The 116,328-nt window shown below is 45.1% G+C and overlaps 1 protein-coding gene across 2 annotated transcripts; it reads right to left on the bottom strand.

The window, feature by feature from the left end:
- Window positions 1–6,839: 6,839 nt before the first annotated feature.
- RNF24 (ring finger protein 24) lies at window positions 6,840–71,644 on the bottom strand. 2 transcript variants are annotated; one of them, XM_083367212.1, is made up of 6 exons: window positions 71,577–71,644; window positions 27,111–27,260; window positions 17,522–17,564; window positions 14,867–14,908; window positions 11,114–11,193; window positions 6,840–9,377 (listed from the first exon to the last, which is right to left on the bottom strand). In XM_083367212.1, exons 2-6 carry the CDS (start codon window positions 27,251–27,253, stop codon window positions 9,236–9,238), a joined length of 450 nt encoding a protein of 149 aa, XP_083223338.1. In that variant the 5' UTR covers window positions 27,254–27,260; window positions 71,577–71,644; the 3' UTR covers window positions 6,840–9,235. The 2 variants fall into 2 exon arrangements, with proteins under 2 accessions (XP_083223338.1, XP_083223337.1); XM_083367211.1 differs by lacking the exon at window positions 71,577–71,644 and adding an exon at window positions 55,271–55,378.
- Window positions 71,645–116,328: the final 44,684 nt, after the last annotated feature.

The following is a 116,328-nucleotide window of genomic DNA, read 5'->3' as shown; positions in this document are numbered from 1 at the left end:
GGTTTAAGTTTGATATTTAAACCAGTTTGTATTTTGAAAGAACGTTGGCTGTAGGCAACCTTGGCTCTTTTATGACTCGTGGACTTCAACTCCCAGAATTCCTGAGGCAGCCACGCTGAGGGGAAAGGGAGAGGATTCCAAGTTGAGCCGTGCTGGCTCAGGAATTCTGGGAGTTGAAGTCCACGAGTCATAAAAGAGCCAAGGTTGATCTCAACACTTTTCATCCATGGCCTGTAGGGGGCAGGCTAGTTCTTTCCAAACAGCCTTGACTAAGAGTTCTTGGTCGTCTCTCACCCCCCTCCTTTCATTTATTTCTTTTTAAATAGTTCAAATACTAATAGATTATTCGAAAGGAGTATTCGACTTAACGACCACAAGGGAGCCCAAAATTTCTGAGACAGACGATAAGTGAGTTTTGCCCCCTATGATCCCCTTCAGCGACCTTCCGAGAAGCCAAGTCAGCGGAGAAGCCAGATTCCTTTTAACAGCCATGTTACTACCTCAACACCGGCAGCGATTCACTTAGCAACTGCGGCAAGGAAAGTCGTAAAATGAGGCAAAGCGGCGGTCTTGCCCAGCAGTGGAAAATTCGGGCTGAATTGGAACCGTAAGTCGAGGACGCCCTGTATTCCAGGAATCGCCCTTGGCGGCATGTAGGAGGGGTGTAGGAAAGCATTTGTACTTGCCCCATCGACAGCTCCGTGCAAGATACATGCAGGAGAGGGACAAAGCACTCAACCTGCAAGGGGTTCCAGCAGTGGGAGATCATAAACATGGCTTGTCTTTTCGCTCCAGACTTGAATGGTTTCCAGATTCTTTCGACTGGCAGCCTCCTTTGCAGTTAATTCTGGTTTATAGTTTTTTTTTTTTTGCAAGTATTTGCAAGTGTTTTTTTTCCCAAGTAAATGCACTTGGAACACCCTTGTGCAAGGAATGGATGGATATGGGGAAAACCTCAGCCAGGAAGGGAAATGGAAGAAAACCAAAGACGTCTGCTTTTTTTGATGCTGGGTTTTTTTGCAGGATTCACACAATGTGCTTAATTAACCTGGTTGCTAAATGTTGGAGGTGTGGTGGCGAAGATGCAACCTATTTTCATATATGGTGGACCTGCAAAAAGGTTAAGGCTTTTTGGATAAAAATTTGGTGGAACATGCAGAAGATCTTTAAGCAAAGGATAAAGTTTTGTCCGCAATTGTTTTTGTTGGGTATAACTACAGAAGCTACGGTTGTGGATGTTAAGTTGATGCTGAATTTAATCACAGCAGCAAGACTTTTAATAGGTCAATATTGGAAAAAGGAGGAACTGCCGACTATAGAAGAATGGACTCTAAAAGTTTCAGACCTGGCGGAAATGGCAAAGATTTCGGCTTACCTGAAAGATCATTCGCAAGAACGTTATATTATGGAGTAGAAAAAGTGGATTGATTATATCCAGAACAAATATGGGACTAAGAAATTTCATTTAGCATTTGAGTAAGTTTCCTTTTCTATTCTTTTTTCTTTTTATATGTAATATTAATATTGTTTGTAATCATTTTATATGAGCTAGAGGGTGATAGAATTAATAGTTTATTGTTGTTAGCATATGGATGCTTGTGATTGTTCTTTGTTTTTATACCCTGTATTTAGCTCTGGGAAGTCGGGGGGGGGGGGGGGAGGAGGGGAATGGGTGGGAGGGATAGGGAGGGTTAGGTAGGGGTGGGGGGAGGGGGGGATTGTTAAAGTTAAAATGTACTGTAAAACATTTCAATAAAAAAAAAAAACCTGGTTGCTGAATCAAAGCGACGTTCTGGGTTTGGTAGTGCTGGACTTGCAACTGTTTTACAACGGGACTGAAAGAAGTGACTTTACGACCGTTTTTCACATTTACCACCGCTGGGTCCCGTCATCAAAATCCAGACGCTTGGCAGCTGACTCACATTTATGACGGTCGCCGTGTCCCGGAGTCAGGTGATCCGCTTTGGCCACCTTCTGACAAGCAAAAGTCAACGGGGGGGGAATGCCAGATTCGCTTAACAATCCCGTTACTAACCTAGCCACTGGAGTGATTCACTTAACAACCGTGGCAGGAAAGGTCCTAAAACGGTGCAAAACTCACTTTAGCGACTGCTTTGCTTAGCAGTGGAAAGGTTGGGCTCAATTGCGGTCGTAAGTCGAGGACTGCCTGAATTCCGGGTGGTTGTTTTTGCTGGCTTATTGCTTCCCATCCTGGCCTTATAAGTGGAGATGGTCTGCAAACATTGTTAAGTCAATAAAAAAACAATCTGGATTCCAAATAAAAGTGGTGCCTTGGCATTCCTCAGCTGCTTTGAAACTCATCGAATTTAGCACTCAACCCGTTTTTGAGGCGAAAATTTTGTTCCAGACTCATTGTTTGGTAAAGGTAAAGGTTCCCCCGCACACGCGTGCTAGTCGTTTCCGACTCTAGGGGCCGGTGCTCATCTCCGTTTCAAAGCCGAAGAGCCAGCGCTTGTCCGAGGACGTCTCCGTGGTCATGTGGCCGGCATGACTAGACGCCAAAGGCGCACGGAACGCTGTTACCTTCCCACCGTAGTGGTCCCTATTTTTCTACTTGCATTTTTTTTACGTGCTTTCGAACTGCTAGGTTGGCAGGAGCTGGGACGAGTAACAGGCGCTCACTGTTACGCGGCACTCGGGATTCAACCCGCCAAACTGCCGACCTTCTGATCGACAAGCTCAGCGTCCTAACCCACTGAGCCACCGCATCCCTTATCATTGTTTGGTACTCAGTGCATAAGCTACAACTGGTCGGTGTTGGCTTCCTTGCGACTCACCACAGTAGTGGCCAAAATTGCGGAAACCTTTTGGGGAAAGTATATTTTTGAGGTTTGGTGTCTAATAACACCACTTTTTTTTGGGGGGGAGGAGTACCATAAAATTATATATCAATGGAAAGATAATTTAACGGAGAACGTAGTGCAACAAAGTTTGTTCAATTATCTGTCCTGTATTCTATGAAAAGTTACAGCCAAATCACTGGAAAAAGGAAGCACAAATTAGGTTGATCTCAGGTAGCTTTCCTTCATCTGATTGTAGCCAATGAGCACGAGTGTTTAGAGAGCCAATCAGGTGTCATCTTGTTTTGGCAATGAGCCAATCAGATCACAGTAGGATCCAGTGATTGATGTCATGTGTTGAAGCTGAAAAGAGGACATTTGTCAGTGTGTTACGACGTGATCCCCATCAAGTTGGGTTGGGGTTTTTTTTTGTGTTCTTTCATTTAGTGAGCTTGCAAAACATTAATAAAATTAAAGTAACTGTGCAAAGAGCCAACTGGTCGCCCAGAAAGCGACGTAAAATAGTATTAAGTGAACAAGGCTACAGTTATAAAGGAATTAGACGAAAAATGGGTGGAAACTTAAACCAAAGGTGGCATTTTTCTACCGTACACTTTTCCCAAAAGGTTTCCACAATTTTGGCCACTACTCTATATTATTCCTTATAGGAAAAATTGCTTTGTTACTGTTTTTGGTACTCACCACGCCTCCCAGAACCAATTAACGATAAGGTACTACTATGATATTCTGTGAATTGGAGGGCCAGCCAGCGATGGCAAACTGCGAGCAGGCCATACATGTGTGATGACTTCCCTCGGACGCTTCCCCAGATCCCTGCCAAGAGGGCAGCTCGGAGGAGGACGAAGCAGTTCCGGGCATGGCTGGAGGGGAGTTGGTCAGTGGCTCCAAGCAGCCATCTTGAGAGGGATTTGGCTCAAACAGAGCCGTAGCAGGACAGCCCTGAGGCTTCAGGTGGGGAAGGCCTGCAGCTGCAACTGGTCAGTGATGAGGGAATAGATGGGGAACTCATCAAATTTGCAGACGACACCAAGCTGGCAGGAATAGCCAATACTCCAGAAGATAGGCTTAAGATACAGAAGGATATGGACAGACTCGAACACTGGGCGCTATCTAACAAAATGAAATTCAATGGTGAAAAAAGTAAGGTTCTACACTTAGGCAGGAAAAATCAAATGCACAGGTATAGTATAGGTGGTACCTTGCTCAATAGTAGTAACTGAGAGAGATCTCGGAGTCCCAGTGGACAATCCCTTAAATAGGAGCCAGCCGTGTGCTGCAGCTGCCAAAAAAGCCAACACAGTGCTAGGCTGCATTAACAGAGGGATAGAATCAAGATCAAGTGAAGTACTAATACCACTTTACAATGCTTTGGTAAGGCCACACCTGGAATACTGCATCCAGTTTTGGTCACCACGATGTAAAAAAGATGTCGAGACTCTAGAAAGAGTACAGAGAAGAGCAACAAAGATGATCAGGGGACTGGAGGCTAAAACATATAGGGAACGGTTGCTGGAATTGGGTATGTGTAGTTTAACGAGAAGAGTGAGGGGTGACATGATAGCAGTGTTCCAATATCTCAGGGGCTGCCCCAAAGAAGAGGGAGTCAAGCTCTTCTCCAAAGCACCTGAAGGCAGGACAAGAAGCAATGGATGGAAACTAGTCAAAGAGAGAAGCAACCTAGAACTAAGGAGAAACTTCCTGACAGAACAATTAACCAGTGGAACAACCTGCCTCCAGAAGTGGTGAATGCTCCAACACTGGAGGTTTTTAAGAAGAGACTGGACAGCTATTTGCCTGAAATGGTATAAGGTTTCCTGCCTGAGCAGGGGGTTGGACTAGATGACCTCCAAGGTCCCTTCCAACTTTATTATCATCATCATCATCATCATTATTATTATTATTATTACTGCCTGCTGCCCCTGATCCGAGAACAGGCAGAGAAAAGGCAGGAGCAGAGAAGGACAGTCAGATTTCTCAGGAGGAGAAAGCCTCGCCCTCCTTAATGGGCTGCACCAGAAACTGGCTCTTTAGCAGAGCAGACAGAGGGAGGCCATGCTGGGAACCACGTGTTCGTTTCCTAGCTGGGTGTTTTCTGGTTCTTGTGATGCTTGCCTTGCTTTGGATTGACACCGTGCCTGGATCGTGCCTTGTGAACTCTGAACTTCCCCTGCCTTGTGAACCCTCTTGTGGATTTAATTTCGCCCGGTGGGTTTATCTCGTCTGGGAAACTTTTAAGGGCCTTGTGGACCTGTCGGCCATCGCTCTTTGGACTAGCCTCGGCCTGCATTTGGCTGGACTTCATTGGGAGAGTTCCGGGGTTTTGACAAAGGGGAATTGCTGGGGAACATTAATAAACCCACTAAACCACCCTGAACGTGCACGTGCAAGCGAGCGGGACAGCACGACGCGCGATGGAAATGTGAATACTCGGATGGCGACTTGGACTCGCGCGATTCAACCGCATGGCGACATCCGACATCGCTTAGGAGCCGTGCCAATTGCAGCAAAAATGTGGGAAGGAATAACTTAAGATGGCGCGGACACATCCTACACGGTAAAGAAGACTCCGTGTTAAGGACAAGCCACGTGTCTGGACCCTGATGGCCGGCGATCCCATGGCAGACCCAAGGAAAGGTGGATGGGCTGCATCGAGGAGGCCATGAAATACGTGGGCGTCAGGCCTGGAGATGCCCCGGATCGACTCAAATGGACACAGCTCTGAGGGGTCCCCTGGTGCTCTCTGAGCTTGCATGTTTTCCTGCGGACATTTCATGACCCAACTAGGTAACCTCATCGGTGCTAGTAAGGAGTGCGGTTTGCCGTCTCTATATTCTGGTGCCTTGCCTGTTTGGGGGTGCGTGTGGGAGGGCAGTCTTAGGCTGCTTACTCATGACTCTTTGGCGGTTTCTTGATTTCGGGGTATTGCTTCCTTGACTGTTGGTCCGAAGTCAACCCTGGAGTTAATCTATGCTGATCTGGGTGCCGATTGCTGGTGTGGAGGTGCTGGAGTCTCACTTTGGAACTTGTTTTGGTTGTCTCTTTTGCAGCGTCTGCAGATGTTGTTAATGTCTATATGCACATTAATATAAACGTGACAGCAAACAGCACTCCCTACTAGCGCTAGTTGGGTCACGAAACGTCTGCAAGGAAACCAAGCTCAAGAGAGCACCAAGGACCCCACAGTCATCTTCCTCCTCTCCACAAACCCTACTCCCTTCTAGATGATGTTACCTAGTTGGGTCATGAAACGTCTGCCAGGAAACAAGCCAGCTCAGAGAGAGCACCAAGGATCCCCCATTCCAACCCCGAGGCACAAATATTCTCCTTCATTTGGAGGCAGTTTTGCCCACGAGGCCATAAAGTGGGAATAACGCTAGGAAGATGACCGAGGTACTACTATGCGAGCAGAATTCCCCTCCTTTCTCCCCCCCCCCAATACGACTCTTACTAAGCCGGGAACCCCTTGTTTTTGTCCGGAAATCCGCGTTGCAGCAACCTTCCGCCTCCTCACCTCTTTCCACAACCGGAGGGAGATTATCCCTGGCGGATTATCCCAAAGCGGCTTTGCTGTACAGATTCTGCAGCTCCGTCATGTCCAAAATTTGCTTCTTTATTTACATTTCAAGTCAAATCACATGCGAACGCCCGCCCCGCCCTGCTTTTTTTTTTAAGAAGAGTTGTGATTAGCAAAAAAGAGGCATTAGAATTTTAAAATAGCAATTAAATATACAAAAATAGAGCTTATAAAATAAAACCCCAGCAACTGTTTTCTTTGTCCTTTTCCTTTAAAAAAAAATTCTGCAGAATTTAGGGGTGTGTGTGTGTGTATACATACACACACACAGACATAAAAGGTAAAGTTTCCCCCACACGTGCGTGCTAGTCGTTTCCGACTCTAGGAGCTGGTGCTCATCTCCGTTTCAAAGCCGAAGAGCCAGCGCTTGTCCAAGGACGTCTCCGTGGTCATGTGGCCGGCATGACTAGACGTCAAAGGTGCACGGAACGCTGTTACCTTCCCACCGTAGTGGTCCCTATTTTTCTACTTGCATTTTGACGTGCTTTCGAACTGCTAGGTTGGCGGAAGCTGGGACGAGTAACAGGCGCTCACTCTGTTACGCGGCACTCGGGATTCGACCCGCCAAACTGCCGACCTTCTGATCGACAAGCTCAGCGTCCTAACCCACTGAGCCACCGCATCCCTTATATATATATATAATTTTAGTGTACAAATGCGTCTGTGAATCCAGGTCGGATCCCTAAGGTTCATAAACTCTCAAGTCACACAATTTACAAAATGATGGGGGGAGAAAAAACATAAGGGTCACAACTGGACCTGGATCTTCTAAGGAAATCTGTACACCTCCACCGTTATCGCCACCTCCACAAAATTTGTGCCAGAAATCAGGAAGTTATCTTACTATATGTGGGCTTGAAGGAACTGTCTTATGTCAGGGTGTCCAAACATGGCAACAGTAAGACTTGTGGACTTCAACTCCCAGAATTCCCCAGTCGCCATGGCTGGCTGGGGAATTCAGGGAATTGAAGTCCACAGGTCTTAAAAGTTGCCAAGGTTGGACGCCGATGGTCTATATGCCAATATTAGAAAAATCACATTGATCGTTGTAATACTGGATAAGGAGCCCCTCCTTGCATCCTCCGAACAATTTGAGACAATTGACAAATAACACCTCCTCACAAAAAAGGGGGGACCAAACCTCGGTTGTTATGAAATGCACCCGACGGACCAGCATCCACATTTTCACAGGGACAATGAGGTCTAGAAACGTGCTCATTCTAACACATGCAGGTATTTTCAAGAAGTCCAGTTCACTAAGGTCAACTCCCCCATCAGTCTTGTCTCGACTGACCTCCTTCTTAACGAAAGAACAACAAAGTGCGTAAGTCGGATGGAAGTCCAGATTTTTGTGAGCGAAAATAAAATTTGGAAAAGGAAGCATTTGTGTTTCGGTGGCTTGTGGCTCTAAGCTGCCCTCCAGATGTTTGGGGGCCACTGTTCCCAGAATTCTCACGTTTTAGAAGGGCCAGGCTTTTGGGAGCTGTAGTCCCATGCCGGGCGGTCCCCAGGTTGGGGGATATAAGTGCGACGGGAAGAAGCCATCCCAGCTTCTTGCCCACCAACTCAAACCAAATGTTTTGCTAAAATCTGACAAGTTCTGGCTGATTTTTGCCCAAGAGGAGAGCACGATTTTTAACAATATCGTGGGATTTCAGGCACGATGAGGGCGTGTTCACAATTCCACCGGCTTTCACACCTTTTATTTATTTTCCATCCTGGCTGACCAGCGTGTGCAATCTTAAGGCAGGGCTGGAAAGACTTTTTTTTTTATGACCGTCGCTCTAGACTTCTTGGAAGCTTCCCACCCAAATCTGCCTGTTATGACTCTTTTTTTTTGCAAAACCCGTTAAACACGCCATCCGGGGCCCAAAACAGATCTCGCGTTACATTGGAGGGGAAAAAAGAAAAAATCAAATCCACACTAATCCGGAGGACGCCGTTCTGTGCTGGCACACCGTTCGAGAAGGATTCACATTCGGGGAACGAGACGGGTCGCAGCCTGTCGCATCGTCCCTGCAAAGTCCAAAGAATGTACTTTGGCTAAAGGGGATCTCATCAGTTCCTCAGAGTTTCCTGGAGTAGCCGACGTTGGCGAGAACCTCTTCCTTCCCTTTTCCACCAGGCGTTCCCGAGGCTCGGATGGATCGGCAAGGCCTCCCCCACCTAACCCTCCACAATTCAGGGCAGACCACCCTCCCCATTCTCGTCTTTTAACCAAACCCTGTTCCTCTGAAGGTATTCCGTTAACTGATCCAGAGGCGGCAGGAATTACGACGAACTGCACAAAATTGTTTCCTATTCCTGTCTCCTCTTCCGACGAGGATTCTCTTGCTGCATTTCGGCTCCGGGACTCACGAAGCAATTTGCTTTAAAAAATAATAATCATCCCAACGGCTGGAATCCAAATCCACAATTTCCCCACGTGGATGGCCTCTCTTTCTCTCTCTCTCTGTGTGGAGATGGATGCTTGCTCTCCAGGTCAGTCTCCTAATCTTTGGAGTCTTTTTCTCTCTTTTTCTTGCTGGCCGCCTGATTTGAATCCAAGCCCGGCAGCTGACCTTGATAAAGTGCATGTATTTAAAAAAAAAAAAGGAAAAAAAATTAAGGAGACAAAACGGGAGACTCGCCGGCGTTCCTGCGTCCTTGCAAGCTCCGTCTTGTTGGTATTTCCCTCGTTGGAGCATCTGTTCCCCTTCGATGCATCCCGGGTGTGTTTCATGAGATAAAGGGGGTCCGGGAAAACGCTCCGAAACCGTGAGTAGCGGGGACAGAGAGTGGCGAGTCTCTGTGGGAATTGGAGTCCATTAGGGAAGACAAAGGGGGAGCCGGGGGGAAGCTATACGAGGTTGGCCGTCCCAGGCAGAGGTTCCTGGGGGGGTCCAGGGTGATCCGGCTTGTTGTGGAGCTGGGCCAGTTGCAGGACGGCCATGTTGCAGAGGGGGCAAACTTTCCGGACCTCCAACCATTTAATGAGACATCTGTCAGAAAAGAGAGAGAGAAAAAAAAGCTTTATGGATACTCCTCGCCTTACAACCACAACAGAGCCCAAACTTTCTGCATCCGTCCAGTCAACTCGGCCCCATTTTTTACCACCTTCCTTGCCAGACCCGTTAAGTAAATCCCCGCGGTTGTTGAGTCAGCAACCCGGTCCTAAAGGGACTTCGCTTGTCAGAAGGTCACAAAAGGAGGACCCGGCACATTGCAAACCGTCGTCGTAAATATGAGCCAGTGGGTCAGTTTTGATCCTGTGTACCCTGTGGATGTTACAGCGGTCGCTGAGTCTGAAAAATGGCCCCGAGTCGCTTTTGGCCAGGGCCGTGGCAACTTTTGAGCGGTCACTAAATGAATTGTCGCAAGTCGAGGACTACCTGCCATTTGGAATCTGGATGGGGAACAATCACAAGCAAAGCGATTCGGTGGTAGATTAGAGAGAGGTTTTTATCCTGAACGTGCCACTTTAGGAAAGCGATGAATAAGACAAAAACGTGGCTGGAAAAAGTGGCGTTATCTGAACAGGGTGGGTTGCGGAAGGCATGTTGGATATTTTGTTTACCTATCATTAAATTTATTGGCCTCCAATCTTACCACAGGATAATTTTGGGTGGCTTAATGTGGGAATGTGTTCGCCACCTTGTGAGTTAGTTGTAAAAATAATAAAGGTGGAATACAGATAAGTCCTTGGCTTAGGATGAAAATTGAGCCCCAAATTTTCACTGTTAGGCAAAAGAGGTTGTTAAGTGACTTTCGCCCCATTTTACGACCCTCTGGCCACAGTTAAGTGAATCACTGCAGTCATTAAATGAATCAAAAGTTGTTAAGCGAATCCAGTGTCCCGTCCCCGCCCCACTGACGCTGCTTGCCAGAAATCACCCAACTGTTCTGTCCCAGCCTACGTTGAGTCCTTGTTAGGCTCACAAGGGGAAACCCCTTTTCCAACAAGCAGGCAGGAACCTCAAGCAAAACCAACCCATTTTATTCTCACAGACCTGAGTCAATGTCCAAGGCAAACAAACCCAGTCCGCACAAACTCGATCCTCAACACGAATAGTTGCCTTCGTCAACCAGCACCTCCCACACCTCCCCTTTTATAATTCAGCCCAGGCGTGGCTCCCTAACGCCTTCTCCTTTGCCTTTGGAGCCGCCCCATTGCCTTCCTCTGTCCTACTCGCTTCTCTTGCCGGCGCTTTCGTGCTTCCTGGATTTGTCCCAGCTGTTCCTCATCACCGTCCAACTCAGGCTCCCAGCAGAGCTGTGTCTCAGCCTGAGCGCGAGTAGAGGGGCCGGGCTCCTCGTCCAACTATAAGTCTTGGAGCAACTCAGAGCCTTAATGTCTGACTCTTAATGTCACTCCAGGCTCCTCCTCCTCTGAGTCCTCAGACTCAGCTGTCGGATCCACAGGCTGGCGAGGAATCCCAACACCAGGAAGGTTGCAAATAGTGATCACACAACCACGGGACACTGCAACTGTCATAAATGCAGGTCAGTTACCAAGTGCCCAAATTTTGAACGTCCCCGTGCTCACATGTTGGCTGGGGAATTCTGGGAGTTGAGTTGGAGTCCACAAGTCTCAAAGTTGCCAAATTTGGAGAGCCTCTGCCAAAAAAGGATTGACAGTCTGAGCACGGCTGGCTGGGAAATGCTGGGAGTTGGAAGTCCACAAATCTTAAAAAGTGGCCAAATTTGGAAATCCGTATCCTAGCCGATCTGAACTTACTTTCTATGGAACGCATGTTTGCACGGACAGATTCCCAGTTCATCCTTGGGTCTGAATTCTTCTAAACAAACCGCACAGATCTGGGGAGAAAAAGGAAGAAAAAGAAACGTTTTTCAAAAGCCGTCGTACATACAGGATATCCTGCCTTTGCGGAGATATGTGGGAACATCTGAGGGGACAAGGCAAGATGGCCGACACGGCAACCATAAAGGCCTGCCTGGCTGTGTCTGAGGTTGGAAGCTAAGCAGGGTCAGCTGTGGTTCCCAACGGGATGAGAAATTTCAGGATTACAGGCCAGGTCATGAAATATCCGAAGATACAGGTAGTCCTCCACTTACAACGGTTTTGTTTAGTGACCGAAATGAAAACGGCGGCACTGAAACGACTCACACTTTAGGACCGAGGCAGCAGCATCCACACAGTCAGGGGATCAAAATCCGGATGCTTGGCCACTGATTCCTATTTGTGACGGTCGCAGTGCCCCCATGACCGTCCTGTGACGAACCTTTGCGACCTTGGCAAAAAGCCAAGTCAATGGGAAAGCCGGACTTACTGAACGACGGTGCCACTAAACAACAGCAGTGGTTCGCTTAACTATTGTGGCAAGAAAGGTCGTAAAATGGGCCAAGGCTCACTTAACAACTGTCTCGCTTAGCAACAGAAATTTTGGGCTCGATTGTGTTTGTAAGGAGGACTAACTGTAATAAGAGACAGTTTTTGTAGATCCTTCCTTCCTTCAACCTTTTCTTCTTTCTTTTCTTTCTCTTTTTCCTTCCTTCCTTCCTGACCTTCCTGTTTTCTTTCCTTCTTTCCTTCCTTCCTTCCTTCCTTCCCTCCCTCCCTCCGTTTGCTTTTTAAAATCAGTCTTGTCTTATGATTTCACAGAGAACCAGAGTTTGCAAGGGAATGTCAAAAAGCACAGAAATGGGACAAGAAGGGATGGGGGATGTTAACAAAACAGCCAAAAGGAATTTTCTGGGAAATGAATAAATAATTCCATTAAAGTTGTCTTTGAGGGAAATTCTCCCTGCATCTATAAAAAGATAACTCTTTTAGGAAACTTGCTTTCTTTTTTGCACACAATGAAAACACCTACCGGGCATAATATGACTCATCGAAAAGCTTGGGAAAACTCATGAAAATTACATTTCCGGTACTAGGGTGAAATGCAATAGGGTTTTCCCCCAGCTTCAGAGGAAAAATGATTCATTGTTATTTTTATTATTATTATTATTATTATTATTATTATTATTATTATTATTATTATTATTATTATTATTAATTATTATTATTATTATTATTATTATTATTATTTTATTTTTAAACTTGCTGGGAATTTTCTCAAATTTGTAATCCTACTTTTAAAAGTGTTTCTGGGCACTGCGACGGATTTGGAGTAAAACGGAAAACCAACCTGGAGTTGAACTCAACAACATAAACACCCGTGGAGGTTGTTTTGGCCAGGAGTATCGTCCAGAAGTCTCTAGAGTCATCGGACAATGTTTTTTTCCCCCCCAACTTCGCAATCTTATTTCCAACTCTGGATTTTACTAATGGGTTTCCTGTCTGAGTACGCCCCAGATCAATGCCTCCTTTTTCAAAATGAGTCAAGGTCAGCTGGGTGACGACATCGCCCCGTAAGCTAAGATTAAAGCCTCCTTTGATGGAGACCTTATCCCACTGGCTGTGCGGCAGGAATTCTCCATGGTTTTGCTATGGGGAATAAGACGGTGGGTTTCTACATTTGACAGTCAGGTAGACAAGACGGACGTGATAGAGAAAGAGAGAGATGATAGAGATGGATGATAAGAGATTAGATAGAGACAGATGGATAGATGATAGAGATGGATGATAGATATAGAGATGGATGGATAGATAGATATATAGAGATGGATGGATAGATGTAGAGATGTATAAATGATAGAGAAATAGATTAGATGATAGACACATATATATATATATAAACATGGGACAAATCTTATTTCCTGTTTCAGCCTAACCCAAGGACATCCACAGGCAGTAGTCACAGCAGTGGCAGCTCATATTTGTGTAAATTTGTTTTTGGGTTAGGCTGAAACAGGAAATAAGATTTGTCCCATGTTTGGGGCCTAGCAAGGTAATCTAAATACTATACCGCCCTATTCCCGGAGGACTCAGGGCAGTGTACAGGGAAGATTAAAACAAACATACAAAAATTAAAATCAGATTAAAACAATTAATTAAATAAAGTCCCCGAAATGTAAAACTAAAGCCTAATAAAAATTAAAACCCCTCAGCCTGGGCCAGACAGCTCAAAGAGCCAAGTTTTCAGGTCCCTGCGGAATGAGCAAAGGTCGGGGGCAGTCCTGAGTTCCATGGGGAGCTGGTTCCATAGGGCCGGCGCGCCCACAGAGAACGCTCTTCCCCTGGGAATAACCCGCCGGCATTCCCTAACCGGCGGTATCCTGAGAAGGCCCTCCCTGTAGGAGCGCACAGGACGATGGGAGTTGATGCCGGCAGCAGGTGTTCCCTCAGATAACCCGGACCCAAGCCATTTAGGGCTTTATAGGTCATCACCAGCATATATATGTATGTATGTATGCATTGTATGTGAGCTTAGATGGACTCCAGAAGATGGTAGAGGACAGGAAGGCCTGGAGGAACATTGTCCATAGGGTCGCGATGGGTCGGACACGACTTCGCAACTAACAACAACAACAAATGTATGTATGTATGTATGTGTATGTATGTAGAGAGAGAGAGAAAGATGGAAAGATGATAGGTATTGATTACATATAGATGAATGGATGATAGAGATAGATTAGATAGACTAGATAGATAGATAGATAGATAGATAGATAGATAGATAGATAGATAGATAGATGATAAGAGATAAATTACACGACAGACAAGACACCAAATGCAGGCTAAATTACAATGAAGATTTGGACGTGACAATGGAGGTGGAGCTTGACTTATAACAAAACAGAACACAGAACATAGAATAATAGGCTTGGAAGGGACTTTGGAGGTCTTCACGTCCACCCCCATACCATTCCAAACAAACGGTTGCTTCTTAAAAGCCTCCAGTGATGGAGCACCCACACGTTCTGGTGGCAAGCCGTTCCTCTGATTAGCTGTTCTCACAGTCAGGAAATTTCTCCTTAATTCCCGGTTCCTTCTCTCCTTGATTAGTTTCCATCCATTGCTTCTTGCCCTGCCTTCAAGTGCTTTGGAGAAGAGGCTGGCCCCCTTCTCTTCTTTGTGGCATCCCTTCAAAATATTGGAAGACTGCTATCATGTCACCCCCTTGGCCTTCTTGTTAGACTAGGCCAGGGGTAGGCAACCTTGGCTCTTTTAGGACTGGTGGACTTCAACTCCCAGAAATCCTGAGTCAGCATGGCTCAGCATGGAAACCTCTCCCTTTCCCCTCAGCATGGCTGGCTCAGGAATTCTGGGAGTTGAAGTCCACAAGTCATAAAGTGGCCTAGGCCTAGGCCAGGAGTAGGCAACCTTGGCTCTTTTGTGACTGGTGGACTTCAACTCCCAGAATTCCTAAGCCAGCCACGCTGAGGGAAAAGGGAGAAGTTTCCAAGCTGAGCCATGCTGGCTCAGGAATTCTGGGAGTTGGAAGTCCATGAGTCATAAAAGAGCCAAGGTTGCCTACCCCTGGACTAGAAATATCTATTTCCCTCAATCATTCACCGTACGGTTTAGCCTGCGAGGCTGAGATCTTAATCAATGGTAGTTTAAGCAACCAAAAGACCAGCTTACCTCGTGCAAATTGAGTTCTTTGACTTTTTCCTTTAGGATAACCTGAAAATAAAAGAATAGGTTTATTTATTTGTTTGTTTGTTTGTTTGATTGATTTATATACCGCCCTTCTCCTGAAGGACTCAGGGCGGTGTACAGGGAAATAAAATAAGAATACATTAGTTAAATAATTTTAAAACCCAAATCCATCAGGCCAGGCCGGCTTGTTCGAATAGGTAAGTTTTTAGATCACGCCGGAAGGAGCGGAGGTCGGGGGCCATCCGGAGTTCAGCTGGTAAGCGGTTCCAAAGGATTGGTGCACCCACCGAGAATGCTCTCCCCCTGGGGGTCACCAGCCGACATTCTCTGACCGGTGGTACCCTGAGGAGGCCCTCTCTGTGGGAACGTACCGGACGGAGGGACGATGACGCCGGCAGTAGGTGCTCCCGTAGGTAATCCAGACCCATGCCATGTAGGGCTTTGTATGTCATCACCATCACCTTGAATTTCACTCGGAAGGTAACTGGAAGCCAGTGCAGCTCACGGAGCAGAGGTGTAATATGGGAGTATCGGGAGACCCCCAAAAGAACTCGTGCAGCTGCACTCTGTACCAGCTGAAGCTTCCGAGTGGTTCTCAAGGGCAGCCCCATGTAAAGAGCATTGCAGTAGTCTAGGTTGGTGGAGGAATGCTAGCATTGCAAAACAAAACAAAACAAGCCCAGAATACAAGCCCAGAATTTTCCAAGTCTTTAAAAAAACTTTCCCTAAGCAGAAAGTCTACCTCCAGACATATGGACCAACTCCCAGAATTCTCAGCAACAGTGATGTTAGACTGAGGAATTCTGGGAGTTGAAATCCAGGGTTGACTAAATGAAGGATGTTTTAAAGTTTAGGATCTGGTGGCAGATGGATGTGGCTCCCTCACTGAGGCCTTCTTGCTTATTCTGTTTATAAGAGAAATGCAGAGTCACCCAGTGGTTCTGTCCTTGCTGGAGAGAGATGAATAATAGAATCCAAGGGCTGGGAAGGACCTTAGAGGTCTTCTAGTCCAACCCCTTGCCCAAGGAAGGTATTTTTACACCATTCCAGACAAATGATTGTTCAATCTTTTCTTGAAAACCTCCAGCGATAACAGTACCAGCACTACTCTGCTAGGATAGGATAGGATAGGATAGGATAGGATAGGATAGGATAGGATAGGATAGGATAGGATAGGATAGGATAGGATAGAAATAAGAATGGAATAAAATAGAATAGAATAATTATAGGACTGGAATAATGAATGGAATGGAATGGAATGGAATAGAATAGAATAGAATAGAATAGAATAGAATAGAATAGAATAGAATAGAATAGAATAGAATAGAATAGAATAGAATAGAATAGAATAGAATAGAATAGAATAGAATAGAATAGAATAGAATAGAAAATATGGAATGGAATAGAAAATATGGAATGGAATAGAATAGAATAGAATATATGGAATGGAATATAAAATATGGAACGGAATAGAATGGAATAGAATGGAATGGAATGGAATGGAATAGAATAGAATAGAATAGAATAGAATAGAATAGAATAGAATAGAATAGAATAGAATAGAATAGAATAGAATAGAATAGAATAGAATAGAATAGAATAGAATAGAATAGAATAGAATAGAAAATATGGAATGGAATAGAAAATATGGAATGGAATAGAATAGAATAGAATATATGGAATGGAATATAAAATATGGAACGGAATAGAATGGAATAGAATAGAATAGAATATATGGAGTGGAGTGGAGTGGAGTGGAGTGGAATAGAATAGAATAGAATAGAATAGAATAATAATTAGAATAGAATAGAATAGAATAGAATAGAATAGAATAGAATAGAATAGAATAGAATAGAATAGAATAGAATAGAATAACAGAGCTGGAATGGGCCTTGGAGGCCTTCTGGCAGGAAATCCTATACAATTTCAGACAAATGGTTGTCCAATCTTTTCTTATTTTTATACCATCCCAGACAAATGATTGTTCAATCTTTTCTTGAAAACCTCCAGTGATCTCCTTGGATAGGATAGGATAGGAATAGGATAGGATAGGAGAGTTGGAAGCGACTTTGGAGGTCTTCTAGACCAACCCCCTGCTCAGGCAGGAAACCCTATATGATTTCAGACAAATGGTTGTCCTATCTTTTCTTAAAAACTTCCAGTGTTGGAGCATTCACAACTTCTGGAGGCAAAGAGTTCCACTGATTAATTGTCCTCACTGTCAGGAAATTCCTCCTTAGTTCTAGGTTGCTTCTCTCCTTGATTAGTTTCCATCCGTTGCTTCTTGTCCTGCCTTCGGGTGCTTTGGAGAAGAGCTTGACTCCCTCTTCTTTGGGGCAGCCCCTGAGATATTGGAAGACTGCCATCCTGTCCCCCCTCGTCCTTCTCGTCATTAAACTGGACATACCCAATTCCAGCAACCGTTCTTTGTATGTTTTAGCCTCCAGTCCCCTGATCATCTTTGTTGTTCTTCTCTGCACTCTATCTAGAGTCTCAACGCCTTTTTTACATCGTGGTGACCAAAACTGGATGCAATATTCCAAGTGCGATCTTACCAAGCCAATAGAACATAACTGCCCCAAATAATGAGAAATTACTGTAAATTACTTGGATAAGGGAAGGGGAGACCGGCCTTACCTGTTTGTAGGCGTAAAGCTCTTTATGGGCTTGATGTCTTAATCTGGAAAGCAAAAACAAATATAAACATACATATATATATATGCAAAAGGACACACACACACACACACACACACACACACACAAACAGCACATTGGAAACAAGGAGAAAAACGTTAACAGTTCATCTCGGTCTCGTCCCTCTGAGCATAATTTCCAAAAAAATCAGTGATGTGGCTTTGTGGTTGCAACCACAGGAAGAACTCAATCTTCCAAATGTGTCATCAGAGAAACTAGCCATCATTATTAGCCATGGTTTGTTGCTGTAGGCAGCAAGATGTGGACAGGCAAGAAAAAGAACGGGGGTGGGAGTCTTAAAATTTCTCCTCTTGGCTGAAGAAGAGATGGATTCACCCATGTTCATTCAAAGCAACTCTTGGTTTAGCGTAACTTGCTCATGGCTTGCCCTGGGAGTAGTCTTGGGGGGGGGGGGGGCGTTCCTTCAACTGGGAAACCGAGCATCCTACATGAAGCCAAGTCCCCAAAACAACGGAGAATTCCTGGAAGTTTGGCATTCAGACAAATCGGTCATCAACAAGCACATAGAGATAAACCGCAGCTACCTGCCATTCAAAAGAGACAATCAAAAAGGTAAAAATACCTCCCGGCCAGCTATCGACACCCAGCTAAGCGGAGATTAACACCGAGATGAATACTAAACAAATAATCAAAACTGTATAAACAACAGTCTAATCAAGGGGCCACCAGGAAAACTCCCATTAATACCGACACGGCAAGCCATTTGTACGAACTCCATTCCCTTCCAGCACTGACGATGTTACCTAGTTGGGTCATGAAACACCTGCTAGAAAACAACCCAGCTCGGAGAGCACCAAGGGCCCCACAGTCCTTGTTCTTGTCCTCCTTCTCTGCAAAACCCAATCCCCTTCTAGGGCTGATGGTGTGATCTAGTTGGGTCATGAAACGTCTGCAAGACCACTCAGAGAGTACCAAGGACCCCATAGTCCTCCTCCTCCTCTTCCCTGCAAATCCCCTCCCTTCTAGCACTGATGATGTTACCTAGTTGGGTCATGAAATGTCTGCAAGAAAACCACCCAGCTCAGAGAGCACCAAGGACCCCACAATCCTCCTCTTCCTCCTCCTCCTCCTCTTCCTCCTCTACCTTCTAGCACTGATGATGTTACCTAGTTGGGTCATGAAACGTCTGCAAGAAAACCACCCAGCTCAGAGAGCACCAAGGACCCCACAATCCTCCTCTTCCTCCTCCTCTTCCTCCTCTACCTTCTAGCACTGATGATGTTACCTAGTTGGGTCATGAAACGTCTGCAAGAAAACCACCCAGCTCAGAGAGCACCAAGGACCCCACAATCCTCCTCTTTCTCCTCCTCCTCCTCTACCTTCTAGCACTGATGATGTTACCTAGTTGGGTCATGAAACATCTGCAAGAAAACCACCCAGCTCAGAGAGCACCGAGGACCCCACAGTCCTCCTCCTCCTCTCTGCAAACCCCACTCCCTTCTAGCACTGATGATGTAACCTAGTTGGATCATGAAATGTCTGCAACAAAACGATCAAGCTCAGAGAGCACCAAGGGCCCCACGGTCCTTGTTCTTGTCCTCCTCCTCTGCAAAAGCCCTTCTAGGGCTGATGGTGTGGTCTATTTGGGTCATGAAACATCTGCAGGACTACTCAGAGAGTACCAAGGACTCCATAGTCCTCCTCCTCCTTCCTGCAAATCCCCTCCCGTCTAGCACTGATGATATTCCCTAATTGGTTGATGAAACATCTGCAAGAAAACCACCCAGCTCAGAGAGCAGCAAGGACCTCACAATTCTCCTCTTCCTCCTCCCCCTTCAACCTACAATCCCCACTCTCTTCTAGCACTGATGATGTTACCTAGTTTGGTAATGAAACATCCGCAAGAAAATTGCCAAGCTCAGAGAGCACCAATGATCATCCTCCTCTTCCTCCTCCTCCTCTCCACAATCCCCACTCCCTTCTAGCGTTGATGACGTTACCTAGTTGGGTCATGAAACGTCTGCCAGAAAACCACCCAGCTCAGAGAGCACCAAGGACCTCCTAACTTTCTTATCTCAGGTTACAGGGGACCCAGTGAGATAGCAAAAGTTTCTGGCACCCAAAATGTACAAGTTCTTCCTGAGAGAAGAAATATAAGCGCGGCTGAGGAGCTGGTGGGGAGGCAGAAGACTGTCCTCAAAAGAATAAGGGACCGCTTTTTGGCACTGTCCGATCCGTATAAACTCCGTGTTAAGCGTAAATGGAATTCGCGGCTCCGGTTTTCCCCTTGCAGGCATAAAAATGCACCCGCACCCTGCCAAAAACTTGTGACTCTTCAGGACAAAGGGAGCACCAAACGTTTTCCCGCACCTGTGCAACGTAGATGTTACTTTGGAGAACAGTAAAGAAAGATCCCAGTAAGTAATTGTGTGAGTCACTCGGCTTTGAAAGAAAGGAAAAGCACACAGAAGACAGCGTCAGTCTGACTGCAAGATGCAAAAAGTGAATAATCAGTATAATGGGCTTTGGAGTCCCACAAAGTACAAAGAGGCTACGAAGGTTGAGATAATAGGTAAAGAGTTTTTTGTTACAAAAAAAATCTTTAAATTAAAAAAAAAATTAAAAGCCTCCCGAGTCGGTGACTTTTGTGCTTGTCTTCTTCCATACCCTAACACGGAATTATGTTTTTTTTTAAAAAAAAAACAACAAACCAGAACATGCTCCTTTGGGCAGAGACCTCGTGATGAAATACCACAGGAGCCGACTCTTATAAATAGCTGAAGAGGCTTCAGACTCATTAAAAGAGAGACCGGTGGCAGTTATAGGTGTGCAAGGCCATTTGCAACAGAACGGACCAAATTTGAGCGTCTCGGTTGGATCTGGATTTGCTTTTGAAAGATTTCCTCTGACCTAGAACTTGCAAGCAGCGGGACTTCCGGTGGCTCCGCGGCGACGGAGGGAGCCTTCCCGGGCTGCCCGCGGCTCAGCTGGTGTTTTTTCGCCCGAAACAGCGCCGATCAGCTGTTCGGGCGAATCTGAAGCCCCCTCCTCGGGAGAAGAGGAGGGGGTGAGCCCCCAGGTGGGGGTTGAGTTCGCCGGGGCCGCCTGAGCTTGGAGCTTGGGCGGCCGAAGGATTGAACTCCCCCGTAGCCTGGGCTGCTCCCAGCTGACCAGCGTCTCTGCTCCGGACTTTATGGAGCAGAGCCAGGCGTCTGCGACCATCCCTGCTTGAAGGAGAGACTATGAAAGGGAAAGAGCAGGCAGAGCAGTACAAGAGGGAAAGATGAAGAGATGATGAAGATTTTATTTTACTCTCAAGCTTGATGGACTTTGCTTAAAACTTAAAGTGAAAGTGCGTCACAATTGTAAGTAAAAGATGGCGGCGAAACCTCCCCCTAGAACTTTTCGGAGTGCTGGAAATTCTCCGGTGCAACAACAATCATTGCTGCAGGCGTTGCATTCTCCTGATGTATTGACATCGAAGGATCTTGAAAAACATACCCAGTTAATTTTGGAGTCAATGGGTGTTAAATTTCTACAGATGGAGGAGAAATTGGAGAAATTGGAGCAGAGAATGGAAGAAAGGATGGAACAGAAACTTAGAGAAATGAAGGTAGACATTTTGTCCTCAGTGCAAAAAGTTGCTAAATGTGTGGAGGTGCTGGATGATCAAGTGCAAGACTTGATTCAAAAGAATGCTTTATTAGAAGCAAAAGTATTGGAAATTGAAGATTTAAAAGACAAAATTGACAGTGAACAGAGCTTGGCCCAATTTTACCAGATGCAGTTTGCTGTGAGAATTAGAGGCCTAAAAGAGAATATTAAGGAAGATTTAAAGCAGCTGGTTTCTGAGGCTTTTGAGGGAGTATTGAACCATCCAGCATCTGAATTAAAACAAGGTATGGACAAAGTGTTCCGTGTGAATTCGTGGATTGCTAAACAGAGAAAGTTGCCTAGAGATGTGGTGGTTTATTTTGTAAAAAGGGAAATTAGAGATGAAGTTATACAAGCTGCCTACGATACCAAAGTTGTGATTGCTGGTCAACAAGTTTTGGTTTTAAAAGAAATTCCTCCAAAGATTTTAAAGAGAAGGAAGGATTTTATATTTCTTGTGCAAGAGCTCAAGCAAAGAGATATAAGGTTCAGATGGGAGATCCCAGCTGGGTTGAGCTTCATGTATGATGGCAAAAGATACTGTTTGAGTAATGTGAAGCAAGCGCATGATTTTTATAATAATGTCTTGGAAGTAACCCCATCAACACTTCTGGAAGCTGCAGAGGGATCTGGAGAAGGAGAACATCAAGAGGATGAAGATGCACAGATAGACGAGAAGGGTACAGGAGGAGTTCAAGCTGCAACTCTTTTGGATGATCTTAGAGAACAGAGGGTGACGCGTGCTGCCTTAAAACGCTCAAAAAAGAAAAAAAAATAAGACCAGTAGAAATCTATGGAACTTCCACAAAATATTTATAGTTAAGTGGTAGTTGTGTTTTTTTAAAAAAAAAAAAAGTTTTGGGATGCTATGTATGGTAATAGATTTTTTTTTTTTAATTTGGAATTAATGGACAACTTACTACAGAGGAAGAGGAAGAAAGTTCTGTGGGTTAATGTGGGTTAATTTGTGTAAGAACTATTTATTAATGTGCAAATGAGAATATGTTAAGGTAATAGTGAATTGTGGAAGAACATAGATGGGAATGATGCTAGTTTTTTTTATTTTAGTTTTTTATATATATTTAGTATTATTAAGGATTGGTTTACTATATACAAGCTAGAGAGTGATGGATTTTAGAGTTTATAATTGTTAGTATATGATTGTTTATGATTGCCTTTTAGATATATACCTTGTATTTTGCTCTGGGAAGTCGGGGGGGGAGGGGGGAGGAGGGGAAGTGGAGGGGGGGAGGTAGGGGAGGGAGGAGGGGGAGGGGGAGGGGGGGAGATAGGGGGGAGGTAGGGAGGGGAGGAGGGAGGGGGAAGGGTTTTTTTTTTTAAAGGAAAATTGTATTTTATAAAACTTTTCAATAAAAAAAAAAAAAAAAAAGAACTTGCAAGCAGCAACAAGTGTGGGTTGAAGCTGAAGCTTTGGGATTGGGCCCTTCCAAATTCTAGATACGAACCCCATGAGCAAAACCAGCTGTCTTCCCTTCTCTTTCTTCATCTCCTTCTCCTCATCCTCCATCAGCTTCTCCTTCGTCTCTATCTCCTTCTCCATCTCCTTATCCTCCATCACCTTCTCCTTCATCTCCTTCTCCCTCTCCTTCATTTCTTTCTCCTCATCCTCCATCTCATCTCCATCACCTCCATCTCTATCTCCTTCATCTCCTTCTCCTTCCTCTCCTTCTCCATCTCCTCATCCTCCATCTCATTTCCATGACTTTCTCCTTCATCTCTATCTCCTTGCCCATCTCCTTCTTCTCCCTCCTTCTCCATCTCCTTCTCCTCATCCTCCATCACCTTCTCCTTCATCTCTATCTCCTTCTCCCTCTCCTTCATTTCTTTCTCCTCATCCTCCATCTCATCTCCATCACCTTCATCTCTATCTCCTTCATCTCCTTCTCCTTCCTCTCCTTCTCCATCTCATCATCATCCATCTCATTTCCATCACTTTCTCCTTCATCTCTATCTCCTTGCCCATCTCCTTCTCTTCATCCTCCGTCACTTCCCCTTCTCACCTCCATCTCCTTCCCCTTATCCTCCATCTCATCTTCCATCAGCTTCTCCTTCATCTCTATCTCCTCCCTCTCCTCCTTCATCTCCCTCTCCTCCTTCATTTCTTTCTCCTCATCCTCCATCTCATCTCCATCACCGTCATCTCTATCTCCTTCCTCTCCTTCTCCATCTCCTCATCCTCCATCTCATTTCCATCACCTTCTCCTTCATCTCTATCTCCTTGCCCATCTCCTTCTCCTCCCTCCTCATCCTCCATCACTTCCCCTTCTCACCTCCATCACCTTCTCCTTCATCCTCTCCTCCGCCCTCTCATCTCCGTCTCCTTCTCCATCTCATCTCCATCATCTTCTCGTCTTCTGCCCACTTCTGCTTCAATGCTCCTCCCATCAACTCCAAGAAGCTTCTAAGTCTTAGTCTTCCAGGAAGACTAAAAAGCCCAACCTCCCAAGATCAACAACCATCATCTCACTAACACATCCTACAACCTTCCAGGAGAACACTTGACGCTTTACTTCTTCCTAACAAGCTGGCTTTTGCGGCTTTCCAACGTTCTAATGGAGAAAGCCCATCCTTATCTCCAAACTGGCTTTGAAGAGAGTGGTCATCTCCAAAAAGGCTCATTCCCTGGAGCTGGCATCCATTGGGGGGAAGGACTCAAAATCTCTCTCTTGGGTTTTCCAAAACAGGCCAGATCTACAATGTCAGTTATCCAAGTCCCAAGACCTTAGGAACCTGAAGCTCATCTGGATTAGAATGCAATGAAACGTGCATTTTTCCCCCTGTTGTACCTGCTAAATATAAAGGCTTTCTTTTATACTTCCTCACCTGTTCCACGATGGGGTGCAGCTTGCTTTGCTTTATCTTGGTCCTCCGTTGTGCAGTCGCACACTGAGCAAGCACAACTTACCAAACTGCCTCTGAAGCAAGAAGCAAGCCAACTGACGAGAGTGCCTATGCTACCAATGCTTGCTTAATCCCCTCTTCTTCGAAACGCCAAATGCGGGACTTTGCGAACCAGAGGCAAAAGTATAAGTGACCCAATCATTCCCCAAACAACTTCAGCGGGACCCCTGCTACAATCCTGCCCCTCCCCCCCAATCACCCATCTGCACTTCCTCTTAAGACAAAGTTTGGATTAACCCAAAATTGACTTGGCCATTTTTCGCAAAACAATGATCCAATTGCCCTGCGCAGGTGGGATTGGATTTGGGTTAGATCCTAAAACTAATTTGCAATTTTGCAATTAGACCCAAGACTAACTTTGCAATTAGACCCAGGTTTTGGATCAGACCCAAGACTAACTTTGAAATTTTGCAATTAGACCCAAGGCTAACATTGCCATTAGACCTACTTATGGGATTAGAGCAAAGAATAACATGGCAATTTTGCAATTAGACCCAAGATTAACTTTACAATTTTGCAATTAGATCTAAAACTCGCCTTGCGATTAGACCCAGATCTTGGATTAGACCCAAGACTAACTTTGGAATTTTGCAATTAGACCCAAGACTAACTTTGCCATTAGACCTAAAACTAGCCTTGCAATTAGACCCAGGTTTTGGATCAGACCCAAGACTAACTGAAATTTTGCAATTAGACCCAAGACTAACTTGTCGTTAGACCTAGTTCTAGGATTAGAGCAAAGAATAACTTGGCAATTTTGCAGTTAGACCCAAGATTAACTTTACAATTTTGCAATTAGACCTAAAACTAGCCTTGCAATTAGACCCAGGTCTTGCATCCGATCCAAGACTAAGTTTGCAATTTTGCAATTAGACTCAAGACTAACTTTGCCATTAGACCTAGTTCTAGGATTAAACCAAGGAATAACTTGGCAATTTTGCAATTAGACCCAAGATTAACTTTACAATTTTGCAATTAGACCTAAAACTAGCCTTGCAATTAGACCCAGGTCTTGGATCAGATCCAAGACTAACTTTGCAATTTTGCAATTAGACCCAAGACTAACTTTGCCATTAGACCTAGTTCTAGGATTAAACCAAGGAATAACTTGGCAATTTTGCAATTAGACCGAAGATTAACTTTACAATTTTGCAATTAGATCTAAAACTAGCCTTGCAATTAGACCCAGGTCTTGGATTAGACCCAAGACTAACTTTGCAATTTTGCAATCAGACCCAAGACTAACTTCGCAATCACATCTAGGGTTTCGAAGATTAACTGCCATTTTTCTCAAAGCAATCAATTGCCCTGAGTAGGTTGAAGACAAACAATGAGAACTTCCCAACTCAAGAATTTGAACAAGTGTTCACTCATCCCCAAGAATGTGAAGGAGGAAGACAAATAACCTGAGCCAAACATTCAAACCTCTCCAAATTCCTGAACTCTCAAGTACCGTATTTCCCTGAAAATAAAACCAGGTCTTATATTATTATTTTTGCTCCAAAAGGCGCATTAGAGCTTATTTTCAGGTGATGCCTTATTTTTTTTCCATGTACAACAATTTACATTTATTCAAATAAATGTCAATAATATCACTTATTTATATTTAGCGATATATTATTATAATTTAATATGTCCATCATTGGTTGCAATGGACGTACTAAATGTGTCTGTCTTAACAGGTTTATTTTTGGGGTGGGGCTTATCAGCGTCCCAAAAAAAATCACGCTAGGGCTTATTTTCCAATTAGGGCTTATATTCAGGGGAATACGGTACCAAATGTGTCCTCTGCCTGGCAATCTTAACTGGGGATTATTAGGGCTTATACTCGGGGAAATATGGTAGTAAATGCGTCCATCTGGCTGACAATCTTAACCGGGGCTTATTTTGGGGGTGGGGCTTATATTACCAGCATCCTGAAAAAAATCACTCTAGGGCTTATTTTCCGGTTGGGTCTTATATTCGGGGAAATATGGTAAGGCTCCTTAATGACTTGCTTAAACATTTGCAGAGGCTGTAAATCCTTAGTTGTATTTTATGACTTAGCCGTAAATCCGGAATTGTATTTTGAAACGGAAAGTAACTATAAGTAGCCCTTGACTTACAACACTTCATTTAGTGACCGTTCCAAGTTACAACGGGATTGAAAAAAGTGACTTACGACTGTTTTTCACAAGTATAACTGTCGCAGCGTCTTCCATGCTCAGAATTTGGACACCTGGCAACTGTCTCGTATTTACGACGGTCGCAGCGTTTCCCCTCCCCGGGGTCACTTGATCCCCTTTTGCAAGCTTCTGACGAGCCAGGTTCACTTAACAACTGGGCTACTCACTTAACAACCGTAGCGGTCCATTGAACAACCGTAGCCAGAGAGGCCGCAAAACGAGGCAAGACCGACTTAGCAAATGTCTCGGTTAGCAACCAAAATTTTGGGGTTCCACTGTGGTCGTATGTCAAGGATTACTTGCAGAAAGGTTGGCGAAAAATTGCAGTGGATTTTGATTGGGCCCAGATAATCTGAGCACGTTTTAGCTCAGACGGGTGTGTTTGTTAAGATACAAAAGGCCAAAATGCTTTAAAATAAAATAAAATAAAATAAGGACAATAAGTAAATAACTAACTAAATCCAAAAAAACAACATCAAAAAGTGTCTTAAAAAAGAAAAAAAGAGAGAAGATTAACGTACAACCTTCTCGCCAACCGAGTGCTGATCAGTATAATCCAGCAATGTCAAGTTTCCCACGCCTTGCGAAAGAGGGGAAAAGAACTTAAGATTTAAGCGGTTGAACTCCTAAATCTACTTACAGCCTTAAAATCTTGATACTGCGCTTAACTTTCTTTGAGTAAACTCAAAAAAAGAATATATATATATATATATATATATATATATATATATATATATATATATATATATATATATATATATATGTGTGTGTGTGTGTGTGTGTGTGTGTGTGTGTGTGTGTGTGTGTGTGTGTGTTTGTTTGTTTCTTACCTGATCAAATAGCAGCAGAAAAGTAAGCTGAGGATAAAGACAAAGATTGCTGTGCCGAAGACCACGATGTATATGTTGAGAGGCAGATTCTGGAATCCAATGTTTGGCATCCTGAAACTGTAATGCTGGAAATCTGAGCTCATGGATGGTCTGTGGAGAAAAGAGGGGGGGGAAAAGAAGACCACACGGTGAGAATCCACGACTCCCTTCTCTGTTGGGAGTTTAACACCCCACCGTTCGATGCAGCTCAATCGTTCTTAAGAGAAAAACAAAACAATAATAACAATTTTTAAAAAAGGATATGGGTAGTCCTCGACTTACAACTAAAATAATAATAATAATAAATAATAATAATAATAATAATAATAATAATAATAATAATAAGAAGAAGAAGAAGAAGAAGTAGTAGTAGTAGTAGTTGGAAGGGACCTTGGAGGTCATCTAGTCCAACCCCCTGCTCAGGCAGGAAACCCTATCCCATTTCAGACAAATGGTTGTCCGATCTCTTCTTCTAAAACTTCCAGTGTTGAATCCAGGGATTCAAAGATCGTTTTTCCCCGCTTACGACCGTTGCGGCATGCCCGCGGTCACATGATCAAAATTCAGACACTCGGCAACTGACTTCATAGTTACGACGGTCGCAGTGCCAGGGATTTGGGACCGGTTTTTTTCCCCACACACAGGACTATTCGAAGTTACAAGGGCGCACTGGAAAAAGTGACCTAGGACCAGACCGTCGTTAAGCGCGAAAACGCGCTCAAAATTCAGACGTTCGGCAACTGGCGTGTACTTCTGACGGTTGCAATGTCCGCAGGTCATGTGATCACCTTTTGCGACTTTCGGACGGTCAACAAGAAAGAGGGATTTCATTTCACAATTGTGTCACTAACTTAACAAACTGCAGGGATTCACTAAACACCCGCGACAACTGTGTCGCTTAGCAAGGGAAATTTTGAGCTCAATTTGGTTGTTAAGTCGAGGAAACCCCCCCGCCCCCCCCCCCTACAAGGCTGAAAATGAAAGCCGACACAGAAGAGCATGTGCATCACAACAGAAAGAGGTACACACAACTATACCAAGGCCACAACGAAAGACTAGGACAGGGGTAGGCAACCTCGGCTCTTTTATGACTCATGGACTTCAACTCCCAGAATTCCTGAGCCAGCATGGCTCAGCTTGGAAACCTCTCCCTTTTCCCTCAGCGTGGCTGGCTCAGGAATTCTGGGAGTTGAAGTCCATGAGTCATAAAAGAGCCGAGGTTGCCTACTCCTGGACTAGGAGAAAGGGTTGATTCTGTTTCCGAAAAACCGAACACCGTTTTTAAGAGAGGACAGGCACAGCAAGATATGGAATGGAGATAGAAATTGTGTTGGATTGTGACAGGCGAAAAAGAGATACGCACTTGTTAGGGGAAGTATAGCACCAGGTGCGTGGGAGAAAGGGATTGTTCAAGCCTCACTCTTTTTTTAAAAAAAGATATTTTTTTTAAAATTAGAATTTATGGCAACATAAAATACCAAGAGAGACAACGATCAGAAGGGGAAGGGAGAAAAAAAAAAAGGAATTCAGGGTAAAAAAGAAAAAGAGAAGAATGACTTCCATTTTTTTTTTCCTTTTTTGGTGAGGTAAAGTACAAAAATTACAAGTTGCAGCCTCAGCGTTTTACATTTTTAATAGAGAAAAGCTATTTCTGTAACAGGGGTTACTATTTTGGTTTTATTAAGAGTTTGTAATAGCATATTCCAGGGAAGGGAAGGGAAGGAAAAGGGAAGGGACAAGAGGGAAGGAAAGGGAAGTGGAAAGGAATCGAATCCAGGACAGGACTCCAGAACCCACACACAGCATACCAAACATGTCCCAGACTCATGGGCTTCCCCATAGCTTCCCCAGGCCTCCTCTCCCTTCACCCCTCCACCCCCCATAAGTACCCCAAAGTAGAGCAAGGTTGGGCAATTATAAGCCCTTGACCACCTGCGGACTTCAACTCCCAGAATTCCTGAGCCTGCATAGAATTCTGGGACTTGAAGTCCCCAGGCTGTCAAACTACCCCGGTTGCCCATCCCTCTAGGTAGGGAATGCCAAAAGGGGAAAGCCAATCTCTTTGACCTCACTTTGAAGGCGGCGGCAGCAGCCCAAAGGTGGGCATCGGGAGGCAGCTGGCATCCCTCGAACCCAGCACAGCCCAACCCCGAGTGGCAGCATTGGGCCACCTGTCACGTCCTGCCAGCACCCCTCCGGTGGAAGCGACACCACCACCTTGCTGGCAGGTTGCCGGCAGGCTTCGAAACCCAGTTAAGACACTCACATGTTGTGCGGCATGGTGCCCGAGACCCACCCAGGCAATTTTTCGCCAAGACCAGAAACAGTGCCAAAGTGGCTTTTCCTGCAAAGCTCCAGCGAAAAGGGCTTTTTCCGGCCAAGCTCCAGGGAAAGTGGCTTTTCCAGCAAAAAAGCAGCAGCAGGAGCAGCAGCGGCACGACACGGTTCTTCTCAGCGTGGCAAGGAGCAGCTTTGCATCTGGTCGAAACGCCACCCTCCCCGCGTGGGCTTTCGGCTGTTTTAATTTGGGGCTGGCTGTCCCGCAACTGACCGTCATCCTCTTCTGAATTCGATCCCTAACTTGGCTGAGTTTCCCACAGAGAAGCTGCGAGCATTCCTGTTTGGGCTAGGCGTGGTCTGCCCGTTCGTGGCCCTGGCTATGTGCCGTTTTCAGCAGGAGGGGGGGGGAGGAGGAGGAAGAGGAGGAGGAGAAGGAAGAAAGGAAGGAGGAGAGGAGATTTCCACTGGACACGTGAAGTGGCCAGAGGAAATTTCAAAACCACCATAAAAATAAGACTTTTTTTCCGCCCTGCAGGGCACCTGCCTTTCCAACGCAGTTGCTCAGCAGGTTTGAGATTGGATTCCTTACTCAGCCTCCCACACAGGATTTGTGTGTGGTGGTGGGGGTGTCGGTGAAGAATGCTCCCCTTGGAGCGGTCTCCACCTTCACCACCCCAATATCCTGGCTTCTTTGAGGGAAGCTGAACGTGTGGACTAGTAAGACTCGGGAAGTATGATACGGTTCGGAGGCCCAGAACGGCTTCGTGGATGCCGACGGCTGGGAACACACAACGCACACCGCTGCAAAGTGGACTAGTAAGATTCGGGAAGTATGATACGGTTCGGAGGCCCAGAACGGCTTCGTGGATGCCGACGGCTGGGAACACACAACGCACACCGCTGCAAAGTGGACTAGTAAGACTCAGGAAGTATGATACGGCTCGGAGGCCCAGAACGGCTTCGTGGATGCCGACGGCTGGGAACACACAACGCACACCGCTGCAAAGTGGACTAGTAAGACTCGGGAAGTATGATACGGTTCGGAGGCCCAGAACGGCTTCGTGGATGCCGACGGCTGGGAACACACAACGCACACCGCTGCAAAGTGGACTAGTAAGACTCGGGAAGTATGATACGGTTCGGAGGCCCAGAACGGCTTCATGGATGCCGATGGCTGGGAACACACAACGCACACCGCTGCAAAGTGGACTAGTAAGACTTGGGAAGTATGATACGGTTCGGAGGCCCAGAACGGCTTCGTGGATGCCGACGGCTGGGAACACACAACGCACACCGCTGCAAAGTGGACTAGTAAGACTTGGGAAGTATGATACGGTTCGGAGGCCCAGAACGGCTTCGTGGATGCCGACGGCTGGGAACACACAACGCACACCGCTGCAAAGTGGACTAGTAAGACTCGGGAAGTATGATACGGTTTGGAGGCCCAGAACGGCTTCGTGGATGCCGACGGCTGGGAACACACAACGCACACCGCTGCAAAGTCATTTCTGAATGAGCAACCAGGGGGATGCCAATCGCACAGGTTTTTCTACCCTATTGATATTTAGCCTCTTAAGAGACGGGGGGGTGGGTCTCCAACCTTAGAAACTTTAAGATGGGTGGGCTCCGGGCTCTGTGGGCGCTCTGGAGCTGTGGAATCAGTTACCGGTAGAGCTCCGGATGGCGCCCGATCTTCGCTCCTTTCGTCGTGATCTCAAGACGTTTTTGTTTGTACAAGCCGGCCTAGCCTGATGGGGATTGGTGGGGTTTTTTATTTTTTGTATTCTTAATTTTATCTTTGGGGTTTTATAATTGTATATCAATTGTTTTAAACTTGGGCAATCATTTAATTTCTTTTTAATATTTGTATTTTGTATTCTACTTTTGCCCTGTGAACCGCCCTGAGTCCTCAGGGAGAAGGGCAGTATAGAAATATTATTAAATTAAATTAAATTCAAACTCCCAGAATCCCCCCAGCCAGGCATGGAGACCTGATTTTATGGTGTAGAGAGGGAGACAGACAGAGCAAGTCAGTTTGGGAGAAACAACAACCATCATAATCAACAACAACAATACTAAGAGTTGGAAGGGACTTTGGAGGTCATCTAGTCCAACCCTCTGCTCAGGCAGGAAGCCCTACTATACCATTTCAGACAAATGGCTGTCCAGTCTCTTCTTAAAAGCTTCCAGTGTTGGAGCAGTCACAACTTCTGGAGGCAGGTTGTTCCCCTGGTTAATTGTTCTAATTGTCAGGAAATTTCTCCTTAGTTCTAGTTTGCTTCTCACCAGCTTCTGCTCAGCCTCTCCTCGTTTCCCATCGCTCTTAAGAGCAGATCTGCGGACTTTTCCACCCGGGTCAAAGAGAAAACGACGTGGCGAAAAATTCCTTCCGCCCGAAGAAAAGTAAAATTAGGATACCAGAAGGAACGAAAGAGGCGACATCGTCCCGAGGCGTCGCTTTTGCAAGACCAAGGAACTCACCCACGGCGTTAAAAAAAATAAATTAAAAATTAAAAATAAATGCGGCTCACCTCATAGGAGAGGAAGGATTTTTTTTCCCTTTCTTTTTTTTTTTTGTCCTTATACAAAACGTGAACGGAACAGAATTAACCAGTGTTGGAAGGGACCTTGGAGGTCATCTAGTCCAACCCCCTGCTCAAGCAGGAGAGACCCTATACCAGGGGTAGGCAACCTCGGCTCTTTTATGACTCATGGACTTCAACTCCCAGAATTCCTGAGTCAGCATAGCTGACTCAGGAATTCTGGGAGTTGAAGTCCATGAGTCATAAAAGAGCCGAGGTTGCCTACCCCTGCCCTATACCGTTTCTGGAAAAAAAAAATTCTGTCCAGTCTCTTCTTGAAAAGCTCCAGGGATGGAGCACCCACAACTTCAAGCTATTCCACTGTTGAATTGTCCTCACTGTCAGGAATTTTCTCCTTAGCTCCAGGTTGCTCCTTCTCCTTGATTCGTTTCCATCCGTTGCTTCTTCTTGTCCTGCCTTCGGGCGCTCTGGAGAGTAGCTTGACTCCCTCTTCTTTGGGGCTGCCCCTCAAATATTGAAAGACTGCTATCGTGTCACACACACACACACACACACACACACACACACACACCAGTCCTTCTTTTCACTGGACTTGACATACCTCATTCCTGCAGCCGTCCTTCATAGTTTTTTTTTGTCTCCAGGCCTTTAATCGTTTTAGCTGCTCTTCTCTGCACTTTTTCCCAAAGCCACAACCTCTTTGTAAGTCTGTGGTGACCAAAACTGGATGCCGTTATTCCAAGGGTGGCCTTACTAAGCCTTTTTATAAAGCGGTACTTAATACCTCAGGTGATCTCGATTCTACCCCTCTGTCAATGCAATCTAGGATTGCACCTTTGTGTGTGTGTGTGTGTGTGTGTGTGTGTGTGTGTGTAAGGGGGGGGGAAGGTGACAACAGTCACCCTGAAGCAATGTGGTCACCTTTCCTTACTCAACACGTATTTTTATTTTTTTTATTTTTTGCGCAAGCTGAGGAGAAAAAAACGGAAGAGGCTGCGGGAAAGCAAGGGAGCAAAAGGCTGACGGCCTGGCCTAGTGGCAAATTCCAGGAAATGTGGAAGTTAACACACTCACACGCCCACACCCACAACCACACCACCCTTAGTGTTTACACAGACTTCCTGTCTAGAAAAGCACTGGGGCCGGCTGACTCGTGGTGGAAACACAATCTTAAGATACGGCTGGCGCAAGGATTAAAACAATTTGTTGTAGGGAGTGTTGAATTTGTGTGGCCTTGCAGAAACAGCCGTGTTTGTCTGGTACTTTCCTTCCTAAAACGTGTCTCTTTCTTTCTTTCTTTCTTTCTTTCTTTCTTTCTTTCTTTCTTTTTCTTTCTTTCTTTCTTTCCTCTCCCTTCCTTCCCTTTCCTTTTTTCTTTCCTCTTTCTCTTTTCTTTCTTTCCTCTCCCTCCCTTCCCTTCTTTTTCTTTCTTTCCTCTCCCTTCCTTCCCTTCTCTCTCCCCTTTCTCTTTCCTCTTTCTCTTTCCTCTCCCTTCTTTCCTTCTCTCCTTTCTTTCTTTTTTTCTTCCTTTCTTTCCTCTCCCTTCGCTTCTCTCTCCCCTTTCTTCCTTTTCTTTCTTTCTTTCCTTCCTTCCTTCCTTCCTCTCTCTCTTTCTCTTTCCTCTCCCTCCCTCCCTTTCTTTCTTCGAGGTTTGATGTTACTATCTTATTCTAATGCACCAAAGGGAGTCGAAGAAAGTCAATGCCTTTTCTTTCTCCCCCCCCCACTCTTTCCTACACTTTTCTCTTCTATCTTTCCTCTTATTTTCTCTTGTATTTTATATTATAAAACTAATAAAAGAAAAAAGAAAAGAAAAAGAAACCGCACGGGGTCTCCTCTCTCCTTCACAAAATGCACCCAGGTGCATCTTTTTAACTGGGCCCTGAGAATTTATCTTCCTGTTCTATTCTGTTTTATTTGTCGCAGGGTCTGTTCTAATGCTGCTTCTGATTTAGTTGCATTTTTTAAATTATAACTAGGTTCCATTCCATCCCTTGCCAGGAGAGAGTTGAGTACAGCTCTCTCTGTAATATTTCCCACCTTATCAGCAACAGGGAGCAGCGACACAGAAAAGTAATTTAAAGGGAACAAACCAACAACATAAAGCGAAGTGGACGGTTGTGGATGTACGGGCACCTATACAAATATACACACATAGGCACCACACATTCACAGTCCGCTATTGCTTTAGTCAGGTGCAAAGCCATTTGTTGTGCAGAGGTCTCCTTGTGCTACCAAAGAGTTGCACAGACAAGGAAGGGTACTGAGAGTAGTAAAAGTCACACAAGAATACACTGAGTTATAAAAACAAAAAGTAGTTTACTTTTGAGGTGGTGTAAAAACAAAAATGCACAGTCAAAAATAAACAGTCCAGGTCATACACAATAGCAACAGTCCAAGGAGTAATCCAAAATACAAAGTCTTCTTACCGGGCCAGAGGTCAATACACAGTTCAGGTTTACAACAGTAGTAAACCAACAGCAGAGCAAAAACCGTAATAGTAGAGATCAGTGAATTCAGAGAGAGAGAGAAGCTACGTTCCTAGCTTCCTCTTATGGCCATGAGAACACTTACACACCCATTGGCCCATTAACTTCTTAAAGTCATAACATTATGGTTAATATATTTTCAACCCAACATTGTAGGCTAACACCATATGCCTAACAGGGCCCTCACAAACACCTGTGTGGCTAACATTACGTGCAGTTTCACTTTTGCCTTTTTTAAGCCCATGAAAACACCTCTCTTTTTTTTTTGTAGAAGAACTTCACACGCTGCTCTCTCACTGACGTGGTTCGTCTCATGCCGGAGATGAAAACGAACAAGGATACGCGGGTAGTCCTCGACTTATAACGGTTTGTTTAGCGGCTGTGCAAAGTTACCACGGCACTGAAAAAAGCGATTTAAGATCGTGTTCCCCACTTAACGACCGTTGCAGCATCCTCCGTGGTCAAAATTCAGACACTGGGCAACGGACTCATACTTATAGACGGTCTCGCAGTGTGCCGGGGTCACGTGATCCCCTTTTTGTGACCTTCCGACAAGCAAAGTCAATGGGGGGGGGGGGAGAGCCGGATTCACTTCACGAACGTGTGACTCGCTTCACAGCTGCAGCGATTTACTTAACGGCTGTTGCAAGGAAGGTCGTCAAATGGGGCAAAACTCATTTAAAATACTGCCTTGCTTAGCCGTGGAAATTTGGGGCTCAGTGGCGGCCATAATTCAAGGACTACCCTGGACATAGGTTGCCCAAACCTCCGGTAGAAATAAACGGCTTTTTTCCTCCCTAGTTCCTAAACTTTAATAATAATAATAATAATAATAATAATAATAATAATAATAATAATAATAATAAGAAGAAGAAGAAGAAGAAGAAGAAGAAGAAGAAGAAGAAGAAGAAGAAGAAGAAGAAGAAGAAGAAGAAGAAGAAGAAGAAGAAGAAGAAGAAGAAGTAGTAGTAGTAGTTGGAAGGGACCTTGGAGGTCATCTAGTCCAACTTAAAGGACTATAAATCAGATTTAATGTTTTCCCCCCCCTCTCCTTTCAAGACGACACAAAAGAAGCTTGACTAGGAACAGGAATGCGTATGCAAAAATGTATATACTTATGTTTCGAACTCGTGCAAGTTTTAAAATTTTTAATAGCAGGAACTGGGGGGGGGGAAATACTCTTCGTTGCTCATTAGCAGTTTTGCACACGGCTTCAAACACAGTAGCACCTGGAAGGAGAGATATTACGTCGGAATCTGGAGCCAACCCAAGTTCCAAGCTGAACTAGTTTTACATTTGGGACCAAGTGTCAGGTTCGAAAGCCAAGAGGCTTAAGGTGAGGAGGAGGAGGAGGAGGAGGAGGAGGAGGAGGAGGAATGAATTAAGCATGATAAATACAACTTGGTTAATAATTAACGTACAAGAAAGCTCTGCCAGATAACATGTGGGTATTTTCCTGGAGGGACAGAATAGAATAACAAGAGTTGGAAGGGACCTTGGAGGTCATCTAGTCCAACCCCCCCCCTTGCTCAGGGAGGAAACCCTATGCCATTTCAGACAAATGGTTGTCCACAGTCTCTTCTTAAAAAAACTTCACAGCTTCTGGAGGCAGGTCGTTCCACTGGTTAATTGTTCTAGCTGTCAGGAAATTCCTCCCTTAGGTCCAAGGTTGCTTCTCTCTTTCCTTGGTTAGTTTCCATCCGTGGCTTTTGCAGGCCCTGCACTGAGCCAGGGGTTGGACTAGGTGGCCTCTGAGCTCCCTTCCAATCTCTTGATTCTCAGATAGCTGAGAACGATCAGCTGAAAACAGCTCCGGACAGCCGTGAGAAAACTCAACGTGTCAATAAAACTTCGGAGTGTTTCATTTTCGACTGATAAGAAGCCACGGTGTTTTGTTCCCTGCGTTTCTAAGATTATTCTTCCGGCTTTTCTAGGCCATTCCCAGAGTTTGCAACTAGGGAATCTCTGCTGTTTGGGGAGTTTATTAATATATATGTATATATTTTTTCCCCAATCCAGATTAGCGCACCCTCTGCATTTCTAAGATTATTCTTCCGGGTTTTTCTAAGCCATTCCCAGAGTTTGCAACTAGGGAATCTCTGCTGTTTGGGGAGTTTATTAATATATATGTATATATTTTTTCCCCAATCCAGATTAGCGAACCCTCTGCGTTTCTAAGATTATTCTTCCGGCTTTTCTAGGCCATTCCCAGAGTTTGCAACTAGGGAATCTCTGCTGTTTGGGGAGTTTATTAATATATATGTATATATTTTTTCCCCAATCCAGATTAGCGCACCCTCTGCATTTCTAAGATTATTCTTCCGGGTTTTCTAAGCCATTCCCAGAGTTTGCAACTGGGTATCTCTGCTGTTTGGGGAGTTTATTAATATATATGTATATATATTTTTTCAATCCAGATTAGCGCGCCCTCTGCGTTTCTAAGATTATTCTTCCGGGTTTTCTAGGCCATTCCCAGAGTTTGCAACTAGGGAATCTCTGCTGTTTGGGGAGTTTATTAATATATATATATATATATATATATATATATATATATATATATATATATATATATATATATATATATATATATATTTCAATCCAGATTAGCGAACCCTCTGCGTTTCTAAGATTATTCTTCCGGGTTTTCTAGGCCATTCCCAGAGTTTGCAACTAGGGACTCTCTGCTGTTTGGGGAGTTTATTAATATATATGTATATATATATATTTTAAAAAAATCCAGATTAGCGAGGAGCCAAATATATCTCTGTTGCTAATGTTTTGGATTGAATCCAGAGCAAAAAGAAAGCCGTGGGTTCTGCAAATGGATGGCCCGAGCCACGTGGACCCTATTGTGGGAAGAAAGAAGTGTGTGTGTGTGTGTGTTGGGGGGTAGAGGGGGGGGGCTAGGACTTTGGAGACCAGCCAAGGACTTTTAACAAGAAGGTGGGCTAACACCAAGGAGATGCCTGTGTGCCTGCGTCACGCATCACTGTACTTGTCACACGGCTGTTGCTAACGATGACAAAGTTAGAAAAGTTATGAATAAAGAGTCTGCTCAGAAAATGTAGGTTGGTGGAAGATTTGGTCAGGCGTGTCCCACTCTGCACATGCTCTTCTTTGCTGTTGGCTTGTAACCATTCCTAATTAAGGAGAGGAAAGGAAAAGAAAGAGGGGAGGAAAGGAAGAAAAGGGAAGGAAGAAAAGAGGGAGGAAAGGAAAGTGAAAAGGGGAAGAGAAGGAAAGGAAGAATGATAGAAAAGAGGGAGGAAAGGAAAGGAGGAAGGAAAGAGGAAAGGGAAAGAAAAGCGAGAGGAAAGGAAAATGAAAAGGAAAGGGAGAAGGAAAGGGAAGGGAAGGGAAGGGAAGGGAAGGGAAGGGAAGGAAAGGAAAGGAAAGGAAAGGAAAGGAAAGGAAAGGAAAGGAAAGAATGGGAAGGAAAGGAAAGGAAAGGAAAGGAAAGGAAAGGAAGGAAAGGAAAGGAAAGGAAAGGAAAGGAAAGGAAAGGAAAGAATGGGAAGGAAAGGAAAGGAAAGGAAAGGAAAGGAAAGGAAGGAAAGGAAAGGAAAGGAAAGGAAAGGAAAGGAAAGGAAAGGAAAGGAAAGGAAAGGAAAGGAAAGAATGGGAAGGAAAGGAAAGGAAAGAAGGAAAGGGAAGGAAAGGAATGGAATGGAAAGGAATGGAATGGAAAGGAAAGGAAAGGAAAGGAAAGGAAAGGAAAGGAAAGGAAAGGAAAGGAAAGGAAAGGGAAGGAAAGGAATGGAAAGGAAAGGAAAGGGAAGGAAAGGAAAGAATGGGAAGGGAAGGGAAAGGAAAGGAAAGGAAAGGAAAGGAAAAGAAAGGGAAGGGAAGGAAAGGGAAGGAAAGGAAAGGAAAGGAAAGGAAAGGAAAGGAAAGGAAAGGAAAGGAAAGGAAAGGAAAGGAAAGGAAAGGAAAGGAAAGGAAAGGAAAGGAAAATTCTAATGAGAACATGCATCTCTCCAGACAGTCCTCTGGGGAGCAATGCAGAAACAATTTCATTGCTTTTTTCCCAAAATATTTTTCCAATTTCCTACAATCCTGAAAATTCCTGCTGGTTTTCTACCCAAGAACCTTGCATGATTGCCTCTGCTTCTTCGTTGCCAAGGCCAGAGATTTTTGCGAAGGGGCTGGTTTCTATTTAGGCTCAAGAATGCCGAACAAGGCTTACATCAATTAAGCGTCTGACACAACGGACAATCTTCCTTTATGTAGCTTTATACTGGAAATTTGAAAGTTGAATTCGGAATCCTTCGGCCCTGAAAGCTTTTTTCCCGTGTCTAAGGATGGAACGGGAAGAACTGGTCTGTGAAGCAGCTCCAGGGCCATTAAAAATCCATATTTGGCATCCAGCGCAATCAAAGGGCCTCTTCTGGGAGGTTTCATCCTATTTTTGGCTTGCATTTGGCCTTTATATTCACCAGTTTTCGTCTATTTCCCCCTTTAGCAAAAAATGTTCATTGTCAAAATTTCTATTAAGGAAGAGGGCAAGCAGGATGAGGCAGGGATAGGCCACCTTGGCTCTTTTATGACTTGTGGACTTCAACTCCCAGAATTCCTGAGCCAGCATGGCTCAGCTTGGAAACCTCTCCCTTTCCCCTCAGCATGGCTGGCTCAGGAATTCTGGGAGTTGAAGTCCACGAGTCATCAAAGAGCCAAGGTTGCCTACCCCTGGCCTAGGCCTAGGCCGCTTTATGACTTGTGGACTTCAACTCCCAGAATTCCTGAGCCAGCCACGCTGAGGGGAAAGGGAGAGGTTTCCAAGCTAAGCCATGCTGGCTCAGGAATTCTGGGAGTTGAAGTCCATGAGTCATAAAAGAGCCAAAGTTGCCTACCCCTGAATTAGGGCAATAGACTTCAAGTCCCAGAATCCCTCAGCCAGCACATCTGGACTTCAACTCCCAGAATTTCTCAGCTAACTTGTGTGACTTTCAACTCCCAGCATTCCCCAGCCAACATGTGTGGCTTTTAAGTCCCAGAATTCCCCAGTCAACATGTGTGGCTTTTAAGTCCCAGAATTCCCCAGCCAGCATGCCGGCCAGAGAATTCTGGGAGTTGAAGTCCATCCATTGCAAAGTTGCCAAGCTTGAGAAACACTGTATTAGGAAACCACTTTTGTGAGCCAAAATCTAGAGAAATCTGACACTCAGCAAAAGAGGAACTGTAACCCAGAGAGAAAATCCCACAGCAGAAATGAATGGAAATTTCCAACAGATTTTCACCAGAAGCTGTTTCTTTGGAAAAAGTTCCAAGGGGTTTCTAGCAAATGTCTCCCATTGCTTAGGGCTCCTTTGGATGAAGCCAGAAAGAGGGTGTTAGGAAAACAGGGCCAACTATATAAGGGGTTTGCAAGAAGAAAATGTCCTTTGGGTTATTTATTGTGAATAATGTTTATTTTTTTCAGATCTGAAATTCTCCTATCCTGGGTTGTATAGAGAGGACATACAGGTAGGCACCAGCACATTCCTCAAATTAAATTAAATTAAGAGTCATGAAATAAAGGCCAAATAGAGAGGAAGAAAGGAGGTGTGAACTCCCTACAGGAATAACAACAGAAAGAGAAGAGAAGAGAAGGAAGGAAGAGAGGAGAGAAAGGAAGAAACGAGACAAGAATAAGGGATGTGAGGTAAACTCCCTACAAGGATGACAACGAGAAGAGAAAAGAAGAGAAGAGAAGAGAAGAGAAGAGAAGAGAAGAGAAGAGAGGAAGAGAGGAGAGAGAGGAAGAAAGCAAGAAAAAGGGGTGTGAGGTAAACTCCCTACAGAGATGACAACAGAAGAGAAGAAAGAAAGAAAGAAAGAAAGAAAGAAAGAAAGAAAGAAAGAAAGAACAGAAAGAAAAAGAAAGAAGAGAAAGTGGGAAGAGAAGAGAAAGGAAGAGAAGAGAGAAAGGAAGAAGGGAGAGAGGGAAAGGAGGAATAAGTGTAGAAAACATCCTATAAATGAGGCAAGAAAAAGGGATGTGAGGTAAACTCCGTAGAGGCATGATAACACGAAGAGAAGAGAGGAGAAGAGAAGAGAAAAGAGAGAAAAAGGGGGAAGGGAAGAGGAAGAGAGGGAGAGAGGAGAGGAAGAAAGGAGAGAGGGAAAGGAGGAATATATGAAGAAAACATCCTATAAATGAGGCAAGAAAAAAAGGGATGTGAGGTAAACTCCGTACAGGCATGATAACAGGAAGAGAAGAGAAGAGAAGAGAAGAGAGAGAGAAAAGGGGAAGAGAAGAGGAAGCGGAAGAAAGGAAGAGAGGACAGGAAGAAAGGAGAGAGGGGAAGGAGGAATACGTGCAGAAAACACCCTATAAATGAGGCAAGAAAAAAGGGATGTGAGGTAAACTCCCTACAGGGATAACAGGAAGAGAAGAGAAGAGAAGAGAATGGAGAGAGGGGAAGGAGGAATACGTGCAGAAAACACCCTATAAATAAGGAAAGAAAAAAAGGGGTGTGAGGTAAACTCCCTACAGGGATGTCAACAGAACGGAGAGAAGAGAAGAGGGAAGCTGCAAAGCAGGAGGCGGGAAAAAGGGTGTAGAGTCTCTTCTTTCCAAAATGGGTGACCGAAAGGCCCAGGAATGCTGGTGGGTGTTATTTAAAGAAGGGGAAAGTTCAGCTCTGCAGCCTCGGCTGGTTGCAATTTCAACCTCTGCTATTTTTTGACTTGGCAACTGTCACTGGCCAGGAAGGGCAGAGGCAAAACAGCAGTGAAAGACATTTGACTTGGATCCCCAGGGGCGGAGTAAACCTTCGATTTATAACTCGGGCCGGTTAAAGCAGCAGGCAAAGCTGCCAGCACCAGAACTTATCGATATGTTTTAATTTTAATTTTAATTTTTTTTAAAAAAGGAAATTGATATGGAATTAGTAACGGTCAATCCCGGATCGGCTAAGATTCTCAATCACATGCTCATCGGCAAACTCCAAACTCCGTTCTATCGCCAGCAAACACGGAACACAGAACACTAGGGTTGGAAGGGACCTTGGAGGTCATCTAGTCCAACCCCCTGCTCAAGCAGGAGGCCCTATGCCCTTCCAGGCAAATGGCTGTCCAGTCTCTTCTTGAAACCCTCCAGTGATGGAGCGCCCACAATTTCTGGAGGCAAGCCGCTCCGTTGATGAATTATTCTGTCAGGAAATTCTTTTATTTCTAGATTGCTTCTCTCCTTGATCAGTTTCCATCCGTTGCTTCTTGTCCTGCCTTCAGGGGCTTTGGGGAATAGGTTGAGCCCCCGCCCCTCTTCTTTGTGGAAGCTCCTCAAATATTAGAACACTGCTACGTCGCCCCTAGTCCTTCTGAACCTTTATAGAATATAGAATAACAAGAGTTGGAAGGGACATTGGAGGTCTTCTAGTCCAACCGCCTGCTCAAGCAGGAACTCCTATACCATGTCAGACAAATGGCTGTCCAGTCTCTTCTTAAAAACTTCCAGTGTTGGAGCATTCACCGCTTCTGGAGGCGGGTAGTTCCACTGGTTAATTGTTCTCACTGTTAGGAAGTTTCTCCTTAGTTCTAGGTTGTTTCTCTCCTCGGTTAGTTTCCATCCGTTGCTTCTTCTTGTCCTGCCTTCGGGCGCTTTGGAGAATAGCTTGACTCCCTCTTCTTTGGGGCAGCCCCTGAGATACTGGAAGACTGCTATCATGTCTCCCCTACTCCTTGTTTTCACTAGAAAAGAGGGACTAGAGGAGACATGATAGCAGTCTTCCAATATTTGAGGGGCTGACACAAAGAGGAGAGGGTCCAAAAGGTTTTTTCCAACGGCTACTGGAGCAATTGGGAAGCTCTACCCCACCAAAATGCAAGTGAAAGGTGTCAATCACACAGAGGAAAAGGTGCTTTGGGAAAATAGGTTGAAACCACCCCCCTTTCTTTGTGGCTGTCTTTCAAAAATGGGAACCCGGCTAACATGTCACTCCTAGTCCTTCTTTACATTAAATTAGACATACCTAGCTCCCTCATCCATTTATCATATGCTTTCCTTCCTTCCTTCTCCATCCAACTATCCGTGCAGGTTCGAGTCCCACCAGGCTCAAGGTTGACTCAGCCTTCCATCCTTCCCAGGTAGGGAAAATGAGGACCCAGATTGTTGGGGGCAATTAAGCTGACTTTGTAATAATGCCGCTTGGGGTGTGTGTGTGAAAGCCCTAATAAGCAGGCATATACATAGAATGAAGGCTACTGCTAAGCTTGTAAGCCGCCCTGAGTCTTCGGAGAAGGGCGGGATATAAATGGAATTAAAATAAATAAAATAAATAATAAATTGTATTCCTTCCTTCCTTTTTTTCTCCTTCCTTCCTTCCCTGTCCGCTTCCCTTCCACCCTCTCTCCCCCCCTTCCTTCTCCTCCTCTCTCACTCTCTTTTCCTTCCTTCCTTCCTTCCTTCCTCCAGTCCCCTAATCATCTTTGTTTTTCTTCTCTGTACTCTTTTTAAGAGTCTCAACATCATTTTACAACATAGTGACCAAAACTGAATGCAGTATTCCAAGAGTGGCCTTACCAGCCTTCTAAAGTGGTAGTAACCCTCCGCCTGATCTGGATTTTATCCCTCCGTTAACGCAGCCTAGGACTGCGTTGGCTTTTTTGGCAGCTTGCAGCCCACGGCTGGCTCCTGTTTCAGGGACCGTCCTCCGCTTGAACTCCCGGTGTGGTTGCACTAACAATTAGCCCTAATAGTACTAACGTGGCTACTCATGATTTCAGCAGAGGGGAGAAGAGCAAGTCAAAGTCTTGTTTATTTTGGTTCTTGAGATACTGAAAGCCAGACGAGGGGAGAAAATTGTGGGAGTGCAAAAGATTAAACAAGAAACCTATCAATTGGGGGGGCGCGGCTTTTGCAGATGTCTTGGCGTTGGATGGGAAAGGTTCTTCAAAGGGAATTGGGACTTTAATGGGGAAAAGTAAGAGGATTTGGCTGCAATAGGCTGGTTTTAAGACTAATAAGCAAAAGATCAAACGGAAAGAATGGGATAAACGATTGTATGTGCAGCTGTGTTTTTGAAGCTGTTCTCCAGAATTAAAAACGCGATTCCGTTTGAAGAAAGAAATGTATGCTTTCCTTCTTTCCTTCCTTCCTTCTCCATCCTTCCTTTTTTCCTTTCCTTTCCTCCCTCAACTATCTCCTTCCTTCTATCTCTGGATGATGGATGGATCTCCCACCCTCCCTCCCTCCCTGAAACCCAGCCTTCTTCTTCCCCTCCCCCTCCCTCCCCCTCTCTCCCCCTCCCTTGCCTTTGTTCCACTTTCCATTTCTTTCTTTTGCTGACAGGTGAGGGAAATTTCTCCAGCTGTGTTTTACTTTCACTTCGCCACTGCCTGGCAAGCCACTAAACCGCTCACGTCATTTATCATAAATTACAATTGATGCTTATACTGTGAACTGCCCAGGCAGCCCTAGCCTATCCCATCCCCCATTGGGTGAATTCCAAATTCGCCTTCTTCCGGTTAGCAGGCTACACAACAACTGTGATTTCCTTGGTACATTGCCTTCCTTTCCCCACCCCACCCCCAAATAAATTAATCCTGTCTCTCCATATGAAAGGAACAAGTCTATTGATTCCAACGGGCTTGCAATCAAAGTAATCAGATATTACAAAGCCGAAGAGCCAGTGCTTGTCCAAGGACGTCTCCGTGGTCATGTGGCCGGCATGACTAGACGGCAAAAGCGCACGGAACGCTGTTACCTTCCCACCAGAGTGGTCCCTATTTTTCTACTTGCATTTTTATCTGCTTTCGAACTGCTTGGTTGGCAGAAGCTGGGACGAGTATCAGGCGCTCACTCATATATATATATATATATATATATATATATATATATATATATATATATATATATATATATATGGATCCTTGGTTTTTCCCCGCGTAGATCTAAAGGTGTGGGCGCAACGTTTCGACGGAGTCCCATCCGTCATCATCAGGCTTTAGCTTCCTTCTTCTGGGAGAAGCATGTGGCTGTTAGTTCCACATGCATGTGGCTGTTAGTTCCACATGCTTCTCCCAGAAGAAGGAAGCTAAAGCCTGATGATGACGGATGGGACTCCGTCGAAACGTTGCGCCCACACCTTTAGTTCTACGCGGAGAAAAACCCGAAAAACCAAGGATCCACATACAGGCACCCGCGAAAACCTCAGAAAACATATATATATATATATATATATATATATATATATATATATATATATATATATATATATATATATATGTATGTATGTATGTATGTATGTATGTATGTATATATGTATGTATATATATATACACACACACACACACACACACACACACACTTTCTCAATCTAGGGGCTTCCAAATGGCACAGACTACTACAACCTCTATCGTAATACCAGGGGTTGAGGAAAATGGGACTTGTAGTGCAATCCATCCAAAAGGTACCAGGTTGGCTGAAAGAAGACATTTAATGCCATTTTTACCTGGCGTCACCGACACACATGAGGGATAAGGGACTGTAGCCCTCAAGTTATAACCATTCATTTAGTGACTGTTCAAAGTGACAAGGCCCTGAAAAAAGTGACTTATAAATGTTTTAAACACTTGAAAGAGTGTCGCTGCAGCATCCCTGTATAGTCACGTGATCAAAATTTGGGTGCTGGACAACTGACTCGTATATATGACGGTCGCAGCGTCCCGGGGTCACGTGATCATCCCCGTTTGCGACCTTCCGACAACGAAGTCAATGGGGAAGCCAGATTCACTTAACAACCGGGTTTACTACGTTCACAACTGGGGGGTGATTCCCTTAGCGACGGAGGCGAGAAAGGTCGTAAAATGGGGCAAAAGCTCCACTGCGGTGGCAAGTCAAGGGGCATCTGTAGGCCAATGGTTAATGCCAAATGTAACGCCTTGGGAGGAGATGCTTCAAGACTTTCTTTGACCAACGTCGACCCCAACTCTGAAATTTGCAGATAACAGCAAAGTCGCGCGGAGGGAAAAAATTCGGTCGAAAAATCAGTTTTTCCAACATGCCTGACTCGCAGATGACCCCCCCACACACACACACACTAAATGAAAAGGACGCATTTCACAAGTTCCTCAGTCTCAATTCTCAAGAAACCACACTTCCGGCTATTTCTGCTGCCGATAGTTCTGCAGAAACTCCACCAATGGGGTCCTGGATGCTCTCCCGAGGTCAGTGGTTTTCTTGCAGACGTTGCATAACCGAACTAGGCAACGCTGTCAGTATCAGCGTGTAAGCAGACTTCCACCTCGCACCTGAGGAAGCCACTGAGCACAGAGGCTAAGAGGGGTGACAGGATAGCAGAGTTCCAATATCTCAGGGGCTGCCCCAAAGAAGAGGGAGTCAAGCTGTTCTCCAAACCCACTGAAGGCAGGACAAGAAGCAACGGATGGAAACTCGTCAAGGAGAGAAGCAACCTAGAACTAAGGAGGAATTTCCTGACAGTTAGAACAATTAACCAGTGGAACAACCTGCCACTAGAAGCGGTGAATGCTTTTAAACTGGAAGTTTTAAGGAAGAGATTGGACAACCATTTGCCTGAAATGGTATAGGGTTTCCTGCCTGAGCAAGTGGAGTGGAATGGAATGGAATCGAATCGAATCGGAATAGAATAGAAAAAATGGAATGGAATGGAGTAGAACAGAAATAGAGCATAGCTGGAAGGGACCCTGGAGGTCTTCTAGTCCAGCCCCCTGCTCAAGCAAGAGAACCTATACCATCTCAGACAAGTGACTGTCTTATCTGATTTATCTCTTTAGCCCCTGAGTATCATCCAGAGATGTGGAGCTCCACTCCCAGAATTCTTAGCAACAGCCCCGAATCCTGGTAGGGAATTCTAGGGGTTGAAGTCCGCTTATCAAGAAGGCATCCATGTCATGTTGAAAGATATTCTACAGCAGACTTTCTCAACCTCGATAACTAGCGCTGAGACACGACAAGCTGTCTTCCAGGCCTTGAGGAGCTGTCAGAAACAAGAAGAGCTCACCTTATTCTCCAAAGAGAGAAGCAACCTGGAATTAGGGAGAAACTTCCTAACAGCGAGGACAATCAACCAGTGGAACAGCCTGCCACCAGAAATCTTGGGCGCTCCATCACTGGAGATTTTTAAGAAAAGACTAGACAATCACCTGTCTGAGATGGTATGGGTTCTCCTGCTTGAGCAGGGGGCTGGACTAGATGACCTCCAAGGTCCCTTCCAACGCTCATTATTCTTCTGTCTTCAGTTCAACCCTGAGCCACAAGCATGCTCTTCTACCCGAAATTCCACCTTCTATTTCACGGAGTGTGCATTGACTTCTCCACCGAAATTCTGCAGAGAGACGGCGGGCCTATGAAATGCAGGATTATCAGCATCCAGAGAGCATCCCTACAAGCCGAGACAAGCTTGAAGCTGTCGGAGCCGTGTCTGATCAATATCTCAAAAGGTGAAGGGGCTGAGATGTTTCATGGTTGGCGTTTTTTTTTTCGTCCATCCCCCTGTCAGGCTAAAAAGCCAGAGTTTCTTTGCAGTCGTGAGAAACGGCAAGGCAGAGGACAGAAAATGGTTAAATCTCATCTCCTAGGCTTCAAGCAGAACCCAAGGCTCTTCTTACGTTTATCTATAAGCTGATAATTCCCAGGAGAAGTTGAAATTAAAATACAAGGGGGAAGAAACACAACACAGACAACTTTGGTGGGTGAAGGAGAAGGGGAGGGTATTGTGTCCGATTACGCAACAACACCCAGGATTGCAAAACACGGATTTATTTCCTGAGAAAGCGCTATAGGGTAATAAGGAAGCGTAATTTATATTTCACAAACTTTTTTTAAGAATAGCCACTGCAAAATCATTTATCTTCATTCTAAAGCCTGTGGTGGAAATCCAGAGAGAATTTCTTGGGAAGACTGCTCCACAAAGATTGGTGGTGTGCAGGTGGTCCTTGACTTACAGCCATTTGTTTAGTGACAGTCTGAAGTTACAACAGCCCTGGAAAAAAGTGACTTATGACCGTTTTTTTACACTTAACGACCGCTGCAGCATCCCCACGGTCACACGATCAAAATTCTGGCATGTACTTACGACGGTTGCAGCGTCCCGGGGTCGTGTGATTGGTTTTTGCGACTTTCCGACGAGCAAAGTCAATGGGGAAGCCAGATTCGCTTAACAACCATGTTTCTAATAGTGATTCACTTAACAACCGTGGCAAGAAAGGACATTTAAACGGGTCGAAGCTCACTTAGCAAATGTCTCACTTAACGACAGAAAACCGGGGCTCAATTATGGTCGTAAGTCGAGGACTACTTGCGTTTTATTTTTATTTATGAAATTTATTGGCCACGTCTCTAACTCTGTTTGGCCCCCTGCTTAGTTGATCAGCAAGTTGGTTTAATGCTGTGGTTTAAATTTTTATACACGCAGTTATTCAACATTTTCCTTAGCTGGATTGTTATATTGGTTTTAAAGAGCATATTTTTTTAGCTTTTTAATGTAAGGTGTTCTGGAAAATAAAAACAGCCCGTGGCTATTAAAAACAAAAACAAACCTTGCAATAAATCATAGGTAACAATGGATGGAAACTAGTCAAGGAGAGAAGCAACCTGGAACTAAGGAGAAACTTCCTGACAGTTAGAACAATTAACCAGTGGAACAACCTGCCTCCAGAAGCGGTGAATGCTCCAACACTGGTAGTTTTCAAGAAGAGACTGGACAGCCATTTGTCTGAAATGGCATAGGGTTTCCTGCCTGAGCAGGGGGTTGGACTAGATGACCTCCAAGGTCCCTTCCAACTTTACTATTATGATTGTGACTAAACTTCCTGACAATGAGAACAATTAATCAATGGAACTACCTGCCTCCAGAAGCGGTGAATGCTCCAACACTGGAAGTTTTTAAGAAGAGACTGGACAGCCATTTGTCTGAAATGGTATAGGGTTTCCTGCCTGAGCAGGGGGTTGGACTAGATGACCTCCAAGGTCCCTTCCAACTACTACTACTACTACTACTACTACTACTACTACTTTCTTCTTCTTCTTCTTCTTCTTCTTCTTCTTCTTGTTATTATTTTTATTATTATTATTATTATTATTATTATTATTATTATTATTATTATTATTATTATTATTATTATTATTATTATTATTATTGCTGCAGCTGGAAATACCCTGCATAGGATACTTCATGTTTAATGCAACCAGTAGAGGAATAATTCATAGCAGCGCTGCTTGGGAGAAGGAATTAGGAAGAAACAACCAGATGAATTTACACCTCATTGGAGCAGACCTGCCAAGGTGCATTTCTGTGTATTTTCCAGGGCTCTTGATTGGTGGCTTCAGGGGCGGACAGCAAACTGATCTCTTCAACCTGCTGGCTGCTGATCCACAAATCAGGATTAAGCTGATCATGAAACAGACTTATTTATTTTTTTCCCTTTCGCCTGCAAATTTAGCTTTTAGCTTTTAGCTTTTAATAGTGTTTTAATTGTTGGGCTTATGTAATTTAATCTATTTTAATTTATACTGTTTTTATATTATATTTTATGCTGCCCTGTAAACCGCCCTGAGTCCTTCGGGAATAGGGCGGTATAAAAATTTAATTAAATAAATAAATAAATAAATAAATAAAGTCAGTCCCTCTTCCCTCCAGCTAAGGCGAGGAAACTCAAACCCGGCTTGTTAAAATAAAACCGATTGAGTAATATTTGACTCAAGTTTGTCAACTTTGGGAAACTTGACCCAGTCAAAAGCCTGCAAGCCTTGTAAGAGAAGACGCATTTGGCTCCTAGTAGGACTGACGCCCGGAGTCATTTTTGGGGGGTGGGGAGGAGGCTGTATTTCATGTAACCGGAACCTCGAAATACTCCTCAATGGAACGATATCGCCCATTGGAGCCAACGAAGGGGCAGGGCCAGAGAGATTACTCTCAAAAGGTCAGGACGCATTAGGGAAACCGAGTCAGGTTGTAACCCAAGAGTGTCTACTTTATGACATCCCGGCCTTCTCAATTGGGGGGGGGCATTTCTTGCAAATGGGCTGGACATCGGCTCTCTGAATTCTTAGCAGCGACGACGGAAGCCTGGCACCAAAGGGCACCAACTGGCCAGTTCTCCCGAATTTTATTTATTTTTTTAAAATGAAGAAGGAAGGAAAGGAAGGAAGGAAGGAAGAAAGGAAGGAAGGAAGGAAGGAAGGAAGGGTGTGTGTGAGAGAGAGAGAGAGGAAAAAAAACCATCCATCATCTATTTGTTTGTCTGTCTGTCTGTCTGTCTATCTATCTATCTTATCTACCTACCTCTCTAATTTTTATTTAAATTTATAAATAAATGAAGACAACTGGCCAATTCTCCCAAATCTATCTATCTATCTATCTATCTATCTATCTATCTATCTATCTATCTATCTATCTATCTATCTACCTATCTCATCTCATCTCATCTCATCTCCCACTTTAAATTTATAAATAAATAACTAAATAAAGACAGCCACTGGCCAATTCTCCTGAATTTATCAACAATCCATGGCTTTACAAAGAGTCCTCGAGTTATGACTGTAATGGAGCTTGCCCTTCCTGGTCGTAACATGGGATGGCCGTAAAGCGGGTGGTTCGGTTCCACGCTTTTACAGCCTTCCTTGTGGTGGTTGTTAAGCAAAGCGTAGTCACTAAGCGAAACGATGGTTTCGGTTGTGACAAAAGTTCTCGCGGCCCCGAAGCAGAGTCACGTGACCATGGCAGGGAGAGGCGGCCATCAGCATTTGAATCGGGGGTTGTAACTACTCCCAGGTGGGTCCACTGTAATGGTTGTAAATTCAATTTGAACTTACGAGGGTTTTTTGGGGGGTGGGGGGTGGGGGTGTAGTTAAGTAAACACTGCGGTCATTAAGTGAACGCCGTGGTCGTTAAGCAAACCAATGGTTTGCGATGAGTGTCTTTTCACCGAAAAGCAGAAGTACAGGCCCAGTGTTTAGCAAGTGTCGGAAAACGCAATCACACACATTTGGGACAGTACAAATAGTTGTAAACGAGACCTAGTTGCCAAGCAACCAAAGTGTGATCATGTGACCACAGCAGGGGGGTGAGGGACACCATCGGAACTTCAAATCTGGTTGCAAGTTCTTTCCCTGACGTAACTTTGGTCCCTAAGCAACTGGTTGTAGGTTGAGGGCTACCCATACTTGATCTACCTTGGCCGTTCCCACTTGTCAACTAATGTCGACCATTGTACGGCTCAAGGGGGATTTATTTATTTATATACTATTAGTATTCTTGCAATAACTCAAGGCGGTGACCAGATGCAATACACTTTCCTTCTCCTGTTTTCTCTGCAACAGCCCTGTGAGGTGGGTTGGGTTGAGAAAGAGTGAGGGGCTCAAGTTCGCCCAGCTGGTCTTCAACGTCTAGAGCGGGCCTAGAACTCACAGTTTCCTGGTGATTGGCCCCAAGTCACCCGGCTGGCTCTCATGCCTAAGGCAGGACTAGAACTCACAGCCTCCTGGTGACTGACACAAAGTCACCAGCCAGTTTTCATACCTAAGGTGGAACTAGAACTCAGAGCCTCCTAATGATTGGCCCAAAGTCACCCAGCCAGTTTTCATGGCTAAGGCGAGACTAGAAGTCACTGTCTCCTGGTGATTGGCCCCAAGTCACTCAGCCAGTTTTCATGACTAAGGTGGAACCAGAACTCACCGTCTCCTGGTGATTGGCTCAAAGTCACCCAGTCAGCTTTCATGCCTAAGTGGGGAACTAGAACTCACCGTCTCCTGGTGATTGGGCCAAAGTCACCCAGTCAGCTTTCATGCCTAAGTGGGGAACTAGAACTCACCATCTCCTGGTGATTGGCTCAAAGTCACCCAGTCAGCTTTCATGCCTAAGTGGGGAACTAGAACTCACCATCTCCTGGTGATTGGCTCGAAGACACCCAGTCAGTTTTCATGCCTAAGTGGGGAACTAGAACTCACCGTCTCCTGGTGATTGGCCCAAAGTCACCCAGCCAGCTTTCATGCCTAAGTGGGGAACTAGAACTCACCGTCTCCTGGTTTCTAGCCTGGTACCTTAACCATTAGTCTAAATTAGCTGAGCGATCAGCAGCATCCCTGTTCCTGCAGTGTTGGCAACGACCGTCACCCGGTCTCTCCTCTCTGGAAAATGGGGCAGTGTACAGGAGGAGAAATCAGCCCCACATCGCCGCGCCTGGCATGTTCTACATTGTTCTTCGACTGATGCAATGAGGTGGCTAAAAATAACCCGGCATGGGGAAGCTCCGATGTTAGAATATGACTTCTCATGCGCTTTTGTCTATTCAGCGGACGCCTCCGTGCTGAAAATCGTCACGCCTTGCTTTGTGTGTATTATTATTATTGTTAGTTTTTTTTAAAAAAAGAAAAGAAAATCAACACACCCCATGCCGGTGAACACATCCTGGGCGGCAGAGCTAAGATTGTGACAGCCAGAAATAAAATCAAACAAGACAAACAAGTTGGATGGTTTAAAAAAAAACCAGCAACAACAACAACAAAACCCCCAGGGTTTTCCCCCAAGAAAATTCTATATTTTGAAAGGAGAGAGAGAGAGAGAGAGAGAGAGAGAGAGAGAGAGAGAGAGAGAGAGAGAGAGAGAGAGAGAGAGGGAAAAAAGAGAGAGGGAGGGGAAGCCTTACAGAATATAGTTATCTGGGGGAATGAGACTGGACAGCCATTTGTCTGAAATGGTATAGGCCAGGGTTTTCTGCCTGAGGAGGGGGTTGGACTAGATGATCTCCAAGGTCCCTTCCAACTCTGTTATGGGTGCTCCAACACTGGAGGTTTTTAAGAAGAGATTGGACAACTGTTTGTCCGGAATGAGCAGGGGGTTGGACTAGAAGACCACCAAGGTCCCATCAACCCTATCATTCTATACTTTAAAAAAACTGCCACAATACAACAAGGCCAATTTTGATCTCATTACCTGAAACACCCTCAACTAGTATCAATGGAGGCTTACGAAAGGTGTGTGTGTGTGTGCGTGTACACATATACATATATATGTATCTGTGATGGTTATAACCGCGTCCAAATTGATTTGTCTCGTAAGAAACCACGATGAGATAGAAATGGTGTTGCAAATAAGTATCTCCATAATTAAAACATTCTCCTCTCTTCCTATTCACGAGCTTTCAACCTAAACCTGGCCATTGTGTGCTCCAAATTAAATCCTTAAAAATAATAAACTACAGCAAAGGGACATAGACTTTGTCAAGTTGTTTGGTTTCGTCCATAATGTCTCCAAGGTGCGTTTTCAAAAGCAAACTGGACTTTCTTTGTTGTTTTTTTTCTTGAAGACATTTCGCTTTTCATTCAAGAAGCTTCTTCAGTTCTGACTGAATCCTTCCATTCTCCATCGTTCAGAACCGAAGAAGCTTCTAGGATGAAAAGCGAAATGTCTTCAAGAAAAGAAACAAAGAAAGTCCAGTCGTCTTTTGGAAAAGCACATTTGGGACAACCATGACCTGGATGACTGAGAATCTCTACAGACATTTACTCCATCATCCTGGTCCAGATTATCTATTAAAATATATATTTTTAAAAACTGGAGAAAAGGTGGGCTTTATCAAGAGACTGTAATCAGATTAATCGCATTATTACTCCTTCGCTTCATACATTTTATTAAAAGTTATCTTTCCGGAGAAGAGACAGAATGCACAAATACTGCATTTTTTTTTAAAAAAAAAAAAATCAAATAAGAACGAAAAGGAGGACAAATCTATGTAGAATACACCGGAGTTTGCTATTCTTTTAATGAGAAAAGCGATATTTTTTTTAAAAAAAAAAAACTTTATAAATAAGTTAAACGCCCTAGAGAAGGGTCAGGGTGCTTGAAAGAAGAGCTGAGCGGTTAAATTTGAATTTCTTTTTTTGTGCAGCGAGGTTTTGCAAGCGCAGGAGTTAAAATTTTACGTGCCCTGCAAAAGGACAAGCGATCCAATAACAAATCGCTCCTCCGTAGGGAGGTAAAAGGCGTCACAGAAAGAAAAAAATGACAAGCCGGGCAAGTTTCTAGTCCATTCTGCACAATTCGATAGCCGAGCTGAATGCACAAAACCAGTCACACGTCTACCTGTCTCTGCTTCAACACAATAGATGGCACGCCGTCAAACACACACACACACACAAACCCGAATCCAGTAGGTCACGAATCAATGGAAAGGGTGACACCGCAATTGCAGAACCAACCAAGCATCCAGACCCACACACCCAATTCAGTCTGAGTGCCACAATCCGAACTGCACAAAGTTAACACCAGAAGCCCCCCAAACTCTTCAACGCATCAAGCCTTTCAAGAAATTGCAGATTATATTTGTCCATCTCCAAAGTGTTTACCATGTGAAAATCGTTTAACCAACACGGGCAGCCCTTGACTTACAATGGCTCGTTTAGTGACCGTTCGAAGTTACGTCGGAAATGAAAACCAAGGGACTTGCAACCGTTTTTCACACTTAGGACGGCTGCACCCATCCCCGTGGTCAAAATTCAGACGTTTGGCAAATGGCTCTTATTTAGGATGGTTGCAGTGTCCTCTCTCTCTCTCTCTGTGTGTGTGTGTGTGTGTGTGTGTGTGTGTGTGTGTGTCTGTTTCTCTCTCTCTCTCTCTCTCTCTCTCTTTCTGTGTGTGTGTGAGTGTGATGTTTGCGACCTTCAGACAAGCCAAGTCAATGGGGAAGCTCGGTTCACTTAACAACCATGTGACGACTATTGGTACTGCTTTGTTGAGTAAGACTACAAATAACCACAGGGGCACCAAATATTACAGGACTTTTTTCTCAAAATTTAAATGAAATTTTAAGAAAGTGAAATTGAAAGAACATTAAAATCATTGTTTAAAGCAGGGGTCTTCAAACTTGGCCCTTTTATGACTTGTAGACTTCAACTCCCAGAATTCCTCAGCCAGCGTGCCTGGCTGAGGAATTCTGGGAGATGAAGTCCACAAGTCATAAAAGGGCCAAGTTTGAAGACCCCTGGTTTAAAGCCACAGCCATATTTGTTGTCTGCAGAAAAAACGCGGTGCGTCCCTTTCGTTAGCTCCTTGCTTTCGACGGACACAATATCGGAACTCAGTTAAGATCACAGGTTATGTCCATTCGGTAATAAAGAAAACCACGCCGACTTGGAATTAATGCAATATTTATTATTTTGATAAATAGCAATTAAATATAGACATTTTTCCCCCTAATATTTCTGCAAACAATAACCACATCAATATAAAGCTTCTTTTCCCACTGATCATCTTGACTGCCTTGTCGCGGATCCTGTTTGCCAAATTCTTATTTAAACTTGTTTCCCTCACGATGCTCAAAACATTCTTAACCGGTTAAGATTTTTCTCAGAGTTAATTGCACTTAAGCATTGTAAGTCTTTTTCCTCATACAGGCCAAAAGAGAATATTTTGGGCAGAGGAGAAAAATCAAAGCAAAGTTACTACAGGGGACTGTAGAATTATAGAAACTAACTCTCATTGTTTTTATAAATATAAGCCCAGACGACATGCTCTTTACCAAATAGTAAGGCGATTATGTTTTTTTCAAAAAAAACCAATAAAATATATTGAAAAGAAAAAGAAAACCGCGCCGAATTTACCAGTACCGACTAGCTTGCCTGGTGGTTAAATCTGACCTTTCTACTTTTCCAAAACTGCTTCTTCTTTGCAGGCGAGTTCACAAAACAGCGAAGGAAAATTTTGCCTTTGCGCACATTTTTTAAGGAACGTGGTGGCGGGCGACGTCGCTCACCCATCCAAGCACTGAGTTTAATTTTTTTTTACCATCCCACCAGTTTGCTCTATCCTCCGGGGGAGAAAATGAGATTAAAGTACCAAACAAGACTTACAGCAAGTTGGTCATTTGCATGGAGATGGACATCTGTGATGGTCCAAGCTACGGCGCAGCCACCTCGCCAAACGACAGCACCGAGCTGGGAGCAGAGACACTGTCCCACTAACACAGACACACACCAAATGCCACTGGCCGCGTGAGTGTAACTGGGGCCGGGCAATGGCCGTGGAAATTAATACCACTCGTAAGAATCCTGACAAAGCAAAGCGAGGATAACTGACGGGCACATCTGTTCCAGGAGAACTGGAGCCAGCTGAGTGGACAGGGATGGATGGGGCTCCGTCCCTGGCCTCGAAGCATCTGGGAAAATGGCCACCGGTTTCCAAATATAGGCAGTCCTCGGCTTACGACCACAATCTGAGCCCAAAATGAACCCTGTGGAAGGCTCAGGTTTCGTCCTTCCACGATGCGTTCAAAATGGGCAGTGATTAATATTTGTAAATGAATGAATATGTATATGTATGGGTATAGACAGGCAGGCAGATACCAGTAGATGAGAATGGAATGGAATGGAATGGAATGGAATGGAATGGAATGGAATGGAATGGAATGGAATGGAATGGAATGGAATAGAATAGAATAGAATAGAATAGAATAGAATAGAATAGAATAGAATAGAATAGAATAGAATAGAATAGAATAGAATAGAATAGAGAATGGAATGGAACTGGATGGGACCTTGGAGGTCTTCTAGTCTAGCCCGCTGCTCAAGCAGGAGAACCGTCCTATACCATCTCAGACAAGTGACTGTCTAGACAAGACTCTTCTTAAAAATCTCCAGTGATGGAGCGCCCACGATTTCTGTAGGCAAGCTGTTCCACTGGTTAATTGTCCTCACTGTCAGGAAGTCAAGATAGCTAGCTAGCTAGCTAGAGACAGACAGACAGACAGACAGACAGACATGGCAGGCAGATTGACAGGCAGGCAGGCAGATATAGATAGAAGGAAGGAGCATTGCGTATATTCAGTTTTGAGTTTTATATATATATATACACACATATACACAGAGAGAGAGAGAGAGAGAGAGAGAGAGAGAGAGAGAGAGAGAGAGAGAGAGAGACAGACAGACAGACAGACAGACAGACAGACAGACACAGACACACACACACACACACACATACACACACTATATCATAAAGGCAGGATTTACGTAAATAAATAACCTGTAGAGGTACTTTCTCCCTCAAGCCTTAAGAACCGAAGAAGGGGAAAACCTGTTTTTTTTAAAAGATAGTTTTGCAACCTCTCAAACTAAGATACCGAGATGAATCAATCAAACGTCTCCTTGGTTTGAAAGGAAAAAAAAGAAAATTACTCCAGCTTGTTTCCTGGGATATCACCTCCACGTAGGGAGTGATTTTTTTTGGCAGCAATACAGAAGCCATTTGGCACGACTTCCTTTCTTAAATTCCCACTTGGTGGTCTCCCACCCAAGTATCCAGGAAGTCTGATTCTGCTTAGCTGTTTTCAAGATCAAGCCAAGATGTAAAACCTTGACATCTGTTATCTATGTCCAGGGCATTGTTCACCATCCAGCCTTCCCTAAGCTGTGCTTGCCAGATGGTTCCATAAGCCCCAGCCCTCGTGGCAACACCTAAATTACTAACAGTTTCCTGCTTAGCTGCAAGCTCAGTTTTCCCAACCCTTTTACCCACGATTCGCTGAATCATGGTTTACACAACCCAATTTCCTGGACAGCTCACAGGGACGAAGACATTAAGGCCCATCGTGACTATGGCATCTATAAAAAGAGGTAAGTGATGAAGTAAATGGAGGAAACAGGCAAAGGTGGTGAGTTATGTATTTGCACCACATACAGCTAGTACTCTACTTAAAAGCACTCGTTTAGTGACCGCACGCAAGGAAAAAAGTGACTTCTGACCGTTTTTCACACTTCAGCCTCCCCATGATTTACATCCTCGATATTCAGACCCTTGCCAACTGACTCATATTTACGACGGCTGCAGTGTCCCCGGGTGTGTGTTCACCTGATTCCCTTTTGCAACCTTCCGACAGGCAAAGTCAATGGGGAAACCAGACTCGCTTAACAACCGTGTTGCTCACTCAACAACTGTAGCAAGGAGAGTCATAAAGTGAGGCCAAGCTCACTTAACAACTGTCTTGCTTAGCCACAGAAAATTTGGCCTCCGTTGGGGGTCGTACGTCGAGGATCATCTGTATAAGGCAGGGGCCCTCAAAGTTGGCCACTTTTAAGACTGGGTGGACTTCAACTCCCAGAATTCCCCAGCCAGCCATGGCTGGCTGGGGAATTCTGGGTGTTGAAGTCCACCCAATCTTAAAAGTGGACAAGTTTTAGGACCCCTGGTATACGGAGAGATATGTGAGTCAAGTCTTCCAGGTTTGGCTTTTAGGAATTGGGAGCCAATTGGAACACGGGGAGGGGGTCACGCAAAGATTGTGACGGCCCGTATAGCAACACTTCTTGTGTAACGTACCTCGCAACCCCTGCGATGCTGACGCAACTCAACCGTTCTGCTTTTGTTAGGATGGTTTTAGAAAGTCTGGATCTTGGCCGCGTTTCCTTTTCCAGTTTCCCCGCTGCTATTTGGCTAACAGCGAAGTTCTGCTTTTCATGTTTCTTGTCCTAGAACGACTTCGAGGCTAATGTCAATATTTTGGAGCACTTCCACCCAACGCTTTGAGCTATTATTATTTAAAATAATAGGGAGCAAGGTTGAGGAGTTCTCGCTTCTCGACATCCGTGGTTCGCCCACCTTTGCCCGCTATGCCATTCCTGCCCAGTTCAAGCTCTGAGAATAGAATAGAATAGAATAGAATAGAATAGAATAGAATAGAATAGAATAGAATAGAATAGAATAGAATAGAATAGAATAGAAAAAATGGAGTGGAGTGCAGTAGAGTGGAGTGGAGTGGAGTAGAATAGAATAGAAAAAGTGGAGTGGAGTGAAGTAGAGTGGAATAGAATAGAAAAAGTGGAGTAGAGTGGAGTAGAGTGGAGTAGAGTAGAACAGAGTAGAACAGAACAGAACAGAACAGAACAGAATAGAATAATGATAAGAATGGAATGGAACGGAACAGGACAGGACAGGACAGGATAGGATAGGATAGGATAGGATAGAATAGAATAGAATAGAATAAAATAGAATAGAATAGAATAGAAAAAGTGGAGTAGAGTGGAGTGGAATGGAATAGAATAGAATCGAATTGGAATAGAATAGAAAAAATGGAGTGGAATAGAGTAGAACAGAAATAGAGCATAGCTGGAAGGGACCCTGGAGGTCTTCTAGTCCAGCCCCCTGCTCAAGCAAGAGAACCTATACCATCTCAGACAAGTGACTGTCTTATCTGATTTATCTCTTTAGCCCCTGAGTATCATCCAGAGATGTGGAGCTCCACTCCCAGAATTCTTAGCAACAGCCCCGAATCCTGGTAGGGAATTCTAGGGGTTGAAGTCCGCTTATCAAGAAGGCATCCATGTTGAAAGATATTTTACAGCAGACTTTCTCAACCTCGATAACTAGCGCTGAGACACGATAAGCTGTCTTCCAGGCCTTGAGGAGCTGTCAGAAACAAGAAGAGCTCACCTTATTCTCCAAAGAGAGAAGCAACCTGGAATTAGGGAGAAACTTCCTAACAGCGAGGACAATCAACCAGTGGAACAGCCTGCCACCAGAAATCTTGGGCGCTCCATCACTGGAGATTTTTAAGAAAAGACTAGACAATCACCTGTCTGAGATGGTATGGGTTCTCCTGCTTGAGCAGGGGGCTGGACTAGAAGACCTCCAAGGTCCCTGCCAATTCTGTTCTTCTGTAAATCCCTGGTTTTGGGTTGCTGTTTTTTTTAAGAATGCCGCAGGAGAATTTATTTTATTGACGTTTTTGCTAGAACTGTGATCTTGCACACCTCAGATTCTTTACCAATCCTCTTGTTCCCTGGAGCTACTCAAGATAAGAGTTAATTTCTATGCGGTGCATATTAGACTATTAGCCCATCAACAGCCCAAGACCTTTGATAAGTTAATAAAGACAAAGCAACCGGTTCATTTCTCAAATTTTACGATCTGCTTGCTTTAATGTGCTTATCTTCACACAGGATGTGAGCTGCATAAAAACCACTGCAATACCGTAGTAGGTTTACATGGTTCATTTCCTTCGCTGGAATTAATACAGAGAAGGCTGTTCTATTTAATGCCTCCTTCAGTAGGAATCTATATGTACATCTACATCTGTGTCTGTCTGTCTATCTTATCAGTCCATCTATCTATCTAGCCTATCTATCTGTCTATCTCTTCTACCTCACTGCCCATTATCTCTCTGTGTCATCTATCTATCTCATCTATCTATCTTCTATCTCTCTGTCCATTATCTATCTATCTATCTATCTATCTATCTATCTATCTATCTATCTATCCATCCATCCAGTCTCCAACTTTCCTCTATCTATCTATCTATCTATCTATCTATCTATCTATCTATCCATCCATCCATCCATCCATCCATCTATCTATCTATCTATCTATCTCTTCTCTGTCCATTATCTATCTATCCATCCATCCATCCATCCAGTCTCCAACTTTCATCTATCTATCTATCTATCTATCTATCTATCTATCTATCTATCTATCTATCTCTTCTCTGTCCATTATCTATCTATCTATCTATCTATCTATCTATCTATCTATCTATCTATCCAGTCCCCCTTTCCTCTATCTATCATCTATCTATCTATCTATCTATCTATCTATCTATCTATCTATCTATCTATCTATCTATCCATCCATCCAGTCTCCAACTTTCATCTATCTATCTATCTATCTATCTATCTATCTATCTATCTATCTATCTATCTATCCATCCATCTCTATCTTGCCTCCAATCTTCCTATATCTATATATCTGCATCTAATCTATATATGATTTTCTCTCTCTCTCTCTCTCTCTCTGTGTGTGTGTGTGTGTGTGTGTGTGTGTGTGTGTGTGTACACTTCAACTCCCACAATTCCCCAGGTAGCATTGGCTTAATTTATAAGCTCGTACATCTCTTTGCAACCCAACTGACCTGTCATACATGACATATGAAAGGAAAAATAGTTAGCAGGTTCTGTGACAGCGAAGTTAAAATCCAAAGTCCTCTGTTCTCGCCTTTCCATGCCTGACGCCTCTTGGCTTTTCGTGCAGGGCAAAGCCGTACGCGCTGACTTCTGAAGAGGACGTCAACCCTACTAAACAACCATGGGGGCGAAGTTCAAGGTCCCAGTTGCTGACCAGGATGGTGAAACCCTGGAAAGGTTCCCAGTCCATGCTTTGTTGACACACAAACTGACCCCAGCAGTTGGGAGGGGGAGGAGGCCACAGGGTCATCTGAACCATCCATGACCCATGGGTTTCCCTCAACGATGCCCAACGAAGGTTATAACCAAACATGGGAGAAATTATTTACAAAAGGCATCATCAAATGTGGACACCAGTCACAAGGAGAACATCCGGTCACAATCGCCAGGGATATACCAAGAGGTCAACTTTACACACCCCGCTAAGTCTTGCACAGGTAGTCCTCAACTTACGGCCACAATCGAGCCCAACATTCACATTGCTAAGCAAGACATTTGTTAAGCGAGTTTTGCGCATTTGTTAAGTGAGTTTTACGAATTTTCTGGCCCCGGTTGTTAAGGGGATCACTGCAGTTGCGAAGTTGCTAAGTGATATCTGGCTTCCCCGTTGATTTTGTCTGTCAGAAGGTCCCTGACGCCGGGATGCTGCAACCGTCATAAATACGAGTCAGGTGCCAAGAGTCTGAATTCTGATCACGTGACCACGGGGGATGCTGCAAATGGTCTTAAGTGCGAAAAATGGTCCTTTTTTTCAGTAATGTTGTAACTTTGAACGGTCACTAAACGAATGAAGTTGAGGACTACCTGGAACTGTGAGCTTGGGGTACAAAGCGAAATAAAATTTGACTCAACTGGAGCCATTTCAAACTTCCAACACGTCTGGCTGGAATATGATTAAACAGCTGGGGAAGATATGGCGGTCCAGGACTAACATCTGGAGAAGATTGGAAGAGAAGCATCTGTTGTGCTGGGTTTCTCAAAGCCAAATCAAAAGATAAATCAGGAATCTTCATCACCCACTTCCGGGTACAAACCCGGGGATCATATGGATTTAATTGTTTATATTAAGATCAAGGTTGGCAGAAATAAGTGGCTTATTATGAGTCCCGAGTTTTTCCTTCTTGCCATCTTGAGAAAAATTCAACCCGAGAGAGATTGAATACCTCTTTGAAGCTAACAGTATACCAGTAAACCAGGAGTAGGGAACAATGGCCCCTTTATGACTTGTGGGCTTCAACTCCCAGAATTCCAGAGCCAGCCATGCCAGCTCAGGAATTCTGGGAGTTGAAGTCCACCAGTCATGAAGGGGCCAAAGTTCCCCATGCCGGCTCAGGAATTCTGGGAGTTGAAGTCCACCAGTCATGAAGGGGCCAAAGTTCCCCCATGCTGGCTCAGGAATTCTGGGAGTTGAAGTCCACCAGTCATGAAGAGGTCAAAGCTCCCCATGCTGGCTCAGGAATTCTGGGAGTTGAAGTCCACCAGTCATGAAGGGGCCAAAGTTCCCCATGCCGGCTCAGGAATTCTGGGAGTTGAAGTCCACCAGTCATGAAGAGGTCAAAGCTCCCCATGCTGGCTCAGGAATTCTGGGAGTTGAAGTCCACCCGGTCATAAAGGGGCCAATGTTCCCCACCTCTGCCTTAGACCAAACAGATCACTAACAGTAATTCTCTAAAGCAGAGGTCTCCAAACTTGGCAACGTTAAGACTTGTGGACTTCTACTCCCAGAATTCCCCAGCCAGCATGTGGAATTCTCATGTGATTCATTTAAGAACTGCATTATGCGCTTAACTGTGGCCAAAAAGGTCATAAAATGTGGCCAATCTCACTGAACTTGCTCAGCAATGAAAATTTTGAGTTCAATTGTGATTGTACGACAACGTCTTTATTTTCCTAATGGTTGTGTATGCAAACCTCAGCTCTACCCAGGCTGGTGATCTTCAGATATTATTGATTTACATGAGAGATGTGTATAATTGCCCGTCTTATAGCACATAACCGTGGATGAGGGGGCTGCAATAATAAAATCACAAGCAATAAATAAAGACACGCACTCACAGACACACAAAGGGATATACTGGGAAAATCAGAAAGGCTGTAAGTATGCTTAATACTAGGACATCAATGTTTATGCTACATTCAGAAAAAAAGGTATTAGGTACCTTATGTCTATCCGCGGAGCAACTGCAGATAGTCCTTGACTTACAACACTTCATTTAGTGACCATTCAAAGTTACAATGCCACCCAAAAAGTGACATGACTATTTTTCACACTTATGACTGTTGCAGCATCCCCAGGGTCACGTCATCAAAATTCGCACGCTTGGCAACTGACTCGTATTTATGACGGTCGCAGGGTCTCGGGGTCATGTGATCCCCTTTTGCGGCCTTCTGACAAAGTCAGAAGCCCGATTCACTTAACGACCATGTGACTAACTTAACAACTGCAGAGATTCCCTTAACAGGTGTGGCAAGAAAGGTCGCAAAATGGCGCAAAGCTCACTTAACAAATGTCTCGCATAGTAATAGAAATTTTGGGCTCAATTGTGGTTCTAAGTCGAGGACTACCTTGTATTATTATTATTATTATTATTATTATTATTATTGTTGTTGTTGTTGTTGTTGTTGTTGTTATTATTATTGTTATTATTATTATTATTAATCGCACAGTCAGCCAGATGTTCAGACTGGATTTGGCATTTTTGTCTACCTATTGAGTCCTTACCAAGGACCTGGGATATTACTACTACTACTACTACTACTACTACATTATTGTTGTTGTTGTTGTTATGATTATTATTATTATTACATTCATCAGTTGCTCATCTTGCAGTCTCCGCAATCCCATTCTCCTTGGAAGTTAGAAGCAAAATTGGGCCACAACCCTCGCATTACAAATCCCAGATTGTGCTTTGTAACTAAACTTTCAATTCTGTCAAGAAGTCAGAGGTCGGGGTTAATCTTTAATGTGACAGCAAACCAGCAAAGGAAGTTTCTCATCTGTCAGGTAATGAATTAAGTCAACTGCAAAAGTTTACTTGAGAAAGGAAGATGTCAAATGCTATCGGAAGAGAAGCAGCAGTTATACAGGTCATCCTCGACTTACAACAGATCGTTTAGTGACCGACCACAGAGTTACAACAGCCCTGGAAAAAAAAAGGGACTTTATACCACTGTTCACACTTATGACTGCTCCAGCCTCCCCCAGGGTCACATGATCAAAATTCAGACACTTGGCAACTGACTCATATTTATGACGGTTGCCATGTGGATCGTGTGTGATCCACTTTTTGCGACCTCTTGAGGAGCAAAATCAATAGGGAAGCCAGATTTACTTAAACGTGTTACTAATTTAGCAACGGTAGTGATTCACTTAGCAATTGTGGCAAGACAGGTTGTAAAATGAGGCAGAACTCACTTAGCAACTGTCTCACTTACCAACAGATATTTTGTGCTCAATTGTGGATTTAAGTCAAGGATTATTTGTATTCACCAGGCCTAAAGCTACAAAGATGGGTGGATGCTGATCAGGGAATTCTGGGAGTTGAAGTCCTGATTAGATCTTAAGTCTTGGTATACAGCAGAGGTGGGGAACAATCACCCCTTTATGACTTGTGGACTTCAAGTCCCAGAATTCCTGAGCCAGCATGGGGAACTGTGGCCCCTTTATGACTTGTGGACTTCAACTCCCAGAATTCCTGCACCAACATAACATGGCTGGTGCAGGAATTCTGGGAGTTGAAGTCCACAAGTCATAAAGGGGCCACAGTTCCCCACCCCTCATCTAAGAATTAGGGCTGAAGGGATTCTGTCACAATACAGCAACTAAAATTAAATTTGGATGTAAAGAATTAAAGGCAACGCACTTCACCAGAGCAATTCACTGGCCGGGGATAATTCTTTTCTTCAGCTGTGGGTTGAATCTGCTCCCTTGGGTTAATTTACCCATTGTGCAAATCCAGAGTTGGGGGTTGAGTGTATAGGGTTTCCTGCCTAAGTAGGGGGTTGGGCTAGATGACCTCCAAGGTCCCTTCCAACTTTATTATTATTAATTATTATTATTATTGATCATCGCACAGTCATGCCAGATGTTCAGACTGGATTTGGCATTTTTGTCTACCTATCAAGTCCTTACCAAGGACCTGGGATAGGCAGATGTGGATGTGGATGTTGTTGTTGTTGTTGTTGTTGTTGTTGTTATTATTATTATTATTATTATTATTATTATTATTATTATTATTATTATTATTATTATCTGAAAGCCGTCTGTGCTTTAGCTCGCCCTTTTGCTGCCAGGCGACAGAAGTGGGCACATAACCACCCACTAAAATAGTTATGTGATACCCATATCCAGTTATGTCAACTGCAGAGAGTGGAAAGTAGAGGATAAAATATTCCCTCACCGTCCTTTCCAGGAAAATAATTAAAACTTATTTTGTTCCAGCTTTTTCCTTTCTCCAAACTTCAGTTCACAACTTGCAGCTTTCCAAACCTGGGCCCTTTGGAGCTGCGGTACAGGCAGTCCTCGACTTACAGCGATTCATTTAGTGACCGTTCAAACTTGCAACAGCCCTGACAAAAGGGACATGACTTTTTCACACTTAGAACCATTTGCACCAGCCCCACCGTCACGTGATCAAAATTCGGACGCCTGGCAACCGACTCACATTTATGACAGTCGCCGTGTCCGGGGATCAAATCCTCCCCTTTGGCGACCTTCTTGTAACCGGCAAAGTCAATGGGGAAAAGCCAGATTCACTTAATGACTGCCTCGCATTAAGTGGCGATTCTCTTAACGACCGTGGCGACAAAAGGTGTACCGTGGGGCAAAACTCCCTCAACAAATGTCTCACCTAGCAACAGAAATTTTGGGCTCAGTTGCCGTCGTAAGTCGAGGACTACAATTCCAACGTTTCACAACCGGCTCCCGCTTATGGGGAAATTCTGAGATCGGTAAGCTAAAATATCTGGATGATCCCAGGTCGAGGGTCTTCAAACTTGGCAACTTCCAAGACTTGTGGACTTCAACTCCCAGAATTCCTAAGCCAGGCACGCTGGCCGAGGAATTCTGGGAGTTGAAGTCCACTCCTCTTAAAGCCTCTATCAGGGGTCTTCAAACTTGGCCCTTTGATGACTTGTGGACTTCAACTCCCTGAATTCCTCAGCCAGGCACGCTGGCCGAGGAATTCTGGGAGTTGAAGTCCACTCCTCTTAAAGTCTCTATCGGGGTCTTCAAACTTGGCCCTTTGATGACTTGTGGACTTCAACTCCCTGAATTCCTCAGCCAGGAATTCTGGGAGTTGAAGTCCAGAAGTCTTAGAAGTTGCCAAGTTTGATGACCCCTGTCTCAGGTGAACAGGCCTAGATGGCAAGGACGAAGCCCTCACACACTACTGTTTTGCCGACAAAAATCAGCAGGAGAGTTTACCCAGTTTTAGAGAGGGGAACAATAATAAAACTGTGGTGTAAGCACTAGGATAAGCTCAATTCTTTCTTTTTTTAAAACAAAAAACATCCCCTCGGATTGATCCCTGCTGAGGCAGAATATTCTGGCAGCGTCGTGCCATCAATACAGTTCTTCCCTGCTGGGAAATGAAGTTCTGTGCCCAGCCATAAAAATATTGCCCATCCCTTCAATCACCTCAGATGAATCTCTGGTTACACATAGCTGGGAATAAGTAGCTTGTCTAAAGCATTTTAATGAGTTTGGGGCAGAGAGGCAAGATCCCTATCTAGAATAGAATAGAATAGAATAGAATAGAATAGAATAGAATAGAATAGAATAGAATAGAATAGAATAGAATAGAATAGAATAGAATAGAATAGAATAGAATAGAATAGAATAGAATAGAATAGAATAGAATAGAATAGAATAGAATAGAATATAGAATAGAATATAGAATAGAATAGAATAGATTAGAATAGAATAGAATAGAATAGAATAGAATAGAATAGAATAGAATAGAATAGAATAGAATAGAATAGAATAGAACAGAACAGAATAGAATAGAATAGAAGCTGGAAGGGACCTTGGAGGTCTTCTAGTCCAGCCCCCTGCTCAAGCGGGAGAACCTATACCATCTCAGACAGGTGAATGTCTAACCTTTTCTGAAAAACCTCCAGCGACGGAGCGCCCACGATTTCTGGTGGCAAGCTGTTCCACTGGTTAATTCTACAGGCAGTCCTCCCCATCCCTGCAATTGTTAAGTTAGCAACACGGTCGTTAAGTGAATCTGGCTTCCCTGTTGATTTTGCGTGTCAGAAGGTCGCCGAAAGGGACCGCGTGAGTCCGGGGAACACGGCAACGGTCATAAATCTTTATCAACCAGCTGCCAAGCCTCTGAATTTTGATCACGTGACCCATGGCCTGTGGCAACGGTCATAAGTGTGAAAAATGGATCACGGGTCACTTTTTTTCAGTGACTTTGTAACTCCGGTCACTAAACGAATTGCCGTAAGTCAAGGACTTCCTGTATTGCCATATTATGATATTCCATTCCATTCCATATTATGAAGGATTTCCTATCACTAGGATACAACAGCTCCACTCTGGACGCTGCGGCCCGGTTCTGTGGAAGTGGGCTTTATCGATACTCTTTTCAAATGAGTTTTTGTTTTGAAGAACCGTAAATTTACGGAGTGGTCCGGAGGTGGGGAAGAAGTTTGAAAATTAACCCACCGGGCCCTGTTAAGAGAGCTACACATCTACTTCGTATACCGCTTATTAATGTTTAATGCGAAGGAAACATCCAGTCCTCAATATGTGCAGAAAACATCCTATGAATAAGGCAGGAAAAAGGGGTGTGAGGTAAACTCCCTACAAGGATGATGACAACAGGAAGAGAAGGGAGGAGAAGAGAGAGAGGAAGGAAGGAGAGACAGAGAGGGGGAAAAGGAAAGGAAAGGGGAAGGAAGAGGGAAGGGAAGGAAGAAGAGAAGGGAAGGGAAGGAAGAGGGAAATAAGAAGGAAGGGAAGGGAAGGAAGAGAGAAGGAAAGGAAAGGGAAAGGGAAGGGAAGGAAAGGGAGAGAGAAGGAAGAAGGGAAGGGAAGGAAAGGAAGAGGGAAGGGAAGGAAGAAGAGAAGAGAAGGGAAGGAAGAGGAAAAGAAGAGGGAAGGGAAGGGAAGGAAGAGAGAAGGAAAGGGAAGGGAAGGGAAAGGGAAGGAAAGGGAGAGAGAAGAGAAGGAAGAAGGGAAGGGAAGGAAGAGAGAAGGAAGAGGGAAGGGAAGGAAGAGGGTAGGGAAGGAGTAAAGAAGGGAAGGAGGAAGGAAGGGAAGGAAGAGAGAAGGGAAGGGAAGGGAGAGAGAAGAGAAGGAAGAAGGGAAGAGAAGGAAGAAGGGAAGGGAAGGAGGAAGGAAGGGAAGGGAAGGAAGAGAGAAGGGAAGGGAAGGGAAAGAAGGAAAGGAGGAAGTAAGAGAGAAGGAAGAAGGGAAGGGAAAGGAGAAGGAAGAAGGGAAGGAAGGAGGGAAGGGAAGGAAGAGAGAAGGAAGAGGGAAGGGAAGGAAGAGGGTAGGGAAGGAGTAAAGAAGGGAAGGAGGAAGGAAGGGAAGGAAGAGAGAAGGGAAGGGAATTGAAAGGGAAGAGAAGGGAAGGGAGAGAGAAGAGAAGGAAGAAGGGAAGGGAAGGAAGAAGGGAAGGGAAGGAGGAAGGAAGGGAAGGGAAGGAAGAGAGAAGGGAAGGGAAAGAAGGAAGAAGGGAAGGAAAGGGAGAGAGAAGGAAGAAGGGAAGGGAAGGAGGAAGGAAGGGAAGGAAGAAAGAAGGGAAGGAGGAAGTAAGAGAGAAGGAAGAAGGGAAGGGAAAGGAGAAGGAAGAAGGGAAGGAAGGAGGGAAGGGAAGGAGGAAGGAAGGGAAGGAAGAGAGAAGGAAGGAGGGAAGGGAAGGAGGGAGGAAGGGAAGGAAGAGAGAAGGAAGAAGGGAAGGAAGAGGGAAGGGAAGGAGGAAGGAAGGGAAGGAAGGAAGAGAGAAGAAAGAAGGGAAGGAAGAGGGAAGAGAAGGAGGGAGGAAGGGAAGGAAGGAAGAGAGAAGAAAGAAGGGAAGGAAGAGGGAAGAGAAGGAGGGAGGAAGGGAAGGGAGAGAGAAGGGAAGGAGGGAGGAAGGGAAGGAAAAGGAAGAAGGGAAGGAAGAGGGAAGGGAAGGAGGGAGGAAGGGAAGGAAAAGGAAGAAGAAGAGGGAAGGGAAGGAGGGAGGGAAGGAAGAGAGAAGGAAGAAAGGAAGGGAGAGAGAAGGGAAGGGAAATCACTTCCTTCTGAAGTGGAATATTCTGACACAATCACGCCACCAATAAATAAGTAAATGACACACACCAAGGCATCATCTTGGAAAAAGATAAATACATTTGCTCTGGCATAAAGTAAATCATGACATGCAAAATCTGGGGAAAAAGATAAAACGAATTTACCGGGCCAGAGCTGTTCCAAGCCTCCTGTTCAGAGAATAGCCTGACAAAGGAGCAAAAAGCAAACAGAAGGCAAGGGCGCAAAGGAGGAGAGTCGTCCCCAAATCACCACCACCATCATCATCATCATCAAAAATTAAGATCCTAAAGCTCAGCATTTAGCAGGGATCCTGCGCCAGGCACACACCCCAAGGTGTTCCTGCGGGTTGCCAAGCAGAGTTTCGGGCGGGATTTCGGATGAAAAGGGAGGAAGGGCATCCCGCCATGGGCACATCTTGCCAAGGGTTTCTTTTCACACATCCACGCACCACAACACACGCATCATGTGCGACGGGACCCTGGGTATTTTGCCCAAGGAAGAGCAAGGAGTCAACTCAAGGAGCCAGTGAACCACACCAGCCGGAGGCACAAACATCCATGGAGAAAAAACCAGTTGTTCCGCGAAGCGCTTCTCCAGCTGCAATTTTAAAGTTCCCTCTCTCAGCCAGGCCTGTGGGTTTCGTTTCATCATTTCTTTTTTTTTCCTTTCTTCTTTCCTTTTCTCTCCCCCTTTTCTTTCTTTCTTTCCTTCTCTCCTCTTAGATTTTAGATTTTTTATTAGATTTATATACCGCCCTTTCCCGAAGGACTCAGGGCGGTTTACAGGGCATTTTTAAAATCACATCAATATAAAATACAAAGTTAAAAGAGAATTTCCTTCCTTCCTTCCTTTTTTCTTTCCTTTTCCTTCCTTCTCTCTCCCCCCTTTCTTTCCTTCTCTCCCTTCCTTCCTTCCTCTGTCCCTTTTTCTTTCTTTCCTTCTCTCTCGTTTCTTTCCTTTTTCTTTCTTTTTTTCTTCCTTCTCTTCTCTCTCTTTCTTTCTTTCTCTTTCTCTTTCTTTCTTACTTACTTTCTCTTTCCCTCCCTCCCTCCCTTTCCTTTCCTTTTTTGCAAGAAAAGTGGGTGCAACGCCTCCTCCTCGGTGTCCAGACACACAAGGGACACTTCGTGTCTGACTCCCTTTGCCAGCCAAAGCCAGGAGATTGCGCGGCCAAAGCTTTCCTCCGGCAGGTTTTGAAAGGCGCACAGCTGGGTGGTCTGCTTGAAGACTTCTGAAGCCCAGATGGAGAGAAAAAGAGAGCAAAATCTCTTGGAATTCAAGTGGGGGGTGGAAATTTTTTTTTCTCTCCGAGCTGCTTTCTCGCTCTAGAGGCCGGATCAATATAAACCAGAGCTGAACGGGCAGCACGCTCGGATAACGGCCAAATCAAATAGCAAGGACTGAATTAGAAATTAGGACAGTGCCATGGGGAGCTGCCCTCCCCCTCCCTTCCTCATATCCACCCCCACCCCCAGGCAAGGAAGGGGAAAGACAGCCCATCCCTACAAAACACCCCAGCCAAGACAGAACAGCGGAGAGCCATTGCATTGCAAAAAAACTAAAACACAGCCCTACCTTTCCAATGAACCCCACACTTTTCCAGCTTCAGGGATATCTCCGCCACTCAAAAGACCTGGTGGGGACGATGCAGCTCACTGCTCTGGAAGGAGACCCCTCACCCCCCCTCCCCGTTTTCCTAGCCAGATCCCAGAGGCAAAAAGCAAGTCCGGGACTTGACGGAGCAGGTGCCAATGCGGTGATCCTACGGAGGCACTTCTCTCCAGAAGGGAGGGCAACTAAAGAGTAGGAAAGTCCAGTGCCCCAACTCCCCCAGTGGGATCCAGGGACCCCTGAAATGGGGCGTACTTGGAAAGATCGCCCCAAGAAAGCAAGCCGAGATCGTTTCAGGGGGCAGAGGAGAACACGGATCTGCTGCTTCTTCTCCCCCTGTCTCCTGCTCTCCTAGCAGAAGAGGGGACCCTCCCTCAATGGGGCCATGGGGGCTGGGGTGGAATCCAGTTTAGGAAGCCCTGGAGCCAAATAGCTTCTGGACAGCCGGAGGGTCCTCCTGGTTTAAGAGCTGTCCATGATAGGGGCATTTTCTCAGCTACCTCAAGCTGGAAGGGAAGACGCGGGGACCCTCCTCCTTCCTTGCAATTGCCAAAATGCCCTATACTAGAGTTGCCAAGATCAGCCCCAAACTGCTAGGAGACCACCACCCCCCCCCCAGCTCTCCTCCCTAATCCCCTTACCCCAAAGGCAAGAAAGGTTGTGGGCGTTTCATCCCTGGAGGTTTTTTTAAGGAGGAGACTGGCCATTCACCTGTCTGAAATGGTGTAGGTAAGGGTCTCCCGCTTGAGCAGGGGGGGGTGGCTGGACTAGAAGACCTCCAAGGTCCCTCCCTTCCAGCTCTGTCCCATGCAGACCTCCCTTTTGGCGGAGAGGGGAAGGAGAAGCAGACCCTTTCCCCATAAAAGTAAAACTATCTTCAGGCTGGACACCCACCCACCCGATCCCTCTCCCCAGCCCCAGATGGGACTACAACTCCCATCTTCCCCTGCAAGAAGCCCAACCACCCACCCCTTTACCATTTGATCCTCTTCTTCAGCCATGCAATCCAGAGGAAGAAGGAAGGTGTGGGGGGGGGAGAAACCCCCACCAGCAGCCGCGGATGATGGGCATTGCAGTCCACCGTATGCAGAAGACGCCCCTTGCCGGAGGGGCCGATCAGCCACCGCAATTCCTTTCTCTCGACCCTCCCCCCCCCCACTCACCCCGCTTTCTCTCGCAAGGCGAAGGGTCTGGGCAATGAATCGAGGCTCCCTTTGCAGTTTTGCACGCCTGCACCGAAGGGTCCGTCGTCCCGTCCCCCAGCAATGAAGCAAGCGGAGGACCAGGAGGTCCGTCCCCCCCCTCCAAAAAAAAAGCGGGGAGGGGGCCGCCGGAGGGACTCCTTACCTGCAAAAGATGCTCCAGCTCCTGCGCCGGCGGAAGAGCACTGAGGCGCCGCGAACGTTCCAATGCCTCTTTACAGCGCTCGGCGCGAGGACGCCGCCGACTCAGACCCGACAGACCGACCACACAGCAGGGAAAGGTTCCCGGATGTAGAGCGCTCCGCCCCTCCTCTTCAGAGTCGTTTGCCTTTCCCCGACCCGCCCTTGACTCCGGCCGGACACGGGCAAGCCGACGGCTTCATCCTCTCCGGTGCGCAGGCGCGAGGGCCAGTTTGCTGACTGAATAGAATAGAGGGGTCTTCAAACCTGGCCCTTTTATGACTTGTGGACTTCAACTCCCAGAATTCCTCAGCCAGTGTGCCTGCTGAGGAATTCTGGGAGTTGAAGTTCACAAGTCATAAAAGGGCCAAGTTTGAAGACCCTTGAGAAGTTAGGAGTTTTATTATTATTATTATTATTATTATTATTATTATTATTATTATTATTATTATTATTATTATTATTATTATTATTATTTAAACTTCGAACATCCGAAGTCGCGTTTTTTCCCCCCCCCAAGCGTTCGATGAACGCGTTTATTTAGGGAGCAAAGGCGCCGCAAAGGCGCTTCCCTGACCTGGTGCCCTCCAACAGACCAGGAGGGCGCCAGGTTGGGGAAGCCTGCCTGGGCTTCTATCGGAGAGGCAATCAACCTTTTTAATGCATGTATTTCTCTCTGCAGAAATGTGCACGGCGCCTGCGCTCAAGGAAGTTTGCAGTTCAGCAAAGGAGAGTAAAGCCACATTAATTCCACAAAACTGGACTGCCATCTGTCAGAAATGGTGTAGGATCTCTTGCCTGGGCAGGGGGTTGGACTAGATGACCTACAAGGTCCCTTCTAACTGTCTATTCTATTCTATTCATTGTTTTATCTATTCTATTCTATTCTATTCTATTCTATTCTATTCTATTCTATTCTATTCTATTCTATTCTATTCTATTCTATTCTATTCTATTCTATTCTATTCTATCCTGAGGGGGGATTGGTGGGGTTTTTACTATTTTGATTGGGGTTTTTTAGTATGTATTAACTGTATTTTTAATTGGGCATGTATTTAATTATCTTTTATCTTTTGTAAATCTCTGTGTTTTATTCTTGCCCTGTACACCGCCCCGAGTCCTTCGGGAGAAGGGCGGTATAGAAATATTAATAAATTAAATTAAATTAAATTATTCCATATTCTATTCTATTCTATTCTATTCTATTCTATTCTATTCTATTCTATTCTATTCTATTCTATTCTATTCCATATTCTATTCTATTCTATTCTATTCTATTCTATTCTATTCTATTCTATTCTATTCTATTCTACTCTATTCATTCTATTCTATTCTATTCTATTCTATTCTATTCTATTCTATTCTATTCCATATTCTATTCTATTCTACTCTATTCATTCTATTCTATTCTATTCTATTCTATTCTATTCTATTCTATTCTATTCTATTCTATTCTATTCTATTCTATTCCATTCCATTCTGTTCTATTCTATTCCAGCTGGGTGACTTTTCGGGCTAATCACCAGAAGGTGGTGAATTCTACTTCTGCTTCAGGCAGGCATTAAAGCCATTTGGGTAATTTGGGACCAATGACCAGGAGGCAGTGAGTTCTAGTCTTGCCTTAAGCATGAAAGTCAGCGGGTGACTTTCAGCCAATAACCAGGAGACAATGAGTTCTAGTCCGGGTGATCTTGGTCCAGTCCTTTTCGGTCAGCCCAGTCTACCTCAAAGGGTTGTTGTGGGGAATATAAGTAGGAGCATTATGTTTGTTTGCCACGTTGTATTATTTTTAAAAATAATAAAGATGGGAGATAGATAGATAGATAGATAGATAGATAGATAGATAGATGGATAGATAGATAGATAGATAGATAGATAGATAGATAGATAAATAGATAGATAGAGATACACAGATACAGTAGATGATAATAGATGCATTGATAGATAGAAGGAGGGGAGAGAGAGAGAGAGAGAGAGAGAGAGAGAGAGAGAGAGAGAGAGAGAGAGAGAGAGAATGAATAAGACAGACAGATCCAAAATGCAGCAACCCATCTACTAAATTTGAAGTACAGGTATTTCTTATCTACAAGCTGTACGTTGTAGCTTCAACATTTTTTTCCTCAGCTCAGACCAATCCAGGCTGTCTTTTTAAATGAAGCTGCAAAAATTGGGTAAAATAAGAAAAAAAAGGTGTGGGGGGGGGAAACAAGTAGCAATCTGCTAGTTCCTGAGGAGAGCTACATGTCACTTTACTGTCTATTTTCTCAGGAACAAGTTGTGCTGCCTTATAACAGAGCATGTTCCCAGTTTTTGTGTTTTGGAGAACTGTGTGTGTGTGTGTGTGTGTATGAGAGAGAGAGAGAGAGTTTCAGCTCCAGTCACATTCCAATCTTTGTGTCTCCTTGAATCTTTGTGTCAGATGAATCTTTGGACTTCAGCCTTCACCTGCAATGAACTCTAAAGCCAACTAGCTGTTCCAGAGCAGAAGCTACTCACTGCCCTTTCTCAGTAGCCTCCTGTTAAAATGGTAACTCTTTTAATATTAGCAAGCTGTGTTCCCCTCCCCTCCCCACACACACACCTCTTACAGCAGTGTAATGCAAGGGACTAACAGAATAACAGAGCTGGAAGGGACCTTGGAGGTCTTCTAGTCCAACCCCCTGCAGAAGCAGAAGACCCTATACTGTTCTGCATAAAAGGCTGTCCAATGTCTTCCCAAAAAAACCTCCAGTGACGGAGCACTCACAACTTCTGGAGGCAAGCTCTTCCCACTGATAAACTGTTCTATCAGGAAATTCTTCCTTAGTTCTGGGTTGGTTCTCTCCTTGATTAGTTTCCATCCATTGTTTCTTGTCTTGCCATAGAATAGAATAGAATAGAATAGAATAGAATAGAATAGAATAGAATAGAATAGAATAGAATAGAATAGAATAGAAAACCGAAAAAATAAGAATAGAATAGAATAGAATAGAAAATATGCAATGGAATAGAATAGAATAGAATAGAATAGAATAGAATAGAATAGAATAGAATAGAATAGAATAGAATAATGATAGAATGAAATGGAATAGAATAGAATAGAATAAGAATTATTAAGAATAGAATAGAATAGAATAGAATAGAATAGAATAATGATAGAATGAAATGGAATAGAATAGAATAGAATAAGAATTATTAAGAATAGAATAGAATAGAATAGAATAGAATAGAATAGAATAGAATAGAATAGAATAGAATAGAATAGAATAATGATAGAATGGAATGGAATGGAATAGAATAGAATAGAATAGAATAGAATAGAATAGAATAGAATAGAATAGAATAGAATAAGAATTATTAAGAATAGAATAGAATAGAATAGAATAGAATAGAATAGAATAGAATAGAATAGAATAGAATAGAATAGAATAGAATAGAATAGAATAAGAATTATTAGGAATAGAATAGAATAGAATAATGATAAAATGGAATGGAATGGAATAGAATAGAAAGGGATCTTGTAGGTCATCTAGTCCAGCCCCCTCCCCCCCCGCTGAAGCAGGAGAACCTATACCATCTCAGACAAGTGACTATCCAGTCTCTTGTTCAAAATCTCCAGTGCTTCAGGTGCTTTGGAGAATACGTAAGTTGACCCCTCTTCTTTGTGGCAGCCCCTGAGATATTGGAAGACTGCTATCATGTCACCCCTCGTCCTTCGGATCTGGTTATTGCACAGAGTTTAGGAGCTAAAGGGTGACGAGGCTTTGACTCGTGACATTTGTAGATTCTCAAAACTTAAAACCTAGAATAACAGGGTTTGGAAGGGACCTTGGAGGTCTTCTAGTCCAACCCCCTGCTCAAGCAGGACATCCTATACCATATTATTACTGAACTAATGAAACATTTTTATACCGGTAGTCCTCGGCTTATGACAACTGAGCCCAGTGTTTATGTTGTTAAGTGAGACATTGGTTAAGTGAGCTTTGCCCCATTTTACAACTTTTGTTGCCACAGCTGTTAAGTAAATCACTGCAGCTGTTAAATTAGTAACCCGATTGTTAAGCGAATCTGATTTTTCCCCCCCAATTCATTTTGCTCATCAGAATCACATGACCCCGAGAACACAGCGACCGTCATAAATGTGAGTCGGTTGCTAAGCACCCAAATCACGTGACCAGGGTGGTGGTGGTGCTGCAACGGCCCTAAGTGTGAAAAACGGTCCTAAGTCCCTTTTTTCCAGTGCTGTCGTAACTCTGAACGGTCAGTGAGCGAACTGTCGTAAGTCGAGGACTGCCGGTGTGGATGGTGTAATATGGATTTTTGCGTTTATGTTCCTTGGTGGTTTGCAAGGCCGAAACATTGCGACTAAAGCATCCACAGTAATACATCCATCCACTGAACTGGATGTAATACATCCAGTTTCAAATATTAAAAAAAATGTTCTTTTGCAAATGCTTCACACGCAGAGAGAGAAAGCCAACCTTCGCAGTTCAGGGAAATGTGACAAGCAACACACACACACACACACACACACACACACACACACACAGGGGGAACACGTTAAACACTGTTTATTCATTGATAAGAGGATCAGTGAATGAAGAAAACAAACAAATTGGTTAAAGAGAGAGAGAGAGAATCCACCTCTCAAAATGATTCATGAAAAAAAAAGAAGTTGCTTTTGCAAATACAGGTAGCCCAATGCCAGCGCAAGTTGGGAAAAAAACCCCAACACAATCCTCTCTCCCTTTCGTCCAGTGCCGTTGTAACTTTCAAAGATCACTAAATAAATGGTTGTTAAATCAAGGACCGACCTGTGCTGGAAACCCCTGGTTATTTGAACTTTTTTTGGAAGGAGAGAGGAAGGAAGGGAGGAAGGGGAAGGAGATAGGAAGCAAGGAAGGAGGGAGGAAGCAAAGGAGGGAGGGAGGAGAGAGGGAGAAAGAGAAAAGAAAGAAGGGAGGGAGGGAGGGAGGAAGGAAGGGTGAGTGAGGCAGGAGGGAAAGAAGGGAGGAGAAAAAGAAGGAAGGAGACAGAAAGGAAGGGGAGGGAGGGAGGAGAGAGGAAAGGAGAAGGGGGAAGGAAAGAAGGGAGGGAGGAAAGAAGGAAGGGGGAGGGAGGGAGTGATGGAGGGAGGAGGGAAAGAAGGAAGGAGAAAAAGAAGGAGACAGGAAGAAAGGAAAGGAATAGAGAAAGAGAGGGAGGAAAGGAGGGAGGGAGGAAGGAAGGAGACAGAAAGAAAAGAAAGGAATGGAGGAGGGAGAGAAAGGGAAAGGAAGGGAGGAAGGAGAGACGGAAGGAAAGAAAGGAAAGGAAAGGAATGGAGGAGGGAGAGAAAGGGAAAGGAAGGAAGGAAGGAAGGAAGGAAGGAGAGACGGAAGGAAAGAAAGGAAAGGAATGGAGGAGGGAGAGAAAGGGAAAGGAAGGGAGGAAGGAGAGACGGAAGGAAAGAAAGGAAAGGAATGGAGGAGGGAGAGAAAGGGAAAAGAAGGGAGGAAGGAGTGATGGAAGGAAAGAAAGGAAAGGAAAGGAACGGAGGAGGGAGAGAAAGGGAAAGGAAGGGAGGAAGGAGAGACGGAAGGAAAGAAAGGAAAGGAAAGGAACGGAGGAGGGAGAGAAAGGGAAAGGAAGGGAGGAAGGAGAGACGGAAGGAAAGAAAGGAAAGGAATGGAGGAGGGAGAGAAAGGGAAAGGAAGGAAGGAAGGAGACAGAAAGAAAAGAAAGGAAAGGAATGGAGGAGGGAGAGAAAGGGAAAGGAAGGGAGGAAGGAGAGACGGAAGGAAAGAAAGGAAAGGAAAGGAATGGAGGAGGGAGAGAAAGGGAAAGGAAGGAAGGAAGGAAGGAAGGAAGGAGAGACGGAAGGAAAGAAAGGAAAGGAATGGAGGAGGGAGAGAAAGGGAAAGGAAGGGAGGAAGGAGAGACGGAAGGAAAGAAAGGAAAGGAATGGAGGAGGGAGAGAAAGGGAAAAGAAGGGAGGAAGGAGTGATGGAAGGAAAGAAAGGAAAGGAAAGGAACGGAGGAGGGAGAGAAAGGGAAAGGAAGGGAGGAAGGAGAGACGGAAGGAAAGAAAGGAAAGGAAAGGAACGGAGGAGGGAGAGAAAGGGAAAGGAAGGGAGGAAGGAGAGACGGAAGGAAAGAAAGGAAAGGAATGGAGGAGGGAGAGAAAGGGAAAGGAAGGAAGGAAGGAGACAGAAAGAAAAGAAAGGAAAGGAATGGAGGAGGGAGAGAAAGGGAAAAGAAGGGAGGAAGGAGTGATGGAAGGAAAGAAAGGAAAGGAAAGGAACGGAGGAGGGAGAGAAAGGGAAAGGAAGGGAGGAAGGAGAGACGGAAGGAAAGAAAGGAAAGGAAAGGAACGGAGGAGGGAGAGAAAGGGAAAGGAAGGGAGGAAGGAGAGACGGAAGGAAAGAAAGGAAAGGAATGGAGGAGGGAGAGAAAGGGAAAGGAAGGGAGGAAGGAGAGACGGAAGGAAAGAAAGGAAAGGAAAGGAACGGAGGAGGGAGAGAAAGGGAAAGGAAGGGAGGAAGGAGAGACGGAAGGAAAGAAAGGAAAGGAATGGAGGAGGGAGAGAAAGGGAAAGGAAGGGAGGAAGGAGAGACGGAAGGAAAGAAAGGAAAGGAAAGGAACGGAGGAGGGAGAGAAAGGGAAAGGAAGGGAGGAAGGAGAGACGGAAGGAAAGAAAGGAAAGGAAAGGAACGGAGGAGGGAGAGAAAGGGAAAGGAAGGGAGGAAGGAGAGACGGAAGGAAAGAAAGGAAAGGAAAGGAACGGAGGAGGGAGAGAAAGGGAAAGGAAGGGAGGAAGGAGAGACGGAAGGAAAGAAAGGAAAGGAATGGAGGAGGGAGAGAAAGGGAAAGGAAGGAAGGAAGGAGACAGAAAGAAAAGAAAAGAAAGGAATGGAGGAGGGAGAGAAAGGGAAAGGAAGGGAGGAAGGAGAGACGGAAGGAAAGAAAGGAAAGGAAAGGAATGGAGGAGGGAGAGAAAGGGAAAGGAAGGAAGGAAGGAAGGAAGGAAGGAGAGACGGAAGGAAAGAAAGGAAAGGAATGGAGGAGGGAGAGAAAGGGAAAGGAAGGGAGGAAGGAGAGACGGAAGGAAAGAAAGGAAAGGAATGGAGGAGGGAGAGAAAGGGAAAAGAAGGGAGGAAGGAGTGATGGAAGGAAAGAAAGGAAAGGAAAGGAACGGAGGAGGGAGAGAAAGGGAAAGGAAGGGAGGAAGGAGAGACGGAAGGAAAGAAAGGAAAGGAAAGGAACGGAGGAGGGAGAGAAAGGGAAAGGAAGGGAGGAAGGAGAGACGGAAGGAAAGAAAGGAAAGGAATGGAGGAGGGAGAGAAAGGGAAAGGAAGGAAGGAAGGAGACAGAAAGAAAAGAAAGGAAAGGAATGGAGGAGGGAGAGAAAGGGAAAAGAAGGGAGGAAGGAGTGACGGAAGGAAAGAAAAGAAAGGAAAGGAATGGAGGAGGGAGAGAAAGGGAAAGGAAGGAAGGAAGGAGTGACGGAAGGAAAGAAAGGAAAGGAAAGGAACGGAGGAGGGAGAGAAAGGGAAAGGAAGGGAGGAAGGAGAGACGGAAGGAAAGAAAGGAAAGGAACGGAGGAGGGAGAGAAAGGGAAAGGAAGGGAGGAAGGAGAGACGGAAGGAAAGAAAGGAAAGGAATGGAGGAGGGAGAGAAAGGGAAAGGAAGGGAGGAAGGAGAGACGGAAGGAAAGAAAGGAAAGGAAAGGAACGGAGGAGGGAGAGAAAGGGAAAGGAAGGGAGGAAGGAGAGACGGAAGGAAAGAAAAGAAAGGAATGGAGGAGGGAGAGAAAGGGAAAGGAAGGGAGGAAGGAGAGACGGAAGGAAAGAAAGGAAAGGAAAGGAACGGAGGAGGGAGAGAAAGGGAAAGGAAGGGAGGAAGGAGAGACGGAAGGAAAGAAAGGAAAGGAAAGGAACGGAGGAGGGAGAGAAAGGGAAAGGAAGGGAGGAAGGAGAGACGGAAGGAAAGAAAGGAAAGGAAAGGATCGTACATTTATTTGCCAATCAAGCCAACGCTTTGGCCTTGCCCTGCCCTGCTCGCTGTTGGAGGCTCAGAAGGGAAGCCAAAGAGCAGGGGTGTCAAACTCAATTTCATTGAGGGCCGCATCAGCATTGCTGTTGCCCTCAGGGGGCCGGGTGGGTGTGGCCTGGGTGGGCGTGGCCTACTGGGTGGGCGTGGCTAGAGTGCGTATGGCCTACTGGGTGGGCGTGGCCAGCTCTACCTCGTTGGCATCAAGGGTGCCTATGGGGGCCTGGGCAGGAGTGGGACAGATCTGAGGGTCTCTGGGCCAGGGCCAAGGCAGCGGGGGCCGTTCCCTCACTCTTTCCAGGATGGCTTCGTGGGCCACATGAAACCACTTCGCGGGCCGGATCCGGCCCCCGGGCCTTGTGTTTGACATGTCTGCCAAAGAGGGAGGCAATCGGGACTGGGGGTGGGGGGGAAGCATCCGATGGTCGTCCGGGACTTTTCCATTCCCCCCCCCTCTCTCTCTCCATCTGCTGCAAAGGGCAGATTGCACAACGGGGCTTAACCGGATCACAGGGAAAGGATTAGCGTGTGGTTCCACCGGCCGACCTTGATAACTGACCCACGGGGAGGGCCCAGCCCCGCCTGGCCCCGCAGGCCCTGCCGATCCCAGCAGCCAAGGCAACCGGAGAGCTTCCCGGCTGGGGTCCCCCCTGCCCCCCCTGAGCGAGCGCTGCTGCAAGCCGGGCACATCTGGAGCTTCCCACTGTGTCTCTGGGTGGTCCAGAGAGGGTCGACTGGACCTCTGCAGCTGACGTGGGCAGCTCTGGGATGGGCGGAGGCCGAGCCAGACGCTCTCTGAATTCGCACCATGATCAGCCTGCAGAAAGGGTGGCAAAACGTCCGCCTCTTCCCGCTCTCTTCTCTCTCTTTCTCTCCTTCCTCTCCTTCCACTTTCTCTCTCTTTTTTTTCTTTCTTCCATCCATCCTTCCGTCTTTCCCTTCTTTCCTTTCCTTTCTTCCCTTTGTCCTCCCTTCCTTCTTCACTTCACCTTCCTTCCTTCCTCCCTCTTTCACTGCTTCCTCCTTCCATCCCTTCCTTCCTTCTCTTTCCCTTCCTTCTTTCCTTCCTTCCTTCCTTCTTTCTTCCATTCATCCTTCCACCCCTCCCTTCTTTTCCTTCCTTTTGTCCCTTCCTTCACTTCCCCTTCCTTCCTTCCTTCCTCTCCACTGCTTCCTCCTTCCCTTCCTCCTTCCGTCCCCTCCTTCCTTCTCTTTCCCTTCGTCCCTTCATTCCTTCTTTCCTTCCTTCTTTCTTTCTTTCTTCCATTCATCCTTCCACCCCTCCCTTTTTCCTTCCTTTCGGCCCTTCCTTCACTTCCCCTTCCTTCCTTCCTCTCCACTGCTTCCCCCTTCCCTTCCTCCTTCCGTCCCCTCCTTCCTTCTCTTTCCCTTCGTCCCTTCATTCCTTCTTTCCTTCCTTCTTTCTTTCTTTCTTCCATTCATCCTTCCACCCCTCCCTTCTTTTCCTTCCTTTCGTCCCTTCCTTCTTCACTTCCCCTTCCTTCCTTCCTTCCTCTCCACTGCTTCCTCCTTCCCTTCCTCCTTCCGTCCCCTCCTTCCTTCTTTTTCCCTTCGTCCCTTCATTCCTTCTTTCCTTCCTTCTTTCTTTCTTTCTTCCATTCATCCTTCCACCCCTCCCTTCTTTTCCTTCCTTTCGTCCCTTCCTTCTTCACTTCCACTTCCTTCCTCTCCACTGCTTCCTCCTTCCCTTCCTCCTTCCGTCCCTTCCTTCTCTTTCCCTTCCTTCCTTCCTTTCCTTTCCTTCCTTCCTTCCTCTCCACTTCTCCCTCCCTCCTTTTCCTCCCTCCCTCCCTTCCTCCTTCCCTCCCTGTTCCGCTTAAATCAGGGGTCTTCAAACTTGGCCCTTTTATGACTTGTGGACTTCAACTCCCAGAATTCCTCAGCCAACGTGCCTGTCTGAGGAATTCTGGGAGTTGAAGTCCACAAGTCATAAAAGGGCCAAGGTTGAAGACCCCTGGCTTAAATCCTCAATTATAGCCTTAATTCTCTATACTCGCCCTTGCCTTTGACCAAGGCTTCTGCAAAAACTCACCCTAATTTTCAATTACGAGCTGAATTCTAACTTCTGCTTCTCAAGGGCAAAAAAGCCAAGTGGCTTTAGCGGATTTCTTGCTGCAGCTCTACAGATCTCTCTCCTCCTTTTAAATCCAGCCTTTCAGTCCAGGAAATTGTTTCCCTATTTCCCCAGCCTTTTTCTTTTTCTCGGGAAGGGAAAAGATTGGGCCTCGGTTACGCATCTCCCCCCCCCCCCCACAACCGAGAAAGATCGGAAAAGTCAAACTTTCCACTGTGGTCCGCCGTCCATTTAATCTGGCCTAGCAACCCTTGACGTCAGTGGAAGTAATCCAGTTTAGGTGCAAAAACATAAAAAACGGTCTCCTTTAAGTGCTGTGATGGGTTAGCCTCTGCACTTATTTTGGGGAGGGGGAAAAAAAACCAAACACCAGAGGCAGGAATTAACACCGAGATTAACAGTAGAGCAACAAACCGTAAAAAAACAAAACACACACCCCAGTGAAGGAACTACCAATTCAGACAAATAGTAAACAACAGAACTATTAAGAAGAAAACAATATTCCCATCAATATTGACAGGGAAGCCCCTCCTACATAAAGAGAGGGCAAAGCCACCAAGCTCAGAGGGCACCAAGGACCCCACGATCCTCCTCCTCCTCCTCCTCCTCCTCCTCCTCCTCCTCCTCCTCCTCCTCCTCTTAAACCCTACTTCCTTCTAATACTGATGATGTTACCTAGATGGGTAATGAAAAGTCTGGGCATGTTTAATCCACTGATTCTTCTTTAATCCGATGATCCCAGAGCAGCCTCACCTCCTTAGACCTATGGAAAACTCTCCTGGGTAATCATTAAAAGGGATTGGAGGCTGGGATGGTGACTCGGCCCGGGAATCGGTGGCGATGACAAACTGACCACTCCTCTCAACTAGGCTTAACTTTTCTTCCACACGGTGTTTCGGTTTGAACAATAGCCCAAATTGTGGCTCATCGAATGACTTGGTGTAGTTTGTGCTTTTTTTGTGACTCCGGTCTAAGCCACAAATGAAAGGCGCGCTAAGAAGTGATGCCAACCTATGCAACGTGTACTGGCAGACTTTGACTTGCCATCGCGACCAATTTTTTTTTTGGGGGGGGGTTGCTAAATAACACAGTTGTTTCAGGGAACGTTGCCTCATTTGACGACCTTTCTTGTCCCGGTTGTTAAGTGAATCATGGCCGTTGTTCAGTTAGCAACGCGGTTGTTAAGCGAAACCTGGATTTCCCCCCCCCCCCATTGATCAGGAGGTCACAAAACGGGACCACACGACCCTGGGACACTGCAACCGTCACAAATATGAGCCCGTTGCCGGGCGTCCGAATTTCGACCACGTGACCCGTGGGGGAGGCTGCAAACGGTCGTAAGTGTGAAAAACAGTCCTAGGTCACTTCAGTGCCGTTGTAACTTTGAACAATCACTAAATGAAGCGTTGTAATTTCGGAACTATCTATATCTAAGCTCCATTCACTGTCTGACAGTTGGGGGCCAGAATTTCTGTTGCTAAGTGAGGCGGCTGTTAAATGAACCGTGCCCAGTTTTATGACCTCTTTTTTTGGGGGGGGCACATTTGTTAAGAGCATCATGTCACTTTGTTAAGTGAATCCCGTGTCCGTTAACCTGGCTGTCCGGGGAATTCTGGGAGTTGATGTCCACACATCATCGACTTGCAGTGGTTGAGTCCAGGTCGTCCTTGACTTTTACGACCACCCCTGAACCCCCAAATTCCTGTTGTTAAGTGAGACGTTTGCTAAGTGCGTTTTTTGCCCCATTTTAAAGCCTCTCTCGCCACCGTTGTTAAGTGAATCGCTGCAAGTTGTTAAGGAAGTACCCTGGTTGTTAAGTAAATCCGGCTTCCCCATTGACTTTGTTTGTCGGAAGGTGGCAGAAGGGGATCACGTGACTCTGGGACACTGTGACCTTCACAAGTATGAGTCACCGGCCGAGCGTCTGAATTTTGATCACATGATCACGGGGGATGCAACAAAGGCTGTAACTGTGAAATGGTCATAAGTCACTTTTTGCAACGCCGTTGTAACTTCAAATGGTCACTAAGTGAAAGGTTGTAACTCAAGGAGTACTTGTGATAACCTGGATCAGCAGCCAACCCAGTGAAGTTTTTGTTATGTTGTTTGGTTACCCACCAGCTGTTTTTAGAATACAGGTGGTCCTCGACTTACACCAGTTCATTTAGGGACGGTTTGAAGTTACAACGGTACTGGAAAAAGTGACTTATGACCAGTGGTGGGATTCAGCCGGTTTGTACCAGTTCGGAGAATCAGCTGAATGCACACTGCTTCCGGTAGTCCATTCCAGGCCTCAGAGGCCTGGAGGAGGCCTTCCCAGCCTAGAACGGCCCACCAGAAGTGCATGGATGCCACATCCAGAAATCCGTTCTAGGCCTCTGAGGCCTGGAGGTGGCCTCCCAGGCTAGAACGCCCAGCCGGAAGTGCGTGGATGCCACTTCCAGAAGTCTATTCTAGGCCTCCCAGGCCTAGTATGGCCAGCTGGAAGTGCGTGGATACCACTTCCAGAAGTCCATTCTAGGCCTCCGAGGCCCAGGCCTGCATCCAATAAGAGAACCGGTCGTTCAGATATTTGAATCCCACCCCTGCTTATGACCGTTCTTCACACACTTGTGTGGTCACGTGATCCAAAATCAGACGCTTGGCGATGGATTCATATTTACAATGGTTTGCAGTGACCCGGGGTCACGTGATCCCCCTTTTGCGACCTTCGGACAAGCGAAGTCAACGGGGGGAAGCCGGATTCGCTTAACAAACACATTACTAATGTTTGGTTCAGGTAGACAATGACTCAGAGTGGTTCACAATGAAAAGAGTTTATTCAATACACATAAGTCAACTGACAACTGTCAAATGTTTCAAGCTTTTATACTAGAACTGTTTAAACTGTAACCAATCATCAAACGCTATTTTCCCGCTTCTTTGCAACTTCAACCAATAGTTGCACCAGAATCTCCCGCTTCAAGAACCTTCTTTTGCAACCTGCTATTTACATGTTTGCAACTATTTACAGACACAACACCCCTTACCCCCCAGTTGTTGTTATTTATGGACATAGTCTCTTAAGTATTTGGGTGGCCTATGGACCCTTGATGGATATCTATTGCTTTGGATACCTAAGTCACCTCTATCAGAATGTCTGCTTGGTTGGCTTACACTGGTGGATCTGGACTCTTGACTAATTGGCTCAGATGCTTCTCTACTAACAAGTTGTGGTTGTTGTTGTTGTGTTTGATGTTGATGTTCAGCTAATGCTGGTCTGCTCGCAGGGGGCAGCTCCCAGTCAATTTGACTATGTTGTTGGTTATCTGTGGACGGACTGGTTTGAGTTTCTGCTTCCCCACTAACTGGCAGGTTGTTATCACTAAGCCATGATGCACTGTTCCCCCCATGTATACTTTGATCCCCTACAACTGGCATGCAACCAATAGTTCTCTTCCTTAGCTGATCTATATGTCTTTTGCTAACCCTATTCCCTTCCCCCTCAATAGTGTAAGACAAGGGTCCCCTTATCTCAGTGACCACCCCTGGGACCCATTTGTCCCCTTGTGTATAATTCCTGGCCCAGACTAGGTCCCCAATTTTGAATGATCTATTTGGAATGTCCGGTTCCGCACTTGATGGTAGTCTGTCAGGATGTAACCTGTCCAGTTTGGTGGTTAATCTTTTTCCCCACCTCATTTCTGCTGGGCTTTTTCCGGTAGCCGTGCAAGGGGTCGTATGTTGGGTCAGCAAGAATTCTGCCAGTCTTTGGTGCCAATCGCCACGGATGATTCTTTTTAATGCATCTTTAGTAGTCCTCACGTTTCGTTCAGCCAAGCCGTTGGTGGACGGGTGGAAGGGTGCTGATGTCGTGTGTTTAATCAAGTTGGCCCTGAGGAAATCCTGGAATTCAACAGAGGTGAATTGGGGCCCATTATCTGACACAATTACATCAGGTAACCCATGAGTGGCAAAGAGGCCCCTTAAGACTTGTATTGTTTTACCAGAAGTCATTGAACTGACGGGTACTACCTCTAGCCATCTAGAGAAACTGTCCACTACTACAAGAAAGGTTAACCCTTGGAAAGGTCCAGCAAAATCAATATGAATCCTGGACCAAGGATTCCTGGCTAACTCCCACTTATGAGTACGTGTGTGTTGCAACTCAGGTCTAGAACGCTGACACAAATAACAATTAGAAACACATTCTTCAATGTCCTTGTCAAGTCCTGGCCACCATAAGTGACTCCTAGCCAATGCCTTCATACGTACCATTCCAGGGTGGCCCTCATGTAGTTCTAGTAAAATTGTAGGTCTGTGGATTTCGGGAATGACAACACGGTTTCCCCACAGAACACATCCCAAATGGGATGATAGTTCATCCTTTCTTCTGAAATAGGGAATGTACTTGGCATCCGGTTAGTACTTGGCCACCCACTAAGGACCCAGGCCATAATTCTTTTTAGGATATGGTCATTATTTGTTGCCACAGCAATATCTTTAGCGGTTAAGGGACAATCAGGAATGTCCTGTAAGGACATTATTTGTCCCACAGGAGCAGGGTCTTCCTCAGTGTTATTTAATGGCAGTCTGCTAAGGGCGTCTGCATGTCCCATTTCCTTGCCCGGTCTGTGTTGAAGGGAGAATGAATATGCTGAGAGGAAAATTGACCACCTCAGCATTCTGGGCGACATTATTTGGGGTGTCTGTTTATCAGTTGTAAACAGTCCCAATAAAGGTTTATGATCAGTGAGTATGGTAAAGTTCCTACCATAAAGGTAATCATGGAACTTTTTTACTCCTGCCACGATTGCTAATGCTTCCCTATCAATCTGTGCATAATTCCGCTCTGCTTTGGTAAGCGTCCTGGAATAATATGCGATTGGCTTTTGAACGCCATGACTGTTTCAAGTGGCTGATAACAGCCCCCACACCATAAGGTGAAGCATCGCAAGCTAAATAAATTGGTTTATTTTCAATAAAATGGGTTACTGTTGATTGGCTAGAAAGAATATTTTTTAGTGTTTGGAAACTAACTCTATGTTTGTTAAGCCACTGCCACGGGTTTTTTTTATCTAAAAGTCTATGAAGAGGTTCTGCTATGGCAGCTTTGTGTGGCACGAATGTGTGGTAAAAATTAACTAATCCAAGGAAGGCTTGTAATTCAGCCTTGTTCCTTGGTTCTGGTGCCAATTTAATTGCCTTGATTTTATCAGGGGTAGGATGAATTCCATTTTTGTCTATCCTAAATCCTAGAAATTCAGTGGACTTAACCCCAATGCAACATTTTTCCTTTTTTAATTTCAGTCCAGCCCTCCTAAACCTTTCCAATACCTGTTCCAGACGCTCTGCTAATATTTCTTCATTTCAGGACATCATCAAAATAAGGGCATACACCAGGTATGCCCTTTAAGGTCCTCTCCATCACTTCTTGAAAGATGCCTGGAGCTGCTGCAATACCAAATTGCAGTCTGTGGACTCGGAACGCCCCCTTGTGGGTAACTATCGTTTGAGCTTCTGCAGCCTCTTCAGAAACAGTTAATTGCAAGTACGCCTGCGCCAAGTCTAACTTGGCAAATATGGCGCCGTCCTGTATCGTGGCGAGGACCTGCTTCACCGTCGGGACCGGGTAAGCGTGTTTTTTCATTCCAAGGTTCAGGGTGGCTTTGTAGTCAGCGCAGATCCTCACATCCCCGTTAGGTTTAAGCGTTTCCCACAAACCACCCTCGACTGGTTCTAGGACGCCTTGGCCTACAAGCTTATCGAGCTCGGCCTCGATTTTTTGCTTCAGGGTGAAAGGCACCCTTCGGGCCTTAAGCCTGATGGGTTTAACCGACGGGTCTAAATTAAATTTAATTGGGGGCCCTTTGTATTTACCTAAAGACCCATCGAATACGTCTGCAAATTCATTGCAGACGGATTCGAGGGTCTTATTTTTACTAACTGTATTTATTCCCCCTATCCAAATGCCCAGGGCAGGGAACCAGTTAAGGCCTATTAGACTAGTCCTATGGCCTTCAGTAACTATTAAATCTAAGGCTCCCTTAAACCCCTTAAATTTAACGCTAAGGGTAATTTTTCCTTTTATTTTTATTGGGGTTTTTTGGAAGTCGGTTAATTGGATTTTGGTTGAACTAAGTGGAATTTTTCTGCCACTTATCTGTTCAATCCTTTCCAAGGTTTCACTAGATATTATGGACACTGAGGCCCCTGAATCTATTTCCATTTTGCAAGGAACCCCTTGCAATTGGACTATGATTTTTAATTTTCCTTCCGGAAAATTATTAATCTTTCCCTTCCTACTATGATTAACTCGTGCCACCTCCCCACGGTTCAGAAATTTAGCCCACGGTCTAGGGGTCTCTTTGCCACTATAGTAAGGGGTTACCTTACCCTCGGGCCAAACGTCGACTTCATGTAGGCGATTGTCGCGTGCACGACCCCTGCAGATGGCTTGGATGTGGCCGGTCTTCCCACACGATCTACATCTGGTGGTACGAAATCTGCAAGTTGCGCGGGGATGGTTGCCCCCGCAGCTGCCACATCGGTTGTCGTTGTCGCGCGGTCTCGTTGCGGTGTCTTTCCATTGTCGTTGGGTCGCTGTTACTTGTCGTTGTGGTGTTGCGGTTTGGAATCGGCGGTTCGGTTCAGGCCCGTCGCTACGGGATGGTTTTGGCGCCATTTTTCCAAACCGTCTGGTGACTTCGGCGATGTCATCTTCCCATTGCTGGTCCACCTCCCCACAATCCACAAGGCCTTCTTGATTGATTTCGGCAGACGCAGCCATGCTACTACGGGGGGGGGGGTCGCGATACCCGGTGGATTCATACGTTAATAGTTCATCCAGTACTTCTTGCAAATCGCCGGTGGGCTTGGCGATTATTCTATTTTGTAGATGCTCGTCTCGCAAGCCCAGTACCACTCGGTCCCGAATTCTGATTTCCAAGTTGTCATACTTGCATCGTACTGCGGCTTCTCTGACTGCAGCAACGAATTTTTGGATCGATTCGCCCGGCCTCTGGTTTCTTTTTTCGAAAATACGACGCCAAAAGAGTTCGGATCTCCTTGGCGTGAAATGTACTTTTAGTTTAGCTAACAGATCGGCGTACGGAACACTTGAGACCGGCTGTGGTTGACAAAGTCCTACAGCGATCCGATATACTGGTGTGCCGCAAATTGTCAGTAACGCTGCCGCCTTTTTCCGGTCATCCGTTATCCCGTTAACAAGCAGGAATCCTTCGACCTGTCCTACATATTCTTCCCAGTCCTCTGGGAAGCTTGGGTCGAATTCTTTTAAGGACCCGATTTGCGCCATTCGGAGAATTGTTGATTCCGCCGCGGCTGCTTATGGTTGACTGTGACTTCTTTTCAAAATTGCCGCCTTTGCGCAGCTGTTCCGCCGAACCTTCTCTGGTCTGCCGTCTATCCCACCTTCGTCGCCAGTTGTTTGGTTCAGGTAGACAATGACTCAGAGTGGTTCACAATGAAAAGAGTTTATTCAATACACATAAGTCAACTGACAACTGTCAAATGTTTCAAGCTTTTATACTAGAACTGTTTAAACTGTAACCAATCATCAAACGCTATTTTCCCGCTTCTTTGCAACTTCAACCAATAGTTGCACCAGAATCTCCCGCTTCAAGAACCTTCTTTTGCAACCTGCTATTTACATGTTTGCAACTATTTACAGACACAACAACTAACTTAACCACAACAATGATTCAGTTAACAACGTTGGCAAGAAAGCTCGTAAGCTGGGGCAAAATTCACTTCACCACCATCTCACTTAGCCACAGAGATTTTGGGCTGCCTTGTGATCGTAAGGGAAGGATATCGGCTGCCTGGAATTGCAATTATTTTTTTTCTTCTTCTTCTCCTCCTCCTCCTCCTCCTCCTCCTCCTCCTGTTCTCCTCCTCCTCCTCCTCCTCCTCCTCCTCCTCCTCCTCCTCCTCCTCCTCCTCCTTCTTCTTCTTCTTCTTCTTCTTCTTCTTCTTCTTCTTCTTCCTTCTCCTCCTCCTCCTTATCCTCCTCCTCCTTCTTCTCCTTAGTATTAGTATTAGTATTATGCTTTATGCTTTATTCATTTATAACATAAAATGTGAAAATACAAAGGCAAATAATAAGGGACAGCAGTAGAAAAAGGGAAAACAAAAGAAAGTGTAAGGAAAGGGAAGGGGAAAAACGAAGGGCGCTGACTTCTGACTCTCTGTTGCGGTAAAATTTTATTTATTTTAATTCCATTTATATCCCGCCCTTCTCCGAAGACTCAGGGCGGCTTACAAGCTTAGCAGTAGCCTTCATTCTATGTATATGCCTGCTTATTAGGGCTTTCACACACAACCCAAGCAGCATTATTACAAAGTCAGCTTAATTGCCCCCAACAATCTGGGTCCTCATTTTACCTACCTCGGAAGGATGGAAGGCTGAGTCAACCTTGAGCCTGGTGGGACTCGAACCTGCACTAATTGCAGGCCGCTGGCGTTACTTAAGGAGGCATTGGCCCACTGCTCCACCAAGGCTCTTTTTAAATCAGACATTAAAATCAAATCTCAGCTTTTGACATTTCCGTAGCAGGGTGCGCTAAGACTAGCCGTTTCTGTATCGGCAAGTCGGTCTAATCGGTAAACCCCAAAATCATGACTTTTCCCACCCACCCACCCACCTCAAGCACAAAGTCCAGTAGCGGTTTCCAAGCAGAAGCAAAAGGACTTATATTCTTTTCTTTTATCAGCAGAGTCAATTTGGCCCTCTCTGCTGATCCCACCAGCTTTGGTAAGCCTTCGTCTGCACCCTTCAGCGATCTGGCTGCCGTCACCGTATATAAAATCAGACTTCCAATTTCTCCCCACCACCCCCGCCGCCCAGTTCTCTTTCCATTAGGCCCAGAAGGAACGTTTTTTTCTGGCTTAACCTTTGTACTGTTTTCAAATCTCTTTTTAAAGAGAGAGAGACAACTCCTCCTCCTACCTAGCCCAAGGTTTTCCTGCATATTTTGCATCGGCTTTTATTTATTTATTAGGCTTTCCTTCCTTGTCAAATCGGCGACGAAGCTGACCGCTTCGACTGGCAGCCGGCTCAATTCCCAGCCAGGCTCGGAGAACCAGTTCAGGCAGATTGCGGGATGATCTCATTTGGCCTCCGTTTACTCTTGAGCACATTCCTGTGTGTGTGAGACACACACACACCGGGTTGCCAAAGCGTCCCTCACGTACAACTCTCCCTGTTGTCTGCAACACAATGAAGTGGGTTGAGAACTCTGTGGATGCATTAGCACACAACAAAGGTTGGCTAATATTAGCCAGGGTAGTTTTCCATTAGCTGGGTGCGTAAGGCGATTTAGGATTTAAAATCTTGCGCCGATTCAGAACATTCTCCGTTCAGCCGCTGGGAATGGAATCTGAAGACAGGACAGTCCTCGAGTTAACAATCGTTCGCTTAGTGACCGTTTGAAGTTACAGCGGTGCTTGACAAAAGGAACTCCTGTCTGTTTTTCACACTTGGGAGTGTTTCAGCATCCCTGAGGCCGTGTGAACAAAATTCAGACCCTTAGCCACCGCCTCGTATTTACGACGGTTCAGAGCCGTGTTGCTAACTTGGAACAACTGCAGTGATTCACTTAACAACCATGGTGAGAAAGGTCATAAAACGGGGCCAAATTCACTTCACGACTTGCCTAGTAATGGACATTATTGTCTTGATTGTGGTGCTAGGTCCACGGATCGCTTTTCTGATACTGTTTATGTTTTATGTTTATGTTTTATTTAATTTATATACCGCCCTTCTCCCTGGGGACTCAGGGCGGTTCACAGGGCATATAAATAAAAATACAATACTATACAACTGACTCAACTTCCATGTCTTTTCCCCATTAAAAAAAAGGAAGCAGAGTTTCTAGGCCTCATGGGCAATTAAGGAGTGTTATACCTTCCTTAAATCCTTCAGAGGAAGCCAGGATTCACAGCTTGCGCTAAGCCATCATGCCACAAATTGTTTCCTTTTAGCTTTATGGGATATCCAGGCAAAGAGTGGCGCGTTTCAGTAAACCGCGATTAAAAAAAAAAAGATCCGTGCCGCCGTGTGATATGTGGACTGAACAGAGCTTGCCTACGCTTTTTTTGGAAAGTCACGGCTTTAATGCAGATTAGACCACAATTTGAGCCCGAACTTTCTGTTGCTAAGCAGGACCGTTGTTAAGTAAGTTTTGCCTCCTTTTTATGACTTTTCTTGCCACCATTTAAGTAATCCCCGCAGTTGTTAATTACACAGTTGCCCTGTTGACTCTGCTTCTCAGAAGGTCACAAAAGGGGATCACGTGACCCCGGGACATGGCGACCGTCATAACTATGAATCAGTTACCCAGCATCCAGATTTTGATCACACGGGGATCAAAATCTGGATCACCACGGGGTGAAAATCTGGATCACCACGGGGTAGTCACCACGGGGATGCTACAACGGTCATAAGTGTGAAAAACAGTTGTAAGTCACTTCTTTTCCAGTAGCTTTGTAACTTCAAACTGTCACTAACTGTTGAAAAGTTGAGGACTGTCTCTACTGCTATGTTGGACCTTAAAATTCAGCATTACGCCCCACAGATTTTGCTACACTGCCACAACAGAGAACATAGAATCCTACGTAGGGCTGGAGGTCTTCTAGTCAAGAGGTCACCGAAAGGGAAAGGGAAGCATTTTACACATCTGCATGCGTGCAAACAGAGCAGGGCTGGGGCCCAGGTGATACTCGCTAGCCCTGCCCCATTCTTGCGTGGTGCAGCGCCCCTTTTCCACACCCCGCGGCGCGGCAGCGGCCGTTTTTGCGCCTGGCAACGCAGCAGTGCCCCATTCTTGTGTCCTGTGGTGTGGCAGTGGCTGTTTTTGCGCCTTGCAGCGTGGTGGCAGCCCATTTTTGTGCCCCGCAGGGCGGCAGCCGGCCGTTTTCACATCCCAAGGTACAGCAGCGGCCCATTTTTGCACCCTGAGGTGGCCCGTTTTTGTACCCCTTGGCATGGCATCCTGTTTTAGTGCCCCATGACCCCATTTTGTGCCCCACAGAGTGGCAACCAGCTGTTTTCACATCCCGAGGTGTGCCGGCCGCCCATTTTTGTGCCCCGCGGCATGGCAGTGTCCCATTTTCGCACCCCGAGGTGGTCCATTTTTTGCACCCCTTGGCACGGCATCCTGTTTTAGTGCCCCACGGATGCGGCGCTAGTGGGAGTGAGGGAATGTGCGCTCACACGCACACACACTGGCCAACCTGTCCCACGGCCTGGTGGCCAGAAGGCCCTGGCCCACTACCGGGCCGTGGCCCACAGGTTGGGGACCCCTTTTCTAGTCCAGCCCCCTACTCATGGTAGAAGACTTCCATCTCAGTCAAACAGCCGTTCAGTCTAGAATAGAAGAATAGCTTTATTGTCACTCTGAATGTGTTCTGTACCAGCCTACTACCGGCCCTGCAGAAAAAGCAGGGACAAACCCTTTACAAACGGCAAGAGGCTGGAACTAAGCCTGCCAAATTTATTAACATAAAACAGAGCAAAACAAGACACGAACCATGAAACAGAAGCGGCTCAAACGGTTGCCTTCAGCAAACCAGCCCTCCCACGCATTCCCCTTTTAAACAGTTCAGGGCGTGGCTTCTCTCTGCCTCCTTCCGAGGTGCCCCATTGCCTTCCTCTGTTTACTCCTGATTGACTGCCTCCTGCGTCGGGCGTCCTTGAACAGGGCCAGCTGTGGGTCATCTTCATCCACGCTGTCAGGCTCACACAGCTGGGTCTGCATCGTAACCAGATGGGAGGGGCCTGACTGAGGGCTCTGCGGAGCCTCATCAGCAAGCTCTCCAACACCCCCTCCTCCTCCTCCTCTGAATCGTCCGACCCAACTGCCGAACCCACAGGCTGACCCTGAATCACAACAGAATGTACCCTAATTGGCAGACATTAAAATAGAAATTTCGTTGCATTCAGCTCCCACGGGCTCACCACCACCTTTGATATACACTACCTAAATATGACAAAAACAAACAAATACAGAATTATCTATATGCCCACATATATTAATTCAGAGGCCCCCCAACCTTTTGGTGCACCGGGGACCAGTTCCATGGAGAGACATTTTTCCGCGGACCGGAGGGTACGTGGGTTTTGTGTGCTGCCTTGCATCCCCCGGATGGGGCTTTGCTTGTTTGTGCAGCCAGGTTGCTAACATGCCGCAGCCCGGTACCGGTCCACAGACCGGAGGTTGTATTAGATGACACAGAGAAACAACGCAGTTTCATTTGGGTGATGTATAGACGTGCAAGGCGAGAAAAACGAAGCAGACGGATGACATAGGGAACTAAGCTGTTACGGAATCGGGTAATACCTCCCAGTTTTGAAAATCTCCATAGATAAATAAATTGAGTGATAAATTCCTAAACCTCTGAGCTATTGTTGGGTGGACCCAGTCCAGCTGCTGTCTGGGCGGAGAAAATTTAGAAGCAGACTCCCTTTCCGGGTTGCGTGGTAGAGAAGACCCATGAATTAAAGGTGGTTTGTCCGGTGACGTGGGACTCGGCCTTGAACTGTGTTTTGTGTGCGGTTTGTCTCTCCAAATATTTTCCAAGAGGACTGCTCCCCTCTCCTCTTACTCCAGTTTTTTTTTGTTGCTGTTGATTTTAGGCATGCTTCCGGATCACAAGGCGAACCAACTTCTTATCGCACCGTGATTGTTCTCCAGTCTCACTCTTTCCTGTCGGTGACTCAACCGGAAACACTGCCTGTTCAGAGGAACTGTTCACATGTTGCTAAACAGAGACTTACATCGTTGGCCTCTCTTCTTGGTAAATCCGTGTCCTTCAGGGCTCACGGGACTGTGGTTCCATCACTCTTGACCACCAGCCAAGTCAAAAGGGAGATGAAACTGAGGAACATCTGGACAGGAAGAAGTTATGGATTCCTTGAATCCAGTCAGATTCCTGAAGTGACTTGGAGACCTTCCATGATGTGACTTGACGCTTCCTGTACGCATTCCTACCGTGTCTTGTTGATTAGACTTTCCTTGCTAACCTGACAAGCTGTGGAAATACATTTAGAACAGAACAGAACAGAATAGAATTACAAGGAATGGAATGGAATGGAATGGAATGGAATAGAATAGAAAAGAAATAAGAAGAATAGAATAGAATAGAATAGAATAGAATAGAATAGAATAGAATAGAATAGAATAGAATAGAATAGAATAGAATAGAATAGAATAGAATTAAGGAGGATAGGATAGGATAGGATAGAATTACAAGGAATGGAATGTAATAGAGTAGGATAGAATAGAATAAGAAGAATAGGATAGGATAGGATAGGATAGGATAGGATAGGATAGAATAGAATAGAATAGAATAGAATAGAATAGAATAGAATAGAATAGAATAGAATAGAATAGAATAGAATAGAATAGAATAGAATAGAATAGAATAGAATTACAAGGAATGGAATGAAATGAAATAGAATAGAACAGAATAGAATATCCGAACTGCCAGCCCAAATGTTGGAGGTGTGGCTGTGAGGATGCAACGTATTTTCATATATGGTGGACTTGTAAAAAGGTTAAAGCTTTTTGGATTAAAATTTGGTGGAATATGCAAAAGATATTTAAGAAAAGGATAAAGTTTTCTCCGCAATTGTTTTTATTGGGTATTATTACAGATACTACTGTTATAGATACTAAGTTAATGTTGAATTTAATTACGGCAGCGAGACTTTTAGTAGCGCAACATTGGAAGAAGGAAGAATTACCGCCTATAGAAGAGTGGACTTTAAAAGTTTCTAACTTGGCAGAAATGGCAAAGATTTCAGCGTATTTGAAAGACCAATCGCAACAGAGATATATTGTGGAATGGAGGAGATGGATTGAATATATTCAGAATAAATATGGGACTAAAAAGTTTCATTTAGCATTTGAATATGTAGTGGATCTATATGATGTATAACTAGTTAGTAGTTATTTTATTAATATTTTGACGATGGAGTGTTAAAGTGCAATAGAATTTAATGTTTTACTGTTGTTAGCATATTTTAGTTTATGCTTGTTTGTATTTTTATACCCTGTATTCAGCTCTGGGAAGTCAGGGAGTGGGGAGGGGAGGGGAGGGAGGGGAGGGGGAGAGGGGAGGGGGAGGAGGGTGGTTTGTATTCAAAAATGTATTGTAAAACTTTTCAATAAAAAAAAGAATAGAATAGAGTAGAGTAGAGTAGAGTAGAGTAGAGTAGAGTAGAGTAGAATAGAAGGAATGAAGAATAGAAGGAAAGAAGAATAGAATAGAATAGAGTAGAGTAGAGTAGAGTAGAGTAGAGTAGAGTAGAGTAGAGTAGAGTAGAGTAGAAGGAATGAAGAATAGAAGGACAGAAGAATAGAGTAGAGTAGAGTAGAATAGAATAGAATTACAATGAATAGAAAAGAACAGAACAGAATAGAAAAGAATAGAAGAACAGAGTTGGAAGGGACCTTGGAGGTCATCTAATCCAACCCCCAGCCAAGCAGGAGACACGGCCTACACTATTTCTGACAGGTGGCAGTCCAGTCTCTTCTTGAAAGCTTCCAGTGATGAAGCTCTCACAACGTCTGAAGGCAGTGCGTTCCATTGGCTGATTGTTCTCACTATCAGAAAATTTCTCCTTCTTTCTAGGTTGAATCTCTCCTTGATCAGCTTCCATCCATTGTTCCTTGTCTGGCCTTCAGGTGCTTTGGAAGACAGGGTGACCCCCCTCTGTGTGACAGCCCCTCTAATATTGTAACACCGCTGTCATGTCTCCTCTGGCCCTTCTCTTCGCTAGACTAGCCATGCCCAGCTGCAGTAACGGTTCTTCATATGTTTTAGCCTCCAATCCCCTAATCCTCTTTGTTGCTCTTCTCTGCACTCTTTCTAGAGCCTCAGCACCTTTTTTACAGTGTGGAGACCAAAACTGGTTTCAGTATTCTAGGTGTGGTCTTAGTAAGGTATTAGTACCTCACATGATCTTGACTGAATGCCTCTGTTAGTGCAATTTAGGATTGCATTGGCTTTTTTGGCTGCCTCCGCGCACTCTTAGCTCATATTTCATTGATTGTCCACTAAGACTTCAAGATCCCTCTCACAGTTACTGCTATTAAGCCTGGTTTCCACCCAACCTACATGTGTGCTTTGGGTTTGACTAAGTGTAAGACTTTACTGTTCTCTATATTGAATTTCATTTTGTTAGATAAGAAGAAGAAGAAGAAGTTGGAAGGGACCCTGGAAGTCATCTAGTCCAACTCCCTGCTCAGGCAGGAAAGCCTATACCAGAGGTAGGCAACCTTGGCTCTTTTATGACTCATGGACTTCAACTCCCAGAATTCCTGAGTCAGCATGGCTCTGTATGGAAACCTCTCCATTTCCCCTCAGCATGGCTGGCTCAGGAATTCTGGGAGTTGAAGTCCACATGTCATAAAGCAGCCTAGGCCTAGGCCAGGGGTAGGCAACCTTGGCTCTTTTATGACTCGTGGACTTCAACTCCCAGAATTCCTGAGCCAGCTTGGCTCAGCTTGGAAACCTCTCCCTTTCCCCTCAGCATGGCTGGCTCAGGAATTCTGGGAGTTGAAGTCCACAAGCCATAAAAGAGCCAAGGTTGCCTACCCCTGGCCTATACCATTTCAGATAAATGACTGTCTACTCTAGTCTCTTCTTAAAAAATTTCCAGCGCTGGAGCATTTGAGATCTTCATTTGTGTTGTGGGTCTGTGTGTGAACGTTCTGAAAATGCTGCTGGGCTGGCGAGCCATTTCCTCTCTACGTCTTAAGACCCAGGTGTTTCCTCTGAGCATGTTCTCAGACCTTCCCCAGAACCGTCGGATGTGTGAGAGAGGGCAGTGAGGCTGACACACCATGGCTGTGTGATGTAGGCATCTGAAGCAGGAAAAGCTGTTAACATCGTGTGGGTTGTTGGGACGGGAGATTGTAGATGACATCAGCTTCATGAGAAATGAAAGTCAGCCTTATGTAATCAAAGATCAAGGAGTTGAATGCTGGGTAGAAACGGACCTTACAGCTCCTGAGGACTTTAGACCAGCTTCTCCATCTTGTGATCTTCCAGACAAGGTGGACCATGCCATATAGTAACAGTAATAGTAACAACAACAACAACAATAATAATAATGTTGGAAGGGACCTTGGAGGTCATCTAGTCCAACCCCACCCCCATTCAGGCAGGAAACCCTCTACCATTTCAGACAAATGGCTGTCCAGTCTCTTCTTTAAAACCTTCACTGTGGGAGCATTCACAACTTCTGGAGACAAGCAGTTCCCCTGATTAATTGTTCTCCCTGTCAGGAAGTTTCTCCTTAGTTCTAGGTTGCTTCTCTCCTTGATTAGTTTCCATCCGTTGAATCTTATTCTGCCTTCAGGTGCTTTGGAGAACAGCTTGACTCCCTCTTCTTTGGGGCAGCCCCTGAGATACTGGAAGACTGCTATCCTGTCATCCCTCATCCTTCTCTTCATTAAACTGGACATTTCCAATTCCAGCCACCGTTCCTCATATGTTTTAGCCTCCAGACCTCTAATCATCTTTGTTGCTCTTCTCTGCACTCTTTCTAGAGTCTCAACATTTTTTTTTTACATCGTGGTGACCAAAAGTGGATGCAGTGTTCCAAGTGGGGCCTTACCAAGGCCTAGTAAAGTGGTACTAACACTTCACGTGATTTGTCTGAAAAGGTATAGGCTTTCTTGCTTGAGCAAAGGGTTGAACTAGAACAGGGGTCTTCAAACTTGGCCCTTTTATGATTGGTGGACTTCTACTCCCAGAATTCTTCAGCCAGTGAGGAATTCTGGGAGTTGAAGTCCACCAGTCATAAAAGGGCCAAGTTTGAAGACCCCTGAACTAGAAGACCTCCAAGGTTCCTCCCGACTCTGTTATTCTGTTAATTTGGAGAGAGAATTTCTGGCATTTCCGGGTGGAGCTGTGAAGAACCTGGCACTCAACGCAAACCTGACACTCAACACAATCAAGGTTTATTTAGATGGAGCAAATACTGGGCCCACTCGAACAGGGGTCTCCAAACTCGGCAACTTTGAGGCTTGTGGACTTCAACACCCAGAATTCCTCAGCCAGCATGGGACCACCTTTCTAACTTTCTTAGGAGCATGGCTGGCTGTGGAATTCTGGGAGTTGAAGTCCACAAGTCTCAAGGTTGCCAAGAGCCCTGCACTAGAAAAAGCTTTCTGTGGACAGTGGCTGGTTGCCTCAAAGATGTTTTTTCCAAAAGGCAGCAGGACTTGTATTTTTTCCCCTTTGAAAATGTTTCGCTTCTCATCCAAAAAGCTTCTCCAATTCTAACTGAAGAAGTGAGAATGGAAGCTTCTTGAATGAGAAGCAAAATGTTTTCAAAGGGGTGGGGGGGGGAAGCAAGAAAGCCCAGTTGCCTTTTGGGAAAAAGCACCTGGATGATTGAGAATCTCCCTAGACAACTGACCTTGTCTGAATAGAATAGAGCTGGAAGGGACCTTGGAGGTCCTCTAGTCCAGCCCACTGCTCAAGCAGGAGAACCTATACCATCTCAGACAGGTGTTTGTCTAGTCTCTTCTTGAAAATCTCCAGTGGTGGAGCACCCACGATTTCTGGTGGCAAGCTGTTCCACTGGTTGATTGTCCTCATGGTCAGGAAGTTTCTCCTTAATTCCAGGTGGCTTCTCTCTTTGATCAGTTTCCAACCATTGTTTCTCGTCCTTCCCTCTGGTGAACAACCTGGCCCCCTCTTCCTTGTGGCAGCCCCTCAAATACCGGAACACTGCTATCATGTCTCCCCTATTTCTTCTTTTCTTTAGACTAGCCAGACCCAAGTCCTGCAGCTCTTCTTCGTATGTTTTAGCCTCCAGGCCTTGGATCATCTTAGTTGCTCTTCTCTGGATTTTTTTTTCCAAACTCTCAACATCTGGTGATGTTAGAGGCCATTAGTAGGAATTCCACTCCACCCAACTTGAAGGATACCTGGAAGAAGCTTCTCTAGAACTTGTCTGTTGCTCCGTGGATGGGTTCACACAACATTCCACCAAGAGCCTTGGTGGAGCAGTGGGCTAATGCCTCCTTAAGTAACACCAGCTGTCTGCAATTAGTGCAGGTTCGCATCCCACCAGGCTCAAGGTTGACTCAACCTTCCATCCTTCCGAGGTAGGTAAAATGAGGACCCAGATTGTTGGGGGCAATTAAGTTGACTTTGTAATAATGCCGCTTGGGGGTGTGTGTGTGAAAGCCCTAATAAGCAGGCATATACATAGAATGAAGGCTACTGCTAAGCTTGTAAGCCGCCCTGAGTCTTCGGAGAAGGGCGGGATATAAATGGAATTAAAATAAAATAAAATAAAATAAATAAAAATTCTCAACCTTGGCAGATGCTCACGTACTCAGCTCCTTAGCAAGATTCAGTTCCATTAAGCAGCTGATTTCACACAACTCACTAAATCCGGGTTCAGGAAACGCCACATTGGTATTCCTTGAACCTGTGAAGCCTCCACAGATAACATGGGGTGATAGCTTCATGGGATGTCCTAATTCATGCATCCTAAGGCAACAGCTGGGTTGTTGTTGTTTTTTTGCCCCATTGTACCTTGAGCTGAAATGGCTCAACTCCCATCTTTTCAGAGATCTAGAACTGGGTTAAGCACCAGTCATGGGTGATATCCCATGAGCCTTTGCATCTGGAGGTCCTACAAACACTTCTTTCTTTCAGTGGTTCCCCTGGGCAGCTGGGAAGCAGTCCGTGTGATCAGCTGCAAAACCAGAGTTTGCAAGATGGGATTTAGGACTGTCCAACATGAAACCACACACACACACACACACACACACACACACACACACACACACACACACCCCTGACAGTTATGGCCACTCTATGCCAGAATCTCATTTACTTGGAGGAACAACTGGGACTTTTGTGTTTGCACAACAGAGCTGAGCAGCACTTTGACCCACAAGGAGGGTTTTTAGTTCATGTTGTCCTCCCTTTCCTCTACTGCTGAGTAGAAGACAGCTTACACCAGAGGTCCCCAACCTTTTGAGCACCAGGGACCAGTTCCGTGGAGAGACGTTTTTCCGTGGACCGGAGGGTGTGTGGTTTTGTGTGCTGCCTGCATCCCGCGAATGGGGCTTTGCTTGTTTGTGCGGACCAGTTGCTGGTGAGCCACAGCCCAGTACTGGTCCGCAAACCGGGGTATGGGGACCCCTGGCTTACACAACAGACAACACAAATCCTCAGCTGACCCTCATATAAAACACGTTGGTGGGAAAATTCTGCCTTTTAATGCCATTCATTCGTCGGAAAAAAGGGGCTTCCAGACACCTTTTGATGCTAGATCAGCATTTCAGTTCTGTTGCTGATCAAGGAGAAAAAAAACATCCAAACAACCCAATACTTTAGCAAATAATAATAATAATAAGTTGGAAGGGACCTTGGAGGTCATCTAGTCCAACCCCCTGCTCAGGCAGGAAGCCCTATACCATTTCAGACAAGTGGCTGTCCAGTCTCTTCTTAAAAACTTCCAGTGTTGGAGCATTCACTGCTTCTGGAGGCAGGTTGTTCCACTGGTTAGTTGTTCTGTCAGGACGTTTCTCCTCAGTTCTAGGTTGCTTCTCTCCTTGGTCAGTTTCCATCCGTTGCTTCTTCTTGTCCTGCCTTCGGGTGCTTTGGAGAAGAGCTTGGCTCCCTCTTCTTTGGGGCAGCCCCTGAGATACTGGAACGCTGCTATCATGTCACCCCTCGTCCTTCTCTTCATTAAACTAGACATCCCCAATTCCAACAACCGTTCCCTATATGTTTTAGCCTCCAGTCCAGAAGCTAAGCCTCTCTCAAGAGCACCACGTCCTTCAATCTCTCGTTCTTTTCCCACTGACCCAGTTCTTGAAGACAAAAAAATGCCCATGTATCCGAAAGATAATGGTGGTGAAGAAAAAAGAAAAAGAAAAGAAAAAGTCTGTAGAGAAGAGTAACAAAAGTTGCTCAGGATCCAGAAAGATCTTGACAGACTTGAACAATTAGTCTCTATCCATCAACATGAAATTTAATGTGGGGAAAAAGCAAGGTTTTACACCTAGGCAGGAAAAAGCAAAGGGGTAGGCCACCTTGGCTCTTTTATGACTCGTGGACTTCAACTCCCAGAATTCTTGAGCCAGCATGGCTCAGTTTGGAAACCTCAACCTTTTCCCTCAGCGTGGCTGGCTCAGGAATTCTGGGAATTGAAGTCCACAAGTCATAAAGCGGCCTAGGCCGGGGGCAGGCAACCTTGGCTCTTTTATGACTTGTGGACTTCAACTTCCAGAATTCCTGAGCCAGCATGGCTCAGCTTGGAAACCTCTCCCTTTCCCCTCAGCATGGCTGGCTCAGGAATTCTGGGAGTTGAAGTCCACAAGTCATAAAGCGGCCTAGGCCGGGGGCAGGCAACCTTGGCTCTTTTATGACTTGTGGACTTCAACTTCCAGAATTCCTGAGCCAGCATGGCTCAGCTTGGAAACCTCTCCCTTTCCCCTCAGCATGGCTGGCTCAGGAATTCTGGGAGTTGAAGTCCACGAGTCATGAAGGGGCCTAGGCCTAGGCCAGGGGTAGGCAACCTTGGCTCTTTTATGACTTGTGGACTTCAACTCCCAGAATTCCTGAGCCAGCATGGCTCAGCTTGGAAACCTCTTCCTTTCCCCTCAGCGTGGCTGGCTCAGGAATTCTGGGAGTTGAAGTCCACGAGTCATAAAAGAGCCAAGGTTGTCTTGTTGTTGTTGTTAGCTGCGAAGTCGTGTCCGACCCATCGCGACCCTATGGACAACATTCCTCCAGGCCTTCCTGTCCTCTACCATCTTCTGGAGTCCATTTAAGCTCACGCCTACTGCTTCAGTGACTCCATCCAGCCACCTCATTCTCTGTCGTCCCCTTCTTCTATTGCCCTCGATCTTCCCCAGCATTAGGCTCTTCTCCAGGGAGTCCTTCCTTCTCATTAGGTGGCCAAAGTACTTGAGTTTTAGCTTCAGGATCTGGCCTTCTAAAGAGCAGTCAGGATTGATCTCCTCTAGGACTGACCGGTTTGATCGCCTTGCAGTCCAAGGGACTCGCAGGAGTCTTCTCCAGCACCACAGTTCAAAGGCCTCAATTCTTTGGCGCTCAGCCTTTCTTATGGTCCAACTTTCACTACCATACATTGCAACTGGAAAGACCATAGCCTTGACTATACGCACTTTTGTTGACAGGGTGATGTCTCTGCTTTTTAGTGTGCTGTCTAGATTTGCCATGGCTTTCCTCCCCAGGAGCAAGCGTCTTTTAATTTCTTGGGTACAGTCCCCACTCCAGTATCTTTGCCATGAAAACCCTATGGACAGTACCAAGGTTGTCTACCCTTAGGCAAAACCTGGCTCAAAACAGTCCTTGTGAGAGGGACCTTGGGTGGTGGATGATTGCTGAAACAAGCCAGCTGTGTGCGGCAGCAGTCAAAAAAGGTAATACAATCTTTGGTTGTATAAACACAGGCATGGAATCAAAATCAGGTGAGATATTAGTACCAATTTCTAAATCATTAGTGAGACCACACTTGGAATATTGCATCCAGTTTTGGTCACCCCATTAGAAAAAAAGATGTTGAGACTTTGGAAAAAGTGCAGAGAAGAGCAAGTAAGATGATTAAAGGCCTGGAATTGGGGATGGCCAGTCTAGAGAAAAGAAGGACTAAGGGGGAGATGATAGCAGTCTTCCAGTATTTGAGGGGCTGCCCCAAAGAGGAAGGGGTCAACCTATTCTCCAAAGCATCAGAAGGCAAACCAACAAACAATGCTTGGAAACTAACCAAGGAGAAAAGCAATAAATAAATAAATAAATAAATAAATAAATAAATAAATAAATAAATAAATAAATAAATAAATAAATAAATAAATAAACCTGGAATTAAAAAGAAACTTCCTAACAGTGAGGACAATTAACCAGTGGAACAACTTGCCACCAGGAGTTGTGGGCGCTCCATCACTGGAGATTTTCAAAAAGAGACTAGACAAACACCTGTCTGAGATGGTATAGGTTCTCCTGCTTGAGCAGGGGGCTGGACTAGAAGACCCCCAAGGTCCCTTCCAACTCTGCTATCCTGATTAATCGGTGCAACGGCTTGCCTCCCAACATTGTGGATGCTCCATCACTGGAGGTCTTCAAAAAAAAAAAGTTTGGCACGACCATTTTTTCCAGGATGATATAAAGACTCCTCCTTGAGCAAGGGGTGGGACTAGAAGACCTCCAGGGTCCCTTCCAGCTCTACCATTCTCACGTTTCTCTCCTGGGGGAATGGTTTTCAAGCTTTGGTGACTAACAACGCCCGAAATGCAGCACATGGGTTTAACTTCTTGACGGCAGATAATGAGGTGGCCATATCTGCTTACTCTGAATCACCCCCTTGCTCTTAATGCTGGCTGTACTGAATGTTGCCTTGCCCTGTAATTAGCGCTGATTGCTTTCACAAGACCAAACCACCTTTTCCTTTAATCCCTGCAGGACTTTCTGGAAAGCACGTGATTGGCACCTATCACTTCCTCGTTATTAGTTTCTGTCTGTCTTTGTGAGCAGGGCCCCGAAGCAACTTGATCGGGCAGCTGTGGGTGGATTGTCACACGGTTCTTGCATTAAACACGGATTTTCCCCTTGAGGTCAAGGCTAAAAGCCTGGGTGTTTACCCGATGCGTCAATTTTATCGTCCATTGATAAGAGTCATTCATTTATTCATTATATTATTTCTCCCAATGAAGTCAAGATGGCAGCTGGGGCGATGCAGCTGAAAGGCCCGCCCTTGTTTTACAGCTAATCTTCGCCTTTCACAGCCACAACTGAGCGCCTCGGATTTCTGTTGCTAAGCGGGGCGGTCGCTAAAGTGAATTGTGCCCCGTTTTACGGCCTTCCTCTCCGCGGTGCTTAAGTGAATCGCTGCAGTTGTTAAATGAGTGACGCGGTTGTTAAATGAATCTGGCTTCCCCATTGGCTTTGCGAAAGGGGAAAATCACATGATCCCGGGGGCCTAAATATGTCAAGAACCAGTTGGCAAGCATCCAGATTGGATCCCGTGACCGTGAGGGAATGTTGCAACGGTTTTAAGCGTGAAAAACCGGACATAAGTCACTTCCCCCCCCCGTGACCTTGTAACTTTGAACGGTCACTAAATGAAACAGTGTAAGTGGAGGACTAACTGTATTTGCATTTTAACTTTTTTTGTGAAGTCCTCCTGGGGGTGACTCTGGCTTTAGGCCAAAAGTGCAAAAACAGGGAACTCAGCTGCCTTGACTGATCAAAAGCGGCTTAAAAATGGACACTTAGCTGTAAAGGCAGTGTTTCTCAGCCTCCTGGCTGGAGGATTCTGGGAGTTGAAGTCCACCCATCTTAAGGCGACCAAGGTGGAGAACCTACAAAAAATCATTTAGTTCATTCATTGAAGTCCACCCATCTTAAAGTGACCAAGGTTGAGAAACACGGCTCTAAGGGAGGGGTCTTCAAACTGGGCCCTTTGATGACTTGTGGACTTCAACTCCCAGAATTCCTCAGCCTGTATGCCTGGCTGAAGAATTCTGGGAGGCGAAGTCCACAAGTCATCAAAGGGCCAAGTTTGAAGACCCCTGATGTAGGCTTTAAGAGGAGTGGACTTCAACGCCCAGAATTCCTCAGCCAGCATGCCTGGCTGAGGAATTCTGGGAGTTGAAGTCCACAAGTCATAAAAGGGCCCAGTTTGAAGACCCCTGCTCTAAGGTAAGGCAGTCCTTGACATAGGGCTGTAATTGAGCCTGGAATTAAGGTCTGATGTTATGCTGGTCATCAGGTGGCTGTGCCCAATTTTACAACCATGTTTGCAGCTGTTGTTCAGCGAGGACGGCAGCCTTAAAGTGAACTCTGCAGTCATTATGCAAACCCATGTTCCACCATGGCTGTTGTTTTGGAAAGAAACTGGAATTAAGTGCCAGTTTCTCGCCCAAAAGAGTCGCAAATCACGGTCACGCGACCCCAGGCTGCTGCAAACCGTGGTCAATGCAGGCCGCATACAAGCATGCGACTGTCCTCCCTTCAAATCCAGCTCGTCAGAAGCCTCATGATTTTGAGCCGTCACTAAGCGAGACAGGTCGTAAAACGAGGACTCCCGGTATATAGATCTGATCCTGGGAATTCTGCCACTGCCCACATTTTTGGATGCCCTACGGAAGGGCAACCGAAGAGAGACACCCACTGTTGTAAGCTTTCTGCCCTTTGTGTCTTTGAGGAAAAACAGTTCAAGGTAGCGTTCCCTAATGGGTTCCGATCAATAGACTGGCTGCAGCGCGGAAGATCGGCTTGTCAAAGAGAGTCTGATGGGGCTGAGTTGCCTCAGACCGCGGGTGTGCAAAGATACTACTGGCCCTTGGCTAAAGTTGTTGTTGTTGTTGTTGTTGTCATGAATAATGAATATTGCAATCTTAATCCCCCAAATATTGGATCCTATTAGCTGCACTTTCTCTCCTCCCCCCTTGGTTTTTTTCTGGCTCTCTTGGATCTAAGCCAAGAATCTGGAGTCTAAATGAGGCCATCTAGCAGATCCCTGCCCTTCTCTCCTTTTGTGTTCTGCAACGCAGGCAGTCCTCGGCTTACGACAGTCGGTTTAGTGACCGTTCGGCACTGAAAAAAAGTGACTTATGACTGGGGTTTTCACACGGAACCACCGTTGCAGCATTTCCCCCCACGGTCACGTGATCAAAATTCAGAGGCTCGGCAACTGGCATGTACTGGGGACTGTTGCGGGGTCAAGGGCTCACGTGATTCCCCCTTTTGCCACCTTCTAATCAGCCGAGTCAATAGGGGAGCTGGATTCATTTAACGGCCATGTTACTAACGTAAAGGCTCCAGTGATTCGCTTAACCCCTCTGGCCCAAAAAAAAAAAAAAAAAGGTTGTAAAATGAGGCAGAGCACCCTTGACGACTGTCTGGCTTAGCAATGGAAATTTTGGGCTCAGTTGTGGTCATAAGTGGAGGACTACCTGCATTCTCCCTGGCTCTCTGGGGTTTGCTGTTCTGAGTTCGGAACAAGCCGGTTTCACTGGTTATTTAAAAGGCAGAAGAAAGGACGAGGCGTAGAAACACCCTGGCAGAGGTTCACTGGGATGGTGTCCACGCCCTGTGGAGACACTCCTGGCTTCAGACAAATGGCCGAGTCATGGTTCTGTTTTCCATTAAGGCAGGTGTGTCCTACCTTGACAACTTTAAGACTTCAACTCCCAGAATTCCCCAGCCAGGTATTCCTCCCTCCCTCCCTCCCTCCTTCTTCCTTTCTCTCTCTCCTTTTCCCCTTCCTTTCCTTTCTTCCTGTCTCCTTCCCTCCTTCCCTCACCTTCTTTCTTTCTTTCTTTCTTTCTTTCTTTCTTTCTTTCTTTCTTTCTTTCTTTCTTTCTTCCTTCCTTCCTTCCTTCCTTCCTTCCTTCCTTCCTTCCTTCCTTTCCTTTCTTCCTGTCTCCTCCCTTCTTCCCTCCTTCCCTCACCTTCTTTCTTTCTTTCTTTCTTTCTTTCTTTCTTTCTTTCTTTCTTTCTTTCTTTCTTTTTTTCTTTCTTTCTTTCTTTCTTTCTTTTTCTTTCTTTCTCTTTCTTTCTTTTTCTTTCTTTCTTTCTTTCTTTCTTTCTTTCTTTCTTTCTTTCTTCCTCTCTCCCTCCCTCCCTCCCTCCCTCCCTCCCTCAACCCTTTCTTTCTTTCTTTCTTTCTTTCTTTCTTTCTTTCTTTCTTTCTTTCTTTCTTCCTCTCTCCCTCCCTCCCTCAACCTTTTCTTTCTTTCTTTCTTTCTTTCTTTCTTTCTTTCTTTCTTTCTTTCTTTCTTTCTTTCTTTCTTTCTCTTTTTTCTTCCTCCCTCCCTCCCTCCCTCTCTGTCCTTTCTCCCTTCCTTTTCTTTTTTCCTGTCTCCTTCCTTCTTCCCCTCCTCCCTCCCTCTTTCTTTCTTTCTTCCTTCCTTCCTTTCCTTTTTTCCTCCTCCCTTTCTGTCTGTCCTTTCTCCCTTCCTTTCCTTTCTTTCTTCCCCTTCTCCCTCCCTCATCCTTCCTTCTCTCTCTCTGTCTCTTTCTTTCTTTTTTCTTCCTTCCTTCCTCCCATCCATCCATCCATCCATCCATCCTCCCTCCCTCCCTCCCTCCCTCCCTTTCCTTTCTCCCTCCCTTGTAATTCAGGAATTCTGGGAGTTGAAGTCCACAGGTCTTAAAGCCGTGGTGGTTGGGCACCTCTGTAACTGGCCTCTGCGGCCATCCGAATATCTTGCCAGCCCACATTCCTGCCATCAAATAACTGCTTGGCTCCTCTTGGTGGGACCCACCCCAGATGTGCTCTGGAGAAACGGAGTAAGAGTCGGGGAGGAACCCGTGACATAATGTTTACAGCATGCATTTGGCCAGTGATGAGTGAAGTAACCTTTGTTGATAGCATCAGGTGTTACAACGAAACTTGGGAGAAAAGGGCGACTCCTCTTCTAGGCCGGTGAGATAGTCACGCCCGGCAGAAGCTGTGTGTTTACTGTCCTTGACAATGCAAAATTAGGATCACGGGTTGCATCACCGCAGTGCGTCTGGCCACAAAGGCACTTACTTCTTCGCGTAATAGGTAAAGCTTTTGTTTCCTTAATTAGCAAACCTCGAGCTGGTTTTCCTGGTTCATAAATATGCGGAATAAAATAGGTAGGAAGCTTCAAACATTTTTGGAAAACTCCACCTCACTTTCATTCCAAGGGACATTGTGAAATCTCTGTGGGAGTATGGCTGACTATCTATCTATCTATCTATCTATCTATCTATCTATCTATCTATCTATCTATCTATCTATCTATCTATCTATCCCTTCTCTGTATCTGTCTACGGATCTATCTATCTATCTATCTATCTATCTATCTATCTATCTATCTATCTATCTATCTATCTATCTATCTATCCCTTCTCTGTATCTGTCTACGGATCTATCTATCTATCCCTTCTCTGTATCTGTCTACGGATCTATCTATCTATCTATCTATCTATCTATCTATCTATCTATCTATCTATCTATCTATCTATCTATCTATCCCTTCTCTGTATCTGTCTACGGATCTATCTATCTATCTATCTATCTATCTATCTATCTATCTATCTATCTATCTATCTATCTATCTATCTATGTCTGTCTGTCTATCTATCTGTCTATCTCTATCCTTTCTCTGTATCTGTCTGTCTACTCTATCTATCTATCATCTATCTATCTATCTATCTATCTATCTATCTATCTATCTATCTATCTATCTATCTATCTCTATCTATCTATCTATCTATCTATCTATCTATCTATGTATCTACCATCTATCTATCTATCTATCTATCTATCTATCTATCTATCTATCTATCATCTATCTATCTATCTATCTATCTATCTATCTATCTATCTATCTATCTAATCTCTCTCTCTCTCTCTGTCTCTATCTCTCTCTCTATCCTTTCTCTATCTGTCTATGGTATCTATCTATCTATCTATCTATCTATCTATCTATCTATCTATCTATCTATCTATCTATCTATCTATCTATCTATCTATCTATCATCTATCTCCTGCCTTTAAATTTTTTTTAATAAATAACTCAAGGGGATGAATATATGCAATACACCTTCCTCCTCCTGTTTTCACCATAACAACAACCCTGTGAGGTGGCTTGGGCTGAGAGAGAGGAACTGGCCCAAAGCATGAAATTCTTCTGTGAGGATTAGGCATTTCAAATAATTTATATCACTAAAAAGGGATTTAGAATTTCCTTTGCCAGTAGATCTAGGGAAGACTAATTCTCATGGGACTGGATTTGTCTTGTCCTAGGGCAGGGGTCTTCAAACTTGGCCCTTTGATGACTTGTGGACTTCAACTCCCAGAATTCCTCAGCCAGTGCCTGTCCTAGGGGGGGAAAGATAAACCCAACATTTTTTTAAATGCAAGAATTGGATTCTTGGATTTTTCATTGTTTTCCCAGCTGAAAGCACCCCACATGGAAGAACTCATTCTGAGGTCCCAGGTGCCAAAAGCATTGTGGGTAGTCCTCCCTCAGTGACTGCCTCATTTAGTGACCATTCCCAATTAGGACAGTGATGAAACAGCAACTTTGCTACCAATCCTTGCACTGACGATCTTTGAAGGTCTGTAAAGCAACGGAAAGCTAAAGTCACATTGTTAGCCTCTTCGCTTAATGACCTAGTAGTTGCTTTCCAATTTCAGTCGCTAAATGAGGACCAGCTGAATTATGTCATTGCAATGCAAACTCTGTCCTTTTCAAGAGAGATGATCAGATGGGTGGCTAAAAGGAACCGAACTTGCATCACACCAGCATGATGTTGGTTTCATCATTTCGACAAAAGCCTTTAATCTGATGGACATGTTTTGACGCTTTGAAGTTGCTTCTGGATCACGTGATCCACTGGCAAGTCCGGGGGGAACCTTGCAAAGGAGCCACCGAGTGCTTTGAACCAGCAAAGCAAGGTTTTCTACAAAAGGAAAGAAAATCCCCAATTAGCCAAAAAAAAAAAAATATAAGCGTGGCTCTTTTCTGTCCTCAAGGTAGACCAGTGAGTTTATTTTAAGAAATGGGTCATGTTTATCTGGCAAAGCAGAGACCTGTCCTTCAAAGTGGGCAGGAAAATGGCTCATATTTACATCAGTGGCTCCGTCCCCTGCTTTGAATGACTACGGCCTTCGGAATCTGGTTGCATAAAAAAGGAAATTTTTTTGCCCTCTTTTCTCCTAGATCAAGCCTGCCTTGTCACATTTTAATCTATGGAAGGCCAAAGTCTCATAAAAAAATGCCTTAATCAAAATTCATTGGTGCTCAGAAGATTGAGCTGGGCAGGACCCAGATTTGAAGTCAGCTTTAGAAGCGGTGCTGAAAGAGTAAAATTTATGGCTCCAGTTTTACTGTACATCTCTTTCGGATCTATAGCCTGCTTTTTATGGGATACGCAAGGTGGCTAACTAGCAAACTACGGTATGTTTTATAGTTTGAGCAGCCTGGAGGGTTAACCATGCTATACAAAAGGTTTGCTTAAAAAGGAGGATCTAACTTTGGGTTCTTGATGCTCTCTGAGCTGGGTGGTTTTCTTGCAGACATTTCATGACCCAACTAGGTCACATTGTCAGTTTTACAAGGGAGTGGGATGTGTGGGGAAGAGGAGGAGGGGGAGGAGGAAGAGGAGGGCGGTGGGGTCTTTGGTGCCCTCTGAGCTTGGTTGTTTTCTTGCAGACATTTCATGACCCAACTAGGTCACATCATCAAGGGAGGGGAGGGGTTGCACTTGGTGTATGTACAAGTCGCTTGCCCTATCAGTATTATTATTATTATTATTATTATTATTATTATTATTATTATTATTATTATTATTATTATTATTATTATTATTTTCTATTTATATGCTTTTATTTTTATTTTATATGCTTTTATTTTTTATTTCTATTATTTCTATTTATTATTATTATTTATTATTTCTATTTATATGCCCTGTTCACCGCCCTGAGTCCTCCGGGAGAAGGGCGGTATATAAATTTAACAAATAATAAATTATTATTATTATTATTATTATTATTATTATTATTATTATTATTATTATTATTATTAATTATTATTATTATTATTATTATTATTATTATTATTATTATTATTATTATTATTACTATTATTATTATTAATTTTATTTGTATACCGCCCTTCTCCCGAAGGACTCAGGGCGGTGAACAGGGCAATACATGTTAAAAAACAAGAATACAAATATTAAAAGAGATTAAGCAAGATGCCCCAAACTAAAGCAATAAGTTAAAAGACATTAAACAACAGTAAAACCCAAACCCATCACCCATCAGGCCAGGCCGGCTTGTTCGAACAAGTAGGTCTTTAGATCGCGCCGGAAGGAGCGAAGGTCGGGCGCCATCCGGAGCTCAACCGGAATACGGTTCCACAAATCCGGCGCGCCCACAGAGAACGCCCTCCCCATGGGGGCTAGCAGTCGACATTGGCGGGAGTTTTGTTTTTTTCCTGGTAGTTAACTGATTAGGCTGCTGATTTCTGGTTAATTATTCATCTGCTGGGAATTCCAGTTTATCCCTCATGCACTGTGCACTGATGATGTTACCTAGTTGGGTAATGAAACATCTGCCAGAAAACAACCAAGCTCAGAGAGCAACCACAGTCCTCCTCCTCTTCCTCCTCTTCCTCCTCCTCCAAACATAAAGCACAGAACAATAAAAGAGCCTTGGTGCTCTCTGAGCTTGGTTGTTTTCTTTCAGACGTCTCATTACCCAACTATGTTATATCATCAGTGCTGTAGTAGCAATAGAGCAGTAATTAACAACATCCTTACAACCGGGGATGTTACCTAGTTGGGTAAAGCAACATCGGCAAGAAAACAACCAAACTCAGAGACCACCAAGGACACCACAGTTGTCGTTGTCGCCCTCCTCCTTCACCTCCTCCTCCTCCTCCTCCTCCTCCTCCTCCTCCTCCTCCTCCTCCTCCTCCTCCTCCTCCTCCTTTCTGCAAATCCCACTCCTAGTTGGGTCATGAAACATCTGCCAGAAAACCACCAAGCTCAGAGATGTGTGCCCACGTTCCAATATGAATTGTGAAAAACGTTCTGCCGAAGACTTTAACAAGTTGGGCGCAATATTGCTAAGACAGACCAATCATTGGCTAATTTGGGCTCCAGCTTGTTTTGAGATATGACGTGTTCTGCTCATTCCATCATGGTGCCGGGGATTTCCTTATGAATTGCGTGTCAAAACTTATGAATTGCATGTCAAAACTCCGCAGACAGGGCTGGACAGAAACTTGCAACTCGCCCCATTACATAAAATTGCCTCATTGTGTATTAGAAGAAGCTCTCGTTTGCAACACGGAAGCTGACAGCTTGCTCTTCCTGTGAGGATGGGTTTTGTAATACTTGTCATATTTGCTGTGCCTTTGTTCTCAGGATGTTCTCCCTTCCAAGTGGAGAGATTTATTATTTATTTATTTTTATTTATTATATTTTTATACCGCCCTTCTCCCAAAGGACTCAGGGCGGTGTACAGGGCAATAAATATAAAAAACGAAATACAAAGTTAAAAATCAATTAAATATGATGCCCGAATATAAAACAATAATTAAAAGACTTATTAAAACCCCAACTTGGGGTTTTGGACTTATTTTCACACGCTTACCTCAAATTCAGCCAGGTTCGGCCTAGTCCAGGGGTAGGCAACCTTGGCTCTTTTATGACTCGTGGACTTCAACTCCCAGAATTCCTGAGCCAACATGGCTCAGCTTGGAAACCTCTCTCTTTCCCCTCAGCATGGCTGGCTCAGGAATTCTGGGAGTTGAAGTCCACGAATCATAAAAGAGCCAAGGTTGCCTACCCCTGGACTATAGACGTTGGCTTACAGCCATTTGTTTAGTGACTGAGAAGTTACAATGCACTGAAAAAAATGACTGAAGACTGTGGTTCACACTTACGACCGTTGCAGCATCCCCACAGTCATGGGAACACAATTTGGACGCCTGGCAGTTGGTTCACATTAATGACGGTCGCAGTGTCCTGGGGTCAACGTGATCCCCTTTTGAGACCTTCGGACAGGCAAAAGTCCATTGAGGGAAAACTCGCTGAACAAGCGTGTTGCTAACTGAAAACTGCGGCGATTTGCGTAAGCACGCGAAAGTAAAATGGGGCGAAACCCACTTAACAATTGCCTTGCTTAGGAATGGAAATTTGGGGCTCGCTCCCCTGAAGTCATAAGTTCCTACTATCTGTAGGAAAGATTCCAGCTGGTCTTCAAATGTCACACTGAACTTCTCTTGTGTAGTCATTGGCTGCGTTCACCCAACCACCTGGTTATTCTGTTTGATTATTATTTTCCTCATCCACAAAAACGAGGCAAAGTTAACACGATCCAAGCTTAGCGTGTCGTACGAAAGCCATCTTCTCGGTTTTGGCCTGACCCGTTCAGGATAGATAGGGTTGGTGCTTTGAAATGACACCTCAGGGATTTTCCGCTGATGAATGCGGAGGCTCTGTGTTTCATCGTTACGACCATGGGCTTAATTGTCTCACGGCGAACAATCCCACTGCTGAAAGTGACAAGGTGCTGGGCTTGGTGGGTGATCTTCCAAGCTGCTAAATGGATATCTTATAAATAGGAGATCCGCAGAGGAAGGAAGAAGGAGGATAAATTATGGGGCGCTGCACCTGGGCTGCAACCACAGGCCAGGAAAAAACACAAGATATAAGCAAAGACTTTGGGGTAGTTTTATCATCATCATCCCCATCATCAATTTTTTTTGCTGTTACCTTGTGGATGGCCTGTAATTTTGTCACCACATCTGGCAGATCGGAATTAAACAAATTCAGGTTTGTCTGCAAGATGAGATAATTTTGGGTTTTCAGCTCATTATGAATAAAATGGAAAAAGAAAACAAAACTCTGGCTGGCTGGCTGGCTGCCTGCCTCTCTCTCTTTCTCTGTCTCTCTCTCTGTGTCTCTCTTTCTTTCTCTCTCTCTCTCTCCTACTTACCTACCTACCTACCTTCCTGCCTGCCTGTCTCTATCTATCTATCTATCTATCTATCTATCTATCTATCTATCTATCTATCTATCTATCTATCTATCTACCTACCTACCTACCTACCTACCTACCTACCTATCTATCTATCTATCTATCTATCTATCCATCTATCTAAGATAAGATAACCTTTATTGTCATTTGTTTATTTTGGGCACAACAGCACACATCAAAAATGAAATTTAGTTGCCCGCTCCCAAAATGAAACACATACATGACGCACACCTAAACATACTATATACAACATATGTATACACCCACACCCCTAGATATACGTGACAAATAAATATTAAATACTGTCCATATTGACATGATAGCAGTCTTCCAAAATCTCAGGGGCTGCCCCAAAGAAGAGGGAGTCAAGCTATTCTCCAAAGCACCTGAAGGCAGGACAAGAAGCAACGGATGGAAACCAATCAAGGAGAGAAGCAGCTTAGAACTAAAGAGAAATTTCCTGACAGTGAGGACAATTAACCACAACTTGCCTCCCAAAGTTGTGGGTGCTCCATCACTGGAGGTTTTCAAGGAGAAATTGGACAACCAGTTTTCTGAAATGGAATAGGGTCTCCTGCCTGAGCAGGGGGTTGGACTAGATGACCTCCAAGGTCCCTTCCAACCCAGTTATTCTGCTTCCCTCCAAATCCTGCAGAGTCCTGCCCACAAATCCATCCTTAAGAGCAAAGGATCAGACTGGGAATATTTGAACTGGCCCCATGGGCACCAGGCTCTGCTTGGCATGTCTTTGAAAGCTCTGTGGTGCACCAACTAAATCCAAGTCTGGGGAGCATCAACGCATGGGCATGAATCATAGGGTCACTTAGGCCGAAAATGATAGGAGGCCCAGATGAGCTGGACATAATCCCCAAAGCTAAGAGACGCACCTGGAGGAAAACTCAGGGAGTGTTCCAGGTAGGTCTTGACAAGTCCAGAGTGCTGCTTCCCTCTGGGAGGAGATTTAGAAGTATTTATAGCAGGACTATTAGATTATGTAAGAGCTTTTGTTCCTTATGCCATCCGTCTGGTAAATCCTCAGGATTCTTTTCTCTCGCCACGTATATGTATACATCCGAACTAGACGGTTGTTCTGTACCAGCCTGCTACCGGCCTTGCAGAAAAGGCAACCCCTTTATAAACGGCAAGAGGCTGGAATACGTCTGCCAAATTTATTACAAAAACAAACAAAACACATACCAAGATACAGGAGCTTTGAAACACTATCGGAGCGGTTGCTTTCAGCAAACCAGCCCTCCCCAAACATTCCTTTTATAAAGAGTTCAGGGCGTGGCCTCTCTTTGCCTCCTTCCGAGAAGCCCCACAGCCTTCCTCTGCTTGCTCCTACTTGACTGCCTCCTGCGTCGGGCGTCCTTGAACAGGGCCAGCTGTGGGTCATCTTCATCCACACTGTCAGGCTCACACAGCTGGGTCTCCACCAGGTAGGAGGGGCCTGGCTGGGGGCTCTGCGGAGCCTCAAAGCCATCATCAGCAAGTTCTTCAACACCCCCCTCCTCCCCCTCATCTGAGTCATCCGACCCAACTGCCGAACCCACAGGCTGACCCTGAATCACAACAATGGTGTTGTTTCTCTGTAACGTGTGTGTGTGTGTGGGGGGGTATATGCATAATTTTTTGTCATGTTTATGTAGTGTATATTGGAGGTGGTTACCCTTTGAGAGCTGAATGTAATAACATTTCATTTTAATGTATGCTGATTCGTGCACATGTAAAGTGACAAAATTATTCTATTCTATTCTATTATAAGAGGGATGCGGTGGCTCAGTGGGTTAGGACGCTGAGCTTGTCGATCAGAAGGTCGGCAGTTTGGCAGGTCGAATCCCAAGTGCCGCGTAGCAGAGTGAGCGCCTGTTACTTGTCCCAGCTTCTGCCAACCTAGCAGTTCGAAAGCACGTAAAAATGCAAGTAGAAAAATAGGGACCACTACAGTGGGAAGGTAACAGTGTTCCGTGCGCCTTTGGCGTCTAGTCATGCCGGCCACATGACCACGGAGATGTCCTCGGACAAGCGCTGGCTCTTAGGCTTTGAAATGGAGATGAGCACCAGCCCCTAGAG

Source organism: Vipera ursinii (assembly GCF_947247035.1).
Source record: "Vipera ursinii genome assembly, chromosome: 7".
Taxonomy (NCBI): domain Eukaryota; kingdom Metazoa; phylum Chordata; class Lepidosauria; order Squamata; family Viperidae; genus Vipera; species Vipera ursinii.
The sequence above is the reverse complement of the archived record's forward strand: the minus strand, read 5'-3'. Positions and strand labels throughout refer to the sequence as shown.

Bases quoted from the DNA above. Each gene is read 5' to 3' on its own strand.
- RNF24 (XM_083367211.1), bottom strand. From the start codon at position 55,302: ATGTCCATCTCCATGCAAATGACCAACTTGCT. The intron at 27,261-55,270 runs GTAAGTCTTGTT...TTTTCTCCACAG, and splicing joins ATGCAAATGACCAACTTGCT to ACCATCCATGAGCTCAGATT. The intron at 14,909-17,521 runs GTAAGGCCGGTC...TTTTATTTTCAG, and splicing joins AGCTTTACGCCTACAAACAG to GTTATCCTAAAGGAAAAAGT.